The sequence below is a fragment of the Bos indicus genome, chromosome 25 (assembly GCF_029378745.1).
Source record: "Bos indicus isolate NIAB-ARS_2022 breed Sahiwal x Tharparkar chromosome 25, NIAB-ARS_B.indTharparkar_mat_pri_1.0, whole genome shotgun sequence".
In the NCBI taxonomy this organism is placed as follows: domain Eukaryota; kingdom Metazoa; phylum Chordata; class Mammalia; order Artiodactyla; family Bovidae; genus Bos; species Bos indicus.
Window position 1 is genome coordinate 27082806 of NC_091784.1, and position 114753 is coordinate 27197558.

General features: G+C 49.2%; 8 protein-coding genes and 1 long non-coding RNA gene across 20 annotated transcripts; 3 read left to right on the forward strand and 6 right to left on the reverse strand.

The window, feature by feature from the left end:
* Nucleotides 1-13082: 13082 nt before the first annotated feature.
* Nucleotides 13083-24860, reverse strand: CLN3 (CLN3 lysosomal/endosomal transmembrane protein, battenin). 3 transcript variants are annotated; one of them, XM_070779876.1, is made up of 16 exons: nucleotides 24738-24858; nucleotides 24501-24579; nucleotides 23458-23573; nucleotides 22810-22906; nucleotides 21561-21632; nucleotides 21089-21168; nucleotides 20889-20974; nucleotides 19957-20029; nucleotides 19724-19867; nucleotides 18676-18788; nucleotides 17334-17380; nucleotides 17186-17254; nucleotides 17018-17073; nucleotides 16787-16880; nucleotides 13570-13710; nucleotides 13083-13462 (listed from the first exon to the last, which is right to left on the reverse strand). In XM_070779876.1, the coding sequence occupies exons 4-16, from the start codon at nucleotides 22867-22869 to the stop codon at nucleotides 13343-13345; spliced, it is 1155 nt and encodes a 384-aa protein (XP_070635977.1). In that variant the 5' UTR covers nucleotides 22870-22906; nucleotides 23458-23573; nucleotides 24501-24579; nucleotides 24738-24858; the 3' UTR covers nucleotides 13083-13342. The 3 variants fall into 3 exon arrangements, with proteins under 3 accessions (XP_070635977.1, XP_070635978.1, XP_019843588.1); XM_070779877.1 differs by having other exon boundaries at nucleotides 23458-23570; nucleotides 24738-24818; XM_019988029.2 differs by lacking the exon at nucleotides 23458-23573 and having other exon boundaries at nucleotides 24738-24860.
* APOBR (apolipoprotein B receptor) lies at nucleotides 24579-31200 on the forward strand. Of its 2 annotated transcripts, none has more exons than XM_070779875.1 (4): nucleotides 24579-24869; nucleotides 27163-29835; nucleotides 29927-30189; nucleotides 30284-31200. In XM_070779875.1, the coding sequence occupies exons 1-4, from the start codon at nucleotides 24633-24635 to the stop codon at nucleotides 30351-30353; spliced, it is 3243 nt and encodes a 1080-aa protein (XP_070635976.1). In that variant the 5' UTR covers nucleotides 24579-24632; the 3' UTR covers nucleotides 30354-31200. The 2 variants fall into 2 exon arrangements, with proteins under 2 accessions (XP_070635976.1, XP_019843585.2); XM_019988026.2 differs by lacking the exon at nucleotides 24579-24869 and adding an exon at nucleotides 26661-26822.
* Nucleotides 31065-40820, reverse strand: IL27 (interleukin 27). Of its 2 annotated transcripts, none has more exons than XM_070779886.1 (5): nucleotides 36358-40820; nucleotides 33904-34052; nucleotides 33697-33795; nucleotides 32491-32649; nucleotides 31065-31584 (listed from the first exon to the last, which is right to left on the reverse strand). In XM_070779886.1, the coding sequence occupies exons 1-5, from the start codon at nucleotides 36386-36388 to the stop codon at nucleotides 31333-31335; spliced, it is 690 nt and encodes a 229-aa protein (XP_070635987.1). In that variant the 5' UTR covers nucleotides 36389-40820; the 3' UTR covers nucleotides 31065-31332. The 2 variants fall into 2 exon arrangements, with proteins under 2 accessions (XP_070635987.1, XP_070635985.1); XM_070779884.1 differs by having other exon boundaries at nucleotides 33880-34052; nucleotides 36358-40594.
* Nucleotides 40821-52476: 11656 nt separating this feature from the next.
* SGF29 (SAGA complex associated factor 29) lies at nucleotides 52477-93282 on the forward strand. 3 transcript variants are annotated; one of them, XM_070779878.1, is made up of 10 exons: nucleotides 52477-52676; nucleotides 74201-74290; nucleotides 76357-76432; nucleotides 76657-76729; nucleotides 90388-90452; nucleotides 91440-91569; nucleotides 91645-91791; nucleotides 92018-92053; nucleotides 92151-92313; nucleotides 93080-93282. In XM_070779878.1, the coding sequence occupies exons 1-10, from the start codon at nucleotides 52578-52580 to the stop codon at nucleotides 93194-93196; spliced, it is 996 nt and encodes a 331-aa protein (XP_070635979.1). In that variant the 5' UTR covers nucleotides 52477-52577; the 3' UTR covers nucleotides 93197-93282. The 3 variants fall into 3 exon arrangements, with proteins under 3 accessions (XP_070635979.1, XP_070635981.1, XP_070635982.1); XM_070779880.1 differs by lacking the exon at nucleotides 52477-52676 and adding an exon at nucleotides 63028-63213; XM_070779881.1 differs by lacking the exon at nucleotides 52477-52676 and adding an exon at nucleotides 69140-69290.
* On the reverse strand, nucleotides 72044-74205 carry LOC109578381 (uncharacterized). The gene is made up of 3 exons (XR_002183677.2): nucleotides 73319-74205; nucleotides 72769-72807; nucleotides 72044-72671 (listed from the first exon to the last, which is right to left on the reverse strand). It is a non-coding gene; the product is annotated as an uncharacterized lncRNA (long non-coding RNA).
* Nucleotides 93283-93435: 153 nt separating the features above from the next.
* LOC109578376 (sulfotransferase 1A1) lies at nucleotides 93436-96964 on the reverse strand. 3 transcript variants are annotated; one of them, XM_019987492.2, is made up of 8 exons: nucleotides 96742-96964; nucleotides 95698-95882; nucleotides 95465-95590; nucleotides 95279-95376; nucleotides 94637-94763; nucleotides 94420-94514; nucleotides 93743-93923; nucleotides 93436-93617 (listed from the first exon to the last, which is right to left on the reverse strand). In XM_019987492.2, the coding sequence occupies exons 2-8, from the start codon at nucleotides 95843-95845 to the stop codon at nucleotides 93505-93507; spliced, it is 888 nt and encodes a 295-aa protein (XP_019843051.2). In that variant the 5' UTR covers nucleotides 95846-95882; nucleotides 96742-96964; the 3' UTR covers nucleotides 93436-93504. The 3 variants fall into 3 exon arrangements, with proteins under 3 accessions (XP_019843051.2, XP_019843052.2, XP_019843055.2); XM_019987493.2 differs by having other exon boundaries at nucleotides 95698-95878; nucleotides 96742-96960; XM_019987496.2 differs by lacking the exon at nucleotides 95465-95590.
* SLX1A (SLX1 homolog A, structure-specific endonuclease subunit) lies at nucleotides 96852-101236 on the reverse strand. Of its 3 annotated transcripts, none has more exons than XM_070779882.1 (6): nucleotides 101038-101236; nucleotides 100473-100524; nucleotides 99973-100311; nucleotides 98591-98718; nucleotides 98327-98414; nucleotides 96852-96988 (listed from the first exon to the last, which is right to left on the reverse strand). In XM_070779882.1, exons 1-6 carry the CDS (start codon nucleotides 101202-101204, stop codon nucleotides 96986-96988), a joined length of 777 nt encoding a protein of 258 aa, XP_070635983.1. In that variant the 5' UTR covers nucleotides 101205-101236; the 3' UTR covers nucleotides 96852-96985. The 3 variants fall into 3 exon arrangements, with proteins under 3 accessions (XP_070635983.1, XP_019843056.1, XP_070635984.1); XM_019987497.2 differs by lacking the exon at nucleotides 96852-96988 and adding an exon at nucleotides 98120-98245; XM_070779883.1 differs by lacking the exon at nucleotides 96852-96988 and having other exon boundaries at nucleotides 98342-98477.
* Nucleotides 101237-101503: 267 nt separating this feature from the next.
* BOLA2B (bolA family member 2B) lies at nucleotides 101504-104369 on the forward strand. Of its 2 annotated transcripts, none has more exons than XM_019987498.2 (3): nucleotides 101504-101709; nucleotides 101799-101896; nucleotides 103281-104369. In XM_019987498.2, the coding sequence occupies exons 1-3, from the start codon at nucleotides 101647-101649 to the stop codon at nucleotides 103387-103389; spliced, it is 270 nt and encodes an 89-aa protein (XP_019843057.2). In that variant the 5' UTR covers nucleotides 101504-101646; the 3' UTR covers nucleotides 103390-104369. The 2 variants fall into 2 exon arrangements, with proteins under 2 accessions (XP_019843057.2, XP_019843058.1); XM_019987499.2 differs by lacking the exon at nucleotides 103281-104369 and adding an exon at nucleotides 102197-102339.
* A 249-nt stretch (nucleotides 104370-104618) lies between these two features.
* Nucleotides 104619-110112, reverse strand: CORO1A (coronin 1A). The gene is made up of 11 exons (XM_019987488.2): nucleotides 109955-110112; nucleotides 108225-108423; nucleotides 106939-107061; nucleotides 106712-106841; nucleotides 106441-106625; nucleotides 106163-106282; nucleotides 105867-105971; nucleotides 105608-105753; nucleotides 105439-105496; nucleotides 105130-105345; nucleotides 104619-104832 (listed from the first exon to the last, which is right to left on the reverse strand). The coding sequence occupies exons 2-11, from the start codon at nucleotides 108420-108422 to the stop codon at nucleotides 104728-104730; spliced, it is 1386 nt and encodes a 461-aa protein (XP_019843047.2). The 5' UTR covers nucleotide 108423; nucleotides 109955-110112; the 3' UTR covers nucleotides 104619-104727.
* Nucleotides 110113-114753: the final 4641 nt, after the last annotated feature.

Genomic DNA, 114753 nt, shown 5'->3' on the forward strand with positions numbered 1-114753 from the left:
TTGCCATACCCTCCTCCAGGGGATCTTCCCAACCCAAGATTTGAACCCAAGTCTCTTACGTCTCCTGCATTGGCAGGAAAGATCTTTACCACTAGCGCCACCTGGGAAGCCCTAAGAGTAAATGGTAACACACTCCAGTATCCTTACCTGGAAAATTTTATGGACAGAGGAGCCTGGTGGGCTATATAGTCCATGGGGTCGCAAAGAGTCTGACACGACAACACATAGGGTGTTTTGAGAATTAAGTGACAGTATATGCGAAGCATTCAGGACAGTGCCTTGTACAACATAAGCAGCTTCCCTGGTGGCACAGAGGTTAAGCGTCTGCCTGCAATGTGGGAGAGTGGGAGACCTGGGTTTGATCCCTGGGTCGGGAAGATCCCCTGGAGAAGGAAATGGCAACCCACTCCAGTATTCTTGCCTGGAGAATCCCCTGGACAGAGGAGCTTGGTGGGCTACAGTCCACGGGTCACAAAGAGTCGGACACGACCAGGGATGGCGGAGCCTGGTGGGCTGCCGTCTATGGAGTTGCACAGAGTCGAACACAACTGAAGCAACTTAGCATCAGCAGCTAGTATTCTTTCATTAGTCCACAAATCCTTATGTAACCGTCTTATATTTTTAAAAGGTGGGTTTCATTCATTCAGCATTTGCTGTGTATCTGGTACTGTTAAGCACTGGGGGTACAATGTTCCCTTGAAAGAAAAGCGGGATTTAGCAGATCATGGGGAAAGGAAGGATCCAACATTCTCCTCTCAATGTTTATTCGACAAGACTGGGAGCTGACTGTGGCTCAGATCATGAACTCCTTACTGCAAAATTCAGACTTAAATTGAAGAAACTAGAGAAAACCACTAGACCATTCAGGTATGACCTAAATCAAATCCTTTAGGATTATACAGTGGACGTGACAAATAGATTCAAGGGATTAGATCTGATAGAGTGCCTGAAGAACTATAAACAGAGTTTCATGACATTGTACAGGAGGCAGTGATCAAGACCATCCCCAAGAAAAAAAATGCAAAAAGGCAAAATGGTTGTCTGAGGAGGCCTTACAAATAGCTGAGAAAAGAATAGAAGCTAAACATAAAGGAGAAAAAAAAAACATAAAGGAGAAAAGAAAAGATACACCCATCTGAATGCAGAGTTCCAAAGAATAGCAAGGAGAGATAAGAAAGCCTTCCTCAGTGATCAATGCAAAGAAATAGAGGAAAACAATAGAATGGGAAACACTAGAGATCTCCTAGAGAAAATTATAGCTACCAAGGGAACATTTCATGAAAAGATGGGCACAATAAAGGACAGAAACAATATGGACCTAACAGAAGCAGAAGATGTTAAGGAGAGGTGGCAAGAATACACAGAACTATACAAAAAAGATCTTCATGACCCAGATAACCATGGTGGTATGATTACTCACCTAGAGCCGAACATCTTGGAATGTTGGAGTGTGTTGGAGTGTGAAGTCAAGTGGGCCTTAGGAAGCATCACTATGAATAAAGCTAGTGGAGGTGATGGAATTTCCAAATGAGCTACTTCACATCCTAAAAGATGATGCTGTGAAAGTGCTGCACTCAATATGCCAGCAAATGCGGAAAACTCAGCAGTGGCCACAGGACTGGAAAAGGTCAGTTTTCATTTCAATCTCAAAGAAAGGCAATGCCAAAAAATGTTCAAACTACCACACAATTGCACTCATCTCACATGCTAGCAAAGTAATGCTCAAAATTATCCAAGCTAGGCTTCAATAGTATGTGAACCGAGAACTTCCAGACATCAAGCTGGATTTAGAAAAGGCAGAGGAACCAGAGATCAAATTGCCAACGTCCGCTGGATCATTGAGAAAGCAAGAGAGTTCCAGAAAAACATCTACTTCTGCTTTATTGACTATGCCAAAGCCTTTGACTGTGTGGATCACAATAAACTGTGGAAAATTCTTTAAGAGATGGGAAAACTAGACCACCTTACCTGCCTCCTGAGAAATCTGTATGCAGGTCAAGAAGCAACAGTTAGAACTGGACATGGAACAACAGACTGGTTCCAAATTGGGAAAGGAGTACATCAAGGCTGTATATTATCATCCTGTTTATTTAACGTATATGCAGAGTACATCATGCAAAATGCTGGGCTGGATGAAGCACAAGCTGGAATTAAGATTGCCAGGAGAAATATCAATAACCTCAGATACACAGATGACACCAGGCTTGTGGCAGAAAGCAAAGAGGAACTAAAGAACCTTTTGATGAAGGTGAAGAGGAGAGTGAAAAAGCTGGCTTAAAACTCAACATTCAAAAAACAAAGATCATGGCATCTAGTCCCATCCCTTCATGGCAAATAGATGAGGAAACAATGAAAACAGTGACAGACTTTATTTCCTTGGGCTCCAAAATCACTGCAGATGGTGACTGGAGCTATGAAATTAAAAGACGCTGGCTCCTTGGAAGAAAAGCTATGACAAACCTAGATAGCATATTAAAAAGCAGAAACATTACTTTGCTGACAAAGGTCCATCTAGTCAAAGCTATGGTTTTTCTAGTAGTCATGTATGGATGTGAGAGTTGGACCATAAAGAAAGCTGAATGCTGAAGAATTGATGCTTTTGAACTGTGGTGTTGGAGAAGACTCTTGAGAGTCCTTTGGACTGCAAGGAGATCCACCCAGTCAATCCTAAAGGAAATTAGTCCTGAATATTCATTGGAAGGACTGATGCTGCTAAAGCTGAAGTGCCAATACTTTGGCCACCTGATACGAAGAACTGACTCACCGGAAAAGACCCTGATTCTGGGAAAGATTGAAGGCGGGAGGAGAAGCGAATGACGGAAGATGAGATGGTTGAATGGCATCACTGGCTCGATGGACATGAGTTTGAGCAAGCTCCTGGAGTTGGTGATGGACAGGGAAACCTGGCGTGCTGCAGTCTATGGGACTGCAAAGAGCTGGACACGACAGAATCACTGAACGGAACTGAACTGAACTGGGGAAAGGAGGAGGCCACTTTAGGTAGAGGAAACAGCCTGAACAAAATCCTAGAGACAGGACAGTTCAGGGCACATTCAACAGCTGGTGTGTTGGGGTTAGACTGTGACAGGGCTTTTCCACACATCCTGGCCTGTCATCCCTCTTCTTCTTCCACCTTCTCCCTTTTCCTTTCTGTCTCTCTTTCTCTCTTCTTTTTTCTCTCCCTCCCTCTCTCCCCACAGATTTCAACCTCTTCACCGCCCAAAACAGAAAGGGAATGCACTGAAATTGCCATGGGAGCTTGAATAAAGGGGAAAGGAGGCTGAGTGATTTGAAGATCACTGTCACTGAAGATGAAGAAATGCAAATTCAGACTAAAGTAAAGCTACTGATTTTAGAGTGGTTTCTCGTTACTCCCAAGACCCTGATCGTGTGCAAAGAAAAAAAAATCATATCCAAACTCTTTATTTTTTACTCATCCTTTACTAAGTCATTATGAAAATTTTCAATTTAACAGGGAGGGGGCTTTTTTAGTAGAATTTTTATTGAACTGCAGCACAGATTCAGATGAGTGACAGATCATAAGTGCACAGCTTGATGTGTTTCCACGAAGCTAGCACACCTGTATGCCCATATCAAGAAAAAGAAGATGATCAGAATCCCCCCCCATACTCCCTTCTCGTAATCTCCCTCCTGTCACGACTGAGTACACTTCTTAAGTTTTTTTTATTGTGAAATATTTCAAACATAGAGATAAGAATAAAGATTATTTTAATGAACATCTATGTATCCACAATCCACTAAGCATTGTCAAAACTTAATAAGATACCACATACCACATATTGCTCTGGCTCATTTATATTTTTTAAGCAAAAAATACATTTGGGACATCCTAGTTAAATGAACAAGGTTCACTGCACATTCACAAATTTCTTTAAAGCACCTGCCATTCCAGGCCCTTTTACAGGATCATCTCTCTTTATTTGAAACTACTACTCATATATGTTTACAAAATGTAGATGATACAAAAGAAAATGTGCTCAGTCATGTGCTCTTTGCAGCCCTGTGGACTGTAGCCCACCTGACTCTTCTACCCATGGACTTTTCCAGGCAAGAATTCTGGAGTGGGTTGCTACTTTCTACTCCAGGGGATCTTCCCAACCCAGGAATTAAACCTGCTTCTTCTGTGTTTTCTGCATTGGCAGGCAGATTCTTTACCACTGCCCCACCTGGGAAGCCCTACAAAAGAATACAGAGGGAAAAAAAAATCTCTTTTTCACCCCAGTTTCCAGTTCCTTAACTTCTTTCCCTGGCAGCAAATATAATGATCAGTTTACAATATAATCTTCCAGATCTCTCTCTATATATAGATATAGATACATAAAACAATATAGATATATGGGTGTATGTATATGTATAAAGATTATATAAAGATCTATCTCTTGGATGTCTACATGTGATACAGGATATCTGTCTCTGTTTATATATCCTTATCAATAAAATCTTTAGACATGAGCATGCATTTATCTGGGCTTCCCAGGTGGCTCAGATGGTAAAGAATCCATCTGCAATGTGGAGGACCTGAGTTAAATCCCTGGGTTGGGAAGATCCCCTGGATAAGGGAACAGCTACCCACTCCAGTATTCTTGCCTAGAGAATTCCATGAGCGGAGGAGCCTGGTGGGCTACAGTCCATGGGGTCGCATATCTATATCCTTTTACATATCTATGCCTAATTGTAGAGAAAAGTTGATAGATCTATTGATAATTTATCCATCTATAATCATCTCTCTGTCTACCTAGAGAGAGAGATGGAGTGTGTGTATATATATGTGTGTGTATATCCCACCCCTTTTCTTACACAAGTCCTGTCATACTTTATGTGCTCTTCTGCATCTTATTTCATTGTTCCTATATCTTGCAGCACGTTCTATAATGCCTATGGATCTCTTATTCTTTTTTTAAAATTTTATTTAATTCAAGTATAGTTGATTTACAGTGTTTCAGGTGTCCAGCAAAGTGGTTCAGTTACATACGTAACTGTCGTCTTTCAGATTCCTTTGGACTATAGATTATTACAAGACATTGAATATAGGCCCCTGTGCTATATGGTAGGTCCTGGTTGTTTCTCTATATACAGTAGTGCATAGCTGTTAATTCCAGATTCCAAATTTATCCCTCCCTCTCCCTTATTCTTTTTAATGGCAGACTATCGTACCACTGAAAGCAATGGCAACCCACTCCCATATCCTTGCCTGGAGAATCCCATGGATAGAGGAGCCTCATGGCTACAGTCCATCAGGTTGCAGAGTTGGACACGCCTTAGTGACTGAAGAAGGAGATTTTTTAAAAGTCTTTACTGAATTTGTTACAATACTGCTTCTGCTTTGTGATTTGGCTTTTTGGCCACAAGGCATATGGGATCCTAGTTCTCTGACCAGGGATGGAACCCACACCCCATGAACTGGAAGGGTAAGTCTCAACAACTGGATGGCCAGGGAAGTCCCAGGTAAGTGTGATCATTCCAACTTTTTCTTTTTCCACATCTCATTGCTTTTGGGGCCTTAGTTCCCCAACCAGAGATCGAACCCACACTCCCTGCAGTGGAAGAGTGGCACACTAACCACTGGACCACCAGGGAACCCCCCCCCCCATTCCAACTTTAGAGAAGAGGATATTGATGTCCTAAGAGGCCAAGTGACTCACCCAGGATCACACTGCTAGCCTATATTTTAACTCAAATATTTTTTCACAGTCATCTGAATTATTGGGAGGTTGGCTCTTTTAGAGCTAGAGCCTAACAACTTTTGAGTTGTTGCCACAACTTGGTCTTGTCAGTAAGATGGATGGGAATGAGGGCAGCAGAATAAAAAACCCAAGAATGTCTTCCTTGAGTGTAACTAGTTTCCTTAACTGGAGCCAAGCAGAACATGAACGTTTTTAATGGATGAATTTCATTAATGCTTAGATTTTTGTGTGTGTGTGTGGTCTTTGATGGTTCCAGAACAAGAAGCACACCCTGGAGGAACTTGAGCAGTCTGGAATCTCCCATCCACTGTGGGTGTCACATGGCCCTTAGTAAATTGCTTCTCTCTCAGTGCCTGTAATAATGCAACCAGTAAACAGAAAGATGATAATCTTTACTGGCACTTGAATCGCAATTTCAAATGCATAAAGGCATTTGAAACTCATAACAAACTTGTAGGTAGGCAGGAAAAGCTGCTTTTACTAACCTCATTTTACAGATGAGAAAAACCAAGACTCTGAAAGGGCTGCTGCTGCTGCTGCTAAATTGCTTCAGTTGTGTCCGACTCTGTGCGACCCCATAGACAGAAGCCCACCAGATTCCCCCGTCCCTGGGATTCTCCAGGCAAGAATACTGGAATGGGTTGCCATTGCCTTCCTCAATGCATGAAAGTGAAAAGTGAAAGGGAAGTTGCTCAGTCGTGTCCGACTCTTCTCGACCCCATGGGCTGCAGCCGACCAGGCTCCTCCGTACGTGGGATTTTCCAGGCAAGAGTACTGGAGTGGGGTGCCATTGCCTTCTCCGTCTGAAAGGGCAGGTAATGGTTAAGCTAGTGACGGAGTAAGGTCTTAAAAACTAGGTCCCTTTATTTAGAGGCCACAAAAGACTCATAGAAACATATTGTCTTATTTTCTAATATTGACCACAGTAGAATACATCATGATTTGGAAGAGGGTAGACTGAGAGGAGGCAGAGAAGAGAAGCGGGGGATGGCGTTAAGACTCCTCTCTGGGGCTAGATCCTGGGTACTATGCTTACTCACTCAACTCTAGCCACCGAGGTCTCAGCTCTGGCAGATGCAATGCCCCGCTTTTAAAACACGTATCTTGAAACATTTTATGAAATGTATAGATAATACAACCTTCTGACACACAGTTTTACTTTGTGTGTGTTTTACTTTCCCAAATAGCCACGGAACTCCTTGAAGTTAGGGATAGTGTCTTTTTGTGTATCTTAGTTGCCCCCTCAGTGAATTTCCAATAGTATGTGTTCAATAAAGGCTTCCCTGGTGGCTCAAACGGTAAAGAATCTGCCTGCCACGCGGGAGACCTGGGTTCGATCCCTGGTTTGGGAAGAACACCCTGGAGAAGGGCATGGCAACCCACTCCAGCATTCTTGCCTGGAGAAACCTCAAGAACAAAGGAGCCTGGAGGGCTACAGTCCATGGGTCTCAAAGAGTTGGACACGACTGAGCAACTGAGTGTTCAGTAATGTGTTCTTTTCATTATTATGCTGAAAGACAATAATTATTAATGAAGACACATACAGCTGAGTGCGCCAACTGCTTTGACTTCTACCATAATGTATTAGTTTTGCCTTTTCTTGAGTTTCATGTAAACATAGAATTAGAAGGTATGTTCTCTTTTTGCGTCTAGCTGCTTTCAGAAGCCTATAAGATTCATCCGTTGTTCCATGAACTGGAATGTCCTTTTTTGATTGCTGAATAGACTTCAATTGTGTGACTACATCACAATGTATTAATTTGCCTGTTGATTTGGGCTGTTTCCAGTCTCAGGCTATTAAGAATAGAGCTTTTATCAACATTTAGATATGAGTCTTTTTGTGGACATAAATACTTATCCTCTTGGGTCAGGTAACTGAGTCATAAGTAAGCGTATATCCAGCTTCAGTAAATCCTGCTATCCTCTAAGTGTGTTTATAAAGGAAAAACAGGGGGAAAGTTTTATTCTAAATATGTATTTGGGGACTTCCTTGGAGGTCCAGTGGCTGATTCAGGGCTCCCAATGCAGGGGCCCTGAGTTTGATCCCAGGTCAGGGAGCTAGATCCCATATGCTGCAACTAAGAGTTCGAAGGCCACAATTAAGACCCAGCGCATCTAAATAAATAAAAAATATGTATTAAAGTATGTAAATATTGATACAGTTCCTTAGAAGATATAAAGAAATAGAAAATTGCACCTATTTGCAGTGACATTGTTTGGATTTATGAAATGACAATTATCCTATGAACAAATGTTGAACTTCTTCCTTCACGTTTGACATTTTGAAATAAGGATGTATATGTATACTTAGCATTTTTATATATACTTAGAATCACAGTGAATGAGGCAATGGGTATTCCCTTTACTAAGGGGATTTTTCAAACATAGCAACAAGCTCTTGATAAATGTTCAAACAAAACATGATACTTGAGATCCTGGAAAATTCAAGTATACTAAAGCTAAGCAAGATATACTCTGGGCTCACATGGAGCTAGATGTCCTGGCGGGGGGGGGCACTGAAAAGTCACTCAGGCATAGAAAAAAAGCTCTTCACACGGGACCATGTTGTACACAGTAGGATGGCTTGGCCCTCAGTCTCTAGAAGGCTCTCTGCCCCATTTATAATAAGATTCAAAATCCCACTAACTACCAAAATGACCATAGGGGGCAGTACCAGCCCATTGACTACCACTGTTCAAGACCTGTTCTACAAGAACAACCATCTGTGCTTTATTATATTTAACTTAACTCATTAATATTAAATGAAATTAAAATTTCAGTTTCTCAGTCATACTAACCACATTTCAACTGCTCAAAAGCCACATGTAGCAAAAACTCTGGGAGACAGTGAAGGACAAGGAAGCCTGGCATGCTGCTGTCTATAGGGTCGCAAAAAATTGGACATGACAGAACAATAACGACAGAACAATAACAAAAAAGCAAAAATTACCCACAGAGAAAAGCCTGGAACCACACGGTTTCACTACCTAACTCTACAAATATTTAAAGAATTAACACCAGTACCTCACAAACTCTTCCTTCAAAATAGAAGAGGGAATACTTCTCAACTCATACTCTGAGGCACACATTGCCCGGATATTAAAACCAAACAAAAATGACGCAAGAAAAGGAAATTACAGACCAACTTCTCTCATGAATAGAGGCATAAAAGTCCTCAGCAAATTACTAGAAAATCTCATACATAAACCATAAACCATAACCAAGTGGAATTTTCTCAGAAATGCAAAGTCAGGTTTGTTTTTCTTTAGTTATTTTTATCTGGCTGCAGAGAGTCTAAGTTGTGGCACACAGGACCTTTAGTTATGGCAAACTCTTAGTTGTGGGATCCAGTTCCCTGATCAGGGATTGAACCCAGGCGCCCTGCATTGGGAGCACGGAGTCTTAGCCACTGGACCACCAGGGAAGTCTTGCAAAGTCAGTTTTAATTAAAAACCACATGATCATCTCAATAAATGAAAAAAAAAAGCATTTGACAACATTTTTCACCCTTCATGATCAAAACACCTAACAGAGTAGGCATAGAAGGGAACTTCCTCATATAATAAAAGGCACCCATAAAAAAATGCACAGCTAATATCATACTTAATGAAGAAAGACTGAAAGCTTTCCCCTAGGATCAGGAACAAGGCAAGAATGACCACTGCTGTCATTTGTATTCAACGTTGTACTAGAGGGTCTAGACCAGAAAGTGAAACAAAAGGCATCCAGATTAGGAAGGTTTGCCAAGAACATAATCTTGTATATAGAAAATCCTAAGGAATCTACAAAAACCTATTTGAACTAATAACAAATTCAGCAGGGTTGGAGGGTAAAAATATCAATGGACAAAAATCAATTGTATTTTTAGACACTTGCAATGAAAAACTCAGAAAGGAAATTAGGACAGTAACTCCATGTACAAAAGCACCAAAAAGAGTAAAATATTTAGGCAAAAATTTATCTTTTTTTTTTTTTTTTGCTATGCTGAGTCTTCACTGCAGCGGGCAGACTTAGTTGGCCTGCAGCATGTGGGATTCTAGTTCTCAGGCCAGGGATCAAACCTGCGTCCCCCTCACTGGAAGGCAGACCCCTTACCTCTAGACCACCAGGGAAGTCCCTAGGCATAAATTTAACAAAAGAGATACAAAATGTGTATGATGAAAGCAACAAAACATTGATGGAAAAAAATAAAGAAGATCAGGCTTCCCTAGTGGCTCAGACTGTAAAGAATCTGCCTGCAATGCAGGACACTTGGGTTCAATCCCTGGGTCGGGAAGATCCCCTGGAGAAGGAATTGGCAACCCATTCCAGTATTCTTGCCTGGAGCATTCCATGGACAGAGGAGCCTGGCAGGCTACTGTCCATGGGGTTACAAAGAGTCAAACACAACTGAACAACTAACACTTTCATTAATAAATAAGTGAAGGGCATCCCATGTTCATGGATCATCAATTAGCCCTTTCATTGATGTGGTTCAGGTTTAATCCTGGATGGGGAACTAAGATCCCACAAGCCACAAAGCACAGACAAAAGAAAAAAAGCCTTTTTTTAAAATTCCACATGTAAATGAAATCCTACAGTATTTGTCTTTTGCTATCCATCTTATCCACCTAGCATAATGCCTTCAAGCTTCATCCATGTAGCTGCAAATGGTAGAATTCGTGTGTATTTTTTTTTGCCACAACTTCTTCATCCACTTATCCTGGATACTTGGGTTGTTTCCATGTCTTGGCTACTGTAAACAGTGCAGCTATGAACATAGGGGTGCAGATCTCTTTTAAACAATTTAAATTTATTTTTGGTTGCGCTCGGCCTTCGTTGCTTTCTCTAGTTGCAGTGAGCCAGGCTACTCTTCCTTGAGGTGCACCGGCTCCAGGATGAGTGGGTTCAGTAGTTGTGGTGCTCAGGCTTAGTTGCTCCACAGCATGTGGAATCTTTCCGGACCAGGGATCAAACCTGTATCCCCTGTATTGGCAGGCAAATTCTTATCCACTGAGTCACCAGGGAAGTCCAGATATCTTTTCAAATCAGTGCTTTCATTTCCTTTAGATATATTCCCAGAAGAGGAATTGCTGCATCATATGGTAGTTTTAATTTTTCGAGGATCTTCTTACCGTTTTCCATAGCGGCTGCGCAAATTTACAATCCCACCAATGCCCAAGGGTTCTCTTTACTATTCAGCCTTGACAGCGATTGTTATCTCTGGTCTTTTTGAGGATGGCTATTCTAAGAGGTGTAAAGTGACATGCTATTGTGGTTTTGATTTGCATTCCCCTAATGACTAGTGGTTTTTTTGTTTTGTTTTGGCCACCCCACTCGGCTTGCGGGATTTCAGTTCCCTGACCAGGGTCTGAACTCAGGCCACAGTTCTAAAAGCCAGGAATCCTAACCACTAGGCCACCAGGGAACTTCCATGACTAGTGATGTTGAGCATCTTTTCAAGTACCTGTTGACCTGTTAACCTTTCATATTTCTTTGGAGAAATATCTATTCAGTTCCTTTGCCCACTTTTAATTGGATTTTTCTTTTTTGCTACTGGATTGTATTATTTCTTTACATATTTTGGATGTGAATTCAGCCATCTGTATTTCAACAAGCCTTATGGTGCACACTCATTGGAAAAGACCCTGATGCTGGGAAAGATTGAAGGCAAAAGGAGAAGAGGTCAGCACAGGATGAGATAATTGGATAGCATCACTGACTCAGTGGACATGAACTTGGGCAAACTCCGGGAGATAGTGAGGGACAGAGAGGCCTGGCGTGCTGCAGTCCATGGGGTGGCGAAGAGTCCGACACTGACTTGATGACTGAACAACATGGTTCACACTAAAGCTTGAGAACCACTGAAATAAGACAAGATGAAAGGTAGAGTCAAACCACAGCATGATCTGAGCCAACATTAACTGAGTGCCACGCTTTCCCAGGGGCCCATGTAATTTCCACAACCGCCTTACGATCTGTTGGTCTCATTAACATTTGACAGATCAAGAGACTGAGGTTCAGAGAGATGAAGAGATTTGCATAAGATTTTAGAACTACTGGATAGCAGATTTGGGACCCTCAAACCAGGTTTCTCCACCTCCAAAGCCCATGCTGTCAGCCACCAAGTCCTCATTTTTCCCTGAATGTGGGCCAAAAATATCACTGATAGAGATGGGGTAGTCTCAGAGGGTACCTGAATGTCCATTTTACATTCCAATAGCTATATATTTCAACACGTTCTTGAAAAAATATATATAACTAGCATTCCAAACTCATGATTTTTAATAGTAACATTGTTTCCCTTTAAAATAACCAAATTTTATTAAGTTAATTGCTTTAATGAAAAATCTTAATAAAGTATTGTTATGCACAGATCAGATCAGTTGCTCAGTCATGTCCGACTCTTTGCGACCCCATGAATCGCAGCACGCCAGGCCTCCCTGTCCATCACCAACTCCACTGAGACTCACGTCCATTGAGTCAGTGATACCATCCAGCCATCTCATCCTCTGTCGTCCCCTTCTCCTCCTGCCCCCAATCCCTCCCAGCATCAGAGTCTTTTCCAATGAGTCAACTCTTCGCACGAGGTGGCCGAAGTACTGGAGTTTCAGCTTTAGCATTATTCCTTCCAAAGAGCACAGGTATAGCAAATATGGTAGAGACAGTAATAATGAAGTGTGGGAAATACTGCAAAGTCAACCTCAGTTACTTTGAAAATATGTAACAGATTTGTGCACTTTACTGTATATAAATAATACCTTGAAAAAGGACTGTAAACAAGACTGGACTCTAGGTAAAACTGCATGTTGAAGCATTTAGAGGGAGGTGTTTTGTAGTCACCCTCTTTGAAATACATCACAAAAATAAGTTGAACTAAGGAAAGGTTAGATGTGCGTGGAAGGTTGGCTACATGACAAAGCAAACGGAGCAAAACATTCACTGTAGAAGCCAGGTGGGGCATACAATAGTACTCATTGTGCAAGTTCTTTCAGCCTCTGTAGGTTTGGAAACTTACATGTTGGCAGAAAAAAAGGCATATAGATTGTCCCACACAGTGAATGAATGAGTAAATGAATAAAGGAATTAACAAATAAAGCCTCAAAGACTAGACAATTTACTGAAGTGCTTCCTTTACACTCTCCTGTATATATTCCATAGTGAACTTAGACTATTTTTATGAACAGAAGAAAATGTTTTTGTTTTTTAAAGTCTTTATTGAATTACAATATTGCTTCTGTTTTATGTTTTAGTTATTTGCCCCAGAGGCTTGTGGGATCTTACCTCCCCGACCGGGGATCAAACCCCCAACCCTTGCAGTGGAAGGTGAAGTCTTAACCACTGGACTACCAGGGAAGTCCCAGGAAATGTTTTCAGAGAGGAAAAATGGCACAAGAGTCAATTGATAAAATAGGCATTTATTCCGAGGGTCTAATGGCAAGAAATTCCCCGAAACCAGCTTGGTAGTGGTAGGAAAATTGCTGCCCCTCCATCCAAGGGGAATGGGGCCTCAGCACTTCTATACACCCCAGCCATGTAGAGAAGGCTGGAGATAGACCTCATAGATGGGATCTGGGTGGGCATGGGGTCAGTCCAACCTGCCCACCTATCAGTAGAGTCCCAGGTCAGCGTGTCCTGTGTCCCAAGGAGTCAGAATGTCAGGAGAGTTGGCAGAGGAAGTCATGCAGAGGCAGGGCCAGGAGCCCTGAGAGCGAGATCCCCAAGGTGTCGGAGATACAGGCGGTTGCCATGGCAAATTCCCGGTGCTCATCACTGGTCTGGGGAGGGTGGGGAGCAAAGGTGAGGCTTCAGTCCTCAACACCCCTGCTTGGGACTCTTCCCAGAGAGGCCGCCCACCCACAGCCCTCGCCCGGCTGGTGCTGACCTCCAGGGCAATGTTGTGAAAGGTGTTCACGTAGGCTGCACCCCCCAGGAGCCCCTCAAACATAATGATCAGGAAGACGAGGTAGATGCTCGGCAGGTAGCTCAGCCACACGTCCACCAGTAGGAACGCCAGGTTGAGGCACTGTGGGTGCAGGGAGAGGGGAGGGAAGAACCGGGGACCAGAGGAAGGCGAGAAGGGAGGTGCCATCCTGTCCAGTGGTCCCGGTTCTGGGACAATGCTGATGAAGGTGAGGGCTGATAGGCGGGGACCAAATTCCAACACCCAGCTGGCCTACCGGACCCTGGGATCTGGGGGAGGCCTTCTCCCTACCGCTTCCCAGCAGCCTGGACCCTGGGGGTCTCCTCCCCTCCTCCCTGTGCCCGTGTCACTCCCATCGTCTGGGATGCTAGCCTGCGGTCCCCTACTTGGGCTCTCCTAGTCACCACTGTTCACGGCTCAGCTTGGATGAAGGCCACTCTCACTCCCATGATCTCATTCCTCCTCCCAAACGCTCCCTGAGTGGAGGGGTCTCCCCTCCCCCTGATTTTACCAACCAGATGCTAAGTGAGACCAGAGGTTCTCAACTGGGTGTGACTCTGCCGCCTACAGGACATGCGGCAACATCTAGAGATGTTCCTGGTTGTTACACCTGGGGAGGGAGGGTGCTACGGGCATGGAGTAGGCAGAGGCCAGGGGCGCTGCTCAACATCCTATGGCTCCCAGGGCAGCCTAACAACAAAGAACCATCCAGGCCCAAAATGCCAATAAAGCTGAGATTGAGAAACCAGGGCTTAGATGTTCCCTTGCCTTCTAGGAAGGCTTGTTGACCCCACCCAAGGGTGTAGGTCCCTTCCTCCATGCCCTAGTCCTTCAAGGCATTCTACTGACCCAAGTGGGACATAAGTTTGCCTCCCCAGTCTGTAGGCCACCTCAGGGGTTCACATGCTTAATGTATTGGGTATGGCGTGGGGAAACCCGAACGAACTTTTTGGCCAAGCCAATACATACAGATCGCCTGTGGGTCTTGTTACCTACACAGGCCTTGCCCTCAGAGGTTCTAATTCAGGAAGCCTGAGGTGGGCTCAGATCTGCATCTAAAAGAACACACCCTAGTAATACCAAGGTCACCCTAGAAATACTATAGACACATTCACCTGGCTCATTAGGGCCAGATGCTTTCTGTAATGGAATCAAACGATTATACGCCGCTAATTCTATGAAGTGGCCTTGCTTAAAATTATAGCGAAAATCATACGTGACCCATTTCAGTGGCATCTAATGAAGAATCCTGAGTTAACAGCTGATACAATTTGGAACTTGGCAAGTACAAAGCCCTGGGCTGGCAGTGGTTTAAATAAATAAGGAAGAAACTGAGAGGATATTTGCATGCAGTTGACTTAACATTAAAGTATATCTATTCTAATGCTGTACCTTGTTATCATAGAAGTGAGTTAAAATTATTAAAAAAGGGCAAAGGACTTTCCTTTAAGTTCAGCCACTCAGTCGTGTCCAACTCTTTGAGACCCCATGGACTGCAACACATCAGGCTTCCCTGTCCATCACCAACTCCCGGACCTACTCAATGTCCATCACATCAGTGATGCCATCCAACCATCTCATTCTCTGTCTTCCCCTTCTCCTCCAGCCTTCAATCTTCAATCTTTCACAGCATCAGGGTCTTTTCCAGTGAATCCGTTATTCGCATCAGGTGGCCAAAGGATTGGGGTTTCAGCTTCAGCATCAGTCCTTCCAATGAATATTCAGGACTGATTTCCTTTAGGATGGACTGGTTGGATCTCCTTGCAGTCCAAGGGACTCTCAAGAGTCTTCTCCAACACCACAGTTCAAAAGCATCAATTCTTTAGTGCTCAGCTTTCTTTATAGTCCAACTCTCACATCCATAAATGACTACTGGAAAAACCGTAACTTTGACTAGATGGACCATTGTGAGATTTATTTTAAAGGTCACCTTTCTATATGCCCTTCTGGGCTTCCCTGGTGGCTCAGACAGTAAAGAGTCTGCCTGCAGAGACCCAGGTTCAATCCCTAGGTAGGGAAGATCTCCTGGAGAAGGAAATGGCAACCCACTCCAGTATCCTTGCCTGAAAAATTCCATGGACGGAAGAGTCTGGCAGGCTACAGTCCATGGGGTCTCTCAGTTGAAGACTGATCAAGTTTACTTTCTTTCTTTCTTTCTGTTCCTAAGAGCATGGTCCAGAGGGATATTAAAATAATTTGGAGGTTGCCAACCACTTGCTTTGGGCTTCCCTGATGGCTCAGTGGTAAAGAATCTGTCTGCCAAGCAGGAGATGTGGATTTAATCACTGGGTTTTGGAAGATCCCCTGGAGAAGGAAATGGCAACTTGCTCCAGTACTCTTGCCTGGAAAAAAATCCCCTGGACAGAGCAAACTGGCAGGGTACTGTCCACGGGATCGCAAACAGTTGGACATGACTGAGTGGCTGAGCACACAATAAGGACTTACTTTTGTTTGACCAAGAACTCTGACATTTAGAAACAAATAAAAAGATATATGAATGTTTAAAATCATGTTTTCTTCTAAAAAAAAAGTTGAAGGTTTATTAGTTACCTTCGGTGGCTTTAATCGCATGACAATGAAACATGATTGCTGGTTACGTAAAATTCCTTTCGTTAAAATTTTTGTACGGAAAGGTGTTTTTGCTCATTTAAAGCTTAATCACTTACATGACCTTTGCCATGAATTTGCTCACCAGTCTTGAAATAAATAACCTACTTTACTCACAAAGTCACTGGTTCTATGTAATTAACCACCCAGGATAAAAGAACAGGATGTTTTCTGATTGTCAGAAACATTCTTTGAAAGTCTGTCTCTTTGCATGAGGCTTGGGTAAATAGACATCTAACTGATTAAGACATGATACACAAGCTCTTTCATGCTTCACATTTCCATTTCTTACAACCATGCCCAGTTTACAGAGGAGGAAACTGAGGTTCAAGATTAGTTCAGAGACCTGCCCTAAATCACACAGCTACCTAGTATAGAAGCTGGGATCTGCACCAGGGTTTGCTGGGCACCTGAGGCCATGCAACTTACACAGACCCCTGCTGGCCTCCATTCCCCATGATTAAAACATGATGGGATGCGATCAATAACCCCTGCTGAGGGAGGGAAATGATGGAACCTGGGGAAGCTGGGAGCCAAGGGAGGAGGAAAGTGAGGGCCAGGGGCTCAGTACCTGCAGTAAGGCCAGGACCCATGTGTGGCGGATGCGACAGCAGCGGAGGGAGGAGCGGGAGGCAAAGACACCAGCCTGGTACAGCATCTGGTACCTTCGATGGGGCACAGAGAAGGAGGAAGCCCCTCTGGTGCCTCCTCGGCAGGGCAGCCCCTCCCAACCCCAGTCCTTATCATCAAGGGGTGCCCCCAGCCCCCTGCCGGTCTTGCCACACACCCCAACACTTCTCACCAGCGGTACTGCTCAGCATGAGTCAGGAACGTGTTCCGGAAGAAGAGGAGTTCAAACTGCAGCAAAGAGCAGACAGGGGAGATGGACAAGGCCATGTGGGTCCCCACCCACACTGTTGTTCCCCACCCCATCATTGCTCCCATACCCCTCCTGGCAGCCCTCACTCACAAGTCCCTGGTTGATGAAATACTCAGCAAAGTAAACCAGCACCAAGGGGACGATGTAGTGCAACAGGCCCTGGAAAGTCAGGAGACATGAGCGGGAGGCAGGTGATGAACGCTGGCCGCGGGGGACACGCCACAGCCATCGTCTGTACCTTAAACACGGTCCACCTTTCCTGAAGGGAGAGGGGTGAGCCGGAGCCTGCAGGGCAGTAGGGAGAGAAGGGCAAGTGAGGTCAGCACCTTGACTCAGAAAAAGGGGTGCTGGTGTGCAGGAATCAACCAGCCAATACTACAATGTGAATGCACACAGGCCACTGGACTGTACAATTCAATATGGTTAAACTGCTAGACTTCATGGTATGGATATTACCATGATTAAAAAAAAAAAAAGTAACCAGATAAAAGACTTTTTCATGACTCCTGTTTAGCCTTTTTTTTTTTCTTGCCACACGATTCAGCATGTGGTATCTTAATTCCCTGACCAGGGATTGAACCTGTGTGCCCCTTGCATTGGAAGGCAGAGTCTTAACCATTGGACCATCAGGGAGGTCCCTATAGCTTACAGCTTGATGGTGGTATACAGGGCCCTGCTCCCAGCCACACTGGGCCCCTCTTTCTGTTTCTTTGAACATCCAAGCTCATTCCCACCACAGGGCCTTAACACTTGCTGGTCCCTCTGCCTGGAACCTATTCACCCCAATGTACACAGAACTGACTCCTTGTCTTTCATATTTCAGCCCAATGAGATGTCCTCAAAAAGGCCTTGGATGAGCACTTTCTCTAAGTAGAACCCCTCTCCTTTGCACCATGTCATTTCCAAGCACATCACTCTGTCATGCTCTTCTAATACTAATCAACAACATGTGAAAATGAGTTTCTGATCCGGTTATTTGTTTACAAATGACACAACACGTAGTATTTGATAAAATTTTTTTTTTTTGGCCATATTGCACGGCATATCGAAACTTAGTTCCCTGACCAGGGACTGAACCCACGCCCCTTGCATTGGAAGCACAGAGTCTGAACCACTGGACTGCCAAGGAAGTCCCAAAGACGAGTGTTTCATGAAAAGATGAATGTGATTGCTACTGCTGCTGCTAAGTCACCTCAGTCGTGTCTGACTCTGTTCGACCCCATAGACAGCAGCCCACCAGGCTCCCCCGTCCCTGGGATTCTCCAGGCAAGAACACTGGAGTGGATTGCCATTTCCTTCTCCAACGCATGAAAGTGAAAAGTGAAAGTGAAGTCGCTCAGTCGTGTCCAACCCTTAGCGACTCCGTGGACTGCAGCCTACCAGGCTCCTCCATCCATGGGAGTTTCCAGGCAAGAGTCCTGGAGTGGGGTGCCATTTCCTTCTTCGATGAATGTGACTGGCTCTCATCATAACCGACATGCCCATCCACGTCCCCTCCAAACTTCCCACAGTAGAAAGGAAAAGACTGAAACCCAGAGAGAGAAAGTGACACCGCTCTGAGGGGCTCCTGAGTCTCCTACCTGGCTTCGACTCTGAGGCCTCGTTGTTGATCAGGGGCTGCCGAGCTGATGTGTCTGAATCCGCTTCCCCTCCGGGATCCTGTGGCCCAGGAGACGTAAGCAACAAGAAATAGCTAGAAATGGACAGAATGAAGAGAAGATTGAAGAGCCTCTGTTGGGCTGGAAAGGCCGCTCCCTCCCAGGATAGCCCCTATCGTTCCTCCTCTCCTCCAAGACACCTCAAACCCGGCCAGAGAGCCTCCAACTGTGCAAAAATGCTTCTTCCTCTGGAGCTGAAATATATATCCTTGTTGTTTCTAATCCACAGGCCCTCGTTTTGACTCTCGGCTCACAACAAGCCTGTCAGTTCTGCCTTCTTGTTATTTTTCTAATAATCACTCTTGTAGTTTAGTCACTAAGTCATCTCAGACTCTTTGTGATGCCATGGACTGTAGCCCGCCAGGCTCCTCCGTCCATGGGATTTCTCAGGCAAGAATACTTGAGTGGGTTGCCATTACCTTCTCCAGGGGATCTTTCTCACCCAGGGATTGAACCCGAGTTTCCTGCATCGGCAGGTGGATTCTTTAGCACTGAGCCACCAGGGAAGTCCCAATAATCGCTCCAGCTTCCATTTATGATTCGCTCATCCTGTACTAGACCAGAACTTCCCAAAGTTCGGTCACTTATGTTTTGCCTTCATGATATTTGCCACGTCCATATCCCTCCTGTATATCATATTTTTAATTTAGTATTTCCCTTTCAATTGATTCCCTTTTGCTACATGGCCTGGTCCTAAGCAATCTTCTGTGAAATCACAGGTTTGACTGACTAATGAAAATGTTTTCCTAACACACATGAAAATACACACAAAATGAACAGAGTCCACCTATGGGAAAACTGAGGGTCAGAGACATAAAGCAACTTGTCCCATGTAACACAGCTAACAAGGAGCAGGCTCCAGAATCCAAACCCAGGCCTGTCAGAGAAGCCACATCCTCCCACTTGGCTGTAGGGATCTGAAGATCGGGATCATGGTCAAGTTCTCGATCCTTGAATCCCGGCTGCTTACCTGGCCAGCAGCAGGGCGGGGATGCCCAGCATGGACAGCAGGGTGTGCTGGGGAGAGAGGCCAGCCTGGGTGAGGCCCAGGTAAGACAGCGCCCCTAGCAGCCCTGCTCCCCCAGTACCTGAGGACCAGCAGGAGATCACGGCCCTGAGAAGGAGAACACAGTAGTACTAGGCAGGACCACAGCCAGCGGCGGGATAACCACCCTCCCCTCACTCCCTGCTCTGCCTGCTTACCTGGGGTAGAAGGCAGTGAGCGAGAGGAAGGTGACTTCCCCCAGACCTGAAGAGATGCTAGCCAAGACCACACCTGGGGGAGGACAAGCATGGCAGTGGCCACTCCCAGCCTTTCCCCAACATCCCCTAAGCAGGCGTGGCCACAGCCTCCTCTACATCTGCACGGAGGGGCTGTAAAAGAGATCTCCTGGGACTCTCCTGGTGATCCAGTGGTTAAGAATCCGCCTCCCAGTGTAGGGGATGTGGGTTCAATCCCTGGTTGGGGAACTAAGATCCCACATGATGCCAGGCAACCAACTTCATGCTCCGCAACAAGAGAACACTGAGCCACAACTAGAGACCTCACATGCCACAAACTAGAGAAAGCCCTCATGCTGCAAGGAAGACCCAACGCAGCCAAAAATCAAATAAATAAAAACAGCTCCCCTGGACAGGCTGGGCTCCAGATGTGAAGTAGAACCAAGCCCCTTGCTCGTACGTCCCCTTATAGGGAATGGCACCCTCCACCCCCCCAGCTATCAAATCAAGAGTAAGAACTCATTCTTTTTGTTTGTTTTGGCTGGGTGCACAGCTTGCAGGATCTTAGTTCCCTAACCAGTTTTCCAACCTGGGCCACAGCAATGAAAGCGCTGAGTCCTACCACTGGACCGCCAGGGAATTCCCAAGAATTCCCTGTCCTTGATGCCTCCTCCACCTCCATCACAAACTCTTGGTGACTGCTCATCTCGATCTCCATCTATTCTGTCCATTTTCTCCCATCTCTCCTACCTATCCCTCCAGATTGACCTCATCTCCCGTCTCCTACCGTGACAGTCTTAGCAGGTGTCTGAGGGTTACAAAACATGATCTTTCTCCTCTGGGAAGTTGGGGAGACTACCCTGTCTGTTGTAGATCCTTTGAACCCCCCACTTGACATAAAACCTCCCACTCACCACACAGGCTGATCGTCACCGAATGAGAAAAGGCAACCAGGAGGAAGCTTCCTGCGGCACAGATCCCACTGGTGAGCACCCGGGGGCTGAAGGAAGGTGGGAGATGTGGATGGTCAGCTACCATTCCCAGCTCCCCAGCCCTCCTCACCTCCCCACTCACAGACCCCACCTGCCTTGCCTCCCACCGCCCACACCCAGACCTGTAGGGCAGCAGATGAAGGCCAAGAGGAGCCAGCAATTTGATGACGAGGGTGGGAAGGATGTCGGCCAGAAGCACCGCCTGGGATCAGAGAATCGAATGAGACCCCAGACCTTCCCAGGGACAAGCCTCCCAACCCAGTGGCCAGGGAAAGACAGAAATCCGATTAGATGGGCTACACACACAGGTTCGGACATCACACAGGTCTGGATCCCAGTCCCAGCTCTGCTGCTCCTGAGCTATGTGTTCAGTATTCACATTCTCTGAGTTTCAGTTTATTTAGAAAATGGAGATAATTATAGAGCCTAACTCACAGTACTGTTATATGCATTCAATAAGCTAATTCTTGCTGCACACACGAAGTGCTCAGTAGATGGCAGCCTTAATGATTAGAATCATGGGTGCTGGGTTCTGAGTGGGTGGGATCTATGGACCCAGAAGAAGGGGAAGGGGAGGACCAGATGGGTACTCACTGCTGTGGAGACAGGATTGCAGTCAAATCGAGATGAGCTATTGTGGGAGGTGGGCGTTGGGTCTGGGTCCACCTGATGGGAGAGAAGAAAGTTTTTCACCCAGGGAGGCAGGAGGGCAGACAAACAAGGCCTGGTTCCATTCCCAGCTTTGCTCTGACTTGAAGGATGTCCTTGGTTTAGCCCTGGCCTCTTGAGATCTCACTTGATGGGCACAATGGGGAGGGGGTTTCCACGGGAGTCTCAAATTAATGGTCGACATGCCAAAGGGGGCCCTGTAAACGGACTTTATTTGGGTAACACACTCAGGAACTTTAATTTTAAAAACCTAGGTTTCCAGAAAAATGTGGTCTTGGGCCAAATTCCCTGTTGGACCTGCAAGGTGGTAGCTGCTCCTCCTAGGCCTGCCTCTTCCAGCTCATGATAAACAAGAAGTTCTCAACCAAAGGTGATTATACCCTCCAGGGAACATTTGGCCATGTCTGGAGACATTCTTGGTTGTCATCAACTGGAGGGTGAGGGACATTCTATTAGAGCCCAGTGGGTAGAGGCCAGAGATGCTTTTAAACATCGTATGATGCATAGGAAAGTCACCCAACAAAGAATTATCCAGCCCAAAATGTCAACAATAATGCTGGGGTTAAAAAACCATACTTTAGACCATAGTCCCACCTAGCCAAAATTTGAGTTTGCAATTGGTTTTGCAAGCACCAATTGATTATTTTCTAAAAAAAAAAGCTTTAAATTTTATTTACTTTTGGCTGTGCTGGGTCTTTATTGTTGTGCAGTCTTTTCTCTAGTTGTGGCAAGTGGGGGCTACTCTCTAGTTGCAGTGGGCAGGCTTCTCACTGTGGTGGCCCCTCTGGTTGCAGAGCAGGGGCTCTAGGGCACTCAGGATTCAGGAGTGGCAGCCCACAGGCTCCAGAGTTGCGGCTCCTGGGCTCCAGAGCACAGGCGCAATAGCTGTGGCTCATGGGCTTATTTGCTCTGCGGCATGTGGGATCTTCTCAGATCAGGGATTGAACCCTTGTCTCCTGCATTGGCAGGCAGATTCTTTACCACAGAGCCACCAGGGAAGCCCATACCAGTTGATTCTTAAAGGCCCTTACTGCTCTGAGGTCTGGAAACTTTAGCCATCTTGCCCCACCCCTTACCCACCCCATTCCATGAGTGTTTCAAGTGGGTCTCTGCCCGAGGTGAGTCCCTCCTCTTCCCACAGCGACTGGTGGTGGTGGTAGAGAGGGTCACTTACATGGCTCTGATTCCCAGGTGTTCTTTGGTGACTAAGGATGTCGTGGGCAGCGCTGAGCATCACCACGTAAGAGAAGTTGTTGCAGAGGCCCAAGAGCCTGGAGTGAGCAGGACAGAGTCCCCCCACCCCCAGTTTTATTGAGATACAATTGACAAAAGACAATAGATCACAACCTCTATTTAGGACTACAATCTATCCACTGTCCCAGCACCAAACCTCTCACTTTCCCATGCCTTATTTTTCCTCTGTCTTCTGACCACATCCCCATGTAGTGGGAGGGTCCAAAATACAGGCCTCGGGATGACAAATTTAGGTTCACATCTAATCTCTGAGACCTCTCCCAGGAAGAGAAGAAAGTCATCCTTGATGATTCTCTCCTCCAAGCTCCCATCATGACTCAGTTCCTGGGGCATTTCTCATCCACGGATCCACTGTCTCCAACTGTGGTACAGCAGAAAGATCCTGGGGGCTTGAAACCCAAAGGACTATGTTCAGGTCCCAAGTCTGCCACTTCCTACTTGAGTGGACTCAGTCGAGTCATATGTAAAATGGGGGTACAAATTTTCCTGCTGACTATCTCACAGAGTGATGTAGAGATCAAAAGAAGATAATACCCTTTACGATCTATGAAGGATCTTGTTCACTTACTCTCATCTCCCACAGATGCTGTCAGTGATGGGTAGGGAACACGGCACAGCAATAGAATTTCATGTGTCCTTTTCACAAGCCTACGAAGTGGTACTGCTGCTCCTCCCATTTTACTGCTGAGAAACTGAGGCTCAGAGAGAGAAGCCTCACTTCCAACCCAATCTGCTACCCAAGTCCTTGATGCTTGCTGCTGTTGTTGTAAACATCACCAAGTCATGTCCAACTCTTTGTGATGCCATGGACTGTAGCCAGCTAGGCTCCTCTATCCATGGGATTTTCCAGGTAAGGATACTGGGGTGGGTTGCCATTTCCTTCTCTAGGGGATCTTCCCAACCCAGGGATCGAACCTGGTTCTCCTGCTTGGCAGGTGGATTCTGTACTGCTGAGCCACCAGGGAAGCCCCCCTGATGTTTAAGTTAGTGCTAAAATTATTTCCCAAGGCTTAGTGTTTGAATGATTTCAGGAGGCAGACAGAAAACTTTTTAAAGTTAGTGATGCATTTATTAAAAAATGCATTAAGAAAATACTGGTTTTCCATTTAGGGTAATGACTTACTGTTTTCTTTTAAAAAATACAAGTATTTACAAATTTAAAGGCTGAGTTGATTGCAGTAAAAACAAGAAGAAAATAACCCTCCAGGTGATATGCGGAACTGACTGAAAGTGAATGAGTGAAATGTGGAAAATTTACAGTGGACCTCGGGGCAAAAAAAAAAAAAAACTTCCCTGGTGGCTCAGTGGTAAAGAATCTGCCTGCCAAGGCAGGAAATGGTGGGTTCCATCCCTGGGTGGGAAAGATCCCCTGGAAAAGCAAATGGCATATCACTCCAGCATTCTTGCTGGAAATCCTGCTGGCAAAGGAGCCTGCCTGGCAGGTTACAATTCACTGGGCTGCAAAAGAATCTCAACTTAGCGACTAAAACAACAAACAACAAAAATATTTTGTGAATTCAGCTCCCTTTTCTGAAACCCAACTCTTTCTTTCCTCTTTCCTCTTGTTGCTTCCCTCTTCCCACACGCTTTTTACTTATTCAGGCCACTCACCAGAAGCCCACCGCGTTCTTCCAATGGGCGCCCTGACTGTCTTGCAGCCGAGGCCGAGGTGCCAGGTCTGTCTCCTCCCCTGAAAAGGGGAGAAAAAGAGGGCATGACCCCCACCCCAGTCTCAGGTGCACGATGGTCCCATGGATATTCTCCCGGGGCCGACCAGCGCCCGAGCCTGTCAGGTACGTCGCGAGGACAGAGGAAGTCAATCCCGTGAGGGTCGGCGGCTATACTCACCCTCGGAATCCGAAAGGCGCCGCGGTGAGCCCGCACAGCCTCCCATGGCATCAAGTTCTGGTCCCCCAGGGAGTCCGAAGTCAGCGAGAGTTCAAAGTTGGCTCCAATGGGACGGATGAGGATCTGAGACAGGTAAGAGGGATCAACGCCCCATTGCCGTCCCAGCTCCGAGTCAGCTGCACTCACGTCCGGCGAGCCACGACCCTAACCCGGGGCTCCATCTCCCGCCCTCGCACGCCCTACCACGCCCCGCTGTCGGACTCTGCCCCCGTCCCCTCTAAAGCAGTGGGCCCTGCAGCCTGTACCTTTAAGAGCAGCTGAACATTTCGCACCCGCACCCTTAAACAGACAGTCACGTGACAGCACCGGTGGGTCCCTCATCACGTGCTTCAAGGTCCTCACCACTTCCGGGTCTTCTCTCTGACTTCGTTTTAGACCTTCCCAACTTCGGCGCGTAGGAGAGATAGAGGCTGGGAGAACCCTGGAACCACCGGTTTAAAACTGGTGTGTATAGGATAAGCAAGAAGAGCCATGATGTTAGGCAGCAGCGCCCAAGGCCTTGAACGTTGTGCCAGCACTAGTCATGGCTACCAACGGCTTCAGCTTCTATCACGGCCTGCAACTGCCAGAAACAAATATGGCCACACAGCTACCCCCGACTCTTTCTGGCTGACAACAAAGGCAGCCGCATCACATCATTCTTATTCCTATCTGTTGCCTTTAGATTGCTTTAGAAACTGTAAGTAAAGATAGCACCCACCTAAAAAGATTTCATGACTTATCTCTTGGCAGTATCCAAGAGTTAAGAGAACTCTTTTCTTAATTTATGTTAGAACCAAGGTAGGTCAATCCTGGTTTTACAGATGAGAAAACAAAAAAGGAAAGCTACTGATGATCATACAACATCAGACCTAAAGGTGACTTTAGAAACTCGGCATTAAGAATAGAGCACCATGGGCAAGGTTGCTGGCTGAGCTGGCTGCAGATTCCTGCCTGCATTAAGGGTGCTTAGACCAAATGATTCTAAGGCCGGAGATTATGAGTCTGCGATTTCATCTAGTTCCTCTCATTGAAAATTTGGAAAGTGAGGCTCCAGGAGGGGATAGAGGAAGAGGTGTAGATTAAAGTCATTTCACGTAGTCCCAAATAAGGAGCATTTATTCTCTTACCTTCCTCTAGGTGGTAAAGTAGCATCCTGCATTTTCTTCATCACGTCCTTCCCCTGCTAATCTCTCTTGTGAGGTTCCAACAGTCAGTGCCCACCTCTCCCAGCTCTTCCTCCCCACCAGGCCCTCAGACTTGCTGTTTGAAATGTACCCCCTTTGGTATGCTTCCCAGATCACTCAACCAGTGAAAAACAGGATCCTACTACCCATACTGGCTCTAGAAATTCAGCAGCATGTCATACATGGCCTCCTCCTTCAAGGAACTCGAAGGTGGGAGGTAGACATGAATAACCACAATACAAAGTGTAGCCAAGTTTCGTTTTGCAAGAATGACTACAGATGAGCTAATGGGCGCTGGAGCCACCAATCCAGCTCTTTCTTCCTCTTGGGGAAGCATTAATGACCCTGAAATGGGAAACCAGAGCTCTTACCAGCCCCCTGCTCACTCCTACTTGTCCCCAGGCAAAACAGGAACCACAAACCCCAGCTTCCTCTCACAGAGAGGCTGTGGCTTTGAGGGGAGACGGAAATGGCCGAGGTGTAAATACAAGACCTGAGTCACTTGAGCTGCAGTTGCCCCTTACTGCCTCAGTAGACCCCAATTCTGAGGTCTCCAGCTCCCACTTTTCCCTTTTGGTCTTCTTCCCTTGCTCTCTAGCTCCAAATACACATCCACATCCCTTATGTGATAGATACCTATTTCCCAACCTGCGCTGGAAGCATCTGTGGGCAGGGCTTGGGGTGGGGATACGTCAGGAAGAGACAGGGGAAGAGGAAGTGTCTTGGGTACTGGGGAAGACTGGTTCGGTGGGTGGGGACAGTCATTATCCGTTTTCTGGACACACAGACAGAGACAGACAGGATGGATTTCCTCCGGCTACATCTCCCTGGGCTGCATCAGGCCTTGAGGGGGGCACTGGTGAGAGGGGCATAGAGATGCTGGAGACTTTCACCCTGCTCTCTAGGGCCTCACCTTCCTTTCTCCCTTTGAGTCTCTCCTCAGACCCAGATTCCTTCCCCAGGATCATGCAGCCTGTTAGCCCAATATTCTCCGGATTTCAATCCCCCAATCCCCGCAAACACATCCACAGACCTCTCATCTAGGCCCTTTCCTACTCCTTCTGCAGATCCTGTCCTCCTCTTTCCCCCAGATCCTAGAACCCCTCTTTCTTATCCTGAGTTCCTCTGGTCCAGGACCCCCAGGGAAAGGGCTGGGCCTCCCCTTAATGCCTTTTGTCTCCTTCCCTCTTTTTTCCTAGGAGTCTCTCAGCACCTTTGTTTCCTACCTTATAGGAGATGAAGTCCCCACTGTAGAGAGGAAGGAGGCATGTGCAGCTGAGGAACTGAGGGAGGTGGCTGCAGGAAGGCCCCTGGGGAAGGTGGAAGAGGAAGCCCAGGAGGCCCTGGAGGGTCTTGGAGGCAGTCAAAGCAAGGAGGATGGAGGGCTGAGACAGCCTGGAGAGACTGGAAGATGCTGGGAGGAAAGCTCAGCTACAGAACAGACCCGGGGTGGGGGAGAAGGCAGCTCTTGTGGGTCTCAAGCTGAGAGGCAGGACACTGAGGACTGGGAGGCAGCCAAAGCCATCAGATGCCAGGATTCAGGTATCCCCGTGGAGGCCAGAAAGAAGTCTGAGGCAGGGTCTGAGGCTGGTCAAGATAGGAGGAGCCAAGCTCTGGAGAGCCAGGAGCATGAGCAGGAAGTGAAGAGAGAGGAGACACTGGGAACACGGGAATGGGAGGAGGAAGAGGTCAGGGCAGCAGAGTCAGTGGCGGGAGGGGTGGAGTCAGAGCGGGCCTGGCACAAGAAGCCTGAGGGGAAGGCCGGTGCTGACGGGCACAAGGTGGCAGGGGATGGCAAGGAGTCAGAGCAGGTGGTCAGTGAGGCAGCCGCAGAGGAGATCCAGGGCCCTGGGGCCAAAGGGGCTGGGAGGGAAGAAGGGGTGCCAGTGGTCAGGTGTGGCCGAAGCACAAGGGCACAGGGGACGCAGGAACCAGGGGCAGAATTTGAGGATGGGGAAGGCTTGGTCAGGGAGGAGGCTGACCTCCCAGGAGTCGAGGAGACAGAATATGGGGCAGTCCCAGGAGAAAGGATCCCAGAGGGTACTGGGAGAGTCTGGGCCCTAGAGGAGACCTCCAAGAGAGACCAGGAGGAGGAGGTGGATGAGAACAGAGAGACCGAAGCAAGCCTGTTCCCTGAACAGACCCAGGTCCTAGGAACCGGGAGAGTGGAAGAAGAAGCCAAAGGCCAGGCAGCAGGGAGGGAGGCTGAGGAAGGTCCGAGGTCAGTGGGGGAGGTAAGGGAGGGCTTTGAGGACCAGGCAGATCGGGCTGAGGAAGAGGCCGTGGGGAGGCAAGACTCAGAGGTCAAGGCTGGACAAGCCAGTCTCAAGGAGGTAGTACAAACAGAGGAGGCTGAGGAGCAGAAGAAGGAGAGTTGCTCGGCCGCAGAGGCTGAGCTGCCCCAGGACAAAGTAGCCAATGAGGCTGAAGGGGATGCTGACTTGGAGGCAACCCCAGAGGCCAGGCCCGAGCAGTTCAATGGGGAGAGCGGGGAGGGAGAGACTCAGACAGGGAATGAAGCACTGGAGGGGGAGTGGGGTGGCCTTGAGCACAAGGTCACTGAAGGCCAAGAACCTGAGCTGATGGGAGGCCCACAGACCACAGCAGAGCAACTTGAAGAAGGGCCGGTGGGTAAAGAAGAGCTCCGGAGCATTCTAGCCCCAAGCAGAGAGGAGACAGGGAGGAGCCTGCAGGAATATCCCAGGCACGTGGGGCATGTGAAGCCTAACAGCTCTGTGGCCAAAGCCTGGGAAAACAGAAGAAAGGATGTGGAGAGAGATGATGCCCAGGAGGAAAAAGGAGATGCTGAAGAGGGGGAGGAGGAGGCTACAAGAGGCCAGGCATCCGTGGTGGAGGCTGGAGGAGGCCAAGAGTTGGCACGGCCAGCGATCCCAGAGGCAGGTGGGGAGTGGATGGAAGCAAAGGAGGCCTGGCATGGAGCAGAGGAGGGGGAGGCCCTGGGAGCAGAGAACCAGGAGCGGGGCACAAGGCTCGGGGCAGAGGCAGGGACCAGCCAGTTCCTGGGAGAGTCGGACACCAGAGAAACCCAGGAGGAAGAGGTAGAGGCCCCTGGGCCCTGCAGGGAGGACAGAGCCTCCAGGAGAGGCTGGAGGCTGGAGGCAGAGGCTGTGAGCCTCCAGGGCATCGAGGGACTGGAGGCAAATTCTTTGGCTGTCGAGATGGTGGAGGATAAGGCAGCTTTGGAAGGAGGGGCCCTTGGGCCTGGGGAAGGGCCTGAAAGAGAGGCTGGGGATGCCTTTGGGAGAGGCTGGGACTTGGAAGGGAGAGAGGAAGCTCACAGAGGTGAAGAGCTGGTGGAGGCTGCAGAGGGAGAGAAGAGAAGGGGGCAGGAGTTTGGCCTGGAGGGCTCAGCTGAGGAGGAGGTGCCTGGCGGAGGTAGCCAAGCAGAGGCCCTTGAGGTTACCCTGGAGGGTGAGCCAGAGGGAGAGCCGGTGGGGCTGGGGGAATCAGCAGGGGCAGAAGGAATCTGTGGGGTGGATGACTTTCCCTCGGGCTCGCAGGAGCTGAGGGCAGAGGACCTCCCCGGAGGGCAGGCACTGTGGGAAGGAGAGACTGGGGGATGGCGAGTGAGGGAGCAGGGGCAGAGTGGTGAGGCGCAGCATGGGAACCAGCACCCCGAGGAGGGAAAAACACAAAGGCCCCTTGACGTGGAGGATGCCGGGGTGACTGGAGGCCAAAAGGCAGAGGCCGCAGAGACTGATCCAGGAGGCCTGGAGGCTGTCCAAGGCCTGGAGGGTGTCCAAGGCCAGGAGGGCCAGTCGACCGATGAGGACCCTGCGGAGGCTGGGCCTGGACCACAAAGGGAGGCTGACGGGAGTGCTGGACAGGATGCTCACGGCAAGTGGGGTGAGGTGAGTGCTCCGGGTGGGGTCCAGGGCGGGACAGAGCAAAATCCCAAAGCTGTAGCTGGCCCCGTGGTACCCTGTGCCCTCTTCCCTATAGGCCCTGCTCCCCGGGTCCCGCCTGGACGTCTCTGTCTCGAGGAGCCGAGTATTCCTGTCCCGCAGCTCCTCGCAGCGCCGCTCCCGGCCCTCTTTCCGCCGGACCCCGGTCCCTGAGCCACCCGAGGGGCCTCCCAGCCCTCCACCTGAGGAGGAGCCATCAGCCCCAGGGCAGAGAATCCAGCCAGAGCAGCCACCGGAGCCAAGGTCCCCCAGGCCTGAAGGGACTCCACTGCCGGCCAGGAGAAGTCCCTTGGGACAAGGGTGAGCACAGTGTGGTGGGGTGGCCCGGCCAGCCTGGGGAAGAGGCTGACAGCACCTGGAGGCCAGCTCCCCATGGCCTGTCTTCCATTTGCAGGTTTGGCCTGGCACACCCAGGCATGATGCAGGAACTGCGAGCCCGGCTGGGCCAGCCAAAGCCCCAGTGACTGGGATTCAAGGCCCCGGGAGCCAGGCGCCGAGCAAGGCTTCTGGGACGGCTGGATTGAACCCTGCTCAGCCTGACTCCCTCTGTCACTTTGGACACATCCTTTTCACACACCCCCAACCTCCCCCCTGGGCCTGAGTTGCTGCGTGTGTCACCGTGGAGCAGACAGAACCAGATGCCGGCGAGAACTGTGAACTTAAGGAGTCTGCCTCTTCAGTGTGGCTGATGGACCCCTGCCCTGCTGGGGTTGCCTCTCTCTGAGGGCCTGCCTTGCCTGCCTCCTAAATCCATCTCAGCTGCTCAGAAGACCGAGTGAAAACAGAGACAGTTCTCCCTACAGCCTTCCCTCTCGGACGGCACCCACTCTTTGCTCTTCCCAACCCCGTCCCTGACCAGGCCCTCGGCGCTGTGGAGGAGGAACGCAAACCTCTGAGGTTGAAGCCAGCTTGGAGGAAAGGGTCATTGCTCCATTTGCAATCAAAGGGAAGCATTCTGGTTGCTTGGAACTTCCAGAATGGGAGCTGAGTCCAGGAACTCTGCTGGTTACTATGGCAACCACCAGCTGAACAAACCAGAGTGGGAGAAGGTGGGCCAGAAACCCTCAAAATGGAGGAGCAGAGAGGAGTCCAGGGTGGCCAAAAGCTGCAGCCTCTGCGCCAGGGCCCCTCAGGGTGTCAGGCACCCCTTCTCTGGAAAGAAACCAAGGCAGAGAGAGGGTGGGAGTGCTTTATTAGACAGCATGGTGGCCTAGTCTGAGGATGACTAGCAGGCCCCCATTACAATAAATAAACCTTCATTTTTCTAAACAATAAATAAATATCTAAGAAATAAATATCTGACAAGGACCAGAGGGGCCTTAAGTTATTGGGTAGGGTGTGGGATGGGGTTGTGCCTTGTCTAAGGCAAATGAGCTGGAGGCTGTCTGATGGCCCAGACTCCAGTCCTCAAGTCCTAATGGGTTCAGCCAAGAGGTCACTCCATCAGGGCTGGGAGCTGGGTGTGGGGAACCCCAAGGCCTGGACTGAGTTCCCGGCCCGGGAGAGCAGCAGCAAGTCCCGCACGGTCCGAGATAAGACAAGTTCCAAGGAGTGTAGCAACCGGTAAGTGTAGAGGAACCGGGACCAGGACACCTGGGCAGATATCTGCAAGGGGGCACCCAGAGCCCCTGGAAGCAGTCCTTTTTCCTCCTCATTCTCATGCTCTTCAGGAAGGTTGAATCCTGCAGCCAGCACCTGCAAGGAGAGGCCCAGGGGGTCAGAGAATGGCCAGCCTGGGACCCCAAGTGAAACCTTATCTCTTTCTGTGCCCCATGGTATAGAGTGACATCAGAGACCACAAAGTTAAGATTTCCCTGGATAACCCCTACTTCACATCTTCCATGATGTCATCGTTTCATGTGAACTGCCTGATTCATTTTTTGGTTCAAAAAAAAATTGGAAGTCACAAGGCAAGATGGTGCTCACAGAGCAGGCTGTTACCCAGGATTGCCCTGGGGACTGGGGGTTCTGGAAGTTCCTCTCTCTCTCTCTTTTTTCTTTTTTTGGTTGTGGTCCAGGGTTTAAGGATGTTCCCCAACCAGGGATTGAACCTGGTCCCCAGGAGTGAAAGTCTGGAGTCCTAAGAGGCTTAGTAGGAGTCTCACTAGGCCACCAGGGAACCAGAAGCTCCTCTCTCAAGAGTCATCTTAGGATCAGAAATGGGCATAAAGGTGATCTGGTTAGTTTTTATGCTGTCTTCCTTTTCTATTCTCCTTTTATTAAGGATAAAATTCCTATTTCCCTTTGAAATGTTCAAGAAAATCTGGTGATGTCAGAGGATGAGAGAGAAGGAAACCTAATTGGCTGCAGGACCTGCTGATGCTAGGTGCTGTCCTGGCGTCTCTCATTTAAGACCAAGACCCCAAGAGAAGAGATTCAGGGGGCAGAGCCAGGGCCTCGTGCACCTACACATACACACTCACACACACACACACACAGCATCTCCTTCCAGACACCCTATGTCTGGGCAGGGGGAGTGTTTTAAAAGGGAGCCAATGAAAAATAAAAGAAAAAACTACAAAAAAAAAAAAAAAAGAGCCAGTGAGCCTTAGTTTTGTGTGTTGGTCTCTGGAGGTGGAGGAGGGTGGATGGACACTCTACCTGGAAGCGGAGATGCTGCTGCAAATCTCGGAGATCCAACCTCGTGGCCTGCAATTGCATCCTCTCTGAACTGGTCCAGAACTCCTGTTTCCCCAGCCCTCCCAACAGGGTATGGAAGGGACGAAGTGTCAGGGAGAGGAAGCAGAGTCGTTCTGGGTCCTGTGGCAGGGGAAGGGAAGGCATCAGGAAAGGCCTGCAGGCCAAGGATCCACTTGCAACCCACCTCATCTCTCTCTGGGTCCCATCCCCAACACAACTCCAGTCTCCATCCATTCCATCACCAAATCTATTCTTGATAGAGCTTTTTTTGTTTTTGGCCACATCACACATGCGGGATCTTAGTTCCCCAATCAGGGAGTGAACCTACACCCCCTGCAGTGGAAGTGTGGAGTCGTAACCACTGGACCACCAGGAAGTCCCTCCATATCTATTCTCATCCTTAACCCCATCTCCATCCACACTTCTTTCTTGTGCTCATCACCATTCCTATCTCCACGGTCTCTGATCTCTATCCTATTTCCTTTGCCAACCTCATTTTCAGTCTTAAGCCCAAACTCACTTCTAACCCGTAACCGCATCTCCACCCTCCTGTCACTCTCTACCCACAGCCCCATTCTGTTCCCTCTCTACCATCCCATCCCAGCTCCAGCTCCTCACCTGTTTTTATTCTGTCTCCACCTTCCTTCCCATCCGTATTCCCCTTCTTATCCCAGTGCCATCCCTCTTCCATGTGTCCAGCCTCCCTGTCACCGTGTCTCCATCCCATCTCCAGCTCTACCCACCCCCATTCCAGTCCCAGCTTCACCAGCAGTCCTCACTCCTCCTCTGTCCCCCACTTCATTTTCACCCATCTCCAACCTCTTCCCATTCCTAACCTCTCACCATTCTCACTCCTCATACCAACTGCATGCCTCCTCCCTACTAATCTCTATCCCCAATCCTGTTCTATTCCCATCCCGGCCTCTGTCCTTGCTCGGCTTCATTCTTACATTCTTCCTAATGCCATTTCTTTAGTCCAGCCTCATCTTTATACTCAATGACCTATCCAGCCTCATCTTTATACTCAATGACCTATCCAGCCTCATCCAGACGCTCTGCTTCAATTTATCCCCAAATCCATCTTCAATTCAGTGGACTTTATCTCCATGGACCCAGACCAGCCTTACTGCCAGTTTGCCTGCCCCACCCTGCCAGTCCCCTACTCACAGAGAGGCCACGCCAGGCCTGGAAGGTCGTGGAAACGTTGGGGAGCTGCTCTGCCAGAGGCAAGAGGTCGAGGTTCACTCCTGGCAGGTGAGATTCAGCCTACGGGACAAGGTCTTTAAGTGGGGGCCCAAGGGGGTTGGGGATCTTCCCATCCCCAGAGCCAGCCGCGTTAGGGAAACTCACAAAGTGATGAGCCTGGACCCGAACCTCGGAGAGCAGCTTCCTGGCGAGATGCAGGCTGACCTTGAACTCCCTCTGCAACTCCTGCAGGCTCAGGGGGGGCCTCCCTGGGGGCCTCGGGAATCCCCAGACACCAGCTCGAGCCAGAAGCAAGAAGAGCAGCAAAAGGCTGAGCCCTGAAGAGATGGGGGAGGGGAGTGGACAAGATGAGGGGCGAGCTGGAGGAGAACTTGGGCGAAGGAAGGAAGGGACCGTGCCTTTTCTGAGCCTGTGCTACAGGCACCCGCTGTGTCATCCCACTGACCCCTCAAAACCACTAATGAGCTATTGAGACACCATATGGCATCTCTTGTGGGCTTCCCAGGTGGCTCGAGTGGTAAAGAACCACCTGCCAATGCAGGAGACAGAAGAGACTCGCATTCATTCCCTGGGTCGGGAAGATCCCCTGGAGGAGGGCATGGCAACCCGCTCCGGTATTTTTGCCTGCAGAATCCCACGGACAGAGGAGCCTGATGGGCTGCAGCCCATGGAGTCTCACAGAGTCGGACACAACTGAAGTGACTTGGCACACATGCACGCACGTATGCGTCTCTGTACAATGAAAGGAAAATGCCCCTTCCCCAGGTATACACAGCCCGGCGCAGAGTGCCCACTTTTGAAGCAAATCTCGGGCTGCATCTTGATCGCCACTAACTCCCTTGGCCAGGTGTCTTCCTCAGTGCACAAACCGCACAAGGGTGCGAGGTAGTCTGGGTGCTATTATTCTCCCTATTTTGCAGATGGGAAAAGTGAGGCTCAGGAAGGGTGACCTGCCAGAGGGTGAGTGGACCAGAACTGGCATCCAGATTGGCCCAAATGCAGAGCCTGAGTGCTTCCTCCAGGGACCTCAGAGGAAAGCCACCACCTCCACCACAGCGGGCACAGTCTGTTCTGCCAATGATTCCCCGGGCTTAGCCAGGCAGCTTGGATGGCCTGAACCAGAACCCCAGGGGAGGGCTGGTGATGCTGAAGGCTCTATCCCAGGGAGTCAGAAGGACAGATGGGTCCAGCCTGCCCCAAGGCAGGTAGATCACTCTGCAGTGTGGGAGAATCAGGGCTCCCAGGAGAGGGAGGAGGGCCTGGAATGGGAGGCAGCAGCCCTGTTTCTCAGTTGGGTTCTTCCCTTGAGCAAGCCACCTCTGATCTCTGTGCCTTGGGCTCCCATCTGTAAAATGGAGGATCAGATGGGCTGATCTCTCAAAGTGCCTCCCGCCCTGCATTTCCTGGAAAGAAGGAAGAGGGGCAGTGGGGCTGGAGCTCTGGGAAGAGGGCAGTTTCTTCTTCAGGGAAAGGAAATCTAGCAATCCCTAGGCAGTTGCACAACTCTACTCGAAACCCAAACCAAAACAGCTTACTAAGTCAAAGTCTATTCTTGACTCCCTCTTCTTTCCCTGCCTCTTTCCTATCTGTTCTCTATCTCCAAACCCTGAGCTCTGCTCCTTGAAATGTCCTCTCAATAAAGAGTAAGGGGAACTTCTGGGCGCTTCCATTACCCCCATGGACTTCCAAAGATGGTGGGTCTTGTCTCTAATCTCCAGCATTCAGGTTCCGTGGCTTGGGGGCCACTCTGACACCCTGGAGACTTAAGACAGAGTGAGGTCCTTTCTAGTTCCATATATTGCCCACCCAGAACTGAGCTGTGCCATTTCCTGCTGACCCCCTGTTTTTTGCTTGGACTCTGGAGCCCCCAGACCCTTCCCTTGGCTTCTCCTTCCCCTCTGCAGCCAATCCTGGGGGTTTGGACCTGGTCTTTAAGTGTTCTGTCCCCATCTTCCAGCCCTTGGTCCCTACCCTGAGCCTCCCATCGGCTCCTCTGCTTATAGCTCTGGTTCCACCTCTGAGTCCTTCAATCACCCACGGTAGCTTGAACCTCCTTCCAAGCTTCGAACTCCACATCCTTGACCCAGTAAGGCTGCTGACTCCTTGGCCCCAGTCCCCTCCTCCTTCTGTCCTTCCTCTAGCCAGCCCCAGTTCTCAGCCAAGCTGACTGAGCAGGGGCTCATTCATCCTAAATAAATGCTTAGTTTATCTGCCTGGCCCTGATCCTGGTCAAACTGCCTGCCCAGTTTTCCCCATTCATGCCAGTCAGGTCTTCCCATCCTCAGCCCAGCTCTCACCAAATTTCCTCCCTTATACTCCTATCCCCTCATTCATGCTAGCCAACCTGCCCCACCCTCTGCCCAGCCCTAACCTCTGCCTCAGCCCCTCTCCCCAAGTTATGCCTCTTTCATTCCCATCCTTCAGCCAGCTGTGTCCTATATCCGTGTGTGTGTGTGTTTGTGTGTGTGTGTGTGTTAGTTGCTCAGCCTCTTTCCTTAGTCTTGGCCACATAGCGGCCCCTCAGCCTTTGGCCCCCATCCACAGTGGTCAAGTTCACCCATCCTCTGCCCAGTCTCAGCCAAGCCCCCACCCCTCTGCCCCCACCCCTGGCCTCAAACTCACGCCAGCCAAGGTTGCCTGCCGTCTGGCCCATGGCGGGGCCCAGCCTCCTTGGACAGCCATCTCCCGGGCAGGGGGAGTCTTATACTGGGGGCTGCGTCCAGTTTCACTTTCCGTCCTGCTTCTACTTTCGGCTTTGTGTTCACCGAGTCTTCCCTCATCACCACCCCTTGCTAAAATGGGGAAATGTAATTTCCCTTCCCAGAGAGGGTGGGAGGTGCAGTGGGGGTGGCGGGAAGCTGGGGTTTCGGTCAATCTCAGCTCCTGACTCCCTGCTGCACTCTACAGTCCAGCCATGCCCTTACTTCCCCACTCGGGCGAGCCGCCCCACTCTGCTTGCTGGTAGGTCCCAGAGACTCCAGCCCCCCTCCTGTTTCTCTTCTTTGTCACCATCATCCCAGTACCATCACAGTCCATTGTCCTCCCAAAGATGGATGGCCAGGTAAGGGGATTGCCCATTAGAGGGGACTTGGGGTTTTGAGTCATCCTTATGCTCTGCTGGTTTACCAGATGGCTGAGGGAGGGAGTGCCAGGGAGGTCAGGGTTCAGTGGGTGACTGGGATGGGGCTTTGTGTGAGGCGGTAGGGTCTCAGTCTGGGCAGAGTCAAGGGTTCAGTCTGTAGTCAGGGTCAGGGCGGGATGAGAACAGGTTCATTCAGGGCCAAGCTCAGACTTTAGCCAGGATCAGATCTAGGATTAGCACTCAGGACTTGGTCTAGAGCCAGACTTGGAACTTCATCTGGGGTCAACGCCCTGGTTCTGCCTGTGTTTGGGGTCAGAGCTATCAATGATGTGGGGGCCCTGTGTGGAACCAGTTAAGGTTGGGCTCAGAGCTCAGACCAGACAGGGCACAAACTTCAGTCTGTGGCCAACATCCTGACCGCTTGGGTGACTCAGGTCAGGGCTCGGGCTTGGGCCGAGTTAAGAGCTCAGTGGATGAGCAGAGTCAGGGCTCAGCCCATGGCCAGGTTGGGGTTCTGTGAGGTCAGGATCAGGGCTCAGCCAGGTCCCCGAATTGCTTTGGTGTTTCTGCTCTGTAGATGGCTGTCAGGGCCGGTTACAGATCTCCCTTCCAGCGCTGCCCCGCCCTCAGGCCCACCCTGGATTTCCCATCTTCAAGGAGAAGATGGGGTTTCTTGGTCTTCCCCCAAGCCCACTGCTGCCACTTTCCTTTTAGGACCCATGGGGTTTCCCTGCTGGGCCCTGGGGGTGTTACAGAAACCAAAGGGGCTTCCCCTTCCTATACCCTGCCTCCCCAGCCGTGCGCATGCACAGGGCCACCAGGGACCAACTCCCAGGGAAGTATCAGCACCGGCCGAGGAACCATGCAGAAGGCCACTGGAGGAGAAGGAAAAGGAAGAGCGGCTTGCACCTGCCTATCCTGGATCAGTTTCCTTTGCAGCGCCCCCCAGTGGTGGCAGCCCGTTCCCCCACATCCCAAGCAACTAATACTCCTCCCTGTCAGGTCCCATCCATCCTGAGACTGATGCTGACAAGGCCCTGGCTGGTCTTCCTCACATCCCTGAGCCCTGCCTTTGTCCTGGAGGCATGCACACTCTGCCTCTTCTCCGACCACAGCCACTCCTGACTCTTTGCCATCACCCAGAGCCGCTTTACCTTTCAAACCTCGAACCCCATCTTTCACTCTCTGACCACAACCTCCTGACCTTCCCAACCGTCTCAGTGTTCCCCGAGCAAGGGACCTCCTGGCCCTTGCTGCTTCTCAATTTGGCTGCGGCTGACTCCTCCAGCCTCACACCTCCCTCCAGCCCTCTTCTTGCTCCACCAATTGCTTCTTTGCCTTTGCACAGGCTGGTCTCTCAGCCTAGAATGCCCTCACTGCCTTCTCTGGAGTTCCCTTTCCCCAGCCTTTTCTGTACCCAGACGCCTCAGCATGGGCTTTCTTCCCTGAATGGCTCATCCCTTCCTGCCATGAACCTTGCCTCCAGTGGATATCTCACATTTCTTTGTCTTGCCCACTGTATCCTCACTCATACCTCTCCAGCCATACTGGCCTCTTCCTGGCTCTTAGAACATCCTGCCTCAGGACCTTTGCACTTGCTGTTCTGCTTCATGTGTGCAAAGCTCACTGTCTCCTTAATACTGTGCACAAATGTCTCCTTCACAAATAGGATCTTCACTGACTACGCTGATACTCTCTATTCCCTTCCCTGCACTACTTTTCTGTATAGTACTTTAGATAGCAAATGTTTTTAGATATTGAACATTTTCTCTCTCTCTCTCTTTTTTGGTTCTGCCTCCAGGCATGAGAATATGGGTTCCACAAGGATGGGAATTTTTGCCTGTTTTATGCACTGATGCATCCTCAGTAGCTAACAAGAGCAGGTTCTCAATAAATCATTGAACCAATCTGTCTTCTGCCAACAAGTGTCTAATCCAGGTTTTGCTTATGGCTGGTGAGCTATAAACTGCCAGGATGAAACAGAAGGTCTGGGACCAGCAAAGCCCTGAGTCTCACAACCAGCTTTCTCCCAGTCTGGCCAAGGCTTCAGCCAGGTGCTGAGCGGGTAAGGAAGCACCTGGGCTGCTGAGCACTGGCCCTGCGAGAGATCTTAGTAGATCCTTGGCAAAAAGCCAGAGGGCCAGTGAAGGCTGTGCCAGCCTCTGCCCACATCCTTGAAGGATGGGCCTGTGTCTACCACCTGGGTATCAGCTTCCATAAGTGGATCTTGGCTGGTGGGCTGAGGCTTGGGCTGGGGCCAGCAGGAAATGGAAGGGATGTGGTGAGGGGTAACAACTGCTGGAAAGAGCTCTAGACTCTGGTGTGCAGCTAACCCTCCTGGTGACCTCAGGTGAGTCAATAGCCTGCTCTGGACCTCAGTTTCCTCATTGAAAATGAATAACAATTTTCAAATGCTGCCACTATGATTACATAGGGAAATTAAAACCCAGATGATTAAAAAACAGAGAGAGAGAAAGGAACCATCTGCCAATTTTTCTGATTATTTTCCAAGCCCTGTTACAGCTCTGACCATGTGGGGCACTCCATGGGGTTGCATGGGAAGCCTGAGTGCAGGAAGCAGAAGTTAGAAGCCTCAGATGTGACATCAGGACAGAATCAGGGCGGGGAAATCTTGTTCAAGGTTACAGAGCAGATCAGTGGCAGAATGAAGACTGGAACTCAATTCCCTCGTTTTCAGCCTGGGATGGCCAGGGGAATCCCTGGGCTCCATGATGTCAGCTTCGAGGTTTGGAACTAACCCCTTGGTGAAACCAAGATGGCCTTCAGTGAAGGCAGGAAGACTGAGGGGGGAGGTAAGTCCAGTTTGGAGCTGGGGTCACACTGCTGTCTCCAGAACACAAGTGATAAGACCCAGAGGCTAGCACAGCACCCATCAGCTCTCGCGAGATGACAGGCTAATAAAGTCCTGCATCCCAGCCCTGATCATTGCGTTCCTTGTATGCATGCGCCTTTCCTCGCCACATCTATGTTTTCCCCTGCAGTGTCTCAGGGGTAAAAGAACTTGCCTGCCAATGCAGGAGACGCAGGGGATGTGGGTTTGATCCCTGGGTCGGGAAGATCCCCTGGAGGACAAAATGGCAACCCATTCCAGTATTCTTGCCAGGATAACCCCATAGACAGAGGAGCCTGGCAGGCTACAGTCCGTGGGGTTGCAAAGAGTTGGACACGACTGGAGTCGAAGCATCCTGCCCTGAGCTCAAGGCATCAGTGAGGCGGCTTGGGTGCCACGACCCCTCCCCCCCACCTTGGGTGCATCTCTTATGGGACAACCAACCCTGGGGGTGGGGTGGGGGAAGTCTAGCAAGAAAAAAAGGCTTCTCACCCTCAGTCTCTCCTTTTTTTCTCCCATAGAGGGGCACTGTCTAGGTCACGGCAGGCACATGGGGAGAGCTGAGAGAAAGGGGGTGCAGGGCCCACCTTGCCATCCACAAGACTTTCATCGCTGGACATTCTATGAAAATGACATATGAATACAGGGGCAGGAAGATTGCGCTTCGCAGAATGTGAGGAGGTGGGAAAGCCAGCTCTGCTGAGTGCCAGGAAGGAAGAGTTTGAAGCCCAGGAGTCAGGGCTGCAGAGAAAAAACACCAGCCTGGGGATGAAAAGTCCCAACACAAGTCCCCGCTCCTCTCTGCCCAAACGTGCTAGGCTTCAGTTTCCCCATCAGGAACGCGAGGCCCGCCATTCCAGCCCTGCCTACCTCTCAGCCCAAACGAGAAGACAAAATTAGGAAGGTAGAGGGTTTCACGGAGAAGGCAATGGCACCCCACTCCAGTACTCTTGCCTGGAAAATCCCATGGACGGAGGAGCCTGGTGGGCTGCAGTCCATGGGGTCGCTAAGCGTCAGACACGACTGAGCGACTTCCCTTTCACTTTTCACTTTCATGCATTGGAGAAGGAAATGGCAACCCACTCCAGTGTTCTTGCCTGGAGAATCCCAGGGACGGCAGAGCCTGGTGGGCTGCCGTCTATGGGGTCGCACAGAGTCGGACACGACTGAAGCGACTTAGCAGCAGCAGCAGCAGAGGGTTTCAAGGCTCAGGACTCCACTGGGGAGTCAGACAGACCTTTCGCAGCTCCAAGAGTTTCCAGGGTGACCTTGAACAAGGCAGGAAACCTCCCTGTGCTTGATTCCTCTACCAAGTGGGGATGCTACTCCTGCCAGCCAGCTGCGACAGCAGTGACAATTATACACATAAATGCCTGCCACTGCTGCTGAGCAGCTGTGTGATCTTAAGCAAGTTATGTAACCTGTCTGTGCCTAGGTTCATCATCTCTAATGTGAGGAAAAGGGGACCTCTCTGGTGGTCCAGTGGTTAAGAATACTCTGCCTTCCAATGCAGGGGACATCGGTTCAATTCCTGCTCAGGAAACTGAGATCCCACATGTCTTGGGGCAACTAGAGAAGCATGAACTCCACTGCTACTGAGCCACAAGCTCTGGAGCCTCTGCTTCCCAAGAGAAGCCCGCCCACTGCCGGGAGAGGCCCTTGCACAGCAGCAAGAGAAGGCCACGTGGCATCTAGAAATAGCCCGCACCACAGCAAAGACCCAGCGCAGGCCAAAGGAAAACAAAATGAGGAAAATAATCCAAAGTCATAAGACTATTTAGAGGATTCAATGAGCTATTGTTTGTAAAGTGCTTAGAAGGGGGATTGGCACCTAGTAAAGCTGTAGATTCTAGCTCTTAGTGGTAGTACAAGGCCTGCTCCACAAGCTCTTAGGAAACGCTTGTTGCTAAGTCGCTTCAGTCGTGTCCAACACTGTGCGACCCCATAGACGGCAGCCCACCAGGCTCCCCTGTCCCTGGGATTCTCCAGGCAAGAACACTGGAGTGGGTTGCCATTTCCTTCTCCAATACAGGAAAGTGAAAAGTGAAAGTGAAGTCGCTCAGTCGTGTCCGACTCTTAGTGACCCCGTGGACTGCAGCCTACCAGGCTCCTCCATCCACGGGATTTTCCACCCCACTGGAGTGGGGTGCCATTGCCTTCTCCGTAGGAAACACTAGTTGTCATTAATAAATACTCTGGGATGGTTGTTATCAATGGGCAAAGAAAGGCTAAAGAGTTGCAAGAAGAGAGTGAGGAAGAGGGCTTCCCTGGTGGCTCAGTGGTTAAGGAATCCACCTGCCAGTGCAGGAGACATAGGTTCGATCCCTGGTCTGGGAAGATCCCACATGTCTTGGAGCTGCTGAACCTGTGCACCACAACGGCTGAGCCTGTGCTCCAGAGCCCGGGAACTGCAACTATTGAGCCCACGTGCCACAACTACTGAAGCCCAGGCACCTAGGGTCCGTGCTCCACAACTAGAGAAGCCACCGCAACCAGAAGCCTGCACACTGCAACCAAGAGTAGTCCCTGCTCGCTGCAACTAGAGAAAAGCCTGTACAGTAACGGAGACCCAGCACACAGCCAAAAACAAATAAATAAAATTAAATATATGAAAAATGAGAGAGCGAGTGAGGAAGGAACAGAAGAGGCTGCAGTTAGAGCTCGGGATGTTCAGACAGGTTTGGAGTGCAAATGGGGGTACCCAGGCCAAAGAAGCCTGGTAGCCAGAGACGTGCCTCTCTGGAGCACAGTCTGGGCCTGAAGCAGAGGGGTCTGGGAAACAGCCCTCCAAGCAGGCCCTGGGCCACAGTGTGGACAGCCTTGGATCTGAGCACCACTGGTTGGGACTCATTTCCTAGCTTGGGTGAGGTTTCATCAAGCCTCCCTATGGAGAGAACTTGGAATGAAGACTGACTCTGGGCTGAGCCCTGGGCCAGGCCCTGCTAAGTGTCTGAGATAGACAGCGGGCCCTGGGCCGACACCAGGTCGTCCAGCAGCCCTACCTTCTGAGGCTGACCCTGGGCCCCATGCCAACCCCGGGCCCCTCACCTGGCAGTTGCCATGAGGTCTCTCCCACCCCTGACTGCTGTGTCTGTTACTTAATCCTGAGCACTGCACTTGGAGCCCCTTGGTGAGTGGACAGTTCACTTCCCAGAAGTGGGACACGCTCACAGTTTATAAATATATATTTAATTTATTTTCGGCTGCACTGGGTCTTTGTTGCTGCACTCAGGCTTTCTCTAGTTGTGGTGATCAGGGGCTACTCTCTAGTTGCGACTCGAGGGCTTCTCATTGCGGTGGTTTCTCTTGTCTCAAAGCACAGGCTCTAGGCATGTGGGCTCAGTGGTCATGGCACACGAGCTTAGTTGCCCCACAGCATGTGGGATCTTCCCAGGCTGAGGATAGAACCCATGTTCCCTGCATTAGCAGATGGATTCTCAATCACTGGACCACCAGGGAAGCACCTAATCAAGACTATGTCTGATGCATTGATTCGTGAATATTACAGAATATTACAGGCACCTACTTAGTGCCAGGTACCAGCTCTGAAGCAGAGGAACCAGAGGACACTGATGCTACGGCGCAGGTGTTTGAGGCCCTAGAATGCCACACCCAAGCAGAGAGCGTTAACTACTGGATCACGAAGGAAGTCCCACACCAGGGTTCAGTAGCTGTGGCTCCCAGGCTTGAGAGCACAGGTTCAAAAGTTGTGGCACATGGGCTTAGTTGCTCTGAGGCATGTGAGCTTTTGCTGAATCAGAGATTAAACCTGTGTCTCCTGCATAGGAAAGCAGATTCTCTATCGCTGAGGCACCAGGGAAGACCCAAGGTATTTTAAATTGCACAGAAATAAAAGTGTTAGTTGGTCAGTCGTGTCTCACTCTTTGCGGCAACCCCTTGGACTGTAGCCCGCCAGGCTCCTCTCTCCATGGAATTCTCCAGGCAGGAATACTGGAGTGGACCATTCCCTTCTCCAGGGGTCTTCCCAACCCAGGGATCAAACCTGGGTCTCCTGCGTTGCAGGTGAGTTCTTTATTGTCTGAGCCACCAGGGACAAGCCACACTGAAATTCATGTTTTTTTTCTCTTGTTTGTCTGCCCCTCACTACAAGTTCCAAAAGGAAAGAGCTCATTGACCACTGTATCTGTATCTTTTAGAATATTCTCTGGCTCAGGAAATATCTGCTGAGGAATAAATCTTTCCTTAAGTAGTTAACAACTCTCCCAACTGTTCTCCAAAAGAGAGATAACAGGGCGAGGCTGCATAGAGCTGGTGCAAACATTTCACAAAGTGCTTAATTTTATAACTCCAGTGTTTTGCTAAAGTTGGAAGGAGAATGTGTTCACTCAAGAGGACAGAACAAGAGGTGAGGAGTCATCTTCTGATTCCACAGCGTGGGTGTGTGCTAAGTCAGTGCTCAGTCATGTCCGACTCTTTGCAGCCCCATGGACTATAGCCCACCAGGCTCCTTGGTCCATGGGATTCGCCAGGCAAGAATACTGGAATGGGTTGCTGTGCCCTCCTCCAGGGGATCTTCCTCACCCAGGGATCAAATCCATTTCTCCCGGTCTCCTTCATTGGCAGGCAGTTTCTTTACCATAGCGCCTCCACAGCATCAGCTGCTTTTGTTCTCGGAGAAGCAAAAAGAACCTTGTTTTACAAAGAAAAGAAAGTGCTTCTGGTTGGCTGAGACCTGGATTCCTGGTCCAGCCTCTGGGGAGCAGTCTCCTCTCTTCAGGCTGGCTGCTTGCACAGGGCCTCGGGGGAGTGAGGTGCCCTTGCTTCTTAGCTTGCTCTCCCTGGGCTCCCTGAAGACCACAGAATTCTCTAGAAAGCTTGGGTGTGGGTGTTAGCACACCTGGTCTCCTCCTGGCTCAGCCCGTGACAGTTGGTGAACGCATGACCCAGATCTTTTCCCTCCCACAGGACTTTGGTAAATATTCACTGTGATAATAAAAGTCACTGCGATTGTAGACATTTCTTTTCTACTAACCCAGGTGGAGTTTTCTTCCTCTTCTTTTTATGCTCATCCCATCACTGTTTAATCAGTGTGGACTTTCATGGCTACAGGGAAGGGATGTCATTGAAGTTTCCTTTTTACTTCAACAGCCTTAGGGGACTCCTGGTGGAACCCTGGTGGCTCAGATGGTAAAGAATCTGCCTGCAATGCAGGATACCCGGGTTCGATCCCTGAATCGGGAAGATCCCCTGGAGAAGAGAATGACAATCCACTCTTTTCCCCTGGAGAATCCCACAGACAGAGGAGCCTTGCGGGCTGCAGTCCATGGGGTCGCAAAGAGTCAGACATGACTAAGCTACTAACACCGGGGACTCAAGGCACAGAGAATCATGAGGACACAAGAGCAGGGTGGATGGGGTGGGGAGTGGGAAAATTTTAAAATACTTCCCTGGTGGTCCAGTGATTAAGAACCCACCTTCCAATGCAGGGGATACGGGTTTGATCCCTGGTCAGGGAACTAAGATCTGCTATGCCATGGGGCAACTAAGCCCACGTGCTATAGCACACAGAGAACCCTGTGTGCCACAGTGAAGACCCAGCACAGCCAAAGATAAAATAAAATACTCCCCAAGTTAAGGAAGAAGGAGGCAATTTGGAAAGGACAGAGGGAGATCTTAGAACAGACATGTCCTTGAGAAAGGATTCTTCTGACCACGCTGTTCTGAAGAGTTGGGTGAGATCTGAGGTATGGAAGGAACTGTACCCCATTTTCCAGGTAGACAGACCCTGGCAGTGCCCCTGCACCCCAGCGTGACGCAAAGGCTGCGGGAGGTGGCCCAGAGAACACAGACAAGAGCAGGCGCTGTGTGGCTGATAGTAAAGAACAGACAGAAAGGACAGGAAGGCAGAGGGGGGACGTCTTGGCGGATTCCAATGTACCCAGGGGATGTCAAGGCCAAGAGAATTCATGCCGCTTCTCAACTCTGCTCCTGGGGAGCCCTGGGAAAAGAAGTGGAAAAAATGGCAAACTGACCCCTTCAAAGACCTGCCGCCGGCAGAAAGGGAACAGGAAATAGCAATTCAGATCTCATTTCTTGCACACCTGAGCTACGTTGGCTGTTCCCTTGTTTTAATAGCTCACTCACATGATGTTTACTATGTATTTCACATTAACCCAGTCACAGCCATAATGCTATGTTGAATGTTGTCAGCACTCTTACTTCCCATATGGGGAAATGGAGGCATAGAAAGGTCAAATAACTGGACCAAGATCAGACAGAGATGGTGAGCGAGCTGGGACTTGAACTGACAGTCTGGGCCCGGAGCCCATGATGTCAGCTGTCACTCTGCTGCCTTCTTAAGATCTTTTTTGGGTGCCCTATGAAGTGCTTGAAAAACAGTTTCCTTGCATCCTCAAACCATTTCAGGAGGTGGGTATTCCCTGGGTGGCCCAGTGGTTAGGACTCCATGCTTTCACTGCTTCTGTTGCCAGGGGCCAGTGTTCAGTCCCTGGTCAGGGAACTAAGGTCCCTCAAGCAGCAAAAGAAAAAACAACAATAAAAGCACAATTCTGGTGACTTCCTGGTGATTCAGTGGTTAAGACTCCATGCTTCCACTGCAGGGGCCACGGGTTCCATCCCTGGTGGGGGAACTAGGATCCCCAAACTCTCAAGGCTTGGCCAAAAATCAATCAATCAAACAAACAAAAAAACACATCACACCATTCTGGGAGGTGAATGTTTGCAGTAGAGAAAATTAAGATACAGGGTAAATAATCACGTGTCCCAGGTCACAGCCAAGTTTTTAGGCAGGATCTGGAATGGATCTGGGGAAACTCTAAGTAAGGCTGGTCTAACAACAAACCATCCCCAAACATAATGGTTACAAACAGCTATTTGGTTATGCACCCAGATATTCTGTGGATCAGGAGTTGGAGGTGGCTTGTCTCTACTGCACTATATCTCAGGCCTCACCTGAGAAGATTCAGTTGCTGAAGATGACCCTACCCTCTGTAGGCTCCCTTCACTCACATGTCTGGAGGCTGGAGACAGCTTTCAGCTGGGACTTCCGCCGCACCAGAAGTCAGACCACTAATAACACGTGACTTTCTATGTTGACTTTCACGTGGGCTATCTTGAACTTCCTCACAACAGGGTGGCTGGGGTCCAAGAACCGCCAACAACAAGGTACAAGCACTTGGTGTTTCAGGAAATACCACTTCCACCACAGTCTATCAGTCATGGCGGTCACAGAGGTCCTTGTGTGTTCGGAAGGAAAAGAGTCCTATATCCCCCAGTTGATGGAGGGAACATCAAGGTCGTACTGTCAGAAGAGCTTGTGGGGTGGGATCTGGCTATGATCATCTTTGGTAAATACAGTTCTCAAACTTCACTGCATGTTTGAATCTTTTTTTTTTTAATTGGGGTAGAGTTGATTTACAATGTTCTGTTAGTTTCTGCTGTACAACAAAGTGAATTGGCACTACATATACATATATCCCCTCCATCTTGAACCTCCCTCTCCACCCTCATCACACGCATCTAGGTCCTCACAGCATGGAGCTGAGCTCTCTGTGCCATACAACAGGTTCCCACTAGCTATGTTTCACACATAGCAGTGTCTTTATGTCAATTCCAATCTCTCAGTTCTTCCCACCTCCTCTTTCCCCCGACCCATGTCCACACGTTCATTCTCTACGTCTGCATATTTATTCCTGCCCTGCCAATAGGTTCATCTGCACCATTTTTCTAGATTCCACATATATGCATTAGTAGATCATATTTGTTTTTCTCTTTCTGACTCACTGTTCAAAGTCCCAGTGCCCAAGCTGCACTCCAGGCCAATGAAATCAGAATCTCAGGGGGAAGGAGCCAGGAATCAGTATTTTCTTCAATTTCCGGGTGATTACAATGAGGCGGTCTCCCATGTATGCAAAGTTCCTGGCACAGTGTCTGGTCCGTGAACAACTGATATTTTTCCTCCAAGAGTGGACACTTATGACTCAATACACAAAGTTGTCATAGGTAGTACCCAGGTGGACTTAAAATTATGGTTAGGTATTTCTTTTTACAGTTATTTTCTAACTATGACAAGTGATTGTGGGCTTCCATTTTTGAAAGTTATGTACTTTCCTTTTAAATATATTTGAGTAAAAAAGTAAGAAGGTAATTTTTTAAATGCTTAGTAAATAATGGTGTAGCTTGAATGCCCATAAGGCAGAAATCATAAAACCGTGAAAGGCAAAGCTGGGAAAACCCTGAGACAGTTCATCAATAACAGTATCTAGGACTAGGACTGTTATTATTATTAATAGAACCACTTTAAAAAAAATGCTACTTGAGGGACTTCCCTGGCAGTCCAGCGGTTAAGAGTCCACATTCACTATGCAGAGGGCCCGTGTTCCAGCCTTGGTCAGGAAATTAGATCTCCCGTGCCTCAACTAAAAAAGATCCCACAAGCCACAACTAAGACCCAGCGTAGCCAAATAAATTTTTAAAATAATTAATTTTTTTAAAAGTGGAACTTCCTTGGTGATCCAGGGGTTAGGAATCTGCCTGTCAATGCAGCGGACACAAGTTCAATCCCTAGTCCAGGAAGATCCCACGTGCTGCGGGGCAACTAAGCGTGAGTACGGCAACTGCTGAAGCCCCTGCACCCTAAAGCCTGTGCTCCGCTACAGGAGGAGCCACTGCAATGAGAAGCCCACGTACCACAACTAGAGAAAGGCTGCCCACAGCAACAAAAAATTAAAAAAAAACAAACTTTAAAGTGCTCATTTAAAATCAACTTCGGGTGATCCTGAATTAAAAAGATATATATATATCTGAGTGCTGGCCTTTAGAGAAAGGAGTGGACAGGCAAGGACAAGCAAATACAGAGCCCCACAGCGTCTTTCCAGATTCTCTGCAAGGAGCTGGGAATCCTTTGAAGTGTGGCAACCTACCTGGAAATTTCCATAAGCCCCTGAGGGAGAAAGAGAGGTCAGTCAACTCTCCAGTTCTCAGAAGGAACCCAAGAAACTGGGGAAACAGGTATTACATACAAGCAGGAGAAGATAAAGAAAGGAGTGGAAGGGAAGAGGGAGGTTCTGGAGGGTTCTTGTCCTGATTGGATCCCCAGTCCCCCTGTGCGTGTAAGCCAGTTCCACCCTCCTGCACTCCCCCCAGGCCCATCCTATAAGTCCAAGAATTATCTGGTTCCTGGAACCTCCCAAGCAGAGGCTGTGCCAGGGAAGGGTGGGACCAGGAGTTGTATGAGGGGTCGTGTGTGGGGCCTCCTGGCAAGTGCGGATCAAAGGATCCATTACCTAGGGAGTGCCCACACCCAGCGAGACACAACCCTTCCCAGCCTATTTTCTCCTTTGAAGCTGAAAGAAGACAGGATAGTCTCAGCAATTGACAGAGGAAGGAAACAGGCTCAGACCGGAGTAATTGACCAGAAATTAACTAGCATCTAGGATTCCTCATGGTCAGTTCGTCTCAGGCATGTAGTCACAAAGAGAAAAACCTGGCTTTGAAAATCAGACAGACCTGATTTAAAAGTCTCAGCTTCTGCAGGTTGTGCCTGTGTGACTTTGATGAAGTTACTTCTCTTTTACAGAAACTTTGGTTTTCTGGTCTGTAAAATGGGATCAGTAATACTCTACCTGGCTCCCAGGTGGCTCAGTGATAAAGAATCTGCCTGCCAATGCAGGAGACACAGGCGATGCAGGTTTGATCTCTGGGTCAGGAAGATCCCCTGGAGGAGGAAATGGCAACCCACAACAGTAGTCCTGCCTGGAAAATCCCATGGACAGAGAAGCCTGGTAGGGTACAGTCCATGGGATTGCAAAGAGTTGAACACGTGTAAGCAACTGAGCACATAGTACTATGCCTACTGAGTTATTGTGAGGATTAAATGGGGCAGTACCTATAAAACATGCGTCACAAGAGTAGTATCCCAATGCATGGGAGCTGTTGCTATGCTCTTCTGAAGCTGACGCATCAGATCTATCCTAGGCAGAGAGCTACTGCCAAGTGCTGCTCCTGCCATTTGACTCCTGAGTCCAAGAAATGACACCGACCCTAAGGCCTGGTTCCAATCCTACAAGGGTCGTTTGTCCCTCCTCCCAGGGCGTACCTTCAACCAGGTCCTGGTAATGTGGTAAGCATCCAATAAGTATTAAATGAATGAATAAATAATCTGTCATGGAAAGAGGGATTTGAAGGGAAATCTGAAGGAGCTAAATGTCAAAATGACTGAGATTCTGGGCACAGGCTTGCTTACCTTGGAGGCAAGCAGTCAGGTGGTTGAGGGCAAATAGGAAAAGACTTTGAAGAGCTGAGCCTTACAGGACTGGTGAGAATAAAAGCATCTCAGATAGAAGGGACCAGAAAACAGAAGCTTGCTCAAGGGGCAGGTAGGAGAGTCAGATTTCAGCTCACATTAAGGAATAACTCTGGGGGCTTCCCTGGCAGGCCAGCAGTTGACTCTGTGCTTCCAAAGCAGGAGGTGCTGGCTCCATCCCTAGTTGGGGACAAGGTTGGACTAGATGCCTTTTTAAAAGGAATTTATTTGGCTGCAGCACACAGGATCTTCAATCTTCATTACAGCACGTGGGACCTTTAGTTGTGGCAAGTGGGATCTAGTTCCACAACCAGAGATTGAGCCTGGGTCCTCTGCACTGGGAGTGCAGAGTCTTAGTCACTGCACCACCAGGAAAGATATCTTTTAAAGTCCTTCTCAGGTCAGAGATTCTAGGAGAGTTATTAGGCAACTCAAGGGAGCCTGATGGATAAAGGTTCTTAAAGGTTCAAGCTGGTCTTAATCTGCTGTGCATCTGTTTCTGCTCCAACTGCTGCCTTATTCCTTTGTTCATATTCTTGGGTCCCTGAGAACAATTGATTCCAAGTTTTGCAACCCAGGGTTTAAATGCAGTGGACAGGAGAAAAGGATAAAGGCTATGCTCAGGGCCAGACCGAGGGGTTTTCTCCATCCTGTACCCCTTATTGCTTGCTAGTTTCTTCTAATATTCACTCTCTCCTGCTTCTTCTTCTTTTTTAAATATTTATTTGTGTCTTAGTTGCAGCACGTGGGATCTAGTTTCCTGATCATGGATCAAACCCAAGCTGCCTGCATTGGGAGCACAGAGTCTTAGCCCCTTGACCCCAGAGAAGTCCCTCTCCTACTTCTTTTAATAATAAAACTCTCCCCCAGTTTGGGCTAGCACGTGGCTAAGTAGTTATATACTACATGTCCCAACCTCTCCTGTAGTTGGGTGTAGTGATATGTTTAACTTCCGAGCAGATGCAATTTGTTCTGCTTTTAGGTTATGGCCTTAAAAATATATTATTGTGGCCTCCACCAGTCCTTTTCCCACTCTATTTACATAAGCTGAATGCAGATGAAATGGCAGGTACTGGAGCAGCTAGGTTGGAGTGCAGAGTGGTAGCCATGTTTGAAAAGTGGCTGAAAAATGAGCCAGAAGTAATTGAAATCCTTGACACGATGGAGCTGCCACTTTAACCCCAGAGTACCAACCCTGGAACTGCTTTGTGACACAGAGAGAAGTTTCTATCCTGCTTTGTTCGAGTCTTCATTACAGCAGCCTGAGTCTCTTTCTCAATCAACATACCCTACCAGCTCCCAGCATGCCTCTTACTTACTCCACATTTTTTCTGGAAGTCTGGCTCTAAGACTGATAACACTGGATAAGAATTTTCCTGCTCACCTCACTTTCCAGAACACTGTCCTGGCGGCCCCCTTGGCAAAGGGACCTACCTCACACTTGAGGACAATAAGAATCCTTGAGCCCTGAGTAACTTGGGGCAAGTCCCTAAATGTTTTAAATCCCACTTTTTGCCATTTTGCAGATGGCACCAATAAATAACACTCACTTCAAGAGGTGGTTTGATACAAAGATGACATAAACAGCAAGTTTGTTGTTCTAAAAATGGAGAGGCGCTGAAGAGGGGGCTTGTTTCATGGGCAGCATCTCAAAGAACAGAGGAAATTCTCATACACCTCATGAGAAACCACAGAAACAAATTCACCCAAACACATATATACCAAAAGAAAAAAAAATGCTCACCTCTACGCCCATACAAAATTAGAAACACCCCTCCCAGACACGTAGCCCAAAACAAACACTCACCAAAATGCTCTCATTGGTTCATGCAAATGCAGACACTTGCAGGCAGAAGTGTGCACCCAAAAAGCCACACAAAGAGAGAGAGAACAAAAACACACAACACAGACAGTCGTCAGCTGCTACACTTTGTTTATTGTCACCGTCACCCTGGGGAGCTCCGGTTTCTTCTTTCTTTTTGCGGGGAGGTACCTTCTTGACTCTGCCTCTGTCTATGCTCTGCCTCTTGCTTCTCATCTTGTCCTTTCTCTGGGGCCGGGGGTGCTTCCTCCGTGGTGCCCCCAGAGTCTCAGTCAGGTGGGGTTAAGTCCTGGGGTTGGGGTGGGGCAAGCAGGCCTGGATCCCGCCCCCAGGGGCTGGCTCTTCCTCAGTCCTATTTCCATTGCTGTGGGTGTCCGTCCTCTGGCCTCATCTGGGGGAAGGAAAGCAGCAGGTGAAAAATCCAGAAGCCTGGGTTCTAGTTCTGCCTCTCCTGTTCAATTGCTCCATGACTCCAGAGAAAGACCCTACCCTCTCTGGGCCTCAGTTTTCCTGTCTGTAAATCAAATGTTGCTCCACTTGCAAAGGGTCCATTTCTCCCTTTTTTGCTCTGGTCGCTAGGCAACTCAAACATACGTCTCATTTTATTCTATGCTGAGACAACAATTCTTAGCTCCCTCCTCCCCGCCCAACCTTGTACATTCAGGTCTGTCCCGACCAGGCAGAGGGACAGACCTGTACAGGTGCTGGGGGCCCCTGACTCCTTACCTCCAGTCCTGTCTCAGGGCCGTGCCCCTCGCTTTTTCCGCTCCGTGTTCTGAAGCTTGGTCACCAGCTTCCTCTCATGCCCACCAGGGCTGTGGCGGTTGGTGTTGATGGCGGCTTCTCTCTTGCTGCGACCTTTCCGGCCTCCCACTCCTGGGAAATGAGGCGAGAGTCCATGGTGAGGTGGGCAGAGGTGTGAGGCTCAGGGGGTACGGAGGGCAGGGGTGGAAAAAGCTTGGGTTAAAGTCGGGAGGCCGGGGATCATCACCATATAGATTTAGGGCAGTCTTTGTCCCTGCTTCCGCATCTGTGGATTGAGGGACTTCCCCCCTCCTCGTGATCTCCAAAATTCTAGAAGTGTGTGAGGTCCCAAGGCTGAGTAGGACAGCACTCACTGCATGAGGGGTTGCGGGGAAGGGGGTAACTCCAGGGGTCAAAGAAACAGGCTGGAGAAGGGTGATGAGTGGGCAGGAGCCCAAGGAGGGATACTAGTTTGGGGAGGTGGGCTTCAGTCCGCTTGTGAGGGTGGGCATTGGAAATGAAAGGATCCGGAAGGTGGTGGGGCCAGGCCTTACCCGGGTAAGAATGAGCCAGGCTGTAGAGGTCGTACTCGTCTAGGACGGCATCTTCATCCTCTGGGCCTGGGGGCTGCCTGGACGGGCTGGCTGCTCTTGGGAAGGTGGCCATAATGTCTGTCTGTCTGTCTCTCCCTCTCCCGTCTTCTAAAGCTTTGTTTGTGTTTGGTTTGCTGACACCTCCCAGTTCACTGGCCTCAATTTATAAAGCCAAGTCTCCTCCTCAGCCCACAGTCTGGCTCCAGCCCCTCAGGCCCGGTCTGATGCAATCTGGCCTTTTCCCAGAACCCAGACCAGTAAGCATCAGTCACGAGAGAGAAAGCGGGGTGGGGGTGGGGGCTGGGGGCTGGCGGGGGGAGAAGAGCTGGTCCCGTGAGTCCCAGCCCCCTTCGCCGCCTCCTCTCTCACCGGGGCTCGCCCAGCTGGGTAGTTTTCCACGGAGGAGATCCCCGCCCCTCAGAGGGGAGGAGGTAAGAGACAGGGTTTGGGCATAAACAGTGCTTGTGGTCAAGGCCCGAAGGGAACTGAGGGCCTCACCTGGCTGACTGCTTCCTTATCCATCTCCTGCCCTCTGCCCTCTGACACGTGCCCCTCCTGGGCTGGGGGTCATGGCCACACAGCTGAGCCCCACCCCACCCACTTCTGGCTCAGATTCAGGACCCTGGTGGCAGAACATGGAGTAAAGAATGATCCAGGAGAGGGTACAACCCACCATGTGTCATGTCACTGATCCTCACACTGATCACACCCAACCCTCCTTTTTTTTTTTAATATAAAAAATATCCTGGAAACCCCCCTTAACATCCTGAACTGGGGGTCCCTAGGTAATCTCCCTCTCCTGAGAGGGAGACTAGCAGAATGGTTAAACCGATTCTGGAGCCAGATGCCTTGGATTTAAACCCTTGATCCACTACTTCCTGTATGACCCTGGACAAGTCAATTTATCTCTCTGAGCCTCTGTTTTCTCCTCTGTAAACTGAGGGTGATAGTAACTGTATCTGCCTCATAGACTTGGCATTTGTGCCAAGTCGCTTCAGCTGTGTCTCACTCTTTGCAACCCCATGGACTGCAGCCCACCAGGCTCCTCTGTCCAGGGGATTCTCCAGGCAAGAATACTGGAGTGAGTTGCCATGCCCTCCTCCAGGGGATCTTCCTGACTCAGGGATTGAACCCATGCCTCCTGCATTGGGAGGAGGGTTCTTTAGGACTCCACCTAGAGTTGGGGAGAAGATCAAGTGAGATAATTGATGGCAAAGTACTTGCTACAGTGTAAACTGCATTGTATGAATTGATCACATAGTTTCCAAATAATTGGATCGAATGCCCTCCTTGAAATGTAAGAGAGACATAAAAGGAAATCAATTTAAAATAAAATTATACACGGGGCTTTCCTGGTGGCTCAGTGGTAAAGAGTCCACCTGCCAATGCAGGAGACACAGGTTCCATCCCTGATTCGGGAAGATTCCACATGCCACGGAGCAACTAAGCCCGATCGCTGTAACCACTGAGCCTGTGCTCCAGAGCCCGTGCTCTGCAACAAGAGAAGCCACCGCCATGAGAAGCCCATGCACCGCAACTAGAGAGTAGCCTGCACAGCAACAAAGACTCAGCATGGCCAAAGATTTAAAAAAGAATAAAACCTTTACTAAAAAGAAAATAAAATAATATATATTTCAAACCATGGATATACTGAGGTAGAGACCATTGTGAAGTAAACAGATGTTTGTGCTAATTTAATATGAGTTAAAGGAAGGGGATCGGATAAGAAACGGGGAAAGTGGAAATTTCCACTCTTGCCTGAAGGATCTGACCCTGTGGGTCCGTTGACCCAGAGGGGCCACACCCTGAGTTGCTTTAGCTGAGGCTCAAGCACTACAGACAGTGAAGGAAGCAGACTGCAACATTCCTTTCTTTCTTTTTTTTTTTTCTAGCTCAGTGGTCTCAGTCCAGGATAGGTGTTAGGTGTTAATTCTCTGCTCACTTTCCCACTTTGCTGTGAGCCAACTGAAACATTGTTCCATTTCAATATTACCAAAACTTCCATCTTCACCGCCCCCTCCCCCCCCCAGCCTTATAATAACCCAGTATCATTCTCTGTTGCACAAGAAGGGACACTCTTGCTTGCATTTCTCCCTGGCCTGAGCCAGAATTAGATTTAGCTTCTGGTTTCCCGCGGATCATAATAACAGACCAGATGATAAGAGAAAGAGGAATTTAACCGTAACTTACACAAACAGGGGAGAAGGAAATGGCAACCCTCTCTAGTATTCTTGCCTGGAGAATCCCTGGACGGAGGAGCCTGGAGGAGTCCATAGGGTCGCAGAGAGTTGGATGCAACTAACTGACTAAACAAACAGCAAACACACCAAGGCAAATTAAGGTGGATAAATTAGGAAATACGGAGTTCTTGCAAAATAGTGGGCTTTATCATGAAGCATTGTAGCAAAATAATTCCCTCCAGCATGACACAGGGGGCTTCCCTGGTAGCTCAGTGATAAAGAATCCGCCTGCCAGTGCAGGAGACAAGGGTTTGATCTCTGATCTGGGAAGACCCCTGGAGAAGGAGATGGCTACCCACTCCAGTATTCTTGCCTGGAGAACCCTATGGACAGAGGATCCTGGCAGGCTACAGTTCATGGAGTCACAAAGAATCAACACAACTTAGCAACTGAACAACAAGAAGCATAACACAAGGCTCTAGGCTCGGGTCATTAAAATAAGCTTTATTTTTATTTTTTTAAAGACTCATTTATTAGGTTATTTCATGAGATCAGAAGTGTGTGTGTGTCTGTGTGTTAGCAGCTCAGTCGTGTCTGACTCTTTTTGCAACCCTATGGACTGTAGCCCACCAGGCTTGTCAGTCCATGGGATTCCCCAGGCAAGAATACTGGAGTGGGTTGCCATTTCCTTCTCCAAAGTTTTATTTTTAATACCTTCATGCATGTCTAGCAGGATAGTCAGAGGTCGTGCGGAATGTGGGACAATTCTGGTCAGGATGAACTGTTTGGCTCCAATCTGAGGTCATCGTGACTACCAACATGCTCACAAATTCCCGAGCTGCCTCTAGGGGGCGATCTTTCACTTATTCACTTCTGCTGCCAGTCCCCAGCTAGCGGCTCAGAGATCTTGAACCCCCTCTGAGCTTCAGAAGGCTCATCTGTCAAGGGAGAAGGCAACAGGGCCTGATGTGCCAGAGGGCTTCCTCCAGACCCGCGCGTGGTGCACTGCTATTTCCCCCAGTCTTCAAAGAAGGAAGGGCTTCCCTGGTGGCTCAGTGGGTAAAGAGTCTGCCTGCAGTGTGGGAAAGCCATGTTTGATTTCCATCTTGGGAAGATCCCCTGGAGAAGGAAATGGCAACCCACTGCAGTATTCTTGCCTGGAGAATTCCACGGACAGAGGAGCCTGGTGGCCTACAGTCCATGGGGTCACAAAGAGTCGGGCACCACTGAGTGACTAACACTCAAAGAAGGGAAACCGAGACTTAGAGAGCGACTTGCTCAAGGTCACACGACTGATGAGTGGTGAAGGGCTCCTCTCACCGTTTGTCTGACCCTAGTTCCGGGCCTCATTCTAAGTCAGCACAGCTGACCAAACACTGGCAAAGATTTGACAGCCGTGTGTATGGAGGCAGCTGTCAGGGTTTCCTCCTTCTTCCCTTCCTCCCAAACAGTGCCTACCTTGGACCAGGCCAGCTACCCAAGATGAGAGGAATGACACATTGCGCCTTCTGGAAGTTTGGCGCCCTCTGGTGGAGGTGCATCTTTAGCAAATCAGTGCACATTTCCTATCCATAATACCACACAACCTCTCAGTACACTACCTTTTCATTTTACTTTCTCCATGGCATTCAATTATTACTAATCAAAACTATCTTTGTTTACTTCTCCATGATTTGTCCCCACTAGTTTTGTTGCTGTTGTTCAGTCGCTCAGCTGTGTCTGACTTTTTGCAATCCCATGGACTGCAGCATGCCAGGCTTCACTGTCCTTCACCATCTCCCGGAGTTTGCGCAAATTCATGTCCATTGAGTCAGTGACACCATCCAACCATCTCATCCTTTGTTGCCCCCTTCTCCTCTTGCCCTCAGTCTTTCCCAGTATCAGAGTCTTTTCCAATGAGTTGGCTCTTTGCATCAGGTGGCCAAAGTATTGGAGCTTCAGTTTCAACCCCACAAGTTTAGTTAGCAGTTAAAGGAGTAGGCTCTGCAGCGAGACTTCCTGGGTTCAAAGCATGGTTCTATTAATACCAATTGTACCTTTAGACAAACTACTTAACCTCTCTATTCTTCAGTTTCCTCATTTGTAAGATGAGATTGATAATAGTACAATACCTACCTGGGAGGATTGTTGGGAGGATTAAAGGACCAATTTTCATAAAAATTTAGTACAATACCTAGGTGGCTCAGATGGTAAAGAACATTCAGTTCAGTTCAGTTCAGTCACTCAATCATGTCCAGCTCTTTTCGACCCGTTGGACTGTAGGACACCAGGCTTCCCCGTCCATCACCAACTCCTGGAGCTTGCTCAAACTCATGTCTATCAAGTTGGTGATGCCATCCAACCATCTCATTCTCTGTTGTCCCGTTCTCTTCTTGCTTTCAATCTTTCCCAGCATCAGGGTCTTTTCCAGTGAGTCAGTTCTTCGCATCAGGTGGCCAAGTATTGGAGTTTCAACTTCAGCATCAGTCCTCCCAATGAATATTCAGGACTGATTTCCTTTAGGATTGACGGGGTGGATCTCCTTGCAGTCCAAGGGACTCTCAAGAGTCTTCTCTAACTGCAATTCAAAAGCATCAATTCTTCAGCGCTCAGCTTTCTTTATGGTCCAACTCTCATATCCGCACACTACCGGAAAAACCATAGCTTTGACTAGATGGACATTTGCCGGTAAAGTAATGTCTCTGCTTTTTAATATGCTGTCTAGGTTGGTCATAGCTTTTCTTCCAAGGTACAGAACATAGTAAGTGTTCAATAAATATATATTTTGGCTTCGAACATGCAGGACCTTAGCTCCCCAATCAGGGTTTGAACCCAAGCCCCCTGCATTGGAAGCGCAGAGTCCCAACCACTGGACTGCCAGGGAAGTGCCAATGGATGCAGTATTGATAAGACTGTTAAATACACATACACCCTGAGAAATCTCCTACAGAAATACCCCCAGCCTCGTTTGTAGTTATGAAAAACTGGAAACAACTTAAGCGTTCATCAGTAGGTGATTGATCAACATCCTTCTGTGAAATATTCTGTAGCCATTAAAAAGAATAAGCTAGATTGCTAGCCTTGATGAGAAAGCTGTCCATAAATCATTATTAAATGAAAATATTAGGTTAACAGAACATTATGTATACTATAATTCAAATTTTTGCATTACATCTATTGAAATAATATAGATAATGAGTTACTCATTTCAGCATAATACAGGTGTGACATTTCTCTTGGTAAGTAAAGAAGATACATGACCAGATAAAACAACAGTAGAAAACTCTAGAATAAGAAATTCTATTACTGGAAGTCTCCCTAGAGATCAGCAAACCCAACCCCATTTAGCAAACGAGGAAGTATGGACCAGCGTGACTAAGATTCTCTGCTCTACAGATGTTAGGGCATTAACCATATGCCAGGGACTTCCCTGGTGATCTAGTGGCTAAGACTTCCAGTGCATGGGGCCTGGGGTTTGATCCCTGGTCAGGGAACTAGATATAGATACCACATGCTGCAACTAAGAGTCCCTATGCTGCAACTAAAGATCTTGAATATGGCAATGAAGATTGAAGATCCTGAGTGCCACATTTAAGTCTCAGCACAGCCAAATAAATAAATATTAAAAACACAAACTGTATGCAAGTTACTTGTTTGGTGCTGGGATATAAAAGTAAGTGGCACATGGTACCCACATTCAGTGGGTTTGTAGACTAGCTACTGTTACCAGACAGTGTGATAAGTAATGAGAGAAAAACAAATTCAAACTGCAAGGTGGACCTCATCCAGACTGGTAATTCCCATAGAAGGTCATGTGTTAGCTGACTTGGAAAGGATAAGCAGAAGTCAGACCAGGAGGCTGTGAAACAGGGTCCCAGGAAGGGGAAAGGGGAGAAAGTGTAGTGCATCTAGTTAACCAAAGGAGTTGGAGTACAAGGAAATTCTACTCCTGGATTTGGGAAACAATAGTCTCCTGTCTTCCAGTTCAGGGCTGTTTTTTTAATACTGCCTGGCTCTCTAAGTCTGTTGACAAGTACAAGATGATTCAGCATGTCTACAATTTTCTGACATAAAGAAAAGAAAACATACATGACTCACACTTACCCAGGTGTAGACAATTAAGGTTTTCTAGGAACTTCCCTGGTGTTCCAGTTGTTATCTGCCTGACAATGCAGGGGACATGGGTTCAATGCCTGGTTTGGGCAGATCCCACATACTAAGGGGCACAACTAGGCCTGTGTGAAGCCTCTGTACCACAACTAAAGAAAGGCCACACGTAGCCAGGAAGACCCTGTGCAGCCAAAATAAATAATTAAAAAAATAAAAAAGATTTTCCAAACCCTGTTGCTTAAAGTGTCTTTTTAAACTGGATCAGTTCAGTTCAGTTCAGTCGCTCAGTCGTGTCTGACTCTTTGCGACCCCATGAATAGCAGCACGCCAGTCCTCCCTGTCCATCACCAACTCCCAGAGTTCACTCAGACTCACGTCCATCGAGTCAGTGATGCCATCCAGCCATCTCATCCTCTGTCGTCCCCTTCTCTTTCTGCCCCCAACCCATCCCAGCATCAGAGTCTTTTCCAATGAGACAACTCTCAGCTACATGTAAACAAATGAAATCAGAACACTCCCTAATACCATACATAAAAATGAATTCAAAATAGATTAAAGAGAAAGTGGAAGACAGGATACCATAAAACTCTTAGAAGAAAAGATAGGACACTCTATGATGTAAATGGCAGTGAGATCTTTTTTGATCCACCTTCTAGAGTAATGAAAATTAAAACAAATGGGACCTAATTAAACTTAAAAGCTTAAGCACAGCAAAGAAAACTATAAACAAAATGTAAAGACAGCCCTCAAAATGGGAGAAAATATTTGCAACCTAATGCCCCTCTGACCAGAGAAGACTCTTAAGAGTCTCTTGGACTGCAAGGAGATCCAACCAGTCCATCCTAAAGGAAATCATTCCTGAATATTCATTGGAAGGACTGACGCTGAAGCTGAAGCTCCAATACTTTGGCCACCTGATGAGAAGAAATGACTCACTGGAAAAGACCCTGATGCTGGGAAAGATTGAGGGCAGGAGGAGAAGGGAACGACAGAGGATGAGGTGGTTGGATGACATCACTAACTCCATGGACATGAGTTTGAGCAAGCTCCGGGAGTTGGTGATGGACAGGGAAGCCTGGCGTGCTGCAGTCTGTGGGGTCGCAAAGAGTTGGACACACTGAGGAACTGAACTGAACTGCCCCTCCCACCACTGGGTGCCAGCCCAAGGCTAGATACCCAAGGGAGACCCTCCCCTCCGTCCCTACCTCCCACTCTCTCTACCCAGGGGAAGCCTGGGTCCAAGGGACTGCTGCCCAAGCATGTCTATAGTCCTATTTCTATAATAAAAACTATTTTAATTATTGAAAAAAAGGGGAGTGAGCAATGGGGTTGTGTACCAAACTCTCTGTAAAGGTTATATCCTCAGCTGGGATTCTGGAGAACTTTTACTTCCTCCATTACAGATGCTAGATCCTGTCAACATTTGACTTTTTCACAGTGTATGAGGAGACTGGTGGGCAACAGTCCATAGGGTCGCAAAGTTACCTGTTTTAGAAGGAGGGGAGAAAAGGAAAATGTTAAGGGTCAGTTTAATTCATCCCTTTCCTTTACTCAATTGCACGCATACTATGCCACCTTCTGGTCAAGATATGGCTTTTTGTCTGTGTCAAGGAAAATCACCATTAAAAGTGAATACAGTGGTTACAGTATCTCCCACCTGCAGGCCAAGGAGGTCAAGGTGAAGAGAAAACTTTTTGTTTTGCTCAAATGGGTGAGGAGTGGGTGTGAACAGGGTCAAGCTGAGTGACTGTAGGTTTTTTTACATAGAAGGTGCCTGAAGCCCTCATGTAAAAAGCCAGTCCTCAAGCAGGAGAAAGCAAAGAGGAGAGACAGATGAGAGCATGGCTTTCAGCAGTGTAACTCTATCAAGGGAGGAATTCAATTCAGTTCAGTTCAGTCGGTCAGTCATGTCTGACTCTTTGGGACCCCATGAATCACAGCACGCCAGGCCTCCCTGTCCATCACCAACTCCTGGAGTTCAATCAGACTCACATCCATCGAGTCACTGATGCCATCCAGCCATCTCATCCTCTGTCGTCCCCTTCTCCTTCTGCCCCCAATCCCTCCCAGCATCAGAGTCTTTTCCAATGAGTCAACTCTTCGCATGAGGTGGCCAAAGTACTGGAGTTTCAGCTTTAGCATCATTCCTTCCAAAGAAATCCCAGGGCTGATCTCCTTCAGAATGGACTGGTTGGATCTCCTTGCAGTTCAAAGGACTCTCAAGAGTCTTCTCCAACACCACAGTTCAAAAGCATCAATTCTTTGGCGCTCAGCCTTCTTCACAGTCCAACTCTCACATCCATACATGACCACTGGAAAAACCATAGCCTTGACTAGATGGACCTTTGTTGGCAAAGTAATGTCTCTGCTTTTCAATATGCTATCTAGGTTGGTCATAACTTTTCTTCCAAGGAGTAAGTGTCTTTTAATTTCATGGCTGCAGTCACCATCTGCAGTGATTTTGGAGCCCAAAAAAATAAAGTCTGACACTGTTCCCACTGTTTCCCCATCTATTTCCCATGAAGTGTTGGGACCGGATGCCATGATCTTCGTTTTCTGAATGTTGAGTTTTAAGCCAACTTTTTCACTCTCCTCTTTCACTTTCATCAAGAGGCTTTTTAGTTCCTCTTCATTTTCTGCCATAAGGGTGGTCTCATCTGCATATCTGAGGTTATTGATATTTCTCCCGGCAATCTTGATTCCAGCTTGTGCTTCTTCCAGTCCAGCGTTTCTCATGATGTACTCTGCATATAAGTTAAATAAGCAGGGTGACAATATACAGCCTTGACATACTCCTTTTCCTATTTGGAACCACGGATTAGTAAAAAGAAAGTACTCTGTGTAACTCTCTCCTTGTGCCCTCAAGCGACCTTCAGTGAAGACTGCTGTGACTTTTCAAGGCTCTTTGGGAAAGCATTTCAGATGTGTTAGATGAAGATGGATAGACAAGGAAGCCCCAGATTTCTTTGCCACACTAGCTTTCTCAGAAGGGCTTCCCAGGTAGTTCAATGGTAAACAATCTGCCTGCCAATCCAAGTACTCGCGGGTTCAATCGCTGGGTGGGCAAGATCCCCTGGAGGAGGGCATGGCAACCCACTCCAGTATTCTTGCTTGGTGTATTCCATGGACAGAGGAGCCTGGCAGGCTACAGTCCCTAGGGTCGCAAAGAGTCAGACACGACTAAAGCAACTTAGCACATACATGTAAGAAATTAAAAGATACTAGGATGTAAACCATCATAGTTAAATACTTGCTCCCAGAACTGTAGTAGTCCTGGAAAGATCCCCTAAAAGCATGATTTCTGGGTCTACAGGCATGCTTGCTTCTATTTATTTTTTAAAATTAAAAAATAAACTTTATTTTTCTAGCAGTTTTACGTTTCCAGAAAAATTGAGGCAGAAAGTCCAGAGAATTCTCATACGCCCACTGGTCTCCCTTCAATCAATCATCTTCTCGCTTAAAAAAAAAGTACTATTGTTTTATAGAGGCTTTGGGGAGTGGGAGAGAATACAGAAAACACACAAAGACCCTGGTTTGATAAAATAAGGTTCGGCCGAAAAGCCGGGAGCAGTGTGTCAAAGTGAAAACTACATTTCCCAAAGGGCAGCGCGGCACGTCACAGAGGATGACGGCGCATGCGTGGAGGGGTCCTCCGCGCTGCGACTAAGCTCATAAAAGGGAAAAAGACTGTGTGGGGCTCATCCTGCCGCGAATCTCGAACGTAAAGGGCGTTGTCATCTGCAGACTCTGAAAAGCATTCGAGGGGTGGCGCGCCTGCTCCCGCCGTCGCAGTTTCCAGCGCGACGTGCTTGTTCCACCCGAGGCTCTGTCGGTAGGTATGGGTCGCGGTCTGGGACACCCCCCTTCCGCCGCACACCCCCGCCAGGAGGATGGCGGGAGCGGAGGACTGGTGGTCCCCATGCCCCGGCCTCGCTGAGGCGGCTCTTGAGGGGCGGCGCGCATGCGCCTTGGCGGAGAAAGGCGGAGCGCCGGGAAGGAGAGCTAGTGTAGACCGTCTGTACCGTCTGCGCGTGCGCCCGCCCGCCTTGCGCGGGTGGGAAGCCGCCGCACGTGGAGCTTGGCACAGTGGCCCGGGGAGGTGGGGTACCCAGGCCAGGTGCTAGAAAACAAGGGCAGAGGATGGGCCCCGAACCATGGTAACATTTGTTATTTGCTCACGATATGCCTATCTTAACCGAACAACCTCATTCTTCATTCATATTTCTCTTGGCGCCTCGTTTCTCTGCCCTTGTTTGCTGCCAAAATTTCGGTCTGTACTCACTAGCACTTTTTCTCCTCCAAACCCACTCCAGTCGGGCCTGGACCCCCACCCTTCCACTGAAATAGCGCCTTGTCAAAGCCACCAGTCATGTCTGGTTCTCAGACCTGTAACAGTATTTGATGCAGTTGATCTCTTTTTGCTTCGGAATGTGCTGAAGTGTGACAAAACTTGGAAGAGTATAGATTTTATAGTTTGCAGGCTTGCAGTGGCAGCTCGACTACTTGTATTTCCTGAGTTACCTAGCATAACTTCACCCAACTGAACTAAAGTTTCCCCAGCTGTAAAGAAGGTGGGCTTGTAGCATTGATGTACGCATAAATGAGAGTCACCTGTGTAAGCTTCAGTACCAAAGCCTGGTAGGTATTGGGTAGGGGGTGGAGAAGGCAATGGCAACCCACTCCAGTACTCTTGCCTGGCAAATCCCATGGATGGAGGAGCCTGGTAGGCTGCAGTCCATGGGGTCACTAAGAGTCGGACACGACTGAGCGACTTCACTTTGACTTTTCACTTTCATGCATTGGAGAAGGAAATGGCAACCCACTCCAGTGTTCTTGCCTGGAGAATCCCAGGGACGGGGGAGCCAGGTGGGCTGCCATCTCTGGGGTCACACAGAGTCAGACACAACTGAAGCGACTTAGCAGCAGTAGCAGCAGCAGCAGGGTGGGATAGGTGGAAATCATCAGGTCTTCTTAATTTAAAAAAGGAAGCTAATTGAGGGACTTCCCCGGTGGTCCAGTGGTTAAGAATCTGCCTTGCAATGCAGGGGACTCAGTGTCTGATCCCTGGTCAGGGAACTATAAACCAATGTGGAGTGGGGCAGTTAGGCCCAAGCACCACAACTACTGAGCCCACAGCCACAACCAGAGAGTCCATGGGTCCCACGTGATGCAGCGAGGATGCTGCATGCTGCAGCTAAGACCTGATGCAGCTAAATGAATGAATGAATAAATATTTTCTAACAAAACAAACTAATGTAGATTCTTACTGATGTGGCTAAATTGACGGTATGGGATCTGAATGTAGTCTTGGATGCCTTGCTTCCCTTTGACTCATGACAAAGCTTTTATTGTCCTAAGTCCTATGTGATTATTTTTAGAGTGGTTTAAGTATAGACTGTTTTCATTTGTATGAGAGGGTCAGACAGCAGTTTTAGGCTGTTTGTTTAGCAGTTACTATGTGCTTTTCCTTGCAGCCTTGGTCCCTATGAATTACCTCTTTTTAGTCAAACTTCTCAGTTGCAGGTAACAAAAAGGTAGCCCAAACTAGCCTAAGCAGAAAAGGAGTATCTATTGACTCTAACTAGCCTAAGCAGAAAAGGAGTATCTGTTGACTCTAACTAAAGAGTCCCAGGTGTACCAGCTTCAGGTATGGCTGTATCCAGAAGCCTTGGTTATGTCACCAGTATTTTCTGTGTCTTTTCAGCTCTGCTTTCCTCCATGTTGATTTCTCCCTCAGGTAGACAAAAATCTCCATCAGTTCCAGGCTTCTATGCTACTTTCTTAGCCAACAGAAAGAGGTCTTTTTTTTTTTTTTTGTAGATCGCTTCAGCAAGAGGTTTAAAATTGATGTTAGCCAGATTTGGGTCACATATCTCTTCCAGAACCAGTTGTGCTGGACAGGAAGACTGTAATACTTCTGTGGACCCAAGTGGTGTACCCAGCCTTGGAGCCAAGATAAAGGATGGTTTCCCAAAGGGAAATTAGAGTACTATTACAAGACTTAACTGTTTACTTAGGAAAAAGGAACAGGTTTCTTTAAAAAGATTCACATGTGACTGCTCTTAGCAGTTTTATTCATAATGGCCCAGAATGGACATAGACGCTATTCAGAGAAAACAGGTTAAATAAACTGGTTTGTTCATACAACTGATGCAACTCAGCTATAGAAAGGAACAAACTCCTAATACACACAGCAACACAGATGAATCTCAAAACACATTAAGTAAAAGAAACCAGACACTCAAGTATACAGATGGCATGGTTATATTTTTGTGAAGTTCTGGAAAAGGCACAACTGGTCTGTAGTAGAACACAGCAGAACAGTGGTTCCCCTTGTGGGTAGAAGTAGAAAGTCAGTGGAAAGAAGAGGGTTCTAGGACCCAAAAGGTTTAGGGTTACTGGGCCTTGCCTCAAAATTCATAAGAATTCTGAAACCTTATGGGGATTACGTAACCGCTCCTTGGTTTGAGACTAATGCTGAAATCAACTGGGACCCTTGAACTTGGATAACAGGCAGTTTGGGCTGAACATTCCGTTTCCTCCCAGCTGGGAGCTCCTTGGCTTTTTGATTTAGCTATGGTTCCAAGTCTGCGTTCCCACTTGTTTTGCAACAGCAAGCTTAGTGTTTTCAGAGTGGAGAGTTACAGGAACCTTTACTGAGAGTGTATTTTCTGGGGAAATTCAAGTTCACAGCTGACTGGATCTGGAGATAGCAGTGTGTGCTTGCTCAGGCACAGAGTTGTGTCTGACTCTTTGCGACCCTATGGACTGCTGCCCACCAGGCGCCTCTGGCCATGGCATTCTCCAGGCATTTGCCTGGAGCGGGTTACCATTTCTTCCTCCAGGGGATCTTCCTGACCCAGGGATCAAACCACATCTCGTGTGTCTTCTGCATTGGCAGGTGGATTCGTTACCACTGAGCCACCAGGGAAGCCCAGAGATAGCAGTAGTTTGTTGTAAAATGAGGTACTTCTCCTAGGCAGGGTGCTACCTAATGGGCAGAGCTCAAGCAGGGGAGGGCCCTTTAAATGATGGTGGCCGTGATCACTCCCCCTTGCTTGGGATGTGTCAGCATTTTCTGTTGCTTGTGCCTTTGACTGCTTTGCTCAACTTAATTATACAGTTCCTTATCTTTTCCTGGTACTGCCTTATCTACATTTCAGAATTACTTCACATCAAATAGGAAGTGAGATGAGAGCATTTAAAAAGTCACAAGTCAGTGTTTTTTTGTGTGTGAGTGCGTCCTGACAGTTGGTGTAGGGGCTTCTTCTGCCTTAAGACTGGCCTCTCATCAAATTTGGGGCCCTCCTTTCCCGCCACTGCCTTCTGGTTGCAGGATGAGGCCGTCCCTAGCTTGGTATTTGACCTACTCCTCCAGACCAGGTGGATCAACTTTTTCACTTAAGTTTGCTGACAGTTTCAACCGCAGTTTCGTGTGTCTGTTTCTGCATCTACTCATTGCAAAAGGTTCTATGAGACAGCACTTTTTTTTTTTCTTAAACATGCGTGGGATCTTTGTGGAGAAATACCCAAGAAACAACAGTGTTTGCTTCAAGGAGTGGGCGATTTCCTGACACTGCTTATCAGTGGGATTATTGATGAAAGGGGCTTGTTGAAGACAGTAGAGATGATGATTATTGCCTGTGGAGCTTTCTAGGCTGTGTGGAGAAGAAAAGATCTACCTACATCTACTGGCTGAAAAGCTGTTATAGATCTAGGTGAAAGTGTTAGTCACTCAGTCATGCCCACCTCTTTGCAACCCTGTGGAATGTAGCCCTCCAGGCTCCTCTGTCCCTGGAATTTTCCAGGCAAGGATACTGGAGTATCCTTGCCATGCTCTCCTCCAGGGGATACTCTCAACCCAGGGACTGAACCCAGGTCTCCTGCATTGCAGGCAGATTCTTTATCTTCTGAGCCACTAGGGAAGCCCATAGGTCTAGATAGGTTCCAGGAAAAGTCAAATAAGAGTTAAGTTAGGCTTCTTTAGGGTTAGTCAGACAAAACCAGTCTTCAGCTGGTTGTTGAGGAAAATGTACCCTGACAAAGAAGGAAAGGGTAGGTCTTCCCTGGTGGCTCAGTGGTAAGAATCCGCCTGCCAATACAGGAGACACAGGAAACATGGGTTCGATCTTTGATCCAGGAAGATCCCACATGCTTCAGAGCAACTAAGCCCATTTGCCAGAACTACTGAGCCTGTGCTCTAGACCCCAGGAACTGCAATTACTGAAGCCCATGCGCCCTAGATCCCGTGCTCCACAACGAGAGAGTAGCCCCTGCTTGCCACAGCTAGAGAAGAGGCCGCACAGCAGGGAAGACCCAGCACAGTCAAAAACAAATAAGTAAAATGAAAAAGAGGGAAAGAATGTGCCTTTCAGGCTCTTTGGAGGGCAGGGTGGGATGGGACAGGGCATCTGTGTTTGATAGTCTATAGATAAGACACATTGGATGGAATGTCAGCAGATGATGACACTAGATAGGCCTCAGGGCTGGATCCCATCCTTCACCCTCCTGTCCCTTCACATGCAAGCCTGTTCTCTTATCCTGGGACTTGTTCTTGGTGTGCTCCTGCTCCTCAGCCAACATGCTTCCATTTCCTCCACCTGTAATCCCTCTGTCTACTTGCCTCCCCCCAAGCCTCTACCCCCGTCTCTGGGTCACAGCCCTGCTAGCCAGGAATTGCTGTCTTCATTGCTTCCACACCCTCCTGCCTGGCCCCTCCCGTTGACAGTGTTTCCCCCCTCCCAAGGTCATCAGTAACACCCTGGAGACCGTCCTTTTCTGTGGCATGTGGTATTATCCGTCACCCTCTCATGTAAACTTTCCTGCTTTGAGGGAGATTAAGATTTAGAGATATCATTGCACAGACAGGGCTGGGGGAGGAGGTTACGTAGGAGTGAGAGGGGACAGCAGCCCGGCTTGAGCCCTGAGGAGCGCCAGCATTTATGATTCTATTGTTTTATGTATTTTGCTGTGCTGGGTCTTCGTTGCTGTGCGGACTTCTCTCTAGTTGCAGTGAGCAGAGGCTGCTCTGTAGTTGAGGTGTGCGGGCTTCTGTCTTTGCAGAGCCCAGCCTCTAGGACATGCGGGCTTCACGCGGCACATGGCTCAGCAGTTGTGACTCACAGACTTAGTTGCGCAGTTGTGGCTCCATGGCCTGTGGAACCTTCCCAGATCAGGGATCGAACCTATGTCTCTTGCGTTGGCAGGCAGATTCTTTACCCCTGAGCTACCAGGGAAGCCCAGCTCCAGCATTTAGAGAATGTTCAGGAGGGAGATCAGCCCAGTAGACTGAGGAGGAGCTGAGATGAGGTGTAGGCACCCCACACAGCAGGGAGGCCCTGAAGCCAGAGGTGGAGGAGGGAAGGGACACCTGTGCCTGCATGCTGACACATCAGGTCGGATAAAGCAGGAAAGGATCCAATGCTTTGGCCTGTAGGAAGTGATTCACTTTTCTTGAGAACATTTTCGCTGGGCTGGTGAGGATGAAGCTAGCTGAAAGTGGGTTGAAAAGTGAAATAGGGGTGAAGAAGTAGAGGGGCACATGCTTAGACAACTTTAATTTTGAAGTGGAACCAGGGATGGGTGGGTCTGTGAGGTGAGCATGCGGTTAAGAAGCTTTTATTTTTAAGATGGGTCCCTGCCCCAAAGTGTGCTTGTTTGCTTGTAAAGCATAGGAAAAACATGTCAAGTGGTGCAAGAGGAGATGGGGTTCAGAGCACAGATGAAGGAGATTTTAGTCTTCAGTAAGTGAAAGGAGTCTTCTGTCTTGAGGGGAAGGCGGAATGGAGCTCTGCTGCACGAGGTCATGGTTTTGATGGTGGGATCGTTTGCAGAGACCTCATGGTCTCTGGCTTGTCATTCTGAGCAAAGTAGGAACCTTGGACATCAGTAAAGGAGACCCAAAGTCAGGTATGAGGGCAGGAGCAAAGGTACTGAGGAGAGAAGAGGTTTGAAGTGTCCAAATTATCAGAAAAGGTAACTGACTTTTCTAGTAGCAGAATGGGAATACTTGCTGTCAATGTTTGTATAAAGTAAAACCCACCTGTCCATTTGGGGGGCTTCCCCCTGTTTTAATATGCACAGGGTAGGCATGTAGAAGGCAGGTGGTTCCAACCAGGATTCTGCTTTATGTGGCAGGAGAGAGCAACATTTTTCCATGCTGATCTGGTCTTTCCCAGGATCTTCCCACGGGACTCATCCTTGGTCCACACCCTCACCTTGGTTGTGGTTCAGTGGGGGCTCTTTGCTCCTTCCTCTTTGCTCAGCAGATGACCTTTATGCTATTCATCCTCAAATTTATTCACTTTGAATCTCTTAAACTCTAGATTCCTGATTTCATGTGGTTCTAATTAGTGCAACTAGACTTTTTTTTTCTTAAGGGACATGTTATTTGTATTGAAATGCATTATATAAGGCCTGCAGTGGTAAAATCCCATGGATGGAGGAGCCTGGTAGGCTATAGTCCATGGGGTCACTAAGAGTCGGATACGACTGAGCGACTTCCCTTTCACTTTTCACTTTCATGCATTGGAGAAGGAAATGGCAACCCACTCCAGTGTTCTTGCCTGGAGAATCCCAGGGACGGGGGAGCCTGGTGGGCTTCCGTCTATGGGGTCGCATAGAGTCCGACACGACTGAAGCGACTTAGCAGCTGCAGCAGTGGTAAAAATAGCACTGCACATGTGAGGAAAAAAAGATGTGTCGCAGCTAAGTTGGACTTCATAAAAATTGAGAACATGTGCTTTAAAGGACACAATTCAGTAATCACTTTTATAAAACCAATAAAAACGGGCAAAGGGCAGTTCTCCCAAGAAGATACAAAAATGGCATTTGAACATCAGAAAAGATGTTCAACATCACTAGCCATCAAAGAAATGCAAAGCAAAACCATGGTTAGCATTTCATACCTACTCAGATGGCTGTAATCAAAAAGGTAGATAATATCACGTGTTGATGCAGATACCAGAGATAGCAGAACCCTCCTATGTTGCTGATGGAGATATAGATGGCACATCCACATTGGAAACAGTCCAGCAGTTCTCCAAAGCTTCAACATAGAGTTACCATATGACCCAGCAGTTGCACTCCTTGGTACATGCCCAGAAAATGAAAACATGTCTGCAAGTATTTATAGCAGCCAAAAAGTGAACACAACCCAAAATGTCCATCAGTTGATGAGCTGATATACAAAATGTAGTATATGCAAACATGGAATATTATTGAACAATCAAAGAAAATAAAGTGCAGAATAGGTAAATATCTAGAGACAGAAGGTAAATTAGTGTTTGGTGAGGGCTGGCAGAGATGGAGATGGACATGTATTTAAAATGTGCATTTCAATCCGTTCAGTCGCTCAGTCACGTCCAACTCTTTGTGACCCCATGGACTGCAGCAAACCCGGCTTCCCTGTCTATCACCAGCTCCTGGAGCTTGCTCAGACTCATGTCCTTTGAGTCGATAATGCCATCCAACCTCTCATCCTCTGTCTTCCTCTTCTCCTCCTGCTTTCAGTCTTTCCCAGAATCAGGATCTTTTCAAATAAGTCAGTTCTTCACATCAGGTGGCCAAAGTATTGGAGTTTCAGCTTCAACATCAGTCCTTTCAATGAATATTCAGGACTGATTTCCTTTAGGATGGACTGGTTGGATCTCCTTGCTGTCCAAGGGACTCTCAAGAGTCTTCTCCAACACTGCAGTTCAGAAGTTTCAGTTCCTCAGCGCTCAGCTTTCTTTATGGTGCAACTCTCACATCCATACATGGCTACCGGAAAAACTATGGCTTTGACTAGACAGACCTTTGCCTGTAAAGTAATGTCTTTGCTTTTTAATATGCTGTCTAGGTTTGTCATAGCTTTTCTTCCAGGAGCAAGCATCTTTTAATTTCATGGCTGCAGCCACCATCTGCAGTGATTTTGGAGCCCAAGAAATATCAGTATTAATAGTATAGCTGATTAACAATGTTGTAATAGTTTCAAATGAACAACAAAGGGACTCAGCCATACATAAACAAGTATCCAGGGTTTTCTGTGTACAAGGCCATGTTTTCTGCAGGTGGAGATAGTTTTACTTTTTTCTTTCCAGTCTTGGTCCTTTTATTTCATTCTATTGCCCTAACTAGAACCTCCAGAACAGTGTTGACTTGTTGCTGATCTTAGCGGGGAAAGTTTTAAGTCTTTCACCAGTAAGTATGATGTTATCTATGGGTTTTCATAGATGCCCTTGATCAACTTGAGGCAGTTCTCCTGTATTCCTGGTTTTTATATTACTTTTTAAATAAACAAAAGCAGAAATTTTAAGAAGATATGAATATTTACATACAAGGAATTCAGTTTACTTCTAGGAGGGATGGGGGAGATTCAGTGTGAAGCTGATCTTTGTGGATATGGAGATATATTAATTGAACCACCTTTCCCAGAAGGTAGGGGGATCATGTAAAATTTCAACATCCTAAAAAATTTTCCTTTTTTCTTCCCATCTCCTTTTTTTTTTTTTTTCCCATCTCCTTTTCTCTTTAAGCATGTGTCCATTTTCACCTAGTTACAAAAGCTTACTTAAAAAATTTTTTTTTATTGAGGTATAGTCGATGTTGTGTTGACTACTGCTGTAAAACAGAGTGATTCAGTGTTTTATATATGTATATATATACAGACACACACACACACATTTTTAAAATCATTTTTTAATTTATTTTTACTTTCTGGCTGTACCATACGACTTGTGGGATTTTGTAGTTCCCCTGACCAGGGATTGAATTAAGGCTCTCATCAGTGAGAGTGCAGAGTCCCAACCACTGGACCACTAGGGAATTCCTGAAAAATTTTTTTTAAATATTCTTTTCCATTGTGGTTTAATCATAGGATATTGAATATAGCTCTCTGTGCTATACAGTATGACCTTGTTATTCATCCATTCTATGTATAAAAACTTATATCCACTAACCTCAACTGCCCACTCCATCTCTTCTCCAGTCCTCTTCCCCTTGGCAACTATCAGTCTGTTCTTTGTGTCCATGATTCTGTTTCTGTTTCATAGATAGATTTCATTTGAATCATATTTTAAATTCCATATATAAGTGATATCTATGGTATTTGTCTTTCTCTTTCTGACTGATTTCACTTAGTATGATAGTCTTCAGTTACATCCATGTTGCTGCAAATGGTATTATTTCTTTCTTTTTTATGGCTGAGTAGTACTCCATTGTATATATGCACCACATCTTCTTTATCCATTTATCTGTTGATGGACATTTAGGTTGTATCTTGGCAAAACAGTAGCTTACTTTTAAAATTGCCTATTAAAAAAATAATAAAATAACATTGCCTATTATTGTCTTTTATCCTGATTATCTACTGTTACATTTTATTTTCATCAGAATACATTTATCTTACCTTAAGTCAGAAACTTTTAGTAGTTAATTTCTCTTCCCTCTACAGTAAAAAAAAAAAAATCACAGTGCTTTATGACTTGGAAAGTGTCTTCATATAAGATCTTATTTGAGTCTTCAATTACAGATTTAAAAACAGGGCAAAGTGAAAGTCACTCAGTCGTGTCTGACTCTTTGCGACCCCATGCACTATACAGTCCATGGAATTCTCCACATCAGAACACTGGAGTGGGTAGCCTTTCTCTTCTCCAGAGGATCTTCCCAATCCAGGGATCAAACCCAGGTCTCCCGCATTGCAGGCGGATTCTTTACCAGTTAAGCCGCAACGGAAGCCCAACAATACTGGAGTGGGTAGCCTATCCCTTCTCCAGCGGATCTTCCTGACCCAGGAATCGAACCAGGGTTTCCTGCAATGCAGGTGGATTCTTTACCAACTGAGCTATCAGGGAAGCAAAGTTAAAAAAAAAAAAAAAAAAAAAAAGGCAGGAGGAGGGTAAACCAGAATGCTTTACAAGAGCTGGGGCTACGGCGTGCTGCTTTTGGAAGGTACTTACTAAGTACTCCTGACTTGTTTGAACACACCGAATCCAAGCATCACTGGACTGGGGAAGCATTCCAGGACCGCTTGCCACTGTATTAGTTTCCTAAGGCTGCTGTGAACAAATGACCATAAACTAGGTGACTACAAACAAAAGAAATGTATTCTTTCACAGATCTGAAGGCTAGAATTCCGAACTCAAGCAGTTCTGTTAGTTGCAGAATCAAAGGTAGGGTCCTTCTTGGGGGCTCAGAAGGGGAATATGTTCCCTATCTCTCTCCCAGTTTCTAGTGGTTGCCAGCAATCGTTGGCACTCCTTAGCTTGCAGCTGCCTAACTCCAGTCTCTGTCTCTGTCAGATGGCTGTCTTTCCTGTATATATGTCTGTCTCTCCACCTGGCATTCTCTCTGTGTGTCTCTTGTTTCTTCTCTTGCACGGACACAAGACATATTTGATTATGTGTGTGTGGGGGGGTACACAGTCATGTCTGACTCTTTTCGACCCCATAGACTGTAGCCCACTAGGCTTCTCTGTCCGTAGAATTTTCCAGGCAAGGAAATTGGAGCATGTTGCCATTTCCTACTCCAGGGGATCTTCCCGACACAGGGACTGAACCCACGTCTCTTATGTCTCCTGCCTTGGCAGGCAGATTCTTTACCACTGCGTCACCTGGGAAGCTGCATGAACCACCAGGGAAGCCCTCATGTTAGATTAAGGCTCACCCTTTTCCAGTATGATCTCATCTTAACATGCATCTTAATTACATCTGCAAAGACGCTGTTTCTATATAAGGTCACACTCACAAGTACCAGAAGTTAGGACTGCAGCGTCCTAACCAGAAGAATGGTTAAACCCACAACAGCCACTAATAAGTTCTCTTTTCCTCCCCTCCCCGCAGGCGCCCCTGTATACCATGGCCCTTGTGTCTGCTGATTCCCGAATTGCAGAACTGCTCACAGAGCTCCATCAGCTGATCAAGCAAACCCAGGTAAAAAGCCACAGCCCTCCACTCGTAGAGGGGATCGTGGGCTGTGATACTGAACTGTGGAGGGGGCAGGGGTGGTTGTGTTCAAAGAGTTTGGACGTGCCAGAACCACAGTGATGTCATGAAGGTGAGAGGAGGAGCATGGAGGGTATGACCGCCGTTGCCTATTGGATTTTCTGTCACGTGCAGGATTTCATGGTTCTTTTTGGTTAGTAACAGCAATATTGCGATACTGAGCTATATTCACATACGGTTCACCCATTTAAGGTGTACAGTTCAATTTGAATCCAATATTCAAAGTGTTGTGCAACCATCACCATCATCAAGTTCAGAACATTTTCAAAAAAGCCCCGTACCCTGTAGCAGTCACTTTCTGTATGCCTCCACCTCCTTGTTCCAGGTAAACAGAGACACTCCTATCAGGCAAAATATTCCAGGTATGTTTAGAGGTTATTTCCCAAGAGCTGGTCAAGGGCCAACCCTGTTTTGAAATGCCCAGCGTTTGAAAACCCTAGCCTGCTGAATTAATCTTTAACTGCATACCCACCTCCCTAGCCCTTGGCCCTGATACAGCAAAATAATCATTTGAACATTTACATTTAGTATAGCATTTATAGACAAGGGCATGGCAACCCACTCCAGTATTCTTGCCTGGAGAATCCCCATGGACAGAGGAGCCTGGCGGGCTACAGTCCATAGGGTCACACAGAGTCGGACACAACTGAAGTGACTTTGCATGCATACGTAGCATTTATATAGCAGATACAGGTATACCTGATATAATAGTATCAGGATGAATATGCCTGACATTTGCAGTAATCTTTGTAACGTCGAGATAGACTTAAAGAAACAACTAAATCTGTTCTATAGAACCATTACATGCACTTTCATACTTTTGTCCTAATTTGATTACCCAATTTCCTCTTTCATCTTCCACTCTCTGTACCTTATGATAGATTTATGTGAAACTGTTTGGTATCAAAATTAGCTGATGAGTCAAATCCAGTTCCTCCTCAGGCCAGTCATTTTTTATCAGCATTTCATTCTCAGAAGACTTTGACTCAATCCCCTAATACATTTGGTCATCAGTATCAGTATTAGCCTATGACTTACTTAACAAAACATAGTTATATCTTACTGACAGTACCAGTGTGTTATAACATAATGAAGTGTGATCATAGTAAAATTGGTTTCATTATAGAACAGATCAGTAAGAATTACAGAGCAGTCTCTTTTACCTTTGCAACAGAATTGGCCCTGCCCATTTACCAGATTTATGAACAGGCTTTAGGACAGTTGGCCATGATTCAGTTATTTCTGAATTAGTGGGCTGTTTCAATTATGTGATATAACTGCATTCACTCTTAACTGCATTTTGCCAGATGGCTACCCTCTCAGGTTTTTAGAAATTCTGACATAAAGGTTAAAAGGTAAAGTTACAATTTCTTTCTTAGGAATCATCCTAGCTCCCAGCATCTTCACTTGCAGCCTTGGTCCTAGGATCACTGACATGGGGAAGAATTGTACCAGTTTCCTTCCCTACCCTCGCTTCCCCAGATGAATTGCTCATAGATACATGTGTTAATTTCTAGACTCTCAATTCTATTCCATTGATTTATATGGCAGTGTCACACCATTCAACACTGCAGCTTTGTAGAAAGTTCTGAAATTGAGAAATGTGCGTTCTCCCATGTTATTTTTGTTTTTCTTTTTTGAGATTGTTTTGGCTGTTCTGGATCAATTGAATTTCCATATGAATTTGAGGATGAGCTTTTCAGTTTCTGCAGAGAAGTCAGCTGGAATTTCGATGGGGGTTGCGTTGAATCTGTGGATCACTTTGTCTTTTTTGATAAAGGAGTGTCATTAAATGTATAACTTGTGATTGAACTTTAATGCCTTTTGTACTGCTTTTGCATTAGGTGGGGGAAAAATTCCTTTTGCTCTTAGGGATTTGGAAGTTGGATTTACAGAATGAGGGCCCTATTTATGGGGCCTCTGGCCAGGGCTGTAGGGTACTTACCACAGCAGCATGAAGGGCCCCTCATGTCCTGTCGACCTCATCCTTGCAGGAAGAGCGTTCGAGGAGTGAACACAACTTAGTGAACATCCAGAAGACCCACGAGCGGATGCAGACTGAGAACAAGAGTGAGTAGCTGGGCTCAGGAGAGAAAGGTGAGGAGGGGGGTGGGTGCGAGCTAAGACTGGCTGTCCTCATTTTCAAAAGCGACTTTTGCGTGTATCTGCCTGATCCGAAATGCACTGCTGCCTAAGCCTGAAGGACAGTTTTCACTCAGGCCAGGTGACCCAAGATGACCCAGAAGATGGATGACAGACTCCCATGCATCTGTCTCCCTGTGTTTACTCTGCAGTCTCTCCCTATTACCGGACAAAGCTGCGTGGCCTCTATACAACTGCCAAAGCCGATGCGGAGGCTGAGTGCAAGTGAGTACTGTCCCTCTGCTTTGCCGTTGCCTCCCTCCTCACCCAGGTGCTGGGCTGTAGGAGCCCAAGACCCCAGCCTGCCCCCGCTCCTCAGGGGTAAGCAGATCCTGACTCCTAGCCTCTCCTGTAGGGCCCAGCTTCTCTAGAGCCCACTCTTGTCCCTCTTCCCCGGCCCCACTGTTGTATAAATGGCAGAAGGGCATAGGTCAAATCGCAGCGCTGCCTTTTCCCTATCACTTGACCTTTGGTGGTCTCTTGAGCTGAGACTCAGTTACTCCCTCATTAAAATAGGGATAATAACTCCCTATAGAATTGTCAACGTAAAATGTGGTAATGCATATAAAGTCACTGATACCTGTATTTTCAAACCATTTTGACCATGACCTATGGCGATGCCTGGTGCTGGGCAGTCTCCACAGAGACACACAGGATAGTGAGGGGCCTGCCTTCAGGGGCAAGCCATACAGAAAGGACAGATGCTCTAAAAAAGTTACAGGACAGTGTAGTTGGTGGGCCGGCAGAGAGGTGCTCACTGGGCCTCGGAATCTGGGACCCTTTCAGGGAGGAGAGAAACTTGAGCTAGGGATGGGTAGGCGGACAAGATGGAGTGTGCCAGGGCCGTGGAGGAGCACGTGCAGGGTGCAAGCATTTGGGGAGTGAGAACTAGCCCTGTGTGGCTGGGGGAGGGGAGGGCATGATGGGGAGGGCCTTCAATACTCGGACTTTATCTTGGAGGCAATAGGAAACCAAAGATGGTACAAGAGCAGGAGAGAAATGCCCGGCTGTCAGGCAGAGAACAGACTGGGTGAGATTCAAGTCTCGCTTGGAGACCAGGCATAAGGTACGATGGAGTTGAGCTGAGGCAATGTCAGTGGGGCTGGAGAAACAAGAGGCAGGTTCTGAGATCAAATTGGGGACCAGATGGGAGAGGAGAAGCTTTCCAAGGTTTTTAGCTTAGACAAAGGGGTCTGATGGGGAACAGAAACAAAAGGGTGGGGCTGACTGGCGGGGAGGGGACACAGTGAATTCTGGTCGGAGGTGTTGCTTTCTTGGCTTTCCAGCCTGCCCTTGCCCACCCCCATCTTCTCCTGATTAGAAGGTTCATTGTGGGGCCCTTTCCCACTAGAGGGCCTGGAGTTTGGCTTGTATAGGTCAAAGTGACTCACACTCATTTGAAAGTAAAAGGCAGATGTTCCCTTCTCAGATTAACTGCTGGCAGAGTGAGGCAGAGTGAGGCGACAGCTTCTGCAGCCAGATGGTTTGGGCTCTTCTCTGGCCTCGACTTTCCAGAGTTTAACACTTAAAGCTTATTTCAGAAGTGCAGGTCCCTGGCAGTTGTGCTGCCATTTGACTTTTTCAGACTCTCAGAACTTCTTACATTCAGTCACTAAATATTAAGTAAGGAGTCCTCCCCTCCAGATACCACACTGGGAACAGAAGAGCGAATGAGGCAGATAAGACACCAGCCGTGCCCACAGGAGCTCCGCGTCTGGGTGGGGAAAACGTGGTGGTATTCGTGCCCACGCGACCCTGACCCGGGTGCTGTGGTGCCTGTCAGCTCTTCTTCCTAATATTTGTGGTAAACCTCTCGTGAAACTGCAGAGGCCCCAGGAGCCCATGCTGCTTCATCACCTGCTGTGCTCTTCCTTCATCTGAGCCTTCAGCTCTTCCTAGCCAGTTTTCCTCCTGCTTTTGCAGAAAACAGAAAACCCTCTGTCTTCATTTAACAACTGTCTCTTTTGGCAGGAGTCAAAGGAGACGGATCAAAGATGTCACTTTCCATGTGTCAGTGGAGATGGGTAGCCATTCCAGGGGGGACAAGATATTTTCTTTTTCTTTTTTCAAAATGTATTTTTAAAAACTTGTTATTTTATATTGGAGTGTAGCCAATTGACAATGTTGAGATTCTTTCAAGTGCATAGCAGAGTGACTCAGCCATACATATACATGTATCCATTCTCCCCCAAACACCCAGACTGGTGGGACAAGATATTTTCTGACACTGATTCAGAAGGCGTTTCTCCGGATGCAGCTTCAGGAGGGCCGAGTGTCAGGGATGGTGTACTCCATGACTCTTTGGCCACAGACACTAACAGCCTCGCTCAGAGTTCCATTGAAGGAAGGTAGTTTGATGAGTAGTTAATCCAGTGCAGGCAGAGGTCAGTTTAACTTTGTGAGGACCTGGGCGGTCACAGCCTCAAATGTTAAGTGCCTGGAGCAGAGAATGAATGCCTTAGCGCCTGGACTCTGTCTGAGCCAGGCGCCGAGGTCTGGTCAGCAGGCTGCTTGTGTGTGGGCACCTGCAGCGTGGACACTGTCCTGTGGTGCTGACCGGGGGGAGGACTCTCGTCTCTGTTGAGGTCCTTTAATGGACCGGAACCTGGTGGTCTGGAGTCAACGATAAGAAAGTAAAAGAGAGAAAGAAGCTGATATTCCTTGGTTTAGGGAGAAAACCAATAAAACCCTTGACATGGGGCTTGCACTGCTTCACGTAGGCACAGGGCACCCTCTCACAAGGGTCTTGCAAGCCCGGGCAAGAAAGTGAGCTCAGCGGGCTTCTGCACTCCAAAGAATTAGCCTGAGAGAGAGAAAGAGAGAGAAACAGAAAGAAAGACACAGGGACCCAAGCTCTGATGGAACAAGGGTGTTTTATTCAACACTGTGGGTATATATACTGTCTTACAAGGTAGTTTTGTTCAGCAAAGATAAAGATCAAAAGTCCAGACTTACAATTATCAAGGAAACATAAGGCCATCCATATCAAAGAGAGAGAGTTGTAAATAATCACTTTTACCGTACGGTTCATAAAAAGGAAGAGGGTCGTAAATAGTTACTTCTCACCGTATGGAAAAACTAACAAAGGAAATGCATGCATTCCTCAGCCCCCGGAGTGGTTTGCCACTCCTCTTAATTCCTGAATGCTATGCTATGCTAAGTCACTTCAGTTGTGTCCGACTCTGTGCGACCCCATAGACGGCAGCCCACCAGGCTCCCCCGTCCCTGGGATTCTCCAGGCAAGAACACTGGAGTGGGTTGCCATTTCCTTCTCCAATGAATGAAAATGAAAAGTGAAAGTGTTCAGGAATTAATAAGGAACAGAGGATTCATGACAGATCCAAAACAGCACACAGGAAGCCTCCTGTTAAATGCTTCCTGACAATTCCCCCTATTTTATTATATTTGTAAAAAAGGTCCTGAGCAATTGAGTTTGTTTAGTATTCACCAACCTTATAGAAAGGCAATGATAAACAACAAATATAATTACCAAGACAATCACCAAAGTTACAGTTCCAGACCCGATGCTGTGGGTGATAACTTTGAAACCATCCTCATGGGTCTAGCCCAGATAATTGATCAGCTAGTTGTTCAGCTAGTTTCCAAATTAGTGGAAGAGGGCAGACGTTTAGAAAAGGTTTCAAAGGTTTCCTTTTGCAGTAATTGTACGTTCAGAGAGGCATTATCATGTATGTTTTGTAAATGAAATTTGATTTGTTTCCAGTTGTAGGCACTATGATTGAAATGAACAGGAGTAACACAAAACTGAGTAGAATTCCAATCACATTTTAGTATCACTTGTTTTTGCAAATCTATTAATTGATCTCTGACCCATTTGATGGCTCTTTTTAGTTCCTGTATTTCCTCTTGAATATCCTCACCTACCTGAGCAGCCTCTTCAGGACTGAGCATCTTCAGTCCAATTTTGGATAAAATTATATGTTTGAATCGAGGTATGTAAAGCAGCACTGGCAACAGCAGCAGTGGTGCAAATAGCTACTAACCCCAAAATGCCAAGAATCAGCCATCCAACGAATCGTTTAGATCGTTGGAGCAGTTTAGTAAGTAATCTGGAAGCAAGTCCAGCCATGGGACCTTCTTCCCAGGGTCATTGGAGATTTATTGGTAACCACAAATTATGTCAAGATCGAAGAATCAAAAGGGAATAATTTCTTAAAGAAATAGAGGAGTTAAGACAGGTATATAGTTTGCAATTAATACAAGTTACAGAACATAAAGTCTTATTGTAAATTTCCTATGGCTATAACAAAAGGAAGTGGGGACACAGGCCTGTATAAAAGATGATTGATGATAGTGAAAGAAATAGTTACTATGACTACGACTGGTCCCTGTGAAATGCCGGGTCCAAGTCCCAGGTTCTTTGGTGCTCGCAGCAGGTTTCCAAATGTCCCATTGTTCAGCCCACTCTGTTTATCCAGGACATCCTAGGACGAGGTGGGGCTAATCCACTGTCAAGCCACCCAAGAAGTCCTTTGTCATGGTAATGCTCTATCATAGTGTCATTAACCTTCCATGCCACTTGAGTAGCATAGTCACCCGCAGTGCTATTAACATCATCTGAGCAGTTAGATAGCCACATACCATGGGGTCCCCAATCCACAATCGTATGATTAGCCACAAACATTAATTTTCCTGATTTGGGTTGACATTTGTCCCAACGAACAAGAGTATATGTAAAGTTCTTATAAGTAAACCCTTCGCATAATGTTCTTTGTTCTTTCCCTAACTCTTTCCCCAAAGTCTCAGTAGTATAAACATGGTTCACAAAGAAAGGGCAGTAAATAATCCAAGCAACATCCGAAAATCCTTTTTGGGAGGCAGGCCGAAAGCACAAGTCTGTCGGCTAACGTTTATGCATAATTCTGCTGGGCCCATGCAAAAAGGAAGGACTTCATAACCTAGAGAAATATTAATTAGTTTTCCTTCTTCTTCAGTGTGTGAGGACCCTTTAATGCTCCAGGGAGAAGGCGTATGTATAGAGTCATTAGTTGAAACGATTGGTCCTCTCTCCGTCCATTTGACCACCTGTAGTAGAGGGGGGTTGGGTATGTAAGCCCAGGAAGTATGATTAGTTAGAGCTTGAACAGGGGAGGCACAGGCAAGCAGACTGAGCATTGCGAGGAAAATGTATTCAGGACTCCAGGACTCCGAAGCATTCCCTGTTGAAAGATCAAATTTTCAGCTCGATTAGTACGCGTTTTTATTTGTCCCCAAGTGGGGAGATCATAAGGTTGATGCCGCCGAGGGTGGTGCTTCCTGGAGATCTTTAGAGCCGCCATGGCCCATATTGGAATTTCTTCCTCCTGGGGTTTTTGTTGTTTTGTCTCTATTTTGAAGGCCAGGGGCCCCCTTGGGTCAAATCTTCCGAAGAGGAAGCCATGTGAGTTCGTTGGATCCATCTGGGGAAATACAAGCAAACCCCTTTCCCTGTATTAGTTTCCCAGATTTCCATTGTTTCGTTAACCCGTCGTGGTTCCAAATGGGCAGGGGAAGTGAAGTGTCCTTCAGTTCCTCAAAATGCTTTTCTGCTCTTGTTAAGATATCTCCATGTGGTAAGTTTAAAAAATTTAAAACAAATAAAGCTGTATTAACAATAGTTATAGGTTTTGGAAATATCTTATGTTGGAATCTAGTAAAGTCTGCTTTTGATAAGGAGGACAGTAGTGTTCCTGTGTATTCCCCCTTTTAAAATTTTTTAATTTGCAACTTTAGTGTGTGATGTGCTCATTTGACTATGCCTTGTGCCTGTGGATTATATGGAATACCTGTAATATATTTAATAGAAAAAGATTGTAAAAATTGTTTAAAGTGTCTAGAAATATAGGCAGGATCATTGTCTGTTTTTATAGAACTAGGAGTTCCCATTACAGCAAAAGAAGCTAATAAGTGAGTTATAACATGTTGTGTAGCCTCACCGCAAAGAGGTGTGGCCCAAATAAAAGAAGAATTAGTGTTGATACAGACATAGAGAAAGAAAATGGAGAAAGTTCAGGGCAATGAGTTCATCCATTTGCCATAGTTCATTGGGTTGCAAACCGTGAGGATTAACACCTTGTGCAATGGGTCGAAGATATGGAATCTACAAGTAGAGCAATTACTAATAATTTCTTTAGCCTGGCGGTATGGGATTGTCCATAGCTGGTGTAGGGAGCCAGCATTGTTATGCAACAGAACATGCTGTTCCTCCAGAGTAGCAAAGGAAACCAGTTTATCAGCCTCTTCATTACCATGAGTCATGGGGCCCGGAAGGCAAGAATGTGCTTGAATATGTGTAATATAAATGGAAGAATTGTGTTCCATTTATATTGGAAGATAGTAGTTCGAAAAAGAGTTGTTGAATAATAGGTTGATTGGAGTTTATGGTGGAGGTTTCTATGTTTTTTAATACAAAAACTGAATATAGAGTCAGAGACTATATTAAGGGGGTAAGGATGTAGGCAAGTAACTTGAATAAGAGCATATAATTGATTTTGTTGAGCAGAATGAAATTTAGTATAAAAGACTTTATATTCCTTAAGAGACCAGAATGAAGCTTTGGCGTTTTTAGTCCCATCTATATAAAAAATCTCAGCTTGTGGTATAGGCTGTGAGCTGATAATATGAGAAATAATAAATGCAGTATTTTTGAAGAAATTCCACAGCTTACCAGAAGGATAATGAAATGAAATTTCTCCAAAATATTCCAGAAAAGCTATTTGGAAATCAGTAGAAGTTTGTAATGCGTTCTCAAATTGAGATTTATTGATAGGTATTACAATTTTATGAGGATCAGAGCCAATTAGAGTTTTAGTCCTATTTCTTCCATTGATAGTGATTAGAGCAATTAAATCAAGGTAGGGTATAAGTGACTTTATTCCCCTAAAATGGGTATAGATCTATTCTACTGGGTGTTCTTATTGGGCAAGAAGTCCTGTGGGAGAATGAAGAGAGGGGAGTATAAACAATTCTAGAGGTAAATCTAGTTTGATGCGAGTAAGAAATTGTTTTTGTAACTTATTTTGCTCTAAATAGAGTTCCTCTCGTGCCTCTTGAGAAAGTGAACGAGGGCTATTTAAATCAGGAGCGCCTTTTAAAGTATTAAATAGGTTATTGAGTTGATAATTAGCAATGCCTAAAGAAGGTCTCGGAGAAGGCAATAGCACCCAACTCCAGTACTCTTGCCTGGAAAATACCATGGATGGAGGAGCCTGGTGGGCTGCAGTCCATGGGGTCACGAAGAGTCGGACATGACTGAGCAACTTCACTTTCACTTTTTATTTTTATATATTGGAGAAGGAAATGGCGACCCACTCCAGTGTTCTTGCCTGGAGAATCCCATCCCGGGGACGGGGAGCCTGTGGGCTGCCGTCTATGGACCCTTCAGACACGACTGAAGCGACTTAGCAGCAGCAAGAGCTTTTGAAAATCATTTAAGGTTGATAATTTATCAGTACGGATCTGAGTGAGTTGGGGAATAATATGTTGTCCATTAACAACAAACCCCAAGCAATGGTAAGGTGTAGAGGTTTGAATTTTTTCAGGGGCAGTGATTAATCCAGAATTTTTTAAGCATAGTTGAGCTATATCAAACATGTGTTGAGTTTCTAAGATAGATGGAGCTGAAAACAATATATCATCCATATGGTGAATAACAAGAAAGTTGGGAAATTGTTTTCTCACAGGCTCAAGGGCTTTGGCTACGTAGTACTGACACATGGTGGGAGAATTCATCATCCCTTGCCGCAGTACAGCCCATTGGTACCATTTATGAGGTCTGATATGATTAGGATAAAGGAGAGAGGATGAATCTCTCTCGGTCTAAAGGGTGTAAAGGTATATTAAAAAAGCAGTCTTGTATATCAATAATAATTATGTGCCAGTTTTGAGGAATAGTGGTAGGTGATGGGATTCCTGGTTGTAATGCACCCATAGGTTTCATAGATGCATTAACTTTTCTAAGGTCTGTTAGGAGATGCCATTTGTTAGATTTCTTTTTTATAACAAATATAGGAGAGTTCCAAGGAGAACAAGATTCCTCAATATGCTTTAATTCTAGTTGTGTATCTATAAGTTCCTTAGCCACCTGTAATTTCTCTATCGTGAGGGGCCACTGCTCTGTCCAAATAGGCTCGTCATTCTTCCAAGTTATTTTAATAATTGTATTGTTTCTTAAATGAGCAGTGGCCCCTAGGAAAAATGTGGAATGTATATCTGAGTTTGCCATTGCATAAGTCAGTCCCTTCCTATTAGATTAAGGGGTGCATCTATCACAGAAGGTCTTAATGTTGCAGGTTGGCGTTCTGGTCCCTCACATGGATAGATTTGAGTACTCTGATAAACCTCTTGTACTTTGGTTTGAGAAATCTCTGCAATTTGGCAAGAAATTTTTGTACAGGCCAGGATTTGGGCCATAAATGTTTGGAAATAATAGTAATATCAGATCCAGTGTCGAGACCAGAAAATCTTTTACCATTAATTTTGATATTTATAGTCGGTCAGTCAAATTCAGATACTAATGATGTCCAAAAGGACTGTTTTTGATCTGTACTGCCAAATCCGCCCGTCTGTACACTATTAGAGGAGTTAATAGAAATGTAAGGTAAAAGAAGTAATTGAGAAATTTTATCCCCCTTTTTGAATTGCCGTAAAATCTGAGATGACGTCATAATTTGAATTTCTCCTTTATAATCTGAATCAGTGACTCCAGGGTGAACAGTAATTCCTTTAGAAGTCAAACTAGATCGGCCAAGTAAAAGACTGAAGGTTTGTGGGGGCAGATTTTTGGAGGTTTTTTAGTAGCTTTCTTAGGGCAGTCCCTTTTTAAATGGTTCTTATCTCCACATGTAAAGCATCCTTCATTTCCTTTTCTTAAGGCAGCAACCATTGTTTCAGCTAGCATTTGCATCTTTTGAGTTTCTGATCCTAGATTGTGACAAGCCTTCAAATAATAATAGTCTCTGTCTCACTAATTGGAGCTATAGCCTTTTGACATTCCTGATTTGCATTTTCATAAGCAAGTAATTTCTCTAGTTGCCTTTTGGCTTCTTCTCCAATTACAGTACTGGAAATAGCAGTTTCTAATCTAGCTAAAAAATCAGCATACGTTTCATTAGGTCCTTGCAGTATTTTAGTGTAGCTACCTGTAGGCTCCCCTTTAGGAGTGATTTGATCCCAAGCTTCAAGGACCACTGTTTTTAATTGTTCATGTAACAAAGGAGGGCACTGTATTTGAGCTTCTGTAGCGTCAAATTGTCCTGTCCTAAATGTCCTGTTAGCATCTCAAAAGTAATTTGATTTTGGTGAGTGCCAGCTCAAGCGTTTCTGTTAGCATGATCTCTGGCTATATCATGAAACCACATTATCCATTGAAGATATTCTCCTGGTTTAAGGAGAGCTTTTATTAAAGTTCACCAATCATGGGGAATAAAATTTCCAATAGAGGATACTACAGAATTTAGACGTGCTTTAGTAAAAGGTGAATGTGGGCTGTACATAGTTATAGCTTTTTAAATTTGTTGCATGTGATAAAAGTTAATACTCTCATATTGAGATATTATATGCCCTTGAGTGTCAGGATTTCTAAAAACTGGAAAGGCGGAGAAACCATCAGCTTCAGAGACTTGTGATTGCAAAGCCAGCAATTCAGAGAGCCTTTGTCATGAAGGAGAGTGAGTAGGTAGCAAATTCTTACAATTAAGAGTATGTGGTAAAAAACTTATTATTGTTATTCAGAAAGGTGTTGTTGGTTTTAATGTCAAAAGGTGTCTTAGGGGAGTTGTTGCCAGAATCATTAGGTTCTAGCAAGGGAGAGACTTTGGGATTTGTGCCCATTGGCAGGGGAGGAGTGCTTGGAGCAACCAGGGCAGGGCTTGTAGGAAAGCTCTGAAATATTTTATGTTCTAATTGGGCCTTTTGTAAGGTTTCATCATCTAATTCATATTCATGTAATAAGTGTTCTGCCTGTTGCTGAATATCAGGAGGGCTAGAATTACCTCGAAATGGCAGAATCACAGCTTTGATGAGAGCCCATAGGGGCCAGAAATCTATCGGAATATTTTTTCCCTGTCTGGCAGCTCATTGAACATTTTCTTTGACCTGGTGCCAAATTTTTAAATCAAAACTACCTTCATCAGGGAACCAAGGGTTACATGCAACCACTGTCTGAAGGCAAGCCTCTATTTGCTGGCGCGAAACTGAAAGTCCCTGAACTTTAAGTGGTGAAGTAAAGTAGAAAAGTGATGGGGCTTTCCAGCCATTTGGCCCATGTCTTAGTACTTACCCACCTCAATAGGTCCTTGAGTCACTCCGTCCAAATCTACCAGGTCCCTGTTCTGGGTGCCACTTGTTGAGGTCCGTTAATGGACTGGACACAACTGAGCGACTGATCTGATCTGATCTGATCCTGAATGGACTGGAACCTGGTGGTCTGGAGTTGATGATAAGAAAGTAAAAGAGAGAGAGAGAGAGAGAGAGGCTGATATTCCTTGGTTTACACAGAAAACCAATAAAGCCCTTGACACAGGGCTTGCACTGCTTCACGTAGGCACAGAGCACCCTCTCGCAAGGGTCTTGCAAGCCCAGGCAAGAAAGTGAGCTCAGTGGGCTTCTGCGCTCCAAAGAATTAGCCTGAGAGAGAGAAAGAGAGAGAAACAGAAAGACAGACACGGGGACCCAAGCTCTGATGGAACAAGGGTGTTTTATTCAACATAGTGTGGGTATATATACTGTCTTATAAGGTAGCTTTGTTCAGCAAAGATAAAGATCAAAAGTCCAGACTTACAAATTGTCAAGGAAACATAAGGCAATCCATATCAAAGAGAGAGGGTTGTAAATAATCACTTTTACCATAGGGTTCATAAAAAGGAAGAGGGTCGTAAATAGTTACTTCTCACCGTATGGAAAAACTAACAAAGGAAATGCATGCATTCCTCAGCCCTGGGAGCGGTTTGCCACTCTTAATTCCTTAATAAGGAACAGAGGATTCATGACAGATCCAAAGGAGGATTCGTGACAGATCCAGAGGATTCATGACGGCACACAGGAAGCCTCCTGTTAAATGCTTCCTGACAGTCTCGATCCATCACAGAATGTGTCCGCTGGGAAGCTGGAGGGAAGGTATTGTCCCTTCTCAGGCCTGATAGGGTCACGCACAGACACAGACCAGTTACAGGAGGGCAGAGAAGCCATGTGCTTGAGAGTCTAGAGTCTATTGTGTTTATCCTCCCGCTGGGCCTGGGGCTGAGGGAGACTGCGCAGCCAGCGCTGCTGCTAGATTCCTTCTTCTGTAGATGGCCAGAGGGTGGGCAGCTCCCGGGCAGTTCCATCTGTGCAGCACCCCTTGGCTTATTAGCTGCTTTCTGTCTGCCTCTGCAAGCATAATTCCAACTACCTCAACAAGAGAGAAGAAAGCCCACAAGGAATTTTAACTAATTTTCTTTTTAAAAGTTCAATCTAATCAGATAATTACTGTGAACTGGTATGCAGCAGTACTGGATTACTTTAAAGAGCCCACACTGGTTAGGCCCTTATTAATGGTTGGGGAGGGAAGTTAGGGCTCAGGGTTCTTGGCTGAGGACACTTCAAAGGATCAGCCAGCAAGAGGTCTTTCCTCCACTATCCCAGGGGAAGCAAGCCTCTTGGGGTGGCCCTTCCCTGAAGGGTGCTGACAGGCTGGCAGGCTGCCTGCTAGAAGGTACAGACCCATGCTTTGCTGGGTGCTCATTCTGATTGACCTCTCTGGTTGGGAGAGGCAGAAATTTCAGTTCCAGAAAACTGCTCTTGAAATAGTAAATGATCTTAAAACATTGTTTCCTCAGACCTCCCCAGTGGAACTTCAGTAACTTTGTTGTGGTTCAGTAGCTAAGTTGTATCAGACTCTTTGCAGACCCCATGGACTGCAGCAATGTTACATTCCTTTCCTTGGAGATTCACAATGCAAGTTACAGTGGTAAAGGCTATGCCAAGTTCTGCAAGTTTCTTTAACTCAGTATTAAGGAAGTATGCCAGTGGAGTATATTCACACACTATTCTCAAGGCTGGCTACGCCCAGAGGTTCTGATTTAACTAGGGTGGAACTCATGTATTGGTATTAACTTTTTATATGATCAGACTTAGGTAAATATATTTTTATCACATTTGCTTTTATTGTTCTCTGTATAGTCAAAAATTTTTTTTTCTGAACCTTTTATGTTGCAGACACCATGCCTGATGCCTCTTGACCTCTAAACACATTATAGTCATCATGTGCTTTACAAAAGGACATTCTTATTAAACAACCGTAGCACATTTCTCAAAATTACGATAATACGCTGATATAAAACTATTAACTGAGCTACAGGTCTTATTTAGATGACCTTGATGGCAAAAGAACAGAATATTTTCCTAGTGTAGGTTAGTTTTCCTGCCTCTTTAGTCTCTCTCAATGTGGAACGGTTCCCAGGCTATCTCTGCTTCTCATGACTTTTACATTCTGAAAATGATAAGCCAATGTAGAATCTCCCTCTTTTGGGTTTGTCTGCTGTTTCCTCACAATTAGATTCAGGTTTTACGCTTCTGGAAGTGATGTCCTCCGTCTTCGTATTAGAAGGCAAAACTCTCACTGGTAAAGGTGGGCTCTTCCGTATTTCTCAAGTTAGGGCTATTTTCCATTGTGTAATTGACAGGTATCTTAGATACTTTGAGACTATGTACATAGCCCATTTCATATCAACACCCCCCCCCCCACTAGTTTTGGCATCTGCTGAGGATTCTTAAAACAACTAGGATTCTTTGTAAAAAGCTCCCTGAGCATTCTGCTGTCCAGCTAAGGCTGAGAACCATGCCATCAGTACCTCATAGAATATAATTTAGGACATAACTACATAAAAGGATGTCCTCCCAATAGGCCCAGAAGCAGTGATCAGACTTTCAAAGTTCCCTTTGGCCTCCTGGATTTTACTCCTCTGCCTGGTTGCCCTGTGTCCCAGTGCTCACTCACAAGCCCATGGTAGGTCTGGCCGAGTGGTCCCTGTGTCGGATGCCAGCCACGCTGAGCTTCAATGCTCTGAGCCTACGGCAGGATGTTCATCCCTCGCTACTCTGTTTGCCCAGTTCCCTCTGCCAAGGCTGCCCCTTGCCCAGCCTTCTGGCCTCTGCCTGACAAATCCACAAGAGTCACACCCTCTGGGATACCTTCTGTGACCCTACTATGCTGTGTTCTCACGGGTCTCATGCTGAACCAAGGCCTTCCTTAACACGTGGGTTTTTACTAAAGGTTTGCTAGAGGAGTGGGCCGGAGAATAAATGACCTGAAGTGGATTCAGTGCTGCTTACTGCTGTTGAACTACCCTTTGGGGGAGGTCCCCCACACTCTGGGATGAAGAAGCCTTTTTCCAGCAAGGATTTGTGTGCACTTCTGCTAGGTTTCTTGGGTCCTGGCCACTCTGGAGCCCCCATAATTGAACTCCAGGGGTTTCCAGGGGGTGGGGACAAGTTCCCGCCACCCCCAGCCCTGCTGTGGGCCGAGACAACTCCCCATAGTCCTCCAGAGTGTCTCCTCTTATGTGTGCAACTAGGGCAGACCGCGAATTCTAACTTCTGTCCTCTGAAATCTCAATTGTTAGAGGCCGCCAGCACCCCACAGCCCTTCCGCAGCATTTGTCTGGTGCCCTCAGGCAAAGGGAGCCCTCCGCTTCGCTTACCAACCCTCTTAGGTTGTTTGTCCCACTACTTCCTCCCATCTCATCCGCTCTTTTGTGCTTTTAAGAATAAAGAGTACACATTTAGGGTCCATGGTTTCCGGCAGCAGGCTTGGTCTGAGCTGGCCAGCCTGCCGTAACGAGAAAAGGAAGTCTATGCTTTGTGCTTTACGCAGACCTCTTCTCTCCCTTCTCCCCCAACCTCAGCATCCTTCGGAAAGCCCTGGATAAGATTGCAGAAATCAAGTCTCTGTTGGAAGAGAGGCGGATTGGTGAGTTAGAGACCACCCGGTGGAGTGATGGTTCCTGAGAGCGACAGTCGGTCTCCCTGTGGGGGCACCTGTGACTTCAGTCCAGTGGGATTGTCTGGGGGCTTCTGACGGAGCAGCAGCAGCCTGGGGCTGGGAAGGGAATGGGGATGGTCCCCAGTGCTCCCTGCGGACCACACTGATTGCCCTGCTCTGTCTACTGTCTGGGGCACTTACCCCCACCCCCTTTACTACTGCCACCTCCCATTTCTTTCTTTTTTAAGTCCACACCCTCAGCCATGAAAGCGCAGAGTTCTAACCATTGGACTGCCAGGGAATTCTCCCCCCTCCCATTTCTTGCTCTGAAGAGAACCTGGCTGTGTTTTGAGAGCTGCACCCCGGGGGTCTTGAAACCAGCCTTCCACATGGAGTTTACCTACACAAGGCGCTGGCTTCCAGATCCCTCAGGCTCCTGGGGCCTTCCCGACTCTCTTGCCCCAGTGAACCCACAAACACACCTGCTCATCCATCAAAAATGCTGTCACACCGCCAGCTGGGTTTGTATAACGTGGCTGGGTGTGTTGAACCATGCCCAAGGAGATCAGGGGTCTGTCCACATTCGTTTTTAAAAATTTTTTGTTGTTGAACTACAACATATGTTAATAGGAAAGAACACAGATGTGAACACACAGCTTGCTGAAACTTTTCACTGACTGAACAAAATGTTCACCCAGATCAAAAACTAGAACGTGACCACTGCCCCCCAACCCCAGCTTCTGCCCTTTCCTGTTCCTTCCCCTTAGGGTATCCACCCTCCTGGCGGCTCTCCATCTGTCAGTCTGAGTGGTCTCACTGAGGGCATCTTGAGGAAGGGGCAGGATGGCACACGGGCCCTTGGTGCTCACTCAGGCCAGGGTGCTGCAGGCTGAGCTCTGAAGGCCCAATGTGGGAGGGCTGGGGTGGACGCCCTATCTCTGATATCCTGAGGGCTCACGTCTCTCTTTCCAACAGCGGCCAAGATCGCAGGCCTGTACAATGACTCGGAGCCTCCTCGGAAGACCATGCGCAGGGGGGTGCTCATGACCCTGCTGCAGCAGTCAGCCATGACCCTGCCCCTGTGGATCGGGAAGCCTGGTGACAAGTGAGGGTGGGCCCTGGGTAGGGTAGGGGCTGGCGAGGCGGGGGCTGGGACAGAACATTTTAATTCTGTTCTCAGGCCCCCGCCCCTCTGCGGGGCCATTCCAGCTTCTGGGGACTACGTGGCCAAACCTGGAGACAAGGTGGCTGCCCGGGTGAAGGCCGTGGATGGGGATGAGCAGTGGATCCTGGCCGAGGTGGTCAGTTACAGCCACGCCACCAACAAGTGAGTGGTCCCCCAGCCCCATGGGCTGTTCTCCCGTCACCACAGCCGCATGGGCTACACTCTTACCCATCTGCAGGCTGGGAGAAAAGCTACACCCCTGGGTGCCTGTGGGGACCAGGGGACTGCTTCCCCTCCCTGCCCTCCTCTCCCTTCCTCACGACTCCCCGACTTGGACTGTGACCCTGACCCTTTCTGCATCCAGCCCTTTCCTTTCGTCCACCCACAGGTATGAGGTAGACGACATTGACGAAGAAGGCAAAGAGTGAGTGTGCTGGTGGGGGGTGGGGGGGCCGTGGAAGCCGGGGGGGCAGCCAACCTGCGGGGATGGGGCCCCCACCTGACCTCAGCCCCACCCCCAGGAGACACACCCTGAGCCGCCGCCGGATCATCCCACTACCCCAGTGGAAGGCCAACCCGGAGACAGACCCCGAAGCTTTATTCCAGAAGGAGCAGCTTGTGCTGGCCCTGTATCCCCAGACCACCTGCTTCTACCGCGCCCTGATCCACACGCCCCCACAACGGGTAAGGCAGCCCCCACAGGAGAGGCTGTCCCTAACATCAGGGCCAGGTGGCCACATGGCTCCTGGAGTCACCTTCCTACCTCCTTCCCCTCTTGTCCTCATCTCACAGCCTCTCTGAGCTCAGAGGGCCCTGTAAGTTGCTCTCTGTCTTCTTAGTCTTCCCTCCAGCCCTGCCCTCTGGGGCAACACTGGCGCACCCTCCTCTTCCTGAGTTTCAGAGCCTTAGCGAGCCCCGAGCTGAATGGACACGACGCGTACACTAGTCTAACCTTGCTTTTGCATTGAGATAAGAAGCTCCATGCCCAGGGCCTGTCTTGGAGCCCTTAACTCCAGCCCCACTGCCTTTTCTTTGGCTGAACCGCTTTCCCTCATGCTCTTAACCACACTGCTGATGCCCTGGTCACCTGAGGACAGTTTAAAGGCTATTCCTGCCTCTTCCTCCGGGATCCTTGCTGTTGCCCTCTAGGTTGTCCTTGATCCCTTTAACCCAGGCTCCCTGGTCCACACCCTCCAGTTACGGCCCACCCATGTAGGTGGTGGTCTCCTTGCTCTTCATCCCTTACCCTTGGCCTTTTGTTGCTGAGGAAAGAGTTCTGTAGTAACAGGGACTGCGTTCACACATCTCCACTTCCTGAGTGACTATGAGGACAGGCGTGTCTGGGGGCCACGAGCCAGAGGTTCCTGTCACTAGCTTAGTGGTGGTGCTGTGGGGCGGGGGGCTCGCCTGGAGCTCTCTGACCAGTCCCTCCTGTCTGCCTCTGCTGCAGCCCCAGGATGACTATTCCGTCCTGTTTGAAGACACCTCCTATGCAGACGGTTACTCCCCTCCCCTCAATGTAGCCCAGCGGTACGTGGTGGCTTGTAAGGAGCCCAAGAAAAAGTGAAGTGGCCTAGTAGACTCGCAATCAGCTGACACCCTCAAAGGGGGACGCACAAGATTTTGTGATCAAATAAATATTCTTCCTCCTTGTCCATGTCTCCTGGGTTTTGCTTTTCCAGACCCTTCTCTCCCTCCCCACTAGGGCGAGCTAGAGGCCACCAGGGGAGATGGCCTCATTGGGTCCCAGTGGGCATCTACCCTTCTAGCTCAGGTTTGTTCTTTGCTCCCAACAGAGGCTCTCTGTTTAACACACATCAGATTTTATTTCTGAAGCCATGGCTGGGCTTGTTTCATATGCCTCCAGAGGACCACTCACAGCTCCCAGCGGAAGCGGAGCTTGCAGCCCGCCATCTTCTTAGCATAGTGGGCTTCAAAGAGCTCATTCTGGGCCACAGTGAAGGTGGATTTCCAATCACCAGTGATGCCTGGGGAGAGATGGCAGGAAGGAGGTCCCGGCTGCAGAGGTGGCCCCGAATGGCCGAAGGGCAGCTCCATTTGAGGCTCCCCCACTTCCCAAATGCCCACACCCGCCCCCTGGGGCGGCTCTCACCTTTCCTCATGAAGGCAGAGATGCTGTGGTCCATGACTGCAGTGGGTATGGTGCTGTAGTTGGTCATGGGGTTCTTCTTCATCTCTTTGAAAGATGTGCGCTGGACAATGTGATCCACAGTCTCCTCAGGCAGGGAGCGCCCTATAAACTCCAGGATCTTCTGAATCTCCCTTTTGGGGTCCTGGAGCAGTGGAGAGGCTCTTCAGGGAGGTTTGGATTACTTGCTGAGCAGAAAAGGGAGGCGCCTTTCTAACCCTGAGGGGATCTGGCCATTTCTGCCTAGAGACCTCAGGCCCTGTTCCTTGACTGTGGTCCTCTTTTCCAGGGGCAGGTGTGACTGCCTTCTACCCTGTGATCCTTGATCACAGAGGTCTGGTTCCTTTTGGCTGAGAGGAGGGACAGTCCCCTTTCATAATGGTGGTCCCAGGAGAAGCACTGGCAGTACAGAGCAGATGAATGTCTGCACGTGTTGCTGACTCAGGCGTTAGGACATAAAGGGCTGCACAGGGCGCTGCCGCAGAGGGGGCACTCCTACTCTTCAGTCCTGGGCAGGGGATCCAGGAGGGCTGGTCTGTGGGCTGCCATAGGGGAGGGTGCTGAGTGGGCCTCAGCAGGCTCTGTGAGGTTCCTGCCTTCCTAAGTGTGACATGGAGGGAAATGGGAGCTGGTGGTCTCACCTCCTTTATGTCCTCGTAGAAGAGGTAGAGAACAGGGTGGGTGTGACTCAGCTCCCACCACTCCTGCACGTGCTGGTACCAGGACCCGTAGCACACTGGAGACAGGGCAGATGGTCGGGACACAGAGGTTGGCATAAATTTTAGCTGGTGCTCCTTGACTCCACACACACACACACACACACCGCTCCCCCCGCCAACCCTCCAGAGTCAGCCTCACCTTCCCCGGCCATGAACTTCTCCAGGAAGCTGTCCCAGGTGCCAGGGTCAGGGTGCACCTTGGCCATGCGATAGAAGTGGTAATAGGAGACGGCCACATCCTTGGCGTTGCGGGCGATGTAGATCACCTGGAGGGGCAAGTGATCCCCCAACCCCAGCGTCGTCACCACATGGCACACCAGGCACTAGGTGTCCCCCCTTTATGGCCTCCTTGCCAGGGAGGTTCTCTCAGTTTGGCCAAAGGAGAAGCAGGTAGAGGCTGACTCGCCTGCAGCCCTGGGGTGCAGGCAAGATCCAGCTGGGACCTGAACCCTGCTCTGATGCTAAACTCTGGGCTGAACTCTGGGTTCCTGAAACTGTTATTTTATACTAATCTAATCCCCTCAACACCACTCTGTCTGGATTTGGAACAAGGCATGCCGGGTTCCCACCAGCCCCTCCTCCACAGGCCTGTGAGCACCCAGACTGCACAGAGGAGTCTCATTTTCACCAGATACCTGACCCCACTAGAGCATCAGGCAGATGCCCCTCACCCCATCCTTCTTAAGATGAGACCAGGCTGGAGGAAGTGAGACCTTCCCAGAAGGCAGGGCCAAAGCTGGGATGGCCCTAGAAGCCTCCTCTGGCTCCCTCTGCCATTCACCTTGACTTTCTGATCCAGCAGGGTCTTCGGAAGCAGGGCCAGAGGCAAGTGTGTCTTGAGGAGCCGTGGGGCTGGTGTATCTTTCAGAAGCTCAACACCTAAGCCGTAGGTAGGGCAAGATCCGTGAGCTGGAGCCCCAATCAAACCTCCCTCCATTCTGCTTGCCCCCAGCACCCTGCCACACACCTGTGGGAACCCCAGGGGCGCTGAACTCAAGGAAGGGCACCCGCAAGAAGACAGGGGCTCTCTGACACTTCTCCAGGTCACCCTCCTGGTAGATCAGGTCCAGGATCTCGCTTACCCAGGTGGTGCCTGGCGGGTGGGAACGGATGGGGGATGAGCAGGGCTGAGGCCACGCCCCTCCCAGCCCAAGGTGGGGACTGCAGCCCAATGGAGGCCTGGGTATCCCCATCACTTACCCGACTTGGGGTAGGTGCTGATGAGCAAGTCATCAGGCCAGGCTTCAAAGCTCTCCAGTGGCCCCAGGGCCTCTGCAAAGTACTTGATGAGAGGGATGCCCTTCACATACTTTGCTGGAGGGCGGGAGGTATCCTGGATCAGTTCCATGCTATCTTCTCAGGGGCGCCGGGGTGTGGCCTCCTTCCTTGAACAATATGTCAATGGTGCCAGCTGTTGAATTCTTGCTTTGAAGTAAAGAACCCAAGGCTGAAGGAGCCTGAGCCACTTGCCTGCGCTCACAGAGCTAGCTCACAGTGTGGTGGGGCAGGGATTCAAAGCCAGATCCTGTGTTCCTGCAGTGGATCACAACTCAGGGTGCATTTTCATTTGCCTGCAGAGCTTTTAAATCAATTAAATCACTCTCTGGAGATGGGACCCTGATAGCAGTTTTTTGGAAGCTCTCCAGGGGATTTCAATGTGCACTTGAGAAAACCTCTAGGGCCTGCCTGTCTGAACTTCTGGCCAGCTGCTTTGTCTTCTCCCTTCTGCGATAGGCCTAATCCTGATGGGCTCCTCCCTCTCGTTTCCCCCTTGAGCTCCCCTGGGGCCTCACATATGGAAAACTCCCAAAGGCCAGTTGGGCCTGAGATCCAGCTTGCCCAACCAGCCCCTCCCAGTTGGAGAAAAACACAGCCAATTGAGCAACTGTGTCACAGTTTTGCAGATGAGTGAGCAAAACTGATGACTCAGCGGAGAATAGGAAGTGCAAGGAGGAGAGAGATTCAAGCCAGCCTGGAGACTGAGTTGAGCACTTCTAGGGGAAAGGGTACTCATTCCAGTGTTCTTGCCTGGAGAATCCCAGGGACGGGGGAGCCTGGTGGGCTGCCGTCTATGGGGTCGCACAGAGTCAGACACGACCGAAGCGACTTAGCAGCAGCAGCAGGGGAAAGGGCAGATCGTGAGAAGTGGGAGTGGAGAGATCAAGTGACAGGACCGGAGCCAGAGCCAGCAGCAGCGAGAGGTGAGCGGGATCCAGCCCTGCTGCCCCCCAGCCTCGCTCTCACCTGATCTCCCTGGATCTTGGCCTTGTGACCCTGCCTGTGTCTGCGTGGGGCTTAGAACAGGCACGGTATGGTGAGTGCAGGACCGCTCTCTGAGCTGCAAGCTTTGTAGTTCCCAAGTGGGAGGGGCCTGGCGCCAGCACTGGGACTTGGCTGTCCTCCAGGAAGGAGAGGGTTACGTCTGGGGTGGGAGGACCCTCCTCAGCTGGAACCCAGCTTAGCCCGGCCTGAAAACCCAAGATGTGCGTTACTGTGTAGAAAACAAAAGGCTGAAACTAGACACAATGGTGCAATAGTTTTTCGGGGGTTTTTTTTTGGTGTTTTGAGCTGGAATCCTGGCTCCTAACCTGCCCTCTAGACTCCTCCTCTGTTGAGAGGGCCAAGAGACAGCTTTTTCTAATGTGCCTTGTCTAGAAAGGGCAGGGGAGAAGAGGTGAAACGGGGCACTCACGGTTCTGCCGGCTCCAGGCCAGGTTTGAAGATGCCAAGAGTTCAGGTGGAAGGCAGCCCGCAGGCCCCCAGCAGCCTGAACATTCCGGGAACTTCTGGCTCTGACCACAGGGCAAGTCCAGAGTCCAGAGGGATGTACGTGGGCAGGGTGACGGGGTTTGGGGTGGAGCCACGCAAGGCAGGCTCTTTTTGAGGCAGCGTAGGATAGGAAAGAGCCAGAATGCTTGCGTCAACCCTGGGAGTTATTTGACTTCTCCACGTGCCCCTGCTCCACATGTCCCTGCTCCACGACTCCCATGGAGGGAGCTCCAAGGACAGCGTGGAGCCTCATTTATGGTTGGTAAAACAACGGCCCCCAGAAGGTGCTTTTCTTTCTCTGGGTTTGAACGAGGCTCCGCAGACAGAGACAAGAAGTTGGGGCTTCGAGAGGCACAGGACCTTGTTGGGGGAGAGCACCCTCCTCTCCTCCTCGGCCTTTGTTCTTACTCTTTGGATTAAAGTCCAGAGTCTTCCCTGTTGGCTCAGACAGTAAAGAACCCACCTGCAATGCAGGAGAACCAGGTTCAATCCCTGGGTCGGAAAGATCCCCTGGAGAAGGAAATGGCAACCCACTCCAGTATTCTTGCCTGGGAAAACTGATGGACAGAGGAGCCTGGCGGTCTACAGTCCATGGGGTTGCAAGAGTCAGACACAACTTAGCGACTAAACCACCAGCACCACCAGAGTCAAGCTGGGCACTGGAGCTGAGTGGGCTCTGCATCCAGGGTGTGAGTCTCCTAACCCCTCAAAGGACAGTGTGACTTCAGAGGTTGGGCCATGCTGCGGCCAGCAGCCCCTCCCCGCTCCCCTGTCCTCTTCAGGCCCCAGTTACCAGCAGGGTCTCTGCTTCCTACCCATGCTCCCCACGCCCAGAAAACACCAGCAGGTACCCTGAACTCAGACTTTTTATTGTATTCAAGTAAAAACTGGCCAGAGCCACAAAGGGTGGCAAAGAAAAGGAGTGGGTGGAGGTTGAGAATGCTGGGAATCAGGTCTTGAGCATGTCAGTCCAGTGCTCCTGTGGAGACAAGAGGGTTGGTGAAAGGCAGCCCAGGAGACAGGGTGGGGTAGAGAGGCTGGGGTCCAAGCCACTTCTCACCTCTTCTAATTCTGAGTCCTCCTCGTCCTCCTCAGTGCCCATCCGGCACAGCCAGATCAGGTCTCCCCACAGCAGTGAGTTCTTACAGCTACCAGGGGGTATGGTTGATAGGAAACAGAGTCAGGATCACAAGCCTCCTCCAGGCCAGGACCTGGGTGCCAAGAGAAGGCCTTGGCTACCCCCAGGCCTGGACTTGGGCAACTGGGCACCCCCTTCCCACCTTCCTGGAGTTAAACCAGCCTGGAGCAGGGATGTGGGACTCACCCAGGGCATGCGCCCTCTAGAGGCAGGAGCTGCCCTGGTTCCTCCTGCAGGAACTCCTCTGCCAGGCAGATCACATGGGCCCTTAGGGAGCAGCCAGGGTGCGGGCAACATAGGGGGCTCTCTTCATCCTGCAAGAGGTGGCAGGCAGGTAAGAGAACGGGGAGTAATCATGTAGCTAACAACGGACCACACACTGTTCCAAGGGCTTTACATAAAAACCTTATAAGGCACGTGCTACTGTTATTTGCATTTATGGAAAAGAATCCACCTGCAATGCAGGAGACCTGGGTTTGATCCCTGGGTTGGGAAGATCCCCTGGAGGAGGACATGGCAGCCCACTCCAGTAGGCTCGCCTGGAGAATCCCCATGGACGGAGGAGCCTGGCGGGCTACAGTCCATAGGGTTGCAAAGAGTCGGACATGCTGAGCAACTAAACACAGCACATAGATAAGGAAACTGAGGCACCGAGAGGCTAAAATACTGGTCCACAGGGACTAAGCTGGCCAGTTTTCTCTGAGGGCTAGCAGTGATTATGTAACAGCATGGCTAGGGCAGCCAGACCTAGAGCTCCTTACAGGTTGAGAGATCTCAGATAGGTCACTTAATCCTTGAATGGCAAGAACTCAACTTACACTTACTGAGAGCTCAGTAGAAGCCAGACACATCATCTCAGTTAATTTATTAAATATTTATTGGCCACTTGCTCTGCACCAGACCCTGTTCTACAGTAGTGAAAAGGAACTAAATGCCCCTGTGGAGTTTAATATGGGGGTGGGGGTGGAAAGACTGATAATAAGGTAAATAAAATATACAATATGTCAGACAATAACAGGCTTTAAAGGAAGCCAAGGAGATGTACAAGAAAGAGAGGCAATTTTAGATGGAGAGCCAAGGAAAAGCTGACCGGAGGAGAGATGGCATTTTCTTAAGATGGAGGGTCTAGGGAAGAATCTTCCAGTCCAAGGGAAAGGTCAAAGGCCCTGAGGAGGCCTTGGCATTGAGGAATAGCCGCAAGCACTATTCCCATTGTAGAGATGGGAGCAGGACTTCCCTGGTGGTCCAGTAGTTAAGAACCCGCCTGCTAGGGCAGGGGACACAGGTTCGATCGTTCGTCTGGAAAATCCCACATGCCTGGGGAGCCCGAGCTTGTGCTCCACAAGAGAAGCCATGCCAATGAGAAGCCCGGGCGGCAAGTAGAGAGTAACCCCCGCTCTGAGCAACTAGAGAAAGCCCATTGACAGAAAAGAAGACCGAGCGCAGACAAAAGCAAAAAAAAAAAAAAAGGATAGAGATGGGGGTAGAGTGGCCAAAAGGTGTCAGTGGACGGCCCTGTCCCTTGATCCTAAGTCCTCTGAATCCTAAACTGCCCTGACCCATCTTACCTGGAGCGCACGTGCGCACAGGGTGCAGCGGACGTCGACGTCTTGCTGCGGCTCGAATCCCATATCGTCGGAAGGACCTGCTTGGCTTCTCGGGGGTGGGGCCCGGGGTGGCGGCGGCCCGAAGGCCAGTGGCATGTGAGGTGGCGGCGGCGGGCAGAGGTCCTGGCGGAAGTCAGCGCGCAGCCAGCGCAGGGTGAGCGGAAGGCGCACCCAGGGCGGCGCGCGCAGCATGTGCGCCAGGACGCGCAGGTGGAATGCGAAGGTGGCCTCTCCCCGCAGGCGCCGACCCACGTGCGTCAAGCGGCGCGAGGCCTGTGGGTGTTGCCAGGCCCACTCGAACTGCAGGCGAGGGGGTACAGAGCTTCAGGACCAGCTGAGGAAGGGGTCCGCGGGGGGAAAGGGGTCGCCTGGGGAAGGGAGTCGCCCCGGGGAAGGGGGCTGCCCGGGGAGGGCCCTGAGCCCTAGCCCTGATCCTCCCGCTGCCCCCAACTCCTTTTTACCCTAAGGGCGGCCACTGCAGAAGGGAAGCCGTGTACGATGAGCACCATCTCCCTAGGGAAGAGAAGGAGGGCGCGCGACCCGTGAGCCCCCTGCCCCACTCCGTGTCAAACCGAATCCCCTGGCCTACCGGAGAGTGGAGTCACATCGGCTTCACCCCTAGCTCACGAGGCCCTACTCCCTTCGTGAAGATATAGCCAGCCCCTCGCACCTGCTAACCTCAGGCCCCACCTCTAGTCACAGGTGCTTAACAGCCCTCTTCAGTTCCTCTCCCTTCCAGGCTTTCTCTATTCTAACCCAGTCTTGTTCACCAAACTCCCTGTCACTGACCAAACCTAGATCAGTCCCCTTCCCACCCAATCCCGTCTTCTGAGACCCAGGCCCAAACAGGGCTCCTCCTCCGCGGCGATAGGCCCGCCCCCGTTACTCCCGCCCCCGGCCCTGCCCCCTCGCGGGCCCCGCCCACTGCCACAGGCCTGGCTCCGCCCCTTTCAGCCGGCCTCTCCCTCACCGGCCCCCGCCTTCTCCTTGAAGTCCTCCTCCAGACAGTGACCCGCCTTCTCTTACCACGGCCCGCGCCCACTGGTCCGCCAGGCCCCGCCTTTTTTGCGGCCCCCGTTGTGCTGCTGCACTCGACGCGCAGGGTTGACGGTGAACCCCACGTAGACGCGGCCCCTGTGCCGAGGGTTCAGACAGTAGAGCAGGTAGACGCCGAAGAAGCATCCGGGGCCCATCGCCAATTTGGGGGTCGATTGTTGTGGCCTGTGACCCGGGGAGGGCTGGCCTGCCAGGGCCACAAGATGCTTGTTTCAGAAAAAGCGCTTGGGAGCTATCCCGAGGTACCCTAGAAGTCACAGCAATGCAAACTCGTGCACCCTCTCCTAGTTGGAGCTAGGGTGTCCAAACCAGCGCACAGAACCCGGGTTGCTGTTCAGGCGGCGGGTACCGATTAGAGTCTGCTGGAGCCTCATGCTGACTCTGACAGGAGCGGAAACCGAAGGCAGTTGGAAAACTGGGCTTGGGATAGGGCGGAAGTGCTGAGTTTACGGACGTCTTAGTAAGGGCGGAAGTAGGTGCCTCAGCGGAAGTGGCGCCAGTAAGGGCGGAAGCAGTGTGGCTGGGGTCAGAACTGGGGTCCCATCCCCGGTGGGCTTCCACCCTCCCTGGGCTGCCACAATGGAACTCAGTGCCGAGTACCTCCGGGAGAAGCTGCAGCGGGACCTGGAAGCGGAGCACGTGGTGAGTTGAGCGGCCTGAGCTCGTCCAACGAGGGGAACAGGGCTCCTGGGGGGCGGACTTGGCACCATCCACGCCATTCTGCCCCATAGGAAGTGGAGGACACGACTCCCAACCGTTGCGCGTCCAGCTTCCGAGTCCTCGTGGTGTCGGCCAAATTCGAGGGGAAGCCGCTGCTTCAGAGACACCGGTGAGATTCCGGGAACACCTTCTTCAGCGCGGCCCCAGCTCTGGGACCACATACCGGGCCGCTTCCTGAAACCTTAACTCTCACTCCCATCCATGCGGCCCAACCACAGACCACCACCCCAGGGATCCCGCCTTCGTGGCCCCAGCATCAAATATTGAGACTTAAGCCCTCTACCTCTCTTGTTCCCAGGTCCCGGGGACTACAACCTGGGGGACCCCTCCAGTCTCCCGGCAGACCCTAGCTTCAGGGACTGCGACCCAGGCCCCAGCCTGCCCATTTCTAACCCCATCTCTCTCCCAGGCTTGTGAACACTTGCCTAGCAGAAGAGCTCCTGCACATTCACGCTTTTGAGCAGAAAACCCTGACCCCAGAGCAGTGGGCCCGTGAGCAGCAGAAATAAGGGACCCGGACCTGCACACGCATTAAATTATGTATCAGGGCCAGCTTCTGTGTCAGTGTGTTGTGTGTATGGGAGGTGTGCAGAGGCTGGGTCTAGGGCCTGGCTTCTCCCTGCCCTCCACTCTCCATTGTTTTACTTTGGACAAGTCCCTCTCCACACATAGGCCTGTGTCCCTACTTATAAAGTGAAACGTCTGTCTTTAAAGTCCCTTCCGGCGTGGGCCTTCGTGGACTCCTTGGATACTTCCAATACTCACCCAACCCCCCATTCTTTGACCATTTCTGGGCATTCTGTTCAGTCCTCTTTCAAAATACACAGATGAGAAAGTGCCCAAGGTTTCAGGACCCTGGGAAACTTGCAAACCTCTCCTTCCTCCCAGTATATCACTCCAATGTCAAAGCATAATAGAGGATTCCACACGTCCCCTACAAGTCCTCCACAGCCTCAGGAACCTGGTCCCCTAGCAGGGCCTTCCCAGCGCCTGGAATGCTGGTGTTTTCTGGCCCCTGGAGAAGGTCCAGTGACCCTTTGGTCCTGGGCTTGATGTGGCCACAGCTGCCCCCAGGGTGAGGTTTTTCTGGGATGGAGAGGTGGGCTGGGCATAGGGGTAGGGTTACAGCAGGAAAGTAAGGTCACCAGAGCCACACAATTGGGGCAGGTGATGCCCTGGTGTCAACACGGGTGACAGGGTTGCCTAGGCCTTACACAGACAAGGTCTCCACGACCCAAGAGGAATAGCAAGTGTCCTAATTGGGGCCAGGGCTCTTTGGGGGAGAGAAATTGTGGGTTTCAACCATCCCACCCACCCTGTTCCTCTGTTTTCAAGGCCAGTTTCTTGGCCCCTAAATTACTGTCACACACACACCCCCCCCACCACCACCTCTCTCTCTTGTTTCTCTAGCTCCTCGGAGCTAGGAGTCATGGTGAGTAGGGGCTAACCTTTCTGAGTTCCAGGGATCCTTTCCTGAACTTTTTTTTTTTCAGTTTCCCTGGACCAGGAGAACTGATAACTACTCGCAAGTCTGCTTCACTGGGAGAGCCCAACATCGCATTGTGTGTGTGTGTGTGGGTAGGGTGGGGGTGGGGAGGTTAGGCTCAGGCTCCAGCTCCAGATGCTCTGCTTCTCTCTATGCCACACCCCTGATTGGGTCCACCCCCCGTGTTCACAGAGCTGTGGCAGAATCCCTACCCTTTCTATAGATGAGCAATGGAGGCCTGGAGAAAAGGGACTTGCCCAGGGTCACATGGCTTACATAGAGACTGAGGCTCAAGTGGGCAGACAGGGACATTTGTATGGCAAGCCCAAGGGGAGTAGAGGTTCACATGGGACATTTCCTCCTTGCTGGTCCCTGCACGGATGAACGAAGCCCTGCTGTGGCCAGGACACCCATCGTCAATAACCCTGTGTCCCAGCTCAGGGGGTCACCTGCTAAGTTGGCCATCAAAAACCGACTTCCAACCCCCCTTCCCCCAAGCCCCTCTCCACTCCTTGCCAATACAGGTCCCTCTTATAGAGGCCAGGCCCAGGCAGAAGCCACCGACAAGGCTCAAGTGGCAGCCGCACGGTGCAGGAAAGGCTCTGAACTGGACGGAAGACTGTGTCATAACTCAGGATCTGCCCTCTCCTGCTCTGCCCCTCAGTTTCCTCACTTGTAAACTAAGGTCGGGCCCACTATTTTGGGCCTAAGCTTCCTCCCTACAAAGAACCCCTTATTTTGATCCCTTGGGCCTACAGCTTGACAGCTGTCATGTAAGCGCTGGTTGCTTCATTTCCCCAAGCAGCAGGGTCAGGACAGCTGATGCTGTGGTTGACTAGCAAAGGCAGACTGGGGGGTAAACATGAGAATGACTGAGGCGCCATCCAGGCTAGAGCCCTGAGCAGCTCAGACCTACCGGCTGGAAAGCAGAGCAGGCTCCCCACCCGTGTCAGCACAGGGTGGCTCCCCCCTGCCCCCCAAAGGCCTGTTCCTATCTGCGGAGGGCGGGGGTTCCCAGGCCCCGGGATCTGCTGCCTGATGATCTGGGATGGAGCTGATGTAGTAATAATAGAAATAAAGTGCACACTAAATGGAACGCACTTGAGTCATGCCTGAACCATCCCCCAGCCCACCCCCACCCCCCTGATCTATGGAAAAATTGTCTTCCATGAAACCAGTCCCTGGAGCCAAAAATCTCAGGGACCACTGGTCTAGGGTCATCTAGAGGCATCTCTCCAGCCCCTTGCCAGGGGTCAGGCTCATCAAGGCTATGGAGAGGGAAGCACAAGGCAGGTCAGTTCAGCATACCCAGCATCCCCTTGACTAGTCATCAGAGTCTGCGAGGTACCAGAAAATAAAGCCATTTTATTATTATTTTTTTATCCGCCATTGTGGCCTGAGGAGTGGGAATGGAAGGGAGGGAGGCGAGGCTGTCGGCCCCAGCCGATGGTCCTCTACTTGGCCTGGACTGTCTCCTCCAGCCTATCCAAGCGCTTCTGCAGCTCCTGCACCGTGGCCTGGAGCTTTCTCATCTCCTCCTCCAGCCGGGATATGGCATCCTGGGGAACCCCAGGCAGCATTAGCCCCAGCCCCTCCTGGGCCACTAGGCCGCCTCCCATGAGCCCCCAGGGCTTGGACCCCTTTGCCTCATCCAGAGAACTGCAGGCCTATAAGCCTGGAACCTGTTTCCTGAGGCCTCAGGATTATCCACTCCCAGCCCCAAAAGGATCCCCAATATTGTGTATGTGGCTGCCCCCAAACGCCAGCCTCTTTCCACTGGGTCAGTGACCACATCAGTAGCCCCTGCCCTACCCCACCTTCCTGCCCTGGTTCCCAGGCTCCCATCTGCCTCTCACCGAGCTGGGAGCACCACTGGCCTCAGGTGTCGTCCTCTTGCGCCCAGTGTCCAGGCCCCGGTTGACCCTCAGTTCCCGGCTCTTGGGGGGCACGTAGCCATCTTTGAGGGAGATGAGGAGGGGCCCAGCATCCCGACCCCCCAGCCACTCCTCAGCCGTGAGGGCAGCATCAGGCCCTGCAGTGGGCGGGTACAGGTCTTCCTGGAACAGGTCCGACTGTGGGGCAAGGCCAGGACTGGTTAAGAGAGTGCTCAGGCCACCCACCACCCGACCACTCTGAGAGCCTGAGGGGGGACCTGGGAGCATCACCTTTCTAGGCACCGTCATGGCAATGGGTTCACACTTCCGCTCGTGCAGCTTGTAGAATCTGTGGAAACGGGAAGGTGAGCAGTGCCCACAGCATGGCTGGGACTAAAGGTCAGCATGGGGGTCAGCGCTGCTCAAGGAGTGCACTCAGGTCAGGGGCAGGGGCAGTCACCTGGCAATCTCACACTTGTTCACCTCCAGACCACGTTTGGGCATGTAGCCCATTCCACGCTGGGACTCCTTGGAACTGAACATAGAGAGATAGTGCAGGAACGGGGCCTCAGAGGTGATCTCGAAGTACCGGATAGAGCTGTCCCCCTGCAGGCAGTAGGTGCATGGGAGGGTCAACACCAGCAGATGCCTCCAGCTGTGGTCCTTTCTAAGTCCCCCTGCCCACCTCACTCCCCTGACCCCCTGCCCAGCGGGGTCACCTTGCCACAGAGGTAGACGATGTTGGTGTCAGGGTCAAAGAAGGGCAGCAGGACACCACTGCTCGTGTCCAGTTCCTGCAGAGACAGTGGCTCCTCCAGGTGCTTCTGTAGAGATGGGCAGGAGACAACCATGAGCCGGGCCATGTCAGGACTCCACCACTGGAGGAGTGGGGCCCGGGGCTGAGAGGCCAACCAGCGGAAACCCCCATCTCATGGTGGGTAAACAGGCCCTGCCCTTCCAGCCAGGCACGTGGCGGGGCAGAGGGTACTAAACCTGGTCCGTGCCCAGTACTCACCGTGTCCCACAGTGCCACCTGCCGCTCGCTCATGCGGCTGAAGCCTGTGGTCAGGATCTTTCCATCGGATACAAACACGGCACGCACGGGCCGGGTCCCCTCATGGGGACGGTCTTTCTCCTGGAAGGAAAGGGAGGGGACCAGTCAGGCATCCGCACACACCCTCTAAGGGCCAGGCCCCAGCTGGGAGTTGGAGAGGGCAGCATCTAAGGGAGCCTCATCAGGGGTGGGGGGTGGGGGGGATTAAGCTCCTAGGGTCAAAGGTCAAGGCAACTCACAGCTACTATGGTGCCTTTTCGGGGCTCAATGATGCGGACTCGCTTGTCACGGCAGGAGGTACAGATGAGGGCGCCATCTCGGCTCCAGTCCACGCTGTAGATGGTGTCCGGGTGCACGTCGGAGCCCAGCGTCAGCACGGCCACCCCCGTGCCCACGTCCCACACCAGGATCACATTGTCGCAACCTGGGTGATGTCCCCAGTGTCAGAAGCCAGGAGCCTCCCCCCTCACTATCAGGTAGCCAGCCCTCCCCGCATCTCCCCCTTGGCACCTGCGCTGAGCAGCACGTTCTGGGCCGTGGGGTGCCAGGCCACAATGCCCACGCGCTTGGTGTGGCCCTCCAGGGTGACGACAGGCTCCCGCAGGGGCAGCGTCAGGCCCCCATCGGGGATCTCCCACACCTGCAGAGAAGAGGCGAGCGAGCGAGTCTTGGTGGCACCCAACATCAGCTCTAGTGCCTGAGCCCCCTCCTGGCCCCTGGGTGCCCCCTACACTCACCATGACGGAGCAGTCCTCGGAGCCACTGGCAATGACGTTATCATTGTGTGGGCACCAGGCGATGTCCAGCACCGGGGCCGTGTGGCCACAGACCATAGGCACATTCTTGTCTACACGGCCAGTCTGGAGGACACAGCGGGGCTTCTGAGGGAGGTGCTCTGGCCCTCTAAACCCAATCCCACCTCCCCACGCCCCTTCAGAGAGGCACAGAGGGGAAAGTTGTGGGGTCCCTGGGAGGCAGAGAGGGGCCTAGGGTGGGAGCATTTGGGGCTCCTCCCCAGTCCCAGAGCTGTCTGGGCAACTCAGAGGGCTGGCCACAGGTAGCGCAGGATGGACATGCGGGCTTGGTCCTGCCCCTCTGTCAGACCCTGGCCAAGCTCCTGCCAGCTCCATCTCAGCTTCTTATCCATGTCCTGGGGCCTGGTACCCCCACCCTCACCACCACCCCAGATTCTTCCATGGCACGACAGGCCAGGGTCCCCAGCGTGAGACAGGCTGAGGGTGTGGTTATATCAGGGCTGGGGCTCCCCAGGGAAGCGTGTGTGAATGATTGGCCTGTGGGAACAGGTCCCCACGAAAGGACAAGGATGGGGAAGTCTGTTATAACGGGTTTAAAATGGCTGCTTCCGGGGACGGCTGCTACAGCAGGGTTTCCTGTGTGAAGCGCGGGCCCAGCTCTTACTCCGACAACCACTTCCTCTTCTCTATGTTTCCATCGGGCCTTTTAAGGTAACAACTGAGGGCCCATCTCCCCTTCCTGTCTCACCCCCCAAGAGCACGGGAGTGTGCTGGGGCGGGGGGGTCCGCAGACAGCAGGGAGGGCAGGATTTGAGGGAGACCAGGGTTGGGGCCGGGGAGAGGGTCTCTTACCTCATCCCTGCCTGTGAGCTGGGAGCCACTGAGCTCGCTGGGTTCCCAGGGGCTCAGGGAGGTCCCTCCAAACCCTAAGAGCACTGCTGGGCCCGCCCAGACCCCATCCCAGGCGTCTCTCTGTGCAGGAGAAAGCTCCATGCTGAGACTTGGGAGGGCTAATCCTGGGTCTGCAGGACTTGCTATTTGGCACTTCCCGTGTCACCCCCTACCCTGAGCTTCAGCTCCATCCGAGCGCTGCATGGAGGCGCTGCAGGAAGCGTAAGGTTCATGTGGCTCAACCCGGTTTTGCAGAGGACAGCACTGCGGCCCGGGATGGCTGGGTGACAGTCACCTCATCGGGGCCGCCAGGGAGCCACTAGTGACCTGAGGCCCCCTTAGGAGAAGGACCTGTCCCCAGGGCTCCAGGGGCTCACCTTGCCCAGGGGCAGCACCAGGAAGGCCCCTCCCCCACTGGCCTCACAGATCAGGGCCACGAATTTGGGGTTGACAGCACAGAAGCCACTATCCCAGGTGTTCTGTGAGACGCGCACATCCTCATAGCACTGGTCAGCCTTGGCCGGCTGTCCAAACACGTGGCGGAACTTGCTGGAACGGACCACCTGCCGGCTCATCCTGGTGAAAGAGGGATGAAAAGCTTTTCTCACCTCAGGTCAACCCTGACCTTCCAGTGGCCCCCATCTCTCCCAGGACACCCACCCCTCAGTCTGGCGGTCATGGTCTCAGCTAACTTCCCTGCTGCTCTCCTCTGTCACTGACATCCGGCTACCCTTATACATGCCTTGCCCACCCCTCCTCATCCCTGGCTGACCTGCAAGGCCCACCGTCTCAACCCATCCCAGGCCTGGCTTCCGCACCCTCGGCCTCCACAGCAGAGCCTGGGGTGAGGGGTAGCACCTAGTGCCAACTTGACCACGGACTGGCTGACAGACACAGGGCCCATCCTCTCTGACGGGCCACCCTCCGGGGCCTCAGGACAACAGCTTGGAGGGTGCACTCAGCCTCAGTGTCCAGACCTCACACCCACATGAGGAGCCGCCTAAAAGGCAGGGGCCCTCCCCACCTCTAGGCCCAGGCTGGACACATGGAGTGAAATGGCATGTGGGTTAGCCTGGGAGGCATGTCCCTCGTGGCCGGAGGGCCTCCCCCGCGGGTCTCGGCACCAGAAGCAGGCAGATGGCTGGGGTCCCAGCATCTCCTCCTTCTCACACCTCATCTTCTTGCCCCAACTTAAGCAGGTGCCCTTAAGTGCCTTCTCCACCCCACTGAAGCCATCCACAGGAAGGAAGCAGCCGGTGCTCACTTCTCGGAGGTGTAGCGAGAACGATTTTCCTCCACGGCTGGGTGGACAGCGAGCAGAGCCAAGGGACCTGCCTCTGGCTCTCCAGGCTCCAGGCCCCATGCTGGGGCCCCAAAGCATCTCCTGCCAGCCTGGTGTGGGGGTCCCACGGCCTCTCCTCCACTGCCTCCCTCGTGCCTAGCCCTTCTCCCTTAGAGCTCCCGCCACCCTCACCCACCCTGGGACTGGAGGAGGCTTGTGGATCCACCTGTCCAGAAAGCGGATGAGGCGCCTGTGAGAGGAGCTGGCTGGGGGCAGGGGACCCGTCCAGGAGGGAAGCCGGGGTCTGGGAACAGGGGAGCCCCAAATTGGAGGCTGGGAGACAGGAAGCCATCGCCCCACCCTGCCTCCTCCCCCACCGCAGGTACCAGGCCCCGGAAACCACGGAAAGGGGAACTTGGCCTTTTCTTGTTTTGCTCTCAACCCCTTCCTGTCTCCAAGCTCAGGGCAGCTACTGGGCTCACCCCACCCTGCCCCTCACCGCCACCCCAAAGACTCCGTTCTGGGGAGAGGCCGGCCGGCGGGTGTCCTGACCCCCGGGCTCCCCCACCTCCATCTTGGCTGCGTGGTCCCTCACCCTCGCCCCCTCACGGAGCTCTGGGACACACGGGTGGACCCTCCCACGCGCACCCACACGCTCAGGCGAGTCCCTCCACGCGGGGCGTGGACGGGCCCCGTCCCCACCTCAGAGCCAGCGGCTCTGACAGTCTGTCCACCCCCACGGCCGGCTTCTGCCAAGCTCTCGCCTGCCCCACAGGTGGCCCAGGGCAGCGATGCCGAGCCCGGGTCGCCGGGCTCCAGCCTTACCTGCGGCTGAGAGATGAGCGACCCCCCAGACGGAGGAGGGCGAGGAGGAGGAGGAGGAAGGAGCCGGCGGAGCCTGAGACCGTCCGCGGAGGATGCTCTTGTCAAGACAATGAATGAGAAGCGGCGGCGCCCGCCTCCTCAGGGGTGGCAGCGCCCCTTTGGGCGGAGCTCTTAAAGGGGAGAGCCCTTCCCTCCGCCGAGGCGCCGCCTCGCCCACCAGCCCGCAGCCTCCCCTCCCTTCCCGCCGCGGCGCTCAGCGCCTCAGCTGCCAATTCCAAACCAAAACAGATGCTGCTGGCCAGTCGCTGAGAATCTAATCTGCACTTTTTTAATGTCAAATATGCAAAAATAGCCTGTTCCTTCTTCCCTTCTCCAGCCCACCCCCAGCCTACTCGCCATCCTTTCCCTGGCATTCATAAAATGGCCCATCAGTTCCCTCAAAGTGAGTCTTAGTATAGCCCCCATCCTTAGCAAAGGCTGTGTTACCATCTCTCTACCCCACCTCCAGTCAGGGAACAAGTGGTGGGGGGCAGCAAAGAGGAGGGGGAACGTTGTGTCCACCTGCACCCTGGAGACCTGGGGTCTATTCAGGCCCCTACATGTACAAATGGGTGGCCTTGGGAGGGTCACTTAACCTCTCTGGGTGTGTCTTCACCTAGAAGCACCCCACCCTGCCTGCCTCCCAGGGGCAAATGACATAATTTGGTGTTATAGAGGTGAAAGAGTCAGAGTTTCTGCTCCAAAGAGCTCTCAGCCCACTGGAAGGACAGGCACAAATAACAGCTCCAAGAACTAAGCAGAGGCTGGAGCCTGGGCTTGAGACTCAAGAGGAAGGGGTTCATTCCCATCCTTTGGTTCAGAGACTGTGTCATGGAGGTTGCCATGTGAAGGTTCAAGAAAGGCCACTCCAGAATCAGATGCTTTATGGATTTGACTCTCGGATGTCACACCTCCTGAGTGATCTTGGGCGGATTCCCTATCCTCCTTCAGCAGCCTCAGTTTCTCCATCTGAAACAGTGTCTGACTCACCTCATGACGTTATGAGAACAGAAAGCCTTCTGCACCTCATCCAAAGTGTAGCAAGTGCTTAATAATACTATCTGGCATGTAGGAAAAGTGAGCCCACACAGAGGACTGCAGATGCAAGATACGAGCAGACATATTCTAGACATCATTTGAGTAACTGGTCAAGCTGTGCCTGAATCCCTTAACCTTAAATAGGTTCCCTTTCCCAATTAAGTCAATGCATTTGAGTTGGACTTCTGGCATTTACACCCGAAAGAGTTCTGACTGGTACACCTGCCAGGAAGGAGACAGGACCACAGGCCCTTCTAAGGTGCAAGATACCCATAGTAAAGAGGGACTGAAGTGCTGAACTCAGAATATCCAACCCTGTTAGCAAGGCCCGAAAGATCTCCTCTGGTCTGTCCTGCCCTAAAGGGTCTGTAGAACATGATGCAGTCAGCCCAGAGAACCTTTGCTCCGTGGTTTTCGGGATGCCTCAGCGATGCTTTCTCACCTGTAAAAGGTGCACAGCACTGCTCACTTACCCTAGAGTATGTACCCATCACCCAGGTTCAATAATTACCATCAATCAGGACTCTCTGGTGGACGAGTAAGGTTAAGAATCTGCCTTGTAATGCAGGGGACAATGGTTTGATCCCTGGTCCGGGAAGATTCCATATGCTGCAGGGCAACTAAGCCCATGCACCATGACTACAGAAGTCTGAGCACCTGAGAGGCTGTGCTTCACAAGAGAAGTCACTGCAGTGAGAAGCATGTGCAACTAGAAAGTAGCCCCAGCTCGCTGCAACAAGGGAAAGCCTTCGGGCAGCAACGAAATCTCAGCACAGCCAGAAATAAAATATATAATAAATAAAAATTTAACAGACGTCCCTGATGGTCCAGTGGTTAAGGCTCTCTGCTTCCAATGCAGGGTGCACGGGTTTGATCCCTGGTCGGGGGACTAGGATCCCATATGCTGTCTGGTGCAGCCAAAAAATAAAAATTAAAAAATAAAATAATCTTTAAAAATAAAAATAAAGGTCTTAAAAATTTTTTTAAACAAAAAAACCCAGTTACCCAATTACCATCAACTGGGAAGCAACAGTTAGAACTGGACATGGAACAACAGACTGGTCCCAAATCAGGAAAGGAGTACATCAAGGCTGTATATTGTCACCCTGCTTATTTAATTTATATGCAGAGTACATCATGAGAAACGCTGGGCTGGAAGAAGCACAAGCTGGAATCAAGATTGCCAGGAGAAATATCAATAACCTCAGATATGCAGATGACACCACCCTTATGGCAGAAAGTGAAGAGGAACTAAAGAGCCTCTTGATGAAAGTGGAGCCTCTTGATGAAAGAGGACAGTGAAAAAGTTGGCTTAAAGCTCAACATTCAGAAAACTAAGATTATGGCATCTGGTCCCATCACTTCATGGCAAATAGACGGGCTAACAGTGGAAATAGTGGCAGACTTTACTTTTTTCGGCTCCAAAATCACTGCAGATGGTGACTGCAGCCAAGCAATTAAAAGACACTTACTCCTTGGAAGGAAACTTATGACCAACCTAGACAGCATATTAAAAAGCAGAGACAATACTTTGCCAACAAAGGTCTGTCTAGTCAAGGCTATGGTTTTTCCAGTGGTCATATATGGATGTGAGAGTTGGACTGTGAAGAAAGCTGAGCGCCAAAGAATTGATGCTTTTGAACTGCGGTATTGGAGAAGACTCTTGAGAGTCCCTTGGACAGCAAGGAGATCCAACCAGTCCATCCTAAAGGAAATCAGTCCTGAGTGTTCATTGAAAGGACTGATGTTGAAGCTGAAACTCCAATACTTTGGCCACCTGATGTGAAGAATTGACTCACTGGAAAAGACCCTGATGCTGGGAAAGATTGAAGGTGGGAGGAGAAAGGGATGAGAGAGGATGAGATGGTTGCGTGGCATCACCGACTCAATGGACATGAGTTTGGGTGAACTCTGGGAGTTGGTGATGGACAGGGAGGCCTGGCGTGCTGTAGTCCATGGGGTCGCAAAGAGTCGGACACGACTGAGCGACTGAACTGAACTGGGACTTAGCTGGTGGTTCAGTGGTTAAGAAGTCACCTTCCAATTCAAAAGACATGGGTTAGATTCCTGGTCAGGGAACTAAGATTCCACATCACGGGGCAACTAAGCCTGCATATCACAACTACTGAGCCCATTTGCCACAACTAGAGAGAAGCCCTTGCTCTGCAATGAAAGATCCCATGTGCTGCAACTAAGATCCGAGGCAGCCAAAAATAAGCAAATATTAAAAAGAACCAAGAAACAGTTACCAACATACAACCAATACTGGTTCCATCTTCCACATTATTTTCTTGGAATCTATTAAATCCCAGACAGAATAGCACTTCAACTTAAGTACTACTGTATTTATTTTTAACAGATAAAGACTTTTCAACTCAGAGTTTTTAATAAAATTGCATTAACTTTACAGATTGATTTGAGAAGGATATTAAGACTTCCACCCATGAATGTAGTGTATTTTTCCATATATTTATGTCTTTTATATCCTTTAATATAATTTTATAATTTTCTCTGTAAAGTATATCATTAGATTTCTCCTCACAGGTGTTATTATATTTTTGTGGCTATTTTGAGTGGATTCTTCTCATTTGAGTTGTAACCTTATTTTATTTCCTTTTATTTAAAAAATATGTATTTATTTCATTTATTTGGCTGTGCCAGGTCTTACTAATACTTGCAGCACATGGGAATATCAGTCTTCATTTCAGCTTTTAGTTGCCACCTACGGAATCTTTAGCTGTGGCATGTGGGATCTAGTTCCCTGACCATGGATGGAACCCAGGTACTGGGAGTACAGAGTCTTAATCACTACAGCATTACTTAAAAACTAAAATAAACTTTATTTCCATACAATAAAATTCATCTTTATTTCCATACAATATAACACACTCAGTTTAAGTACAATACATGGATCAATTAGTTTTGACAAATGTATATACCTATGTAATTACCAGGCTTCCCCAGTTGCTCAGCAGTAAAGAATCTGCCTGCAATACAGGAGATGCAGGTTCAATCCCTGGGTCGGGAAGATCCCCTGGAAGATGGCATGGCAACCCACTCCAGTATTCTTGCCTGAAGAATCCCATGGACAGAGGAGCCTGGAAGGCTGCAGTCCTCTGGGTTGTAGGGAGTTGGACACAACTGGAACGACTTAGCAAGCACACGCATGTAACTACCACCATAATCGAGATATGATTTTTCCATCATTCCCAAAAGTTCACACCCTTCTACAATCAGTTCCCACCCTCAGACCCCAGCAACCATTGATCTACTTTCTGTCAGTATAGACTAGCTTTGCCTGTTCTAGAATGTTCCATACAGATGAAATCATACAGTATGGGTCTGGCTTTTTTCATTCATTTCATGAGAAACCTGTATGCAGATCAAGAAGCAACAGTTAGAACCCTGAATGGAACAACTGATTGATTGAGGATTGAGAAAGGAGTAAGACAGGGCTGTCTGCTGTCACTCTGTTTAATTTATATGCTAAAAACATCACGAGAAATGATGAGGTACAAGCTGGAATCAAGATAGGCCCAACAAACATCAACAACCTCAGATATGCAGATGGTACCACTCTAATGGCAGAAAGCAAGGCAGAACTAAAGAACCTCTTGAAGAGGGTGAAGGAGGAGAGTGCAAAATCCAGCTTAAAACGAAACATTAAAAAAACTAAGATCATGGCATCCAGCCCCATTACTTCACGGCAAATAGAAGGGGAA

Excerpts from the sequence above, each read along its gene's own strand:
- APOBR (XM_070779875.1), top strand. The coding sequence starts at position 24,633 with ATGGTCCCATGGATATTCTCCCGGGGCCGACCAGCGCCCGAGCCTGTC. Across the intron at positions 24,870-27,162 it reads CGGATGAGGATCTGAGACAG|GAGTCTCTCAGCACCTTTGT; the intron begins GTAAGAGGGATC and ends CTTTTTTCCTAG. Across the intron at positions 30,190-30,283 it reads AGAAGTCCCTTGGGACAAGG|GTTTGGCCTGGCACACCCAG; the intron begins GTGAGCACAGTG and ends TTCCATTTGCAG.
- LOC109578376 (XM_019987492.2), bottom strand. The coding sequence starts at position 95,845 with ATGGAACTGATCCAGGATACCTCCCGCCCTCCAGCAAAGTATGTGAAG. Across the intron at positions 95,591-95,697 it reads CAGCACCTACCCCAAGTCGG|GCACCACCTGGGTAAGCGAG; the intron begins GTAAGTGATGGG and ends CCCACCCGCCAG. Across the intron at positions 93,924-94,419 it reads TCTACGAGGACATAAAGGAG|GACCCCAAAAGGGAGATTCA; the intron begins GTGAGACCACCA and ends CCACTGCTCCAG.
- SLX1A (XM_019987497.2), bottom strand. The coding sequence starts at position 101,204 with ATGGGCCCCGGATGCTTCTTCGGCGTCTACCTGCTCTACTGTCTGAAC. Across the intron at positions 100,312-100,472 it reads CTGCAGTGGCCGCCCTTAGG|TTCGAGTGGGCCTGGCAACA; the intron begins GTAAAAAGGAGT and ends CCTCGCCTGCAG. Across the intron at positions 98,719-99,972 it reads TGTGCGCACGTGCGCTCCAG|GATGAAGAGAGCCCCCTATG; the intron begins GTAAGATGGGTC and ends CACCTCTTGCAG.
- SGF29 (XM_070779878.1), top strand. The coding sequence starts at position 52,578 with ATGCCCACCAGGGCTGTGGCGGTTGGTGTTGATGGCGGCTTCTCTCTT. Across the intron at positions 52,677-74,200 it reads AAATGAGGCGAGAGTCCATG|GCGCCCCTGTATACCATGGC; the intron begins GTGAGGTGGGCA and ends CCCTCCCCGCAG. Across the intron at positions 92,054-92,150 it reads ATTGACGAAGAAGGCAAAGA|GAGACACACCCTGAGCCGCC; the intron begins GTGAGTGTGCTG and ends CCCCACCCCCAG.
- BOLA2B (XM_019987498.2), top strand. The coding sequence starts at position 101,647 with ATGGAACTCAGTGCCGAGTACCTCCGGGAGAAGCTGCAGCGGGACCTG. Across the intron at positions 101,710-101,798 it reads ACCTGGAAGCGGAGCACGTG|GAAGTGGAGGACACGACTCC; the intron begins GTGAGTTGAGCG and ends TCTGCCCCATAG. Across the intron at positions 101,897-103,280 it reads CCGCTGCTTCAGAGACACCG|TTTCCCTGGACCAGGAGAAC; the intron begins GTGAGATTCCGG and ends TTTTTTTTTCAG.
- CORO1A (XM_019987488.2), bottom strand. The coding sequence starts at position 108,422 with ATGAGCCGGCAGGTGGTCCGTTCCAGCAAGTTCCGCCACGTGTTTGGA. Across the intron at positions 106,842-106,938 it reads CCGAGGACTGCTCCGTCATG|GTGTGGGAGATCCCCGATGG; the intron begins GTGAGTGTAGGG and ends TCTTCTCTGCAG. Across the intron at positions 106,283-106,440 it reads GAAAAGGCACCATAGTAGCT|GAGAAAGACCGTCCCCATGA; the intron begins GTGAGTTGCCTT and ends CTTTCCTTCCAG.
- IL27 (XM_070779884.1), bottom strand. The coding sequence starts at position 36,388 with ATGGGCCAGACGGCAGGCAACCTTGGCTGGC. Across the intron at positions 34,053-36,357 it reads GGCAGGCAACCTTGGCTGGC|GGCTCAGCCTTTTGCTGCTC; the intron begins GTGAGTTTGAGG and ends CCATCTCTTCAG. Across the intron at positions 32,650-33,696 it reads AGGCCTGGCGTGGCCTCTCT|GACCCAGAACGACTCTGCTT; the intron begins GTGAGTAGGGGA and ends CCCCTGCCACAG.
- CLN3 (XM_019988029.2), bottom strand. The coding sequence starts at position 24,783 with ATGGGAGGCTGTGCGGGCTCACCGCGGCGCCTTTCGGATTCCGAGG. Across the intron at positions 21,633-22,809 it reads CACCTGGGAATCAGAGCCAT|GTGGACCCAGACCCAACGCC; the intron begins GTAAGTGACCCT and ends CTCTCCCATCAG. Across the intron at positions 13,463-13,569 it reads TTCACAACATTGCCCTGGAG|ACCAGTGATGAGCACCGGGA; the intron begins GTCAGCACCAGC and ends CACCCTCCCCAG.